The sequence below is a fragment of the Coenobita brevimanus genome, chromosome 110 (assembly GCF_032717465.1).
Source record: "Coenobita brevimanus isolate Jiangsu-jjx chromosome 110, ASM3271746v2, whole genome shotgun sequence".
Taxonomy (NCBI): domain Eukaryota; kingdom Metazoa; phylum Arthropoda; class Malacostraca; order Decapoda; family Coenobitidae; genus Coenobita; species Coenobita brevimanus.
Window position 1 is genome coordinate 28,079,104 of NC_137063.1, and position 144,179 is coordinate 28,223,282.

General features: G+C 43.2%; 1 protein-coding gene across 1 annotated transcript; it reads left to right on the forward strand.

The window, feature by feature from the left end:
- Positions 1-66,168: 66,168 nt before the first annotated feature.
- Positions 66,169-66,822, forward strand: LOC145417524 (uncharacterized). The gene has a single exon (XM_080286232.1). It carries the CDS (start codon positions 66,169-66,171, stop codon positions 66,820-66,822), a length of 654 nt encoding a protein of 217 aa, XP_080142358.1.
- Positions 66,823-144,179: the final 77,357 nt, after the last annotated feature.

Genomic DNA, 144,179 nt, shown 5'->3' on the forward strand with positions numbered 1-144,179 from the left:
GGTGGGGTCATTCCCCCTCTCGGCCCACCCATTGCCTGAATGTTTCTTCATCTGTCACGTAATAACCCTCTCTGAAGACCCTCCCACCCCTCTGTACGCCCCAACAGGACATTGTTAGTCGAAGTTTCCCCCTCCCCCAACCACGAGGTCCATTCCATCCCCCTCCAGCACCCTCATCTTCCCCCCCTACCTTGTTTACCCCTACCTACCCTATTCCCTCCCTCCCTTTCGGCCCCATACTACCCTCCTACCCCCAATAAACCATCGTGTGATAGAGAGCACACAACTTGGCTTGCTCTCCCCCCATGCCTCCCCTCCCCCAACACATGTACACATGCTTTATATGTATTGCTTCAATGTTTTTTTTTTTTCTGTGCCTTTTTGTACTTGAACATAATAAATGCTTCTCTGTATACTGTTCTATACATACAAACACGTGCAATCACAGGCATCTGAGCCCCAGCCGCCCCACTACCACCAAGCCCCATCCCCCCACCACCACCCCTCCACGTCGATACATCTATTGTCTCAGGCGCCGTGTTTCTGAGAGCTTCTGAAGCACTATGAGGCACTGCAGGATTGCTCCCCATACGTGAATTAGCTCCCCACACCTGCAAACACACCTGCTTGCATGGTTGATATGCTAAATTACATAGATTTTGTTTGTTTCAACTAGCCAAACTGGTTGTTACCATAAATGATCTCCCAAGGTTCAATGTACTCGTTGTGGGCCTTCTCCCCGATCGAATTTTGTCACCCCACACGTACAGTCGTCAGCATAAATTCGCTGCAAGTCTACTCGTGTGATGTGAGTCCTTTTGTCTGGCAACAGTGTAAGGGGACTAGTTGCCACGTAGCCTTTTATACACTTTAACGACGTGTTTTTTTAAAAATGGTACTAGAGGCTGGCTAGAGTACAATGTTATGTATACCGTATTTAATCAGCATAAAAAAAAGTGCAAAAGCTGACAGAATGTTATGAAACGACGTACGAGCGTAATGCTCTGACATTCCTCATAACCGTGTCTAAACTCCCTTCCCCTCTCTCCCCCTTTCTCCTCCTGATGTCCCCCCACCCCTCCTTCCCCCTCCTACTCCCCACTCACGTTCATGCCTCTCCACTTTCTCCTCTCCTCACTCTCTCTACCTCATTCATTTATCCACGGCACTAACCCGACTGGTGCATCACAATTCTCTCTTGACTGTTTACTAAACCAATATTGTCCTGTTCTCAGTTGCTCGAAATGCTTTAATAAAATGTATCCAAGGCTAATTACCAATATTCCTTCCTGTTCTAATCACATTCTCACCCTCCCCGACTGATTCCCACTCTTTTTATTCCAGTTGTCATTCTTTTCTCCATCCCTTGTCACTACCAACAGCCGCTAAATACAGAAACGTTTGAGGTCTCGTTCTTGTGATGTATTATTCCTTACTGTGTGTGTGTGTGTGTGTGTGTGTGTGTGTGTGTGTGTGTGTGTGTGTTTAGTGAGCCTGGCAGTTGATGGCTATTATTTCAGTAGGCGAAATTAAACAAACATTTGTGCCCATTCCTCCTACTTCCTCTCTCTCTCTCTCTCTCTCTCTCTCTCTCTCTCTCTCTCTCTCGTTCCAAGGAAAATGTTCCCATCCTCCTCATACTGTTCACTGATTCATGAAGCAGGATCAGAACCCATCATGTTTCGAACTACTGTATCACGTTTGGAGTAAAGAGTGGGTGAAAAAGACTGAGGCATGGCAAGATACTCTCGAATGTAAGGAGTTAAAAGTTTCAGGAATAAACAAGAAATGGAGAAGAGTGCAGTTCATTACGTAGATCTGCCCCGTGGTTAAGGTAGACAGGGTGAGGAGAGAGGGGAGTGGAAATGAAGGAGCATGGGGGGGGGTTGAGAGGTAGGGTGGGGAGGGACATGGGGTGGGTACGAGGGAGAGAGCAGAAGTTTCATCACTCTACAACATTTTTCTGTCGTCTTTTGCTCACTTTTATGCTAATCATATATAAAGACAATTGCATTCTAGGCGATTTATAGTACTAGTTCTTACAAACACGTCTTTAAAGCGTTTAAAAGCCTGTGTGGCAACTACTTCCTACAGTATACACTGTTGCCAGACAAAACAGCCACATCACACGAGCAGGCTTGCAGCGAATTTGTGCTGACGACTGTACATACATATCTGTTTTCATAGTAGTTGGTCAAAAACAAAATAAAGTGCTCTACTTTGATGAGAAAAGATGGTTTTATCCAACCTCCATACCTACAAACCTTCTCCCCACAGGGTAATTTATCTTCCCAAAAGCAAGTAATCTTCCCACACCCCAAAACACCTGTTCCCGGGCTTGGTGTGACATATGATATTGCAATGACCTATTTCAGTAATAGAAATAGTTATCAAAACTATGGGGCTTTCGAAAACTTTGGGGGTAACTATATTATTTTTTTTTTAATTTGACCCTTGATTGTACGGTAACCATTAGGCCCAGTGGGGGAGCCGATTGCGCTGTCAGGTGTGTAAATTCTTCCTCTTTAGCCAGAACATATTGATTTTCCCCTTGGTGAAAGTTGAAAAAACACCCCTGAATTGCGGCTCCAGTGGCAGACGAGCCAGATCGAATTGCGGTATTTAGGGGTTAGTCAGAAGTAGTGCCCAGGCATAGGGGGCTGGTCCTTGAGCGTGCCCTCGCGTAATAGACACAAGACTACTGTAGGGGGTGAGTTAGCCCGGGTGTGGCTACGGTCCATGGTGCCAGGAGGCTCTTCCTTAGTGGGGCCTCGACCTGGCAGGTGGCCCTTGGGACTGGGGCTGCACAAGGCCAGAAGACGTGCCTGCCGCCGTTTGCTCCTGGCGGAGGGTAGTTGGCGGGATGGGCTCAGGAGGTCCCGCCCCGGGGTTCTGGGGATGTCCCTGGGGTGGCTGGGGGCTGCAGTCACCACTGGGCTGGACCGCCATCAGGAGTGGCCTGCGGTGTCCCTTCCGAGTGGCATCCATCAGTGCTGGGCATCATCCAGGGGCGATCCGTAGGTCATGGATTCTCTCTCCTGAGATCGGGCCCTGCCATCACTCCTCTCCTCCTGGGGACCACACCTGTGAGGAGAGTGAGAAGGGCATCCCACTCTGAGTGACACATGGGTCGAGCCAGGGACTTCCTCCGATGGGGGAGCCCTAGAGGCTGCGGATGAAGGGTGTACAGTGGCAGACCCTTCCCCGACATGGACAGTGGCCGATACCGCGGTGCTGCTCCCAGAGGAGGAGGAGGCAGATGAAGGGCATATAGTGGCCGACCCTTCTCTGACATGGACATTGGCTGACGTCATGGTTCTGCCTTTCCCTGGCTTGCCAGCTGACGTGCATACAGTGGCTGTCACGTCCAACCTGGGGCGTACAGTGGCCGCCATCACGGGGCTGGTTCCAGGGGTGACTGCAACTGAAGGGTGTACAGTGGCCGATAATGTGGTGCTGCAGGGGGCAACAGCTGAAAGACGTACAGTGGCCAAACCTTCCCAGGTATGGAGAGTGGCCGATACCACAGTGCTGCTTGGGACTGCCTGTAGACAAGTCCCACCCTGATCCCTGGTGAGGGCTGGCCTGGCTGAGATGTAGTTGGCCGGGACTGCTTCCTTGCTGGTGGCCGTGTTGAGAGCAATAGGGGGGCGAGGTCGTGGGGTACATACAGTAGGCCCATCTCGGTTGGGCCTCGCACTCTCTCTATACACCTCCCTGTGGTATCCTTCTGGGATGGGTGTGGGGCCGTGAGTCGGTCCTAAGGTGAGTGTCTCCGCGGGGGGGTGTATTTCAATTTTTCTTAGTAAATCATGTCTAGAAAACTGGTATAACGACTAATGATTACATTATTGCAGAATTTATTTACTATTCGCTAATAATTATCAGGGAAGGGATTTTAAAAAGTATGTGACTGTGTGAGCCAGGAGGATGTGACCAAGTTCAATTGAGTTATCAGGTGAACATTAGCATGGGAGTTGCACAGGCTGAGTACTCGTTCATATTAAGGTGTACAGCACCCAAAAAAGCATAAGACACAGGAGGTGTGTGTAGATTTTGGGTTATACGGAAAAGTGTATGGCATAGCACGAAGATGCTAGGAGTTGGAGAGGGTATACCGAGATATATAGTATATTCCTCGTAGAGGAAGGGGACACCCAGTTTTCATAGCACTCAGGCTGCTATGTATGAATCAGATAGATAAACTCGTACAGTATGTTATTAAATGGAACAAAATACTAGAATTCTTCAGACGATGAAAATGTCAATGTGATTATGAACAATCTCAGGCTCCTGTTTGTCCATTCAATAACATGATCTAGTGTTAGATGGAAGACAATACTGTAAGTTGTTTTGGCCATGAATTGGTAAATGATATCTTTGAATAATCTCAGACTCATGTGGCTCATTCTCAGTCGACCTAAGGGGGTTAATGTGTCACATGGAACTGAAACTGGAGTATTAAGAAAAACCAAGCTTATTTTTGTACAGTCTCCAGCAAAAATCGAGCGACCGGCTTCACGAGCAGATTGGTATATGTGGCACTGCCGCACCCCCATTTCAACCCCTCCCCCCCTCTCCCTCGTTCTCATTCGTCTACTTTTCACCCTCCCCACATTCAAGGCAGGAGAGTAAGGCCTACTCGCATTGTCTCAACCACTCTTCCTTCATCCATTTGTCTTGGGAATAATGGTTTTGTTATGATAACGAAAAAAAACACATTACAAAGTGTTTTACTCCACAGTATAGTTATTTATACACCACGATCTGAATGCAGGGTGATATAAAATAGTAGTATACTCGTATGATCATGAGGTCTATATAATTTATCATTTTGACGGTTGTATCCAGTCAGTGTGTTAACATTAAATGGTCGGAAGCTATAAGTAGATGTTTGTAGTGGTCGGTGGTGTGCTTCTTTCCTTACTCGACATAATCACTGTTACTTTACAGACTCTATTAGAGGTCATTACCACTAGTTACTACTAATTCCCCATGTGTGATGATAACAAAGTGTTGCTGATAAGTAAAACACATGATCAGTATTATTTTGGTTATCGATGTCGATATCGGATAACTTTGGGCAACAGGGACTGGATGACATCTTGTCTCATGGTTAAACCGCCTAAGCTGGTCAAGCCGAGGCCATGACATTGTTGCTGGCATTACCAAAGGTCAGTCAATATTTAGACGCCATTCATTGCTGCTGACAGTATTATAAGTATCAAGGTCAATTTCATACACATGACAGCCAACAGTACAGTGAGCCGCGTGGTGTGCTTACCTCGCGCACACCATACAACCAGGGCCGGATTACCAGGTATACACTAGGCAAATTGGGCAACTGCCTACCAGGCCACGGCCTGTCACAGGCCATTCAGACTTCCAGAGAGGAATAAATATACGCTTTGGGTATCCAAATAAGTGCCATCAACCTTCAGGCCATCAAAAACGCCATTATAGATCATGCCAAACTTCACTGGAAATAATGGAAAGAAGAGATCTGTATGTTGCAGACCAACAGTCTGCATTGCCTACCAAGCCACAGCATGGTTAATCCGGCACTGCATACAACCAACCCCCTCCGCCCCTTGCCTCAGCCACTTACCGCCCCTCACTCCAGCAAGAGACCCGCCACCACCTGATAACTATCAGGAATATAACCTTGCCTTATATAGTTATAACTGCAATAGGGTGTAACTTGCGAATCACACGATTATAACACGACGTATTTCGAAAAAGGTAACCAATAACTAAACTGGCCGACTGGATGATCTGCATGGTAACCAGACAAACTTGTCTCGATTGCAGCTTACGCTAATCAACATTATCGTACCATACAACAGATAATTCCGTTTATTCGTTTTCAGCGAGAACGTTTTCAGCAAAGGTTTGACGAGTTACAGTTCACACTGATCAGCGTTACTTATAGCAACGTAACAGTCGTAGCGGTCAGAATTAACCTGATGAGTATTTGCTCTTCAACTTGTGTCCCATGTCTGTTACTACTTTCTTCTATCTCTGTGTGGCCATGGTTTTTCCCAGTATCTATCGTCAGCCGGAACGTCATATGCTTCAGAGAGGGAAGGATGTTAAAATGGACAAACGGTTTTGGTTAGGCAAATATTTAATATGGAAGACTAACTGACTACCGGTATAGTTAAGAACATTTTCAAAACGATATTAAACAATGGGGTCAGACACTGGATATATAAGATAATAGAATGTTGTGGGTAACTGGGGGAGTGATAAGGTAACCCAGTCAACACCGAGTAGGACCACCCACCACCTTTCTATCGCCCTGTTCCAGTTGCCTAACAATAACATGTGGTATGGTAACAAAAGTGAATGTTTTACTAGAGCTCTGGCGTTTTAGCCTGGCTCACCCTGCAGAGTTAAAGGCTACGTTCAAGCTAATGTATTATAATCCATTATTGCACTGCATATGTGACTGAATAACATTCAGGAAATAAGGTCTTACTGTGTACTGATCATTCAGTGCTTATTCACCATATCGTTAAACTATAAATATCACCATTATATGGCGCAGTGGACAATACTGTAATGCACACTCCATGGTGATAATACAGAAGTGTTTATGAGCACTGGTGAAACACACACACACACACACACACACTAGGCACCGAGGAGAGCAGACGCACGTCGTCATCACTCCATACCTGGCCAACCTGGCCAGTGGCGTTACTTAAATTAGTATCTTTATATGAGTCAAGCTCTGTACCATATTAGACTAAATGGTGTTCTAATATAAAAAAGTTTTAAGTAAGACTTTTTTAAACAGAAAAGAAAACAAACTTGCGCAAGAATATGCACAATCAGCTGATCATTTTTGTCTACGACTACACCAGAGAATGTAAAGCCACGTTTTTGTCGTCCTAGCTGAGGGATCAGATTCGAGCCATCTTCGGTGAAACCAAGCTGCTCCGTTTTTGTCGGCCAAAGTGACACGAAGCCGGACCAAGCGTCTGTCATCGAAACCAAGACCGTCTCCGTATCTCACCCAAGCGTGGTCGGGAGCAGTCTTGGTGTAGCTTGGGGAGAGTGAGATTGGCCAGCAAAGATACATAAACGATAAATATAATGAAATTAGCACTATGTACATAAAATTAGGGTGCAGGTGGCTAATATTAACGACATATAGAGCCAGTTCAGCACAAATAACGGCTACATGTAAGTTGCATATTCGTCAAAAGATTTTCTTCGGTGAACCCTTCTGTTTACTTGGCGATTGGCACGTAATTTTTCGGTTCTAAGTATCCTGGACTGTTTTTGCGGACAAACCAAGCGCCCCAAGACGCGCTTCGAATTCCAAGCTACAGCTTGGACGACAAAAACACACCTTAAGTAGTATATGTGCTTTTGGTACTGCAGGTTGGCCACATACTTTAGTAAAGCAAATTTGGAAAAGAAATGGGATAAAGGTAGAAAGCAGGATGATGATTTCTACCAAGAACTGATTGAAATGGAGACTCACAATAAACTGGTGGAAAGAGTACACAGACTAGAGATGGCTTTTCAGAATGAGATTGATGAAATTAAGAAACAGATGCACTTGCAAAAGGAAGAAACAGAAAAATTAGGAAAGGAAGTCAACGAGAAAGACACAACCATCGATAAGTTAACAGTAGAAGTGGGTACACAGGAGGAAAATTAGTGAATTGGCAAGTACAGTAGTCAACCACGAGAATATTATGGAAGAGTTCAAAAATGATACAGAGACAATTAGGCAAGTAAGCAGTCTAACAGACCAGAGCAGTGATACTGAGGAGAAAACACAGGTGAATGAAGCTGTGCAAAGCTACAAAAATGATGTGGAAACCACTTATGCTGAAATGGTGAAAGTAAAGAAAGACTTAGAAACAAGGGTGGAAGAAAAAGGCATTAAAAAGGAAGTGAAAAGAATAATCCAAAACAATCCTAAGTTATTCAGAGATTCAACAGATATCAACAAATCTACAGTAATCACTGGTATAGAAGAGGAAGAAGTAAAAAACAAGATCTCAAGAGACAAAAAGGAGATGGCAAATGTAATGAGCATATTGAAAGAAGTATCAGAGGAAATCTGTTGTAAAGACGTAGAGGAACACAAAAGGTTAGGGAAATACGAGAGAAGCAAGTCAAGACCCCTAAAGGTAACCTTCCAGAGTGTAAACACCGTGGAGGAGATGCTAAAAAATGCAAAGAATTTTATTAAAAAAGAGTTCAAAAATATATGGATAAAAAGATGCCTAACTTGTACAAGAGGAACTGGAATTACTGAAAGAGAAGAGGGAGGAAGCAAAAACAAAAAATAAGGGAAGATTAGAGGAGGAGAAGAATACATTTTTTTACAGAGTAATTGGATTGCACGTACGAAAATGGTACATAAACAGGAGGGAATAAAAAGGAGGAAGGTAGTAGAACAAGTCATGACAAGTATATAAACAAGATGATTAAGTTGATGTACTCAAATGTGAATGGAATGGTATCTAAATTATTAGAGATGAATGATCACATCAGAGAAAATGAACCACAAATAATATGCCTAACTGAAACAAAATTAATACCTAGGATATCAAATGACATACTAAACTTAGAGAAATACAATATATGGAGAAGAGACAGATATTTAAAAAAAGGAGGAGGAATTATAATATTAGCTAAGAAAAATATAAAAATCAAAGAAATAGAACCAGATATACCCTCACAAGTAGAACTGATTGCAGTAGAGATCAATACATCTGAAGGGAAAGTAATTGTAGCCAATTTGTACATGCCACCCAGATCAAACACATGGGAAAGAGACGAATATGAGGACCTGGCAGAGAGTACAATTCAGAGTTTAAAAGCATTACTATATAGAATGGAAGAGAAATCAGAAAGAATTATACTAAATGGAGATTTTAATACAAATATAAATTGGAATACTCTAGATATAGTAAGCCAGTAATGCTCTTGGGACCAAGAGCTCCTGGATCTCGTGCGGGAGTTTTTCCTAACGCAACATGTAAGGGAAAGCACCAGAAAAAGAGGACTCAATGTACCCTCAATGCTAGATCTCATATTTACTAGGCAAGAAAACGATGTTGACAATTGAATATGTCACCCTCCATTCGGCAAAAGCGACCATGCAGTACTAAATTGCAACTTCAGGATTGCATATGACATAGTTAACAGCAATGAAAGTTACAAAAAGAGCCTAAACTATAAAAAGGGAAAGTATCATGACCTAAGGAAGTACTTCTTAGAAACTGATTGGGAAAAGGAGCTTAGAGGACAAGATTTAAATGCTATATATAAAAAATTCTGTGAACTTTACGAAATAGGAGACTAGAAGTACATCCCACAGCACAAAGAAGCAGAAAAGAAAATAAAGAAATGGTTCAATACAGAATGTAAAAAATCAAAAGAAAAAAGAGATTTGTTGTGGAATAGATACAGAAGACACAATAGTGAAAGGGCATATAATAATTACAAACAGGCAAGAAACGATTATACAAGAATAAAGAGGGAAACACAAAAACAGTTTGAGGAGGATATCATAAATAAAAGTGGTGATCAACCGAAGCTATTTTACAGCTACATCAGAAGCAAAACCAAAGTAAAAGATAAAATACAATCTATTACGGACGAGGGAATCACCAATACATAAGAGAAGGATAGTTGTGAAGCACAAAACAAAAATTTCCAATCAGTTTTTACAGAGGAAAAAAAATTTTGAGAGGGATCATGTGGAACATGCATGCCCACACATACTACCAGATATACAAAGTATCAGAAAAAGTAATACAGGAGGAGCTAAGTAAATTAGAGAAAGGAAAAGCAAATGGTCCTGATGAAATTTCGTGTTGGGTGCTATGTGAATGTGTAAAGGAGTTAAGTAAACCATTATTTTTAATTTTCAAGAAATAATTGAGACAAGGTAAAGTACCTGATATTTGGAAGAAAGCAAACATTGTTCCCTTATTCAAGAAAGGAAATAGACAAAATCCACACAAATACCGACCAGTGTCACTAACCAATGTTGTAAGCAAGGTATTAGAATAGCTTATAAGAAAAGCTCGGGTAAATCATCTAGAAGAACACAATATGATAATTGAAAGACAGTTTGGTTTCAAAAAAGGAAAATCATGTGTTACTAATCTGTTGAGCTTCTATGACAGAGTAACAGACACATTACAGGAAAGAGAAGGATGGGTGGACAGTATCTATTTAGATTTTAAAAAAGCATTTGACACAGTACCACACCGAAGACTTATATGGAAACTGTACCATCAAGGAGGAATTCGAGACAAACTGTATTGTTGGATGCAAGATTTTCTCATAAAAAGAGAAATGAGAACAGTACTAAGGGGAAATTACTCAACATGGAAAGAAGTGACTAGTGGAGTACCGGTACTACAGGCCTCGGTGCTGGCACCAATCATGTTTTTAGTGTACATAAATGATATAGACAGTAACACTGGAAATGAAAGCTATCTAAATATGTTTGCAGATGATGCAAAAATACAAAGGAGAATTACTAACACAGACTCTTGTAAAGAGCGACAAGAAGAATTAAATAAACTTCATGAATGGAGCAATACATGGCAAATGGAATTTAGTGTGGACAATTATGTAAGGAAGTTTGGTAAAAGTTGAAAAAGACCTGACTGGGATTATACGTTAGGAAATAAAACCCTACACACATCAGAAAGAGAGAAGGACCTAGGTGTGATTATCAATAACAGATTATCTCCGGCTGACCACATCAGTGAGAAGGTACAGAACATGTATACACTGCTTACAAATATGAGAATAGCATTCACATACATAAATGAAGACATACTAAGAAAGATAATAACATCATTCACCAGACCACCCTGGAGTATGCATCAGTAGTCTGGAGTCCTCATCGCAAAAAACACATAGACAAGATTGAAAAAGTTCAAAGGGCCGCTACAAGATGGATACCAAGCTTAAGGGATCTAAGCTACGAAGAAAGACTAAATAAACAATCTACCAACACTACAGGAGAGAAGGAAAAGAGGTGATATGATTATGCTATATAAAAGCATATCAGGGAAGGAGAAAATAGACAAAAATGAGCCGTGGGTCAGTGGGTTAGAGCTCTCGGCTCTGACCGAAGGGTCGGAGGATCGAATCCACCCAAGGGTCATTGGTAGACATCAGGAAGGACATCCGGTCATAAAATGCTACACGCTCCAGTCCAAAAAGTCCTCCACCCAGGGGCAACGCCTTAGCCCGTCGGGGATACCTGGCGTAAAACCAAATTATTTTTTTTATTTTTATGGGGAAGCATCAGCAATAGGACACAGCAAAAAACTGCATAAGGAGAGAGGTGATAAAGACGTAAGGAAATTTAGTTTCCCAAATAGAGCAGTTGATCAGTGGAATGCACTGCCGAATGAAATAGTGTGTGCCAAAACAATTCACAAATTTAAGGATCTGTACGATAAATATGGTTTAAGACACGGGACAGTACGAGCTTGACTCATTCCTGTAAAGATACAATTAGGTAAGAACAATTAGGTAAGAACACACTATCCACCCCGGGCAGAGCCGTCGACACCAGGCCCATCTCTCTCTCTCTCCCCTTGCCCCACCACAACGTGTGACGGCCAGCTACCCCCTACTCACCACCAACCACTACAAACTTATACTTATAGCTTCCGACTGTTTAATGTATGTCAAATATCGGGGCGAGTGAAATCACGGGTGGATGAGTAAGAACGAGCACGTAAGTTCTGAGGAATCCGACTCACAAGTGACGCCCTTGTAGAAAACCAGTAAGACTCTCTCCCGAGGAATCCTCTGTAGTGAAAATATACCCATGTCCTTTGTTACCAGAAAATAATAGAGAAAGCGTGAATAATATCCTCCCGTTTGTATTACCATAAACACAGTGAATACCCAGTGTCCCTCCACTCCCTCGCTTCCTAAAGAATCTCCTCCCTGCAGCTAGCGTAACGTAAACAAGAGATAGAATCAAATGTCAAAACCCCTTTGCTATCAGATGAAACTGAGTTTGAATTAATAATATTTACCCTCTCCTAATATTACTATAACTCTGTTCTGACCCGTCACGAGTCCTTCCCCCCCCCCCCCCGTTAAGTCTCTCTCTCCCCGGGCTTCCACGCGCACCCGTGTTCCCTGTACACCTGTGCACTAGAATTACTGTATTGGCGCCAGTATCAGTTAAGCCAGTATCCTGTGAGATACTAATATCCTAGTTAAGGTTTTATTTCTGTGTCATATATTGTGTTGTAATATCTGCTGCTTTTGTCCTGTGTCAGACTGTGGTAATATATGTGTAAAGGTTATTGCCTGGATTTTTTGTGTTCTGCCTCTCTTCATTGCACTAAGCTCTGGTCTCGAAAGAGGACCCCGCTACACGTTAGGTGCTTTAGGACCGAGGAGTCGGCCCTTTTTCACTTAGCATTACAATTACAAATAAGAGAATAAATAATGTACTTATATCAACAGCCCCCTATATTTATCTTATACCAGGTATGTAGCTACTAAGATTTGTTTGTTAATAAAAAATGTAAAATCATTAAAACTCTATTGTTGAAGTCTTTTAGTTTTATGTTGTTGTACTCATCAGCATTAAATAAATGAAATTAAATTTGTGCCAGTGTTATGTTTCAGTTGTAAAATTAACTTCAAGAGTAGTTTTGACAGTTTTGACATATACTGTCAATTATGCATTTTATGTAAAATTACTCCAAACATACAGTATATATTCTGTGTGTATATATCTGTGCCTATAATTACTGAAACTTCCAAAGTAAGTAAATTTTTTGGAAAATTTCCAGAATTACACCCAACTCACCTTGAAGCTTAAAATTTTCATTTTTTAATGTATTATGGTTCAATTTGAATCTGATATTCATTCCTGTCGGAAAATACTTTTAAAATTCCAAACCAAGCTAATCCAACCAACCTAACCTAACTTAGGACCTAACTTGAAGAATAAGAAGAAAGGATAACTGGAGTAGGTCAATAGGACCAAGCTAGACAGCACCCACAAGAGTGTGACTAATTTACCCTGGCTACAATAGTCCATGCAGGCCCATGCTAGGCAGCTCTCACAGGAGTGTGACTACAAGAATGACAAATTTCGTATGCAACCCATAACTGTCTAAATAGGGGGCAGTAACTAGGGTACATCACTGGGAAACCTATTCTATTCATCAGCTACTCGATTCCCAGTCGATGTATACGGTACAATCCCTCCCCCATGGCCCCACGTCAATAATTTACTGATAACTAAGACGATCTACAAGTACTTCATGTCATTTCCAGCTATCTACATTGCAAATATACAACATGAAATGTCTGTTTACCTTGAAGGATGCCCCAGTGAACTTTGATGGAGTGTTTACCAAATAGTGATAGAGATCGCCATATCTGAGATCTGGTGTTGGCCCCAAGTCCTTGAAACTGGTGAATTACTTCCTAGATAATTATGGTGTAAGGATCTAGCCCCAAACAATTTATCTTGTTCCTCTACAGATCTTGGTGGCGTTGATTCAGATTTCTAAATATATCTGACAGTTTCATCTCTGACAGCCCGGTCTGAACAGCCATTACTGCGCGGAGTTTGCCGTCCAATATGGACTCGTTAACAAAACCACGTGATTTCTGTGACATCTCTGGAAAAGGTCTATAGTAGGGAGATGCTGTCTTAGTAGTGAGTGTGTAACATTGGTCGCCATACTGAAACCCCCGCACTTGTCGCCTCCACCATGGTAATGCAATTGGAACACTGTTCTTAGCTTGCTGTTTCTGATTCACTGTTGCTAACATATGCAGAGTAGTGGGCCATGGCACTATATTTTAGCTGCACAGTGGGCCATGGCACTATATTTTCCGAATTCATCGGCTGATTTCAAAAGGCGCAGGAGTCAGGTGTAATGCATAAACATCATCACCGCCACCCTGTGCTCCTGGCAACAGGCACACAAAGTTTGTGGCGCTACCCTTGGTGTTCCATACCAACCACAATACCGTTGGCAGGCTTAGGTCTAACATCTTGCAATCAGATTACTTTATATTAGTTTCATATATACTGTATGTATGGATATGAATTTTTCATTTCATTCAAATAATGGGAGAGCATGAACATTGATGGACTGAGCTAAGAACACGATTGGTCCCGGAAATGGGACAGTACACTAACTTAATTTGGTGATTTCCAGTTGCTTATCATAATGGAGTGTCTTATCCTCACTGTAAATATGTAAACATTTTACTTGTGACTACGGAGACACTTGAAGCATATAAAAAAAAATAGTTTAGTTGACCAACTTTTAATATATTCAATAATCACGTAAGAATTGGCAACTTTTGGGAGTTTGTGGCCAAGGCAATCGGTCTTGGGGCCAAATCTTTGTCCTTGCCCTGTGACCTTCGACTGATTTTTCGTAAAATCGAATTACTTCATCCTTTCTTGATTCTCAGATCTTCGGTCAAGCTTGATTCTCAGACCTTCCGTCAGGCTTGGTCCAAATCACATTCATTTGCTTGAGGCCTAGTAGCCAATCATTTGACCTTGCCATGTGACCTTGACCACTGACTGATTGTTCTCAAAACTGAATCATCTCATCCTTGGCAAACACTCACCCCTTCCGCCAAGTGTGATTTAAATTGGATAAAGACTTCTGAGTTGACCGTACTATTTAATTCTGATCTCTGATCTATTTTTCTCAAAGTCAGTTTACACACATCTTTGCTAATTCTCAACTCTTCGACCAAGTTTGGTCCAAACTTGATCAAAACTGTTCGTACACTAACACACAGAAAGATACGAGTACATTCACACGCAAGGACACACCGAGCGATATAATACTCGTACACTCCCCGTGCTTTATGCTCGGGTGTAAGAAATGGGAATGAAGGAACTTCTTAATTCCACAACAGACAAACAGCTCTCTCGGTATGCCCCCCCCCCCTCCTCCTGGTAACTGACCTTTGCGCCGTGTGTGAGGATGGTGGTGAGGCTGGCCAGGCGGCGGATGTGCGGCTTCAGTGCCGCTTTTAGTCCATCTATGTCTCTCGCCTGGATGGCCTGTCGGGATAAAACAAAGTGTAAGGATAACTTGCCTCCCCGTCTGTTTGTTCATTTATTTTTTGTGACATTTTGACTATCTTGTCTGTTATCTTGTTGTATTGTCTGTCTGATTGAATAATTATCCGTTTATCTGACCATCTATTCTTCTATGTATCTTTTTCCTGGCTATCTGTTTATTAGGCTATCTACTTCTGAATTTCTGTCTAAAACTGATTAGATTTCCGCTCGTCCACAGGTATAGGCCTACACATCGGGCTGCCGCCTATATTTTTCTGGGTATGTCTCTCTACCTGTATATTACAACTGCTTATCTACCTGTTTGTTTCTGTATCTGCTGGTTGAATATCTGTTCATCTGTCTCTACAATTTATCTGTCTCCACATCTGGTTAGTGAGGAATTAACCCAACTGGCTCTCAGCTTAGCACTCTGTACACCCATCAAACAAGCATCACGCCCTGGGGTCTGTTGGATATGGGAAAAAACAAGTTCCTCAAAGAAGTATGTATTAACCTCTTCACTCGGACGATGACTCAATTTTTCTTACGCTCAGCTGAATATATTTAGCTTAGAAGAGACTTTTCGAATCGGAGAGGCCAGATAAAGCATCCCTTACTTGAACCACTACTGAGCTGTTCTACTACGCTAAACAGAATAATATCACGTTAACTCAAGCAAAATGAACAAGTACAAAAGTGCTAGACAGATGCGGGAGTCTCAGGACCCTAATACGGGGCATTGCTAATGCCGCTAAAGTCTACCAGCATGAAGCACCTCCTTTCCGAAGAACGTTAGTGGGTGAAAGACGGACAGGGAGGCTCTCGCATCCAACAATACGTCATCGGTATGAAGGGGTGAGCTGGTACTTCAGGCTATGTAACATCATATATCGTTTCATTTTATATAATTTTGAAAACTGAAAAACATCTATCTGCAGTCAGACGCCTTAATCCTGGAAGGCGTGGTCACAAACAAACTGCCTCCATGTTTCCTTGTCCTCCACCGTTAGGCTGCCTTCCCCCCAACTCACACCACCCGCATTCATATACCTTTCTGTCTTATCCTCAGTCCTCTCCCGTCTTTCCCTCTCCACCTTATTCCCAAACATTTTGTTAGCTGTTGTGGTGAGTGAACGAAGCAAGCGAATAAGAATACATTCATTTATTAGGGTGTGGAGCACAACACTAAAACTCTGTTGTCCCGGAAATTATTAAAACTGCAGCCGATCTACGTACAGATATTGTTGAAAAGCTCATGCAAAGTAACTGATGTCAGTTACATGACATTCCTTATAGTTCTTTATCACATTACTGAAAAAAAAAAAAAAATGCCTAGATTGTCCACGAACACTGTGTTATCTCAGAAACAAATAACCCTTTGTTACGATTTCATTTGACGGAATAAAATCGTCTGGAGTTTGCATAAACAGTTTCCCAAGTGTACCGTACCAGTAGCAGCGAAGGGGTGACGTGAAATAGTGTTTCAAGCCTCTGACTCGTAGTACATTTATTAGTTGAACAAAATCTTACAGCGTTAGCCTGAATAACGTATCCTGGTGTACCGACCACAGCCTAAGAGTTAAAGCTACAACGGATTTAAACACATTAGAAAACCAATGGAAAAATCACAGATATTAGTCAAGTGCCTTTTCTAAAATATCGCCGATATACCATTGAAAAGAACACATACACACACACACACACACACACACACACACACACACACACACACACACACACACACACACACACACACACACACACACACACACACACACACACACACACACACACACAAGGGCGAAATTAAGTATAAAAATTTAATGTGTGGTCCGCCACTCCATGCCATAAGGGTCCAATGCCCTTAATTAATAGTATGCACATACTGATAATAGACGGGTCATGTCAAAGTGATCGTTGGCATCGGGCAAGTGGGATGGCACACTTTTTTATGTTACCTAAACTAACAATATTATCAGGCTTGTCCGCTGGAATACTTTCTAGTGTGGACGCGTACACTTTCTACACTTTCAAGTGTAGACACCTACAATTTCTACACTCTCAAATGTGGACGCCTACACTTTCTACACATTCTGGTAAGGATGACTAGACTTTATACACTTTCAAGTGTGGACGCCTACACTTTCTACACTTTCAAGTGTAGAGACCTACACTTTCTACACTTTAAAGTGTGGACGCCTACACTTTCTACACTTTCAAGTGTGGACGCCTACACTTTCTACACTTTAAAGTGTGGACGCCTACACTTTCTACACTTTCAACTGTGGATGCCTACACTTTCTACACTTTCAAGTGTGGACGCCTACACTTTCTACACTTTCAAGTGTGGATGCCCATAACTTAATCAGATTCTCATTCTCCATTCTTTCCAGGTGACCAATCGATCTCAGATACTTCTGATTCTTTCCGGCACGTCCACATCAACACTACAAAGTTTCTTGACTTCCTTATCTGTCTGTCTGTCTCCATATAATTCTGTATGTTCTGAAATAACTCATTGTCACACCTTCCCTCACATAGTCACACACCCTCCCTCACATACCCACACACCCTCCTTCATGTACCAACACCCTCCCTCATATACCCCCACACACACCGCTCACATACCCACGCATCCTCCGTCACATACACACGCTCCCTCACACACCCACACACTCTCTCTCATGTATCCACACACCCGCACACACACACACACACACACACACACACACACACACACACACACACACACACACACACACACACACACACACACACACACACACACACACACACACACACACACACACACACACACACACACACACACACACACACACACAGGGATTCAATCTAGGTGGACGTGTGACACCGGCGCTCCGTACCAAATCATCACGGCCAGTGGCATTACTTAAATAGTATCTTTGTATGAGTCAAGCTCAGTACCAGGTTAGACTAAATGATTGTTCATTATTAAAAGGAAAAAATAATAAGTTTAAATAAGATTTGTACAAACAGGAAATAGAACCAAAACGAAAGAATACGCTGAGTCATCCCAGAGGTTTGTTTAGACTACAACAACACGGAGTTTGTAAGTACATGCTTTGCACTTTAAGTATTGCAAAATGGATACATACTTCAGTAAAACAAATTTGGAAAAGAAAAGGGATAAAGGTAAAAAGCAAAATGATGATTTCTACCAAGAACTGGTTGAAGTAGAGACCCACAATAGACTGGTTGAACGTGTAAACAAACTAGATATGGCTTTGAAAAATGAAATTGATGAAATAAAGAAGCAGATGCACTTGCAAAAGGAAGAAATAGAAAAACTAGGAAGGGAGGCCAATAAGAAAGACACAACCATCACTGAACTAACAGTGGAATTGAGTACACTTAGGAAGAAAATGAGTGAAATGGCAAGTACAGTAGTCAATCACGAGAGTGTTATGGAAGAATTCAAAAATGACACAGAGACAAATAGGCAAGTTAGTAGTTTTATTGACCAGAGCAGTGATATTGAGGAGAAGATAACACAAGTGAATGAAGCTGTGCAAAGCTACAAAAATGATGTAGAAACCGCGTATGCTGAAATGGTGAAAGTAAAGAAAGACTTAGAAACAAGGGTGGAGGAAAAAAGCAATAAAAAGGAGGTGAAAAGAATAATCCAAAACAATCCAAAGTTAGTCAGAGATTCAGTAGAGATAAAAAAATCAATTGTAATCACTGGTATAGAAGAGGAAGAAGTTAAAAACAAGATCACAAGAGACAAAAAGGAGATGGCAAATGTAATGAGCTTACTGAAAGAAGTATCAGAGGAAATCTGTAGTAAAGACATAGAGGAACACAAAAGGTTAGGGAAATACGAGAAAAGCAAGACAAGACCTCTAAAGATGACTTTCCAGAGTGTAAACACTGTGGAAGAGATACTAAAAAATGCAAAGAATCTTAAGGAAAAAGAGGAGTACAAAAATGTATGGATAAAAAGATGCCTAACACAAGAGGAACTGGAATTACTGAAAGAGAAGAGGGAGGAAGCAAAAACAAAAAATGAGGGAAGATCAGAAGAGAAGAAGAAATTTTTTTTACAAAGTAATAGGATTGCAGGTACGAAAGTGGTACACAAACAGGATGGAAGAAAAAGGAGGAAGGTAGTAGAACCATGTCATGACAAGTATATAAACAAGATGATAAAGTTGATGTACTCAAATGTGGATGGAATGGTATCTAAATTACTAGAGATGAATGATTATGTCAGAGAAAATGAACCACAAATAATATGCCTAACTGAAACAAAATTAATACCTAGGATATCAAATGACATACTAAACTTAGAGGAATACAATATATGGAGAAGAGACAGATATTTAAAAAAAGGAGGAGGAATTATAATATTAACTAAGAGAAATCTAAAAGTCAAGGAAATAAAACTAGATATACCATCACAAGTAGAATTAATTGCAGTAGAGATCGACACATCTGAAGGTAAAGTAATTGTAGCCAATTTGTACATGCCACCCAGATCAAACACATGGGAAAAAGACGAATATGAGGCCCTGGCAGAGAGTACAATTCAGAGTGTAAGATCATTGCTACATAAAATGGAAGAGAAATCGGAAAGAATTATACTAACTGGGGACTTTAATACAAATATAAATTGGAATACTCTAGATATAAATAGCCAAGAAAGCTGTTGGGACCAAAAGCTCCTGGATCTCGTACAAGAGTTTTTCTTAACGCAACATGTGAGGGAAACCACCAGAAAAAGAGGACTTGATGTACCTTCAGTGCTAGATCTAGTATTTACAAGGCAATTAAAATGATATTGACAGTTTAATATATCACCCTCCACTCGGCAAAAGCGATCATGCAGTACTAAATTATAACTTCAGGATAGCATATGACATAGTAAACAGCAATGATAGTTACAAAAAGAGCCTAAACTATAAAAAGGGAAATTATCAAGACCTAAAGAAGTATTTCTTAGAAGTTGATTGGGAAAATGAGCTTAGAGGACAAGATTTAAATGCTGTATATAAAAAATTTTGTGAATTTTATGAAATAGGAGTCCAGAAGTACATCCCACAGCACAAAGAAGCAGATAAGAAAATACAGAAATGGTTCAATACAGAATGTAAAAAATTAAAAGAAAGAAGAGATTTGTTGTGGAATAGATACAGAAGACACAATAGTGAAAGGGCGTATAATAATTACAAACAGGCAAGAAACGACTATACAAGAATAAGGAGGGAAGCCCAAAAACAGTTTGAGGAGGATATAATAAATAAAAGTAGTGATCAACCAAAGCTGTTTTACAGCTATATCAGAAGCAAAACTAAAGTAAAAGATATAATACAATCCATTACGGACGAGGGAATCACTTATACACAAGAGAAAGATATTTGTGAAGCACTAAATAAGAATTTCCAATTAGTTTTTACAGAAGAAAACAATTTTGAGAGGGACTATGTGGAACACGCATGTCCACACATACTACCAGATATACAAATAGCAGAAAAAGTAATACAGGAGGAGTTTAAGTAGATTAGACAGAGGAAAAGCAAGTGGTCCTGATGAAATTTCATGTTGGGTATTACAAGAATGTGCAAAGGAGTTAAGTAAACCATTATTTTTAATTTTCAAGAAATCCTTGAGTCAAGGTAAACTACCTGATATTTGGAAGAAAGCAAATATTGTCCCCTTATTCAAGAAAGGAAATAGACAAAATCCACTCAACTACCGACCAGTATCACTGACCAGTGTTGTAAGCAAGGTATTAGAAAAAACTTATAAGAAAAGCTTGGGTAAATCATCTAGAAGAACACAGTATGATAACAGAAAGACAGTTTGGTTTCAAAAAAGGAAAATCATGTGTTACTAATCTGTTGAGCTACTATGACAGTAACAAACACAATACAGGAAAGGGAAGGATGGGTGGACAGTATCTATTTAGATTTCAAGAAAGCTTTTGACACAGTACCACGCCAAAGACTTTTATGGAAACTCTACCATCAAGGAGGAATTCGAGGCAAACTGTTTTGTTGGATGCAAGACTTTCTCATAAAAAGAGAAATGAGGACAGTACTAAGAGGAAACTACTCATCATGGAAAGAAGTGACTAGTGGAGTACCACAGGGTTCAGTGCTGGCACCAATCATGTTTTTAGTGTATATAAATGATATAAACAGTAACACTGGAAATGAGAGCTATCTGAATATGTTTGCAGATGATGCAAAAATACAAAGGAGAATTACTAACACAGACTCTTGTAAAGAGCTACAAGAAGAATTAAATAAACTTCATGAATAGAGTAGTACATGGCAAATGGAATTCAATGTGGACAAGTGTCAAGTAATCAAGTTTGGTAAAAGTGGAAAAAGACCTGATTGGGATTATAAGTTAGGAAATAAAACCCTATACACATCAGAAAGAGAGAAAGACCTAGGTGTGATTATCAATAACAGACTATCTCCGGCTGACCACATCAGCGAGAAGGAACGGAACATGTATACACTGCTTGCAGATATGAGAATAGCATTCACATACATAAATGAAGACATGCTCAGAAGGATAATAACATCATTCATTAGACCAACCCTGGAATATGCATCAGTAGTCTGGAGTCCTCATCTCAAAAAGCACATAGACAAGATTGAAAAAATTCAAAGGGCCGCTACAAGATGGATACCAAGCTTAAGGGACCTAAGCTACGAAGAAAGACTAAATAAACTGAATCTACCAACACTACAGGAGAGAAGGAAAAGAGGTGACATGATAATGCTATATAAATGCATATCAGGAAAGGAGAAAATAGACATAAATGATTACTTAACATATGGAGAAGCATCAGCAAGAGAACACTGCAAAAAATTGCATAAGAAGAGAGGTGATAAAGACGTAAGAAAATTCAGTTTCCCAAACAGAGCAATTGATCAATGGAATGCACTACCGAATGAAATAGTGTGTGCCAAAACAATTCACAAATTTAAGGATATGTACGATAAATGTGGTTTAAGACACGGGACAGTACGAGCTTGACTCATTCCTGTAAAGATACAATTAGGTAAGAACAATTAGGTAAGAACACACACACACACACACACACACACACACACACACACACACACACACACACACACACACACCATCAATCACATACCCACACATCATCTGTCGCATACCCGACTTCGTGTCTTCTTTACCCCTGCACTGTTGTTGACTTTATACACCGGTTTTGTTCGCCCCTGTGTAGAGTACAACTCTCATGTGCGGGGAGGCTTCCCACATACAGCTCTTCTGAACAAGGCGAAGTCAAAGGCTTTTCGTCTCATTAACTCTCCCCCTCTTGCTGGCTCCCTTTAATCTCCATCTTTTTGCGCACTGTTGCATCATTATCTCTTTTCTGTCGCCCACTACGGCGGGCACGCAGCACCCGTCTAGCAGCAAACTCTTATCTCTTTTCTGTCCAACTCTAATGCAAGATTTAACCGTTACTCCCAGTCCTTCATGTATGCAACAGGTCAACACTGGAACTCTCTTGCTCTGTCTGTATCTCCTACTGCCGATCTCCAGGCTTTTACACGCAGTGTGGCCAGGCATCTCGAAATGAATGGATCTTGAATATAGCTCTTCATTATCTTGTTTTTAATTTTTCTTGAAGGGAATAAATTGCAGGCTCCTGGTTTCTTCTTCCTTGCAAAGAAAAAAAATATGTAAATAAATAAAACATACACACACAGCTTCATTCACATACAAATACACCCTACCTTATATACCTACACCCTCTCCCTCTCACACCCACACACCATACACCCTACCTCATATACCTACACCCCCTCCCTGTCACACCCACACACCATACACCCTACCTCATATACCTACACCCCCTCCCTCTCACACTCACACACCATACACCCTACCTCATATACCTACACCTCCTCCCTCTCACACCCACACACCATACACCCTACCTCATATACCTACACCCCCTCCCTCTCACACCGAGACATCCTCCACTCATTTACCCACACATTCTCCCTCGAACACCCATTCATCCTCGCTCACATCCACATACACCCTCAATCACATACTCACACACCCTCCCATACATACACACCCCCGTTCACATACCTACACACCTCCCCTCACATACCCACACACCCTCCCTCACATACCCCCACCTCACATACCCATAAACACCCCCTCACATGCCCACATGCCTTCACAATCACATACCAACACATCCTCCCTCACACAAGTAATCAAAATCCCTCACATACCCACACATCTTCTCACACACCCGCACATCCTCTCACACACCCACACAAAATCCCTTACAGACCCACACACCCTCCCTCATATCCACACACCCTCCCTCACACACCCACATACCCTCCCTCACACACCCACACACCCTCCCTCACATAACCACACACCCTCCCGCACGCACCCACACACCCTCCCTCACATAACCACACACCCTCCCTCACACCCATACACCCTCCCTCACATAACCACACACCCTCCCTCACCCTCCCCCCGTGGGCAGCTACCTTGTCGTGGTGGGGGGGCTTGCGTGCCCCTGTGATCCCACAAGCCTGCCCGTGGATGTAACGACATCTGGCAGGGTCTCCCATGCGGGTAGGGTTGTGGGTGAGGGGTCTGACTAAGCGCTGCCCGAAACGTAGGTTACCCGTATGGGTCATTGGTGCTGCCCTCCAGAGCGATCGCCTCGGTGCTGTCCTGAGTTGGTTGGTTGGGTGTCGGCTGGGGGGGTGTTGGGGAAGGGGGTCTTTGCACTGGTGGGAGCAAACTTTCGTATCACAGGGTGTCCTTTTTGGGACACCCTCTGGGGACGAGGTACCCCGCTCCCATCAGACCACGCTCGGTCTGGTAGGCGGTAGGCTCACTCCCTGGTAGGTGGTTTCTCTTGGCTCCTGGTGCCAATTTCTATTCACCAATGTATATATGGATACATTGAACAATTCATTAACCACTCGTGTGGTCGGTGACCAGCCGCACAAGTTGGCATCAACTGGTCACTCTCTGGCCGACAACCCTACACCCTCCGGGTCATCTGCAAAAACTGCGAATTCAGATGTTCCCTGTATTGAGTTTTTATCTGGTGTCTTTGTGAAACACTCTTACACAAAATATATAGTTCTCAAAACGGATGATGGTACTTCTTTCTGGAACCTGAACTGTTTTCAGATTCACAGTGGTCTAGTTACAGCACGTGGATTTACCCCCAAGGTCTCTCTGCAGGGTGATGGTTCTCTATTGTTAGAACCCAGGAATGAAGAGGAGAGTTCACGCATCCAGTCCCTAACTATGGTCGCTGGTTATCCTGTATCTGCCTCTCGTCACTTGGTCCTAAATCAGTCCCGAGGGGTTGTATATTCTCGTGACTTGGTCTCATATTCTGATTCTTCCCTCTTAGAGGGGCTGGCTCCTCAGCGAGTTGTAGCAGTACAAAGAGTAATGAAGAAAGTTGATGAGATTTTAACCCCCATGCACACTCTTATCTTGACATTTGATCGTCTTACTTTGCCAGAGGTCATCACCGCTGCATGATGGAAGCTTAAGGTTAAACCTTATGTTCCCCGACCTAGAAGGTGCTATTGTTGTCAAAGGTTTGGTCATGTTTGCCGTTCCTGCAGGTGGGAAGCGTCTGGCCTTCCTGAAGTTTGTGGAAATTATGGTGGAATTTCTCATGGTATGGATGAGTGTTCTCAACCCTCTAAATGTTTGAACTGTGCAGGAGTACATGCAGCCTCCTCAAGGGATTGCGAAATATGCAAGTATGAATATGAGATTATTTCTGTCTGAACGAAGGAGAAAATTTCCTTTTCTGAGGCAAAAGCCAGGGTAAGGGAGCAGTTCATTCGCCCTGGGGTTACCTTTGCTGCTGTGTTGTCTCACTATAAAGCTACCCGGCAGGTGCCCCTGCCATCACACAATGCCCCATCAAATTCTCGGGGTTCTACTTCCTGGCCTTCTCACCCGGGGGGTTCCACTGAAGAAGTGCAACCTGGAAGCATCTGTGCTTCCTCCAGGGAGGTGCCTCCTGTCTCTGGGGGTGTCCCTTCTGCAGTGGTTCTTCCAGTGTCTGGGGGTGCCTCCCCCATCCCAGTTCCTCCGGTTCCCCCTGTGACAAACACCTGTATCGATGTACACCTTGCTTTGACACATCCAAAACTCCCGATGTCCTTCCTGTGCATCCTTGTCCTGACATATCCAAAAAAAACAGTGTCTCTCATGCTCCTGTATCGGCTGCTACTCCCGTACCGACTGCTGCTCCTGTACCATCTGCCTGCTCTGCTACTGTTGTTCACTCTTTACAGTGTGGCACTACAATATCTAATGCTTTAAGTTCTGGTGCAGAGATGGAGGTTGCACCTGCCAACCTCAAATGAGTGAGGAGTGAGGTGTTTTTGGGTGACTCCCCTCCTCCTAAGGTTCAAACTTCCATACCGCAAGAGGATTCTGAGGGGGCTCGTCGCTCAACAACCCAGCCAGTGGTGGCGTCTAAGTCTGTGGGTGTTCATGATGGCCCTTCTAGGATTCCCGTCCCTGCCTCTTGCTCAGGTGTGGTGGGGCCTGGGTCTTTAGATACTCAAAGAGCTCAGTCACTTGCTCCCTCTGATCTGTAACCCAGCGGCCAACCTTTGGTTGAGTTGGTTGGGGGGGGTTCGGTTGGCCTCGAGGTGCCAGCTGAACCCTCACATGGGTGTGCAGACGGGGCACATGGGTCTTCCAAGAAGGTCTCTGTGCTACGGACTCATTCTGGCGATGGGCGGGACATGTCTCGGGGTAAGGGTACTTCCACCCATGGAAACTCTAAATCTTCATTGTCTTCTCGGTTGGTGAGGCAGAGCTCCACGCCTAGGAAGAAGGACTTTCACTCCCTTCCCAACGAGGTTGCTACATAGCTTTGGTGTTTCTAAGTTCATAATATTTAATACTAATCACTATGGCTCAATCGGTACCAATCTGTCTTCAGTGGAACTGTAGAGGTGCCATGGCAAATTGGGAGGAATTGCAGTTATTACTTTCTGCTGTGAACCCACTATGTGTCTGTCTTCAGGAGACAATGGTGGGGGACAGACAGTTCCCTTCTATTAGGGGGTATGAGGCCTTCCATGCATCTCCTCCTGGTGGTCACAGCAGGGGATGTGCAATTTTGTGTCGTTATGATGTCCCCTTTATTTCCTTTGAGATTCAGTTCCACTTTCAAGTTCTAGCAGTACAGATGCACGTTGGGAGGTGCTATACCATCTGTTGTCTGTACCTTCCACCTTCCGTTACTGTTATACGTGCTGATCTAGAAACCCTTATCAGCCAACTTTCACCCCCTTTCCTACTCCTTGGTGACCTTAATGGACGCCATCCTTTGTGGGGTGACTCACTTTCAAGTTCCCAGGGTGATCTTCTTGCCTCTTTGGTTGGGGATTTAGATTTGGTTGTCCTAAATGATGGGAGGCCGACCCATTTTCATGTTCAGACTTGCACGTATTCTGTCATTGACCTTACCATCTCCTCTGACTGTGCCCATGGTTTTTCTTGGGAGGTTTTGGATGATCTACATGGTAGTGACCATTATCCTGTAGTGGTCCAGCCTACTTGCTCTGTTCCTGCAGCCCGTCTGCCACACTGGTGTCTGGACAGGGCTGATTGGTCTCTCTTTGAGGAACTATGTGTATTTGCCAACAGGGTTAGTGATTTTTCAACTATTGATGATGCCGAATGTTATTTTACTAAGACAATTTTCTCAGCAGGGGTTCATTCTATCCCACGGACTTCTAGTGTTTTTTCCCGGAGACCTGTGCCATGGTGGAATGATGACTCCTTCATAGCAAAGGGAACTTACAAAGCAGCTGCCCATCGGTATTTTGCCAATCATAGTGTTGTTTTTCTAAAAATACAGTTTCGCAAACCACGTGCTCACTATAGATGGGTCATGAAGAATGCTCGCCGTAACTTGTGGAGGTCGTATGTTTCTACAGTTACATCTTCAACTTCAATGGCTATGGTGTGGAAAAAGGTGTGCAAGATTTCTGATAGGTTCTCGCCCCCCTCCCCTCCGGTGTTGTGCCTTCACGGAGAACTTGTGTCTGCACCAGATGCAGTAGCCTCTGCTTTTGCAAATCAGTTTTATGCTGCCTCCTACCTTTCGTAGGAATCAAGAGAGGCTGGGTCTTGACTTTCGCTCTCGTGGCAGAGAGCCTTATAATTTATATTTCAGTCTCCGTGAGCTGCGTGCTGCCCTTTCAGAGTGTGGTGACACTGCTCCTGGGCCTGACGATATTCCATACGCTATGCTGCGTCATCTACCGACTGATTCACTTTAGTTTTCATTGGACCTTTTTAACAGGGTTTGGAGTGAGGGCTCTATTCCGAGGAGTTGGAAGTTGGGTATTGTCCTCCCCTTTCCCAAGCCTGGTAGAGACCATTTTCAAGTCTCCAACTATCGCCCTATCACTTTAACATCATGTGTGTGCAAGCTGTTCGAAAAGATGGTCAATATCAGGCTTATGTGGTTTCTGGAGAAGGATTGCTTTCTCTCTCCGGTGCAGAGTGGTTTCCGTAAATTACGGCGCACTTCAGACAGCCTTATCAGGCTCGAGGCGTCAATCTGTGAAACTTTTGCCTCCAAGCAAAGTGGTTTGATGGCAACTGTGCCAGAGCAACAGCCCAAAAGTCATTAGCATATAACTCTTACTTAAAATCAAAAACATTTGAATCACTCTCCCGATTTAAAATTGCTAGAAATCATGCAAAAGCTGTATTAAATCTATCTAAATCAAACTTTCTTCAAAAGCAAGCATCAAAATTACTTAACAACCCTAATGACAATAGAATATTCTGGTCAATTCTTAATTCTTTCAATAATAACTTTAACAAGTCATCTTCCATTCCCCCACTAAAATCTTCAGATGCCAACGTTACAAATGACCCACGTGGGAAAGCAGATATCTTTGCCAGTACCTTTGCCAGAAACTCTACTACAAACGATACCAGCCAGAATGTCCCAGTACTGGAACTTGATTCTCCCGAAATTGTCCCACTTAAAATACAGACAAGATACGTAAAATCCATCCTAGACAATTGACCTACCAACAAAGCTCCAGGCCCAGATGGAATTCCGCCAATTGTTTTGAAAAAGTGTTCCCCTGAACTTGCCTCTGTCTTAGCTAAATTATTCAGACTATGCATACGCACTTCTTTATTCCCAAATTCATGGAAAGAAGCCAATATGCACCCAGTTCTGAAGAAAAGAAGTTCGTCTGACCCCTCCAATTACAGACCAATAGCCGTCGCATCTTCTCTTGGTAAGGTATTTGAAACTTTAATTAATAAGCACATTGTTAAACATCTTAAATCCAACAACTTAATTAGTGATAGACAATATGGTTTTCGCCACGAAAGATCCACCATTGACATACTCAATCTCTTAACTCATACCATCCATCAATCATTTGATCTTTTTGGAAAAACTCATGCAGTAGCTCTTGATATCTCTAAAGCTTTCGACAGAGTATGGCACCGTTCCCTGCTGTCCAAACTCCCTTGCTATGGACTAACGTCTTTTGTTCCTTTGATTTCTTCATATCTTAGTGACAGGAAAATAAGAGTAAAAGTAGATGATATATATTCCAATTTCCACTCAACTAACGCCGGCATGCCACAGGGATCAGTTCTGATGCCAACCCTATTTCTGGTTCATATTAATGATCTTTTATCTGTCACCCACAATCTCATTCACTCATATACAGATGACTCAACGCTACATAGTTCATTCACACTCAGACATTCATTTACAAAGTCTAATATCTCTACCTCTCAACTCAGTACAGCCATCTCCATAAATCAAGATCTATCTACAGTCAGTGAATGGGGATAAAACAACCTTGTTCTTTTAATGCTAGTAAAACTAAATATATACAGTTTACAAATAGACAGATATTGCCAGATTCGTACATTACCTTCAGTGATACTAATATTCCCATCTCCAAAAGTATTGAAATTCTTGGCGTTTCACTTGACAGTGCCCTCAGCTGGACCTCTCATGTCAGATCGCTTGCTAAAACCGCCTCAAAGAAACTTGGATTATTGTACAGAGTCCGTAACTTCTTCACCGATGAGCAGTTAGCTATAATTTATATGTCATGTGTGCTCTCAGCTTGAATATTGCTCACCCTTGTGGAATGGTTGCATTAAGACACCTAGACAAAATTCAGAATAAAGCTGTTAGAATCATTAACAACCCTGCCATTACATATAAACTACCTCCCCTGCAAGTAAGAAGGAATGTTGCTTCCCTTGCATTATTTTACAGATATTTTTTGGGCAAATGCTCAGACGAAGTTGTGTCCACGGTGCCACCTCTCCATGCCTTCCCTCGTGCTACACGGTCATCTGGTAGCGCTCATGACTGGAATGTCACTCAGCCATATTGCAGAACTTCTGCCTATCAGAATTCTTTCATTCCCCGAACTGCATCTCTCTGGAACTCGCTTCCCCAGAGTTGTTTCCCTCCAAATTTCAACCCACAACTGTCCAAATCTAACTGTTACAGATATTTTATGAACAGAGGACACCAGTAATCTAGGACACCAGTCATCTGGTGTATGGATTATTTTTTTTACTCATTTGTTTTTCCTTCCTCCGTTCTGTTATTTATGAAAATAAAAATTAAAAAATGCAACATCTTGTGGCTGTGTTTTTTGTCCTTGAGAAAGCGTATGACACTGCCTGGCACCATGGCATCCTCCAACAACTTCATGCCTTTGGTTTACGTGGTCACCTGCCTGTGCTGCTTGGAGACTTCTTGACTGATCATGTATTTTGGGTCCGTGTGGGTTCTACCCTCTCTGCACCACTGTGCCAGGAGGAAGGTGTCCCACAGGGGAGTGTCTTAAATGTTTCCCTGTTTGCGGGGGCCATCAATGGTATCGTTGACACTGTGCCTGCTGGGGTATCCTCATCCCTTTATGTGGATGACTTAACTATATGGTTTTCTGGCTCCCACATGTCTGCTATTGAGTGGTGTATGCAACTTGCCTTGGACAAGATTTCTGCCTGGGCCATTTCCAAGGGTTTCCGGTTTTCCCCTTCAAAGACTGTGGCTATGCACTTCTGTAGGATGAGAGGGGTAAACCCGGACCCTGATCTCGACCCTGATCTCCAGCTTTGTGGCAGGAGACTCCGTTGTGTGACAGAGATGAAATTCTTGGGCCTGCCGTTTGATTGTCGTTTGATGTGGGTCTCACACTTGGCAGTTCTTAAATCATCATGTATGAAGGCTCTCAATCTATTGAGGGTTCTGTCCCATACCTCTTGGGGTGCTGATCGGAGGACGCTCTTGCATTTGTTTCAGGTATTTGTAACCTCTAAGCTGTCATATGGCTGTGAGGTATACTCCTCTGCCACAAAATCAGGTATAAAAACTCTAGATGCTGTCTATCATGCTGGTCTTCGCCTTGCAACTGGGGCTTTTCGGTCCTCTCCAATTCCCAGCTTATTGGTGGAAGCTGGTGTGCCTCCCTTAGATCTACTGTGCCAGTCTGTTGCAGTAAAGGGCTGGCTCCAGATTCGTCGCCTTCCAGACTCACTTGTCTGTGAGTGTGTGACGAAACAGTCTTGTCGTTTGCGTTATAGTAGACACCCTCGCATGCCTCGTCCGTCTGGCTATAGGGTTCAGAATATAATGGAGGGGTTTGGTTTGTCGGCAGTACTTGTCAGTCCTGTTCGGATCCCGAGGGTTGCGCCTTGGATATTACCCAGGGTAACTTTCTGCAGGCCTCTTGCTGGCTCAAAGGATTTTGTCGCTCCTCAGTGTCTTTTAAGGTTATTTTTAGAACATGCTTCTAGTCATGGTGGTTCTGTGCCTGTGTATACTGATAGCTCTAAATCCGCATCAGGTGTTGGTTTTGGAGTGGTATTTCCCAATTTTAGCTGTGGAGGTAGTCTTCCTTTGGTTGCCTCAGTTTTTACTGAAGAGTTTTCAGCCATCATTTTGGCCTTGAAGTTGGTGTTTGCTCAGGCTGACAATTATTTTACTATTTTTAGCGACTCTCAAGGGGCGCTTTTGGACCTGGACTCTTTTAACTCTTCCCATCCCTTAGTTTTAGCTCTTTTGGAGTGGCTGTTCCTCATTCGTCGTCGGGGGAAGAGAGTGGATTTTTGCTGGGTTCCCGCACATGTTGGTGTGGTGGGTAATGAGATGGTGGATGCATTGGGCAAGGCTGCAGCTACTCAACAGCCCCCAACAGAATATCCGCTTCCTGCATCTGATCTAACACCTTACTTGCGGGACAGAATTCATGTGTGTTGGCAGAGACGCTGGGATGGTGTTGCTCATAATAAGCTGAAAGAGGTCTTTCAGAGAGTGGTTGTGACAAGGGTTCTTCCTTCCATGCCTAGGCGATTGGAGGTAGCTCTTGCTAGGCTTTGCGTTGGGCACTCTCGGCTTACACATGGGTTCCAGATGAGTGGTGAGACTCAAACGTACTGTGATGATTGCTTTGTTCTCCTTACTGTCCGTCACTTGCTGGTCGAGTGTCCAAGTTTGGGGGACCTGTGTCAGAGATTCCTCCACAGGCATAGAGGGGTAGATGGTGCCCACTGTCTCTCCTTGATGCTTGGTGGAGACCATAGCGATTTTACTGATGTTTTTGGTTTTCTTCCTCCTTCCGCTTTTATAAGTACTTGTTTTTTCTTATAACTGTTCTTTTATTATTTTCAGTGTTTTATTTCTAGTAAAAGTTATTAACTTTATTTCGATTATGCACTATTTATTTGCCTCGTGTTTTAGCTTGTTGTCCGGCGGCATATGACCCTGGCAGTTGCGCCGCCAGTTTCTACTACAATCAATCAATCAATCCCTCCTAAACACTCCCACACACCCTCCCTCACATAACCACACACCCTCCCTCACACACCCACACACCCTTCCTCACACACCCACACCCCCCCTCACATAAACACATCCTCCCTCACACACCCACACACCCTCCCTTGCACACCCACACACTCTCCCTCACACACCCACACACCTTCCCTCACATAACTACACACCCTCCCTCACATAACCACACACCCTCCCTCACACACCCACACACCCTTCCTCACACACCCACACACCCTCCCTCACATAACCACACACCCTCCCTCACATAACCACACATCCTCCCTCATACACCCACACACCCTCCCTCACACACCCACATACCCTCCCTCATACACCCACACACCCTCCCTCACACACCCACACACCCTCGTCACATAACCACACACCCTCCCTCACACTCATACACCCAACCTCATACACCCACACACCCTCCCTCACATAACCACAAACCGTTCCTCATACACCCACTCATCTTCCCTCACACACCCTCCCTCACATAACCACACACCCTCCCTCACATAACCACACACCCTCCCTCACACACCCTCACACACCCTCTCTCACATAATCACACACCCTCCCTCACACCGTCCCTCACATAAACACACAACCTCCCTCACACACCCACACAACCTCCCTCACACACCCACACACCGTTCCTCATATCCACACACCCTCCCTCACACACCCACACACCCTCCCTCACACACCCACACACCCGTCCTCACATAACGACACGCCCTCCCTCACACAGCCACTCACCCTTCCTCATATGCCCACACGCCCTCCCTCACCCACATACCCTCCCTCACATAACCACACACCCACATACCCTCCCTCACACACCCACACACCCTCCCTCACACACCCACACACCCTCTCTCACACACCCACATACCCTCCCTCACACACCCACACACCCTCCCTCACATAACCACACACCCACACACCCTCCTTCACACACCCACACACCCTCTTTCACACACCCACATACCCTCCCTCACACACCCACACACCCTCCCTCACATAACCACACACCAACATACCCTTCCTCACACACCCACACACCCTCCCTCACACACCCACACACCCTCCCTCACATAACCAGCACCCATATACCCTCCGTCACACACACACACACCCTCCTTCACATAACCACACACCCTCCCTCACACACCCACACACCCTGCCTCAAACACCCACACACCCTCCCTCACATAACCACACACCCTCCCTCACACACCCACATACCCTCCCTCATACACCCACACACCCTCCCTCACACACCCACACACCCTCGTCACATAACCACACACCCTCCCTCACCCATACACCCTCCCTCATACACCCACACACCCTCCCTCACATAACCACAAACCCTTCCTCATACACCCACTCATCTTCCCTCACACACCCTCCCTCACATAACCACACACCCTCCCTCACACACCCACACACACCCTCCCTCACATAATCACACACCCTCCCTCACACCGTCCCTCACATAAACACACAACCTCCCTCACACACCCACACAACCTCCCTCACACACCCACACACCCTCCCTCATATCCACACACCCTCCCTCACACACTCACACAACCTCCCTCACACACCCACACACCCTCCCTCACACACCCACACACCCGCCCTCACATCAGGACAAGCCCTCCCTCATATAGCCACTCACCCTCCCTCATATGCCCACACGCCCTCCCTCACCCACATACCCTCCCTCACATAACCACACACCCACATACCCTCCCTCACACACCCACACACCCTCCCTCAGACACTCACACACCCTCTCTCACATACCCACATACTCTCCCTCACACACCCACACACCCTCCTTCACACACCCACACACCCTCCTTCACACACCCACACACCCTCTCTCACACACCCACATACCCTCCCTCACACACCCACACACCCTCCCTCACATAACCACACACCCACATACCCTTCCTCACACACCCACACACCCTCCCTCACACACCCACACACCCTCCCTCACATAACCAGACACCCATATACCCTCCCTCACACACCCACACACCCTCCCTCACACACCCACACACCCGCCCTCACATTACGACACGCCCTCCCTCACACAGTCACTCACCCTCCCTCATATGCCCACACGCCCTCCCTCACCCACACACCCTCCCTCACATAACCACACACCCACATACCCTCCCTCACACACCCACACACCCTCCCTCACACACCCACACACCCTCTCTCACACACCCACATACCCTCCCTCACACACCCACACACCCTCCCTCACATAACCACACACCCACATACCCTTCCTCACACACCCACACACCCTCCCTCACACACCCACACACCCTCCCTCACATAACCAGACACCCATATACCCTCCCTCACACACACACACACCCTCCTTCACATAACCACACACCCTCCCTCACACACCCACACACCCTCCCTCACACACCCACACACCCTCCCTCACACACCCACATACCCTTCCTCACACACCCACACAACCTCCCTCAGACACCCACGTACCCTCCTTCACACACCCACACACCCTCCCTCACATACGCACACACCCTTCCTCACATACCCACACACCCTTCCTCACACACCCACGCACCCTTCCTCACACATCCACCCCCCCCTCACCCACACACCCTTCCTCACATACCCCATACACCCTCTCTCACCTACCCACACACCCTTCCTCACATACCCCATACACCCTCTCTCACCTACCCACACACCCTCCCTCACACACCCACAGATCCTCACTCACATACCCACACAGCCTCCCTCACACACCCACACACCCTCCCTCACACACCCACACACCCTTCCTCACATACTCACAAACCTTTCCTCACATACCCTAACACCCTTCCTCACACACCCGCACATCCTCCCTCACACATCCACTCACACTCCCTCATGCCTACACACCCTCCCTCACACACCCACACGCCCTCCTTCACATACTCACACATCCTCCCTCATACACCCACACACCTTCCCTCACACAGCCACACACCCTTCTTCACATACCCACACACCCTCCCTCACATACCCACACACCCTCCCTCACACACCCACACACCCTCCCTCACACACCCACACACCCTCCCTCACATACCCACACACCCTCCCTCACACACCCACACACCCTCCCTCACACACCCACACACCCTCCCTCACACACCCACACACCCTCCCTCACACACCCACACATCCTCACACATCCAGACACCCTCCCTGACATACTCACAGACTCTCCCTTACATTCCAGCACACACCCTCCCTGACTTACTCACACACCCTTCCTCACACACCCAGATCCTCACACACCCACACACCCTCCCTCACATACTCACACTCTCCCTTACGTTGCAGCACACCCTTCCTCACACACATACACACTCTTCGCATACCGGCGCACCGTTCCTCGCATACTCACACACCCTGCCTCACATACATACTCACCAGAAGGACGGACGATACCGGCTCTACGTCCTCTGCAGTATGGGGCAGTTGGCTACCCGTTGCGTCGTCCATGCCAATCATCTGGATCGTGTCCCCATCCTCGGCCACCACCACGCTGCTCTCCTCGACACTCACCTTGCTGCTCCCGTCACGCATGTCCCACGGTCGCCACCTGGGGAAGCAGTAGGTCAAGTTAGATCAGACTAAGTTAGACTGGTTTCGGTTACGTTGGGTCAGGTAGGGTTGATTTTGCTCCCACTGGATTAGATTAGGCTAGGTTTAGGTGGGTTGGTTTTAATTTTACTTAAGTTGGGATGAATTAGGATCGGTTGATGTAGTTTAAATGAGCTTCGGTCCAGTTTAATTAGTTGGCATTGCTTGGAATGGGCTATATCAAGTTGGGAAAGGTTGGTTAAGCTTGGATGTTTCGAAAAGGTGGAGTTGATTTAGGTTAAGTTGGGTTGATTTAGGCTTGGTTTGATTAAGCTGGTTTATGTTTGGCTTTGCTGGTTTGGGTTTTGTTTGGTTGTGCTGGTTTAAGTTTAGTATAACTGGGATGGTTTAAGTTTAGACTGGTTGGGATGGAATAGCTTAGGTTGGGATGCTTTAGTGTAAGTTTAGATGAGAGGGATTGGGTTTTGCTGGATTTTGTTGTGTTATGTTGTCGAGCTGGGGTAGGTTGGGTCATCCTTGTGGAGAGAGATACAGACTACCCAAGTAATCCCAGTGTATTGTGAATGTGACTGAAAAGGGCAGAACGTGAGACCATACACCCTTCTTCTTTGTATGAGAGTAGCACTATGTCGATCCCACAGCCTAGCACTTATTTTGCAATCCACCTCGTTCAGCCACGGCCACGCATATCGATTCATTTCATAACGATATGTAGCGAGACACTGAACACTGACCCTCGAAACCCAGCGATGCGACCTTCAGGGTCCAATAAAGTTTTCAGAATAATGAATATGGTGTGATATTTTCGTAACTATTAGACTAAAAATGAGCGATATTCTTGTTCACAGCTGCACATGACATAGTAGAGGAGAAGGGTAGATGTGAAAGTACCATTCGGGGTCTTCCTTTGTACTCTAATTCATGTCCCTGTGTCCCTCAGTAAGCCCAAGGAGTCCTGCACTGGGGCTTGCCCTACAATGTGAGAGTGAGTGTGAATGTCGAAGTGAGTGTGAGTGTGGAAGTGAGTGTGGGTGTGGGAGGAAGCGTGAGTGTGGGAAGGAGTGTGGGTGTGGGAGTGAGTGTAACTGAAAGTGACTGATTGTAAGAATAGGTGTGGGCGTGAATGTGAATCAGTATGTGTGCCTGGAAATAATTATGTGAGTTAGTGTGGGAGTGAGTGTGAAATTGGACGAGGGTCAGTGTGGGAGTGAGTGTGAAATTGGACGTGAGTGTGGGAGTGAGTGTGAAATTGGGCGTGAGTGAGTGTGGGAGTGAGTGTGAAATTGGGCGTGAGTGAGTGTGGGAGTGAGTGTGAAATTGGACGTGAGTGTGGGAGTGAGTGTGAAATTGGACGTGAGTGAGTGTGAAATTGGACGTGAGTGAGTGTGAAATTCGACGTAAGTGTGGAAATGTGAAATTGGACGTGAGTGTGGGAGTGTGAAATTGGACATGAGTGTGGGAGTGTGAAATTGGACATGAGTGTGGGAGTGTGAAATTGGACGTGAGTGTGGGAGTGTGAAATTGGACGTGAGTGTGGGAGTGTGAAATTGGACGTGAGTGTGGGAGTGTGAAATTGGACGTGAGTGTGGGAGTGTGAAATTGGACGTGAGTGTGGGAGTGTGAAATTGGACGTGAGTGTGGGAGTGTGAAATTGGACGTGAGTGTGGGAGTGTGAAATTGGACGTGAGTGTGGGAGTGTGAAATTGGACGTGAGTGTGGGAGTGTGAAATTGGACGTGAGTGTGGGAGTGAGTGTAAAATTGGACATGAGTGAGTGTGGGAGTGAAGCTGAGAGAATATGAGTGAGAGTGCGTATGAGGAGTAGGGTTAGAATGATGGCAACTGAGGCGAGATGAATTACGTTGGGAATGACTGACTGACTGTATGATTGAAAGTTAGAGAATTTGATAAGGGAAATACTGATACAAGTAAGATCCTGGGAACACTCGCAGGTCAGGTAGTACAGAAACAAATTCCATACTATCCTCCTCGGATTGTAGGGGCCAGAGGCTAGGCTACTATACGGTAGTTCAGAAATTTCAAGGGTCGAAACCGACCTACTCTCCTGGCAGCATATCACATGATATCAAAACCTTCTGTGTCACCTGGAATATTGGAACCGTTGTACGTGAGGCTCCATCTTAATTGCCTTGAGTAGCTTATTGTTCCACAGGAACTAGGAAAGAGGATATAACAAGGAGCAGCTGGGATAATACACGAAGAGACTATCTTCAATGACCTGCGGCGAAACCGCAACAGCTGATGTCAGATCAACTCAAAATTTCAAGCTGAGCAACTTTGTATTTCATATAAACGTTGCTAAAATACCTCTTTATAGCCGAAATTAAAAATCGCCTAATAGTCAGCTGTTGCTGACACAACGGATGACATGTTAAATGAACTCAAAATTTCAGGCTGACCAACTTGGTACTTCGTAAGAAAATCGCTCAGAGCTCTCCAAGAGAAAATATTCGAACTTTCCTTGAAGAGAGAGGGAAAAAAAAAAAAGATTCCTCAGGGTCACCTCTTATCTACCTGTCGGATTCGCCGCAGGTAAAAAGGGAGGATGAAAAAGGATGTATTTAAAATTTTATCCTTGTTAGCTCTGGGTGATATGTTTTTCAGCTTTCGAGAGACCTTTTGCAGTACAGGGTTAGAGCTCAGATGTTTTCTGCTGATAGCAGGCATCTGGTGGTAGTAAGAATAAAATAGATAATACGTCATCGGGTTGAAGAAGTAAACAGTTTTTCCATGAGAAGAAATAGTTTGAGATTTGGTCTAGTTGAGGGAATGAAGAATGAGAGATTGACTATGTTAGTGTATGAGTCAGGTGTATGTGAAGAAAGACAGACGAAGAACAAGATCGAGCAACATATGGAGCAAATGGAGAGTGAGAACTACTGTATAGTGAGAACTATGGAGAGTGAGCACGATATACAGTAGATAGTTGCGGGTATGCAACTGCACCCATGAAGTTGTCCCACAGGTTTCCTACATGCACCGATTAATTGTGTCTACGTCTTAGTGAAGCATGTGCTGTGCAGTACTCCATTATGCTCCATTATGTGTTACGTTTTGTGGGCCCTTTCTACAGGCGGGGCACGTGTCATCTGTAAGTCCACTTAATCCAGATCAGATCTAACCTAATAGATGAGGAGGGCTGGGTGATGTCCTGATTTAAAACAAACAAGATGAACTCGATCATATCTGTTTAAGGGCACCTCTGATGGGTGGAAGTCGGGCTTGTAATATAGTGTTTAAATCGAGGTACTGCAATGCCCTGTGCAATTTTTCATTACTCCTATTGTTGAAATATCTGGAGGTAGGATATTGTTGCACAAGGTTTGATAATGTTCACAGGCTGCTACATAGACTTGTGTGCTTCTCATACCAGGACAGTCTCTCGTAGGGAGGATTTAAGTTTCAGAGTGAAAATGAGCTGGGGAGGTGGTATTGGTTCAGCCAGAGGTGATGCTTAGGGCGTTGTACTGTATGGTTTGCAAGGTGTTGTAGAGAGTATTGGATAAGATGGGAGCCCATGCCAGGAAAACGCAGGACATCACTGATCTAATGCGTTGTCTATAGAGTAAGGAGAGTGATTCTCTTTGTTGCAATGATGACGTCAGATGATTGTTGTGTGAGAGAGTTAGTAAGATGTTTGCAGAGTGTAGTACTCTAAATTTGTGTTGCGAAGGAGCAACATGAGGTATGACAAATACAGAAGACGCAGGTCTACCATCCTGATTTTAAAAAGAGAGAAAAAAAAGTTTGTTGTGATTGAGGCGTCAGAGACAGATCCAAGAATAATTAGGAGGTGTTGCCCTTATAACTTTACATGACATGTGTATGGGAGAAATAAGCACAACAGCCAGTAAAAGATGTAGTCTACATAACAAAATACTGTATACTATTCTTCAGTCTGTTAAGGCAGGGCTGTTGCCCGGGGCAGCATGGGCAACACCCTTGGATCCGCCCATGGGCGTTCAGTTATTCTGTATGGTGTGGTAAGTAGTGTTATAGATCTGTACAAAGAATTATGTGTTGGTTCCTTTTTGGTTTAATTACAGCAGTAATTGTTCAGTGTTTCCTAATACTGGGAATGCTACAGTGTGCGTATGAATAACGCTGATGTTTGTGAAAGCCTGGATGCCATGCGGTTTTAAATATTTTAGGCGTAGGTTGCTGATGCCAATTGGCCCTGTGTTTGTAGAGTTTTGTTCTCTTGATAATGCTACGTGTCTGTTCTGGAGTGAAGGGGGTTGCATTGTGGTTGATTGGAAAAGACTGCCTGTGTTGAGAAGACTGTTCTTCACTCTCAGTGCGTGTTTAAGAGACTTATGTTTTCCCAGTGGTTTACGAGAATGTTTGTTCTTTGTAGGAAGGGATGTGTTGGGTGTTGGTGGCGATGGAGGTGTGGGTCTTGGAGATACTTGTCTGTGATTTAGTGATGTTAACTATTTTGTAAAGCCGAGAGGTGTCTGTGGAATGATTAAATGTTGTTACACAGGCTTTCTAGTTTTCCATTTTCTTTGTAGTCATTTTCTTGTTCATCTCACTGCTCAGTTCTTGGGGCCTTTTGATAACATCTTGTGGTTGTGTGTGTGTGGGAGAGGGGAGCAGTGTTTTAACGAGTTGTGTTGTCTTATGATGCGGGCAGTCTCTGGTGAAAAGATGGGGTTGTAATACCTCCCTTTGCCTCATGCATAGAGTAAGGTGACTGAGTGAAGAAGTAAGCATGAACAAGACGGAGGAGTGGAGTATCGGAACAGACAGAGAATGAGAACTTGACTCGGAGTGTGAATGGGAGTGAGTTGACTGGAAGAAGAGGTAATTCTAGAACAATGTGGAGAAATAACGTTGGCGAATTGGATTGAATTCTCAGAGACTGATGATCGGAAGAAGAGATATATGAACAGCAAATTGGAGGGATGAATTGAGACCAAGAAGGAGCATTCAGAGAGTGCAACACTGCAACAACCGCAGACCCAACATTTGATTTTGCCAGTGCTTTTGACCTTAGACCGATTGATCTAAAAATCTAGGTACTTCATTCTTTCCTGACCCTTACCATTTCCACCAACTTTAGTCCGAATTAGAAAAAAAAGCTGTTTAAGGTGACCTTCTCAAGTAACCTTGATCTTTGACTTATTCCTGTGACCTTAACCTTTGGCTGGTTGTTCTCAAAATGGAATCCTTGACATACCCTGAACCCTTCCACAAAACATGACCTATCGATCTATCTATCTATAGCCAGACACCTTGATCCCGTTAGGGGTGGCCACAAACAAATTGCCTCCATGTTGCCCTGTCCCCCTACATTTCTCTGCCCTCCCCTCAGCTCACACTCCCTTCACTTACGTACCTCTCTGATCCATCCCTTCATCTTATCCTCAGTCACTCCCTCCCTCTCCTCCCTCCACCTCACTCACATACACTCTCCATCCTCTCCACATGGCCAAATCACCTCAGGGTATTTCTCCTAATGCTTTCAGTCACATCCGCGTCCACACGACAATGCTCCTTCACTTCCCCATTTGTCAGTCTCTCTCCATGTAACTCCTTGTCTTCCTCTCAGATAACTCATTTCCACTGCTGTCACTCTTGACTTGTGTCCTGCCAACAAGGTCCAAGCTTCGCGTCTTTACATTAGAGTTGTTATCACAATACTATTATGCAGCATATTTTGTACTTCTATACTCACTTCCCTGTTTCTAATCACAGCTTTCAAAGAACCAGCAACCTTTCTTCCCTGTTGTACCCGTTGAAGCACTTAATCCTCTAAACTTCCATCCTTGTTCATCACATTATCCAAGTACTTAAATGCATTCACATTTTCCATTTCCTCATCATCTAACCTCACAGTGCATTCAGTGACTTCATTTATCTCAAAGACCACAACTTTACTCTTCTCTACATTCGCCTTTAGATTTTGTTTCTTTCACACTCTGCCTAACTCATTCACCAAGCCTTACAGTTCCCCATTGTCTTCACTTAACAAATATTGTATCATCTGCAAACAGCAGAACTGGATGTTTCCAAAAGCTGCCCTCTATCCACTATCCTTCCCTGTATCTCTTTTATAATTCCATTCATATACAGGTTGAGCAACCATGGAGACATGACACATCCCTGTTTCAGTCCAATATTTGGACTTAAAAATTCATTCACTTCACCATCCACACGCACTGCAGCCTCAGCCCCCTCATACATACCCTTCAAGGCATTCAACAACTTCCCATTTACTTCATATATTCTTAGTATTTTCCACATTCCTTGTCTATCCGGCCTGTCATATGCTTTCTCCAAATCCATGATGGCCTCATACAACTTCTTTCCCTTCTCTAGAAACTTTTCCACTAAAGACCTGAGGATAAGTATCTAATTTACACAACTTCTTCCCTTCCTAAAACCTCCCTGTTTTTATCCTACTATTTTTTTTTTTTTTTTTTGTAATTTCCCTAACTCTGTCAATGAGTATCATGCCCTGTACATGTTCTATTACACTAAGATGACAAATGCCCCTGTGATTATCACACACTTCTTTTTCCAATTTTCTTTGATACTAGGGAATAATTATACCTGACTTCCAATTATCCGGGACTCTACCTTCCTCCCAGGTCAATCTGCACATCTTCCATATCCATTCTACTACTATCTCTTCCCCATGCTTCAGCATTTCACCACACACTCCATCAATTCCTGGGGCTTTCCCCATTTTGACTTTCTTCATTGCTTCTGCTACTTCCATCCTACTGATTCTTCCTCCATTCTCATCTCCCTCCCCCTCCCAGCTATTCCCCAGCCACTTATACTTGCATTACTTTCATTCTCAGCTTAGCAGTTCCTTAAAGTGTTCTCTCCATCTGCCCACTTTTGCTTGCTTCTCCACTAGCAATCTACCATATTTATTTTTTACTCCCCTGCTGACTTCTTTATCACCCTGTCTAACTCTACCTCCTTCCAGAACATTTTCTTACATACCTTTCACTTTACACACAAATTCCTTCCACATTCCTCATCCTCTCTCTGTACTCTCTCTTACTAATCTTTTCACCTCTCTCTTCCTTTCTATGTATAATTCAGTCCCGTCTCTCAATTTCCTATATGCCTCTGCTTTTCATGTACTCACTATATGCTTTCTTCTTTTGCTCGACAGTTTTTCTTACCTCTTCATTCTACCATGCTGTTCCTTGCAGCCCCTTTCGTCTTCTCTTCACCCCACACGCCACCTCACATGCTGCACAGATTTCCACTGTCAATATCCTGCACACACCTTCCACCTCTTCCATCAGCTCCAAATCATATTTACCCAATCGCTCCTCCACTACTGTTTTGTATTATGCCTTTTTTTTCATCCTCTTGCAATCTTTTGACCCTCCTTGTATGAACTACTTCCTCCTGCCCTTCTCTCCTACTCATCCATCGCATTTGTACTTTGACTTTCACCACCACCAAGTGGTGGTCAGAAAGTCCACTCCCCAACCTCTATATGCTCTTGCATCCAGTATATATATACCTTCTCATTCTCTCATCCACACACATGTAATCAGACATTGCCTTCCGTTCGTTCAATTCACTGCCCACCCTTCTCATCACTCGGCATGTTAACAGTAATGACCATAATGATAATGATAATCCACCAACAGACGATTTCAGTCAACTTGGGAAGGATGTTTGGTAAATAACCGCTTCACTACGATGATGTAGTTATTTCATTTTTGCTGTTGTTAAAGGATTTTATTAAATTAATCAAGGTATTTCGAACGGTAGGAGTAAGAAGTAACCTTAGTTATGTCCTTCAGCGCTACAGACTATTGCTGACTTAACTGTTTGGGTTACACGAGTTCATTTAACCCCTGCACTGCTAAAGGTCATACATAAGGTAGTTACATAGCTCACGATGGTGGTAGTTGGTGGCGACCATCATCCACTTGCTTGATTTCGATGTAGTGCTGCCAGCTTCCTGCTTCCCCTTTCTCACTCTGTGTCTGTCCTCCTCTCTGCCTACTTCTCCGTTTCCTTCCTGTCACTTTTATTATATTTGGCGCTACACAAGTGACAAGCATAATGGTTTCCTGTAACCCAAGAGCCATTTACGACGCCGGCTGGTAACCATATAACTAAATAATGGGGTGAAGTGAAGCCTACTATAGTGCCCCTTGTAACTGGGTAGAGAGATGCAACTGTGACATCCATCCAGGAACCAAACATCTACACTAATCCCCGCGCCTCGCTGTGGCGAGACGCTGTCAGCCGCAAGGGAACATCGGTTCACTGCACGGGACGGCCCTGCGGGGGCGGTTGCTTGCCGGAGGTTGATGAGTCTGCTTGGCCAGAAAGACGAATTGAACAACAACAACAGCAACAACAACACAGCTAACGCAACCAGTTAGCTACGATTACAAGTTAATATGTTGAGTACAAATTCGGTCCCACATAATCTGTACATATTCGATTACGGTTACGTTAGCTGACACCCTTGCTATGCGCTAACAGGCCACCTGTTACCAACGCTTGCTATGCACAGCTTCTATCCAGAGAAAGTATCCAGGCCATGTTGATGCCACAGCCAGGGAATCCAAGAATGGTCTGGTGGTCGGACACAACTCCAAACCTCCTTCCCCTCCCCATCCCCTCCTCCATCCCCATCCCCCAACTGCCAACACCTTTCTTGATGGTGAGGTAGGTTATTCACTTGCTTCACGAATCGAGACAGCTAGCGACACATAGGTTGTGTTGTAGAACCTATATTTCGTAAATACGAATGAAATCTTTCTGAATACACAGTAACATAAAACAGAGCGTCACAGAAAGACAAGTGAGCGATGTATTATCTTAAATGAAAGCTAAACGTGTTGCAGTATATTTAAAAACAATCAATCCCGCTTGGAATTTTCTTGAGGATAATGGAGTCGGACAGAAGCCACCTTCAGGACAGTCACACAAACAACGGTAGCTAACCTCCTACACCAAAGTCAGTCAAAAGAAATCTCTGATACAAATTCTTGTAATATCATAGCTCATATACTGTCAGAATGGGATTGAAAATTTTCCATCAACAGTTTGCAGTTATTAGACATTCCCTTCGTCTTGATGGAAAACATCGTACAACAGGCAGATACACAGACAGATAAACGGGGGAAAGACTCAGACGGACATACCATTATGCACTCTGCTATTGCCTGTTTTATTATTGCTACCACCAAATAATATTATATAGCTTACTCTGGATGAGAATACCTCCCGTAAGAAACAGATGACAGACAGACGGATATATACAGACAGACATACAGGCAGAATGAGAATTACTGCACTATCGAACCACACTGACCGCTCATTTATTCGTACTATCTACGGGTAATGTTATTCAACTGTGATGAGAACACACAAAAGACAAGCAAGCAGATAGACAGATAGAAAGATGATCTGTACAGTATCGTTTGCTCTTTATTCCGCGGCATTACCAACGATATTATTATGCTGAGATCCCGGCCGTCTAGTACGAAAAGAGTAAAGGACAAACATATACAGTACACATACAGACAGAAAATCTGGAATAAAGATAGGCACATGCCTTCAGAGATTTATCAAGATTTTTAATTAATTTTTATCACCGCCACGAGTCAGGTAAAATAAATATAATCGTCTGTTTATAGTAGGAATAAATCCACAAAAGCACGAAAAAAATTGTTCTACCATGCTCTTATCCCACACCACTGGCCTTGCTCGGTATGATATTTAACGTGGCATCAGCACACAAGTCCCTACTTATAGCACCGCACTCACACCAGCATCGCCAAGGCCAGAATATCTCACGGACGACGCTGGTGGAGAAGAATTATGGCGAATTATAGGATGAGTACACAGGGGCTGGCATCCGGAAGGGCCTGTGGTTGAGGGAGAGGGAGGGGAGGTGGCTAAAGGTGTGAGGATACAATGCCAGGATTTGAGGAGAGTTGGAAGTATAATTCTTTCACCTTATTCGGGTTCAGATTTCCGTCTTTCACCGGCTTATTTCACCTAGCTATACTACAGCTTTACATTCCTTCTCTAGCACTTCTTCGTGGCTAACATAATCCTGAGGGGTTTTGTTCTTGCTATAACAGAGACGGAAAGATAGCAATTTTAGGCCAAGTTAAAATTGAAAGAGTACAGCGATGTGTGAGAAGTAATAATATAAAGATCTTTAACGACTACATCTGGAGAGGAGTAAAAAAAAAAAAAAGGTGCCACAGTAGTATATTATCCTCTGTGACTCCCAGTGGTTATTAATACGTCACTTTGAAACTGACCCATTGCCTCATGAATGAAGAGTACCTGCTGAAAGTACAATGACTCACATACCCATACTTAATAGTGATGTGAACGGGAAAATTAACTGAACTGTCCTGGTGCTCCAAGGATTTTACTGCGTAAATTGGTCGATGATTTGTTTTTGCCAGCTTTTATATTTCCCGCCTGCCAACACAATGGCGCCTATAGTAAGCTGCAGAAGGAGGAACAGGTGTTGTGATTCCTTTGGTCCATGAAGGGTTCAGTAATTGTGAAACTGTAAGTAAAACAGAATGATTAAAGGCCGCCGCTAGATAAGTGAAGATGGCTGGCAAAGCGCATTTCGTATATATATATTTTGCAAAACTGACAGCATGCCAAATCCATTAACAGAGGTACTGTAAGCCGAGGGTGGAACAACCAACGACTAACAGCCAAGTACTATCACGATCCAAAGTTTCTTTATCCTCCTGAGTGGAAGAAGGTCGAAGCCAAGGTTGTAACAAGACCAGATGATCGAACACTGCCTGTATACAAGACTAATAATGGTTCATGATACCGTGATTCATAAATAGGCTCGTGTGTTTCATCCGGGTGATTCTTATTATCCTAAGCTTCAGGTTAGTGAACCCCTACATCATGAACTGGCCTGTGTTCGGTGGCCCGTCATTTCTTCAACCTTGGCTTCGACCTTCCTCCACTCAGGGGGGTAAAGAAACTATGGATCGTGATAGTACATTTAGTCAAGTTGTTATACTATGTTTTCCTTATTGTTTTATCTAAAAAATGTGTTTTATGTATTGGTTGGTGAAGTGGGCTGGCTGACGGTGTGTGCCTTACCGACTAGACGATTTCTTTTTTTCTTTTGCGGTAACTGTACGTTGAGAAAGGTATCCAAAGTATATCGTAGAGTTTTTGGATGTCTTCCCCATGGGAGTGGTTGGTTGAAGAAAGACTTGAAGAAGGTTAAGAATCATGTCTGAGTGAGAAGGGCGATGGTTGATTTGGCTGTTGAAGCAGTCACCTTCTCTAAGCCGGTGTTCCAGTGGGTGTGGGTACTGTTCAAGCTGGGTCACTGCTTGTTGAGTTTTGGTGTACTGTATGGCTACTGCAACGTATAGGCAAAAGACACCACTGCTACTGAGGGAGTTGTCAGGGAAGAAAGGGTTAAAAAATAAATGTGTGTGTGTGTGTGTGTGTGTGTGTGTGTGTGTGTGTGTGTGTGTGTGTGTTTGTTGCTATGTGTATCTATCTGTGTAGGCGTATGTCTGCCTGTGTGTGTGTGTGTGTGTGTGTGTGTGTGTGTGTGTGTGTGTGTTTATTTGTCTGTCTCTGTCTGTCTGCCTGTGTGTCTGTCCGTCTGTGTGTCTGTCTGTCAATGTATCTGTTTGTGTGTGTGTGTGTGTGTGTGTGTGTCTGTCTGTCTTAAAATCTGCGTCTGGCTGTGTGCCCGTCCGTCTGCGTATCTTTCTGTGTCTGTCTGTCTGCTTGTTTGCCTGTCTGTCTGTATGTGCATGTCTGTTTGCTTGTTGCCTGTCTGTCGGTCTCTCTGTGTCTGTGTCTGTCTGCGTCTCCGTCTATCATCTCAAGAATACATGAATTTACGAAAATAATTACGATAAAACAAGAAATAATTAGGAGCACAAATCTCGGTCCCTTCTCCACCTGATTGCGTCACCATATACTTGGTTACGTGTGGCTAAAGCCGCTTTACCACAGATCAGCAGAGCTTTTGATGAAAATTACCCCTGAAGCGTCGGGGCCGGGGTGATGATGCCAGTCCCAATATGCAAGAGAGGGTGACCAGACTTGCAATAAATCCTAATCATGCATCCGTTTACAGTCACATGAATGCAGCACTACTTCAGACAAGTAGATGGCGGGTGCCCCCAGTATCCATTGAATACAATGTCTACCCATGGGCCGTCCGGGAGCGAAAGAAAACGCGCCAGCTCATGAGTGATGACGTCACACTCTCCCTTCGCGCCCTGCGGCCCTCACTCGCTCCTCAGCCTATCAACATTCATGGAGAGTAGTGTGCCCATTTGCAATTGATATTTTATTTGACACCTTTCCACAATTGTTTCCATACACAAGGAGAAGAAAAATCCCCAATTACTGTTCAGTACAGTGACGCTTCTCGTGCCACACAGAGACGAAACATCACATTCCACAATTTCCCGAAAAATGAAGAAATGAGGTGATGGTAAAGAAAAGGACTACCACAGGACAGATATTGGGAAAGTACAAATAAGTTCATTTATCTGGTTGATACTTGGTTTGATATATTCAATTTCCGCGTTCCACGGGATGTAAATTCTAGAATGCTTATGGGTTAGATTTAGAAACCCATGACAGAACGCTAAAGTACATATCATGTACAGCAAAATCAGTGTGAATATATGGGAGTAAAGGGCTTTACCAGCTTCAGAAAGGACTGATCATTTCATCAAAGTCTTTGCCTAAGTTACAGGAAATGGTAAAGGGTTAGTACAATATCTCCAAATTAACATACAGATTGGATCAAGATGGGCTGGAGCACTTCTTTGCTTGCCTCAGACAAATGGGAGTATGTTATCATCATCCATCTCCTGTTGCTGTTAAACATCGGGTTAAGTCACATCTCAGAAAAAATAGTTCACATGTGGGGTCAAAATACAATGTGGAGGAAAAAAATTGATGATGTGAACATGTCAGCAGGATCATTTTCCAGCTTCAGTGATGAGCATGCTCCAATGTCTGAGGATAATGAGTAAAATCTCCAGCGTGAACTGACCTTGTCTGCAGTGGTGTTCTGCTTGTCAGACGAAAACGATGAACCAGAGGCAGAGGGTACGGGCTAGGAAAATATTTCAGACAACCTGGATTTAGAAGTTAAAGGGTTAAAAGAAGGTACTGAGCAAGAAGGCCTTGCTTATTTTGGTGGATTCTTAGAATTTTCTCAATATGGCTACCTCGGTCCAAAGGCATCAAACAAAGAAGACACATGGATTGGTGTAATTAGCATGGGAAATGAAAATTTGATGAAACCTAGCTTTGAATTCCTGGAAAAATAAAAAAACAATGGAAAAGTTATTTGTCATCATGAAGCTAAAGCCCTGCAAACTGGAAAAGCCACTGCCCAGAATCTAGCCAGTAAAATAGCTAGATTTGTTTCTCTACCTTATGATGTATATAATTATTTTGTTCATTGTCGTATGTTTCGTAGAATGCGAGTACTAAATAAAAAAAATCATTTCATCCAGAAAAACTTTTAACAAAATTAGTAAACTGATAATAAATAAAGCTGTATAAATATTCTGAGTGATTGATTGTTTGAGAGAGAGAGAGAGAGAGAGAGAGAGAGAGAGAGAGAGAGAGAGAGAGAGAGAGATTCATATTCAATAAACTTTATCTGTGACATGAGACAATTTTCTAGTCCATGTGCTTAAATACTGTTTCAAAGCTTGTATGTGATGATCATGCTATGACTAAAACCAATAAATTGTTTGGCTAGAGATTCATATATTATTTATCTGCGTTATTTTTTACATAATGTGCAAACACATGCTAAGATATGGTAAGAAAGAAAGAGAAATTGTAGTGTGTAAGAATGTAAGGTATGAGCTGGGACGCGGGAGACGGAAGAGAGGAGAGTATGACGTCATCACCCACGTGCTGGTGCTTTTTCTTTCGTTCCCGGTGTCATAATATGCACGGAGTGACTTTATGCTGAAAGTTACCGTTCCCTTCTCTATTAAGCCTAAATTAACCTAACCCAACCAATCCTAACCATATCCTAGTTCAACCTAACTTAAACCTAAATTTAACTAACCATAGTTCACGAAATGACAAATTTTACAATCTGCCTGTAACATACATATATATCTGTATTTATATATATATCCATATATCGACCTATAGTTACCTACAGGTTGATAAGACATCCAACTATCTTCCTGGCACATGTATTACATACAATATTGTTGATAAATAGCACAAAATTTGAGATAACATGCGGATACTTTCAAAATGGAAGCTAAACGGCCACTTGGCGCATGCGCACTGAGCGAAACGGTGATTTCCAGCATAAGTCATTACGTGCATACGACACCGGGCGGCCCGTGAGTAGACTTTGTATTCTATGGATATTAGGTGCCCCCACCTACCACGTTAAAATTTATCAGCCCGCACTAACTGCTACAGTTTCTGACGAAAAATAAACGTGTTTGGTGGGGCAGAAAGATTAGAGCAGTGAGGAGGTTAACTGAATACTTAATAATTGTAAGGGAATTTTAAGTTCTTGTACAGATGCTTCACTTGGTTCGTTGTTTGGCTTGGTGTGGGCATCTTGCACGGAGAGGCATAGTAGTAAAAGTTGCAATCTACCATACTCCTTTCAGAGGATAGAGAGGGGGCTAAGGGTCATTTGTATAACTGGGAAACTCCACCATCAGGTCAATTTGGTGCCACCACGTGGCGGAGTTCCTTTCCACGATATAAAGGATGATAACAAGAGTCAGTGCACATTAAAAAAAAACAAAGTTGTCACGGCGAACACACAGACCTGATTTACATATGCAGAGATGACTTCACTGCACTTCATCGTTGGCCATACATTATGCATAGTATATCTTTTAAAGTCCCGCATAGATAAAGTATATCTTCCTATGATTAAGCTTATTTACATTAATAACTTATAAGATTATAGCAACGTATGACAAGTAAGAATATACAGGGTGGCATGTAAATAGTGCTATACTAGAAACTCATGTGGAAGTATCTGATGTGTTGCGGGAACGGCTCAGTTGCCAGTGTAGTCGTGGCTATGGCAGTGGGAGTAGAAAATGGATAAATGATGCAGGGTAGGTACTGATAACACTGACTGAGTCGTCCCCACAACACACAAGAAGTTGCCCGGAGGTGTGGAAAAGGACAGTTGTACATGAGCCAGCCCTTACTTTGCTGAGGAGGAAGAGCTACAAATACCGCTAATGCAAAGACCGTACGAACCATAAACCAACGAGCACCAAATGAAGGATACACAACTATTCCTCGCAATTTCAATCAACTTATTTGAGCTTCTGTGATGCATATTGCTCAAGGAATTAAAGCAGTCTCCATATACACCTTTCACCACTTAAAAGGTAAACAGAATCGTCTGTTAGTATGAAACAAGCTAAATAATGCGTCACCGAAGTCAAGGAGCTAAAACGAAAATATGGAGACTTGTACAAAACAAAGAATATCTTCAAAAAGTAATATAAGACTAAACGGTGGGCTGAGTTATGATCCCCGTCCCTCATCACCATCACCACGAAATCAACCAACAAACATCATACTGTTGCTGCCACGAGAGCTTTATTCAAGTGAGGTTAAACAGTCATTATTGCCTGACATTCAGCCCCAGTGATTCGCCAACGGTGGATATGACAAAAAGGTCTATATAGATGATTTATCTGCAATCGATCACTTCATTTCACTTTGCATCATCGCATATACTTAACTACCTTGACGCTGTTTCATTTGTGGTGTGCCTCGTTGGGCTGAGTACTTTGAGCATCTGTACGTGACTAAACCTTCCAGTGGAGTGATTCTGTCGGATGGTGTACAACTACTGACGACAAGGAAAGGGCCTACAAAAGGTACTGGAGCCAACCCACCCTTGAATCTCATCTTTTTTATGTTTCTGCCCGGAATCATGCTAAGTTTGTCCTTTGCTCTGCTAAAAATTATTTTATTCGTACAAAATGTTCTGAACTCTCCAACTCAGATTCTTCCCGCGCCTTCTGGCACCTTGCCAAAAATCTTTCTAACAACTTTACCTCCTCATCTTTTCCTCATCTTTTCCATTCTGATGACTCTGTAGCTGTTTCTTCTATTGAAAAAGCAGAAATCTTCGCTCAGACTTTCTCCTCCAGTTCAACCTTAGACGATTATGGTGCTGTTCCTCCATCACTTCCTCCCTCTCATTTCCTCATGACTGACATTAAATTTCTATAACCGATGTATTTACTGTCATTACTGGCCTCAGCACTAACAAGGAACATGGGTCTGATGGTATCCTCCTGTTGTTTCAAGAACTGTGCTTCTGTGCTTACACCATGCCTATGGTCCGTCTATTTTATGAAGAGCGTTTGGGCGCTGTTCCTCTTTGGAATTTCCTAGGCCGCCTCTCTGCCAAACGTATACTCCTCTCTGTGTCATGTCAGCTATTTACTACTTCTAATTGAAGTTTATTTACAGTATATATATATTTAATTCTTTAATAGGGCTTAAAAGTGTTATAAATGCCTCTTTTTTTTTTCTTTTAATAACAATTACTTTTTATAAATATCATAACACTTGGCAACGTTGCTTTCCGACGTTGCCACGCTTGTAACGGTAGAGTGACCGTGTTAATCCAGGTCATTTCCATTGGCCGCCACCTGAGATTGATGCTCTTACTCCTGCTACTCGCTCTTGTGTGCTCCACAGTAGAGAAAAAAAAAATATTTACAACGTAAATAAGTATTTTTTTTAGAAGAGAACGCAAACAGAGGACCTATAATTGTTCCCTCAAAAGCTGTTGATTAGGCTTCCTGGGGAAAACCTCTATAAAAAAAAAAACTAGCCTTAACTTTTACCTCAAAGGTGGTGTGGAAAAAAAGTCGAAATTATAGAGAACAAATGAAACATCATACTTTATGGAGAGTATCACATTCATAAGAAAAACAATGTTGACAGACAGGCAGTAACAGAGAGAGAGAGAGAGAGAGAGAGAGAAGGGAAAGGGATTGGAGATAAGGGGGATAGGCAGATAGCGAGGGAGGGAGGTTGGAGAGGCCGGAGATAAGGGAGAAAAGGCAAGACGGAGGGAGGGAGGGAGGGAATGTGGTGGAAATTGAATAGGAGCGCAACAAGACAGTCAGGAGGCTGTTCCTCAACCTCAGAGGTGGTGTGGAAAATAAATCGAAATTATAAACCACAAATAAACCTCACACTTTAAGGAGAAAATCAGTCATAATAAAAAATAATGTTAGAGAGAGAGAGAGAGAGAGAGAGAGAGAGAGAGAGAGAGTGACAGACAGACAGACAGAAACAGAGAGTAGGGGGAAAGGTCATGGAGAAAGGGAACGAATAAGAGCGCAAAAAGACAGACAGAAAGTCAGTCTGGAGGCTTCTTCTCAAATTCTAAAAATTCATAAAAGTGTATGGACTTTTTATTGAAATAAATCTATAAAAATGCAATTTCTATATGCAGAGAGAGAGAGAGAGAGAGAGAGGAGAGAGTGGTGTACTGGGAGGGACAGTTGTCATTTAGCGCCTTGTTTCTAATCCGATTAAGTTGCCCAGTACAAAGTATGGCAACACTGTGGGACGGGGACTTCCCAAGAGGGACAACGCCCAAACACTCTTCATAAAATAGACGGACCATAGGTGAATTCTTTCGCCTCACCTGTACCTTTACTTCTTGCTGGAAGTATGCTTTCATTCAGCCTGTCCCAAAGACGAGTGACCATTTCCAGCCTTCTGTCCCAAAGATGAGCGACCATTTCCAGCCTTCTATCTCCCAGTTCGTTTAAGATCCTTTATTTCTAAAGTTTTTGTACCTATTCTTAAAAATAAAAGTACCTTTCTTATCATAACCTTTCCAATCATCAGCATAGGTCCCGCCAGGGACGCTCAACTGGTGATGTCACCTACCTTCCAGATTCCTGGTCATCTACCTTTCGGAACTTTGGGGAAAGCCTTGCCATTGCACTTGGCATCTCAAAGGCTTTCGATTGAGCCTAGCTTAAGTCTTTAATTTCGAAACTGCCCTCTTACAGTTTCTATCCTTCTATCTGAGCCTTCATCTCTAGCTTCCTTTCTGATCGTTCAAGAGTTGCTTTGTAGACGGCCACCATTCTTCACCTTGGGCTATCAATAGTACTGTTCCTCAGGGCTCTGTTCTACCATCAACTCTCTTCCATCTATCCGTCAATGACCTTCTAAGCTGTACATCTAACCCTATCCACCCATACACAGATGACTCCACCCTTTACCTTTCATCTGCTTCCCGCAGCGTCCACCTCACCAGTTACTTCAACAGACAAAGGACACACTTAATGGCACACTTAATATCTGACTTGGCCCATATCTGATTGAGGTAAAAGTAATCTTATTATTAATGCATTAAAAACCAAGTTCTTGCAATTTTCTACCCATCAAACTCTATCTATCAATCTATCTATTGCCAGACGCCTCAATCCTGTTCAGGGTGGCCACAAACAAATCGCCTCCACGTCGCCCTGTCCCCCGCCATTTCACTGCCCTGCTCCCAACTCACAACCCCCTCTCTCATATACCTCTCCACCCCATCCCTCCATCTCATCCTCGGCCTCCCCCTCCCTCTTCCCCCCTCCACCTCACTCACATACACTCTCTTCGTCGGTCTTTCACCCTCCATCCTCTCCACATGGCCAAACCACCTCAGTGTATTCCTCCTAATACTTCCCGTCACATCCACATCCACACCACAACGCTCTTTTATATCCTCATTTGTCAGCCTATCTCGCCATTTGACTCCACAGGATCCTCTTAAATAACTCATTTCCACTGCTCTCACTCTTGACTTGTGTCCTTCCAACAACGTCCAAACTTCTCTTCCATACGTTAGAGTTGGTATCACAATACTGTCAGGTAGTAACTTTTTCACTTCCATGCTCACTTCCCTGTTTCTTATCACTGCTTTCAAGGAACCAGCAACCTTTCTTCCCTGCTGTACCCTTTCAAGCCCTTCACCCTCCAAACTTCCATCGTTACTCATCACACTACCCAAGTACTTAAACGTACTCAAATTTTCCAATTCCTCACCATCCAACCTCGCTGTACATTCACTGACTTCACCTCTCTCAAAGACCATCACTTTACTCTTCCCTACATTCACCTTTAGATTCCGTTTCTTACACACTCTCCCAAACTCATCCACCAAGCCTTGCAGCTCCCCTTCGTCTTCACTCAACAACACAGTATCATCTGCAAACAACAGTACAGGGAGTTTCCAAACACTGCCCTCTCTCATCAGGGCCACTCCAACATTCACTACCCTACCTTGTACCTCCTTTATTATCCCATCCATGTACAGATTGAACAACCATGGAGACATTACACATCCCTGTTTGAACCCAACCTTCAAAGAGAAAAATTCACTCAGTTTACCATCCACATGCACTACAGCCTTAGCACCATCATACATACTCTTCACAGCATTCAACAACTTCCCATCTACTCCATATATTCTTAATACTTTCCACAATCCTTGTCTATCGATCCTGTCATATGCTTTCTCCATATCCATTAAAGCCGCATACAATTTCTTTCCTTTCTCTAGAAACTTTTCCACTAAAGATCTAAGAATGAATATCTGATCCACACAACTTCTTCCCTTCCTAAAGCCTACCTGTTCTTCTCCAACTAATTCCTCTGTTCTTACCTCTTTAATACATACGTGGGCGTATCACACCTGACGCGTACCCGAGTTCACGTGATCACCGAGTGGGTTATTGTCTGAGACGGCTGGGCACCCAGATACCCTCCTTCCACGTGTTGCCCTGGTAGGGAGAGGTAGTGTTGCTCCGCTCTCTTCAAAGGAAATTTCCATATCGGAACCCTTGGGTATCTTACACCCATTGTATGTACTCCCGTACATATGTGACACAGGGTTTGTCATATCCAGCAAGTAGTTTGAGTATGATTTCTAAAGTGCTTTTCCTTCCAGGAAGTGAATATTTCTTAGAACATAGATATTTCTTTGTGAACTGTGAAATCATGGCCCACCATTTTTTGAGTGATGAAGAACTTGATAAAATAATGAACACCACTGGGTGCTAAGAATCAGAGTCCACCTGTCCAGTGCCGGGAGTGCCCTGTTCGGAGTGACAGGAAGACATGCTTCCGGTGCACCAAATGTCAGAAGGCTGTCTGCCAGGGGCATTATTACCCTGTCTGTGGTGATTGTTTGTGAGTCCAAGTAAGTGCTCATGATTTTGAGAATTGTCAAGGAAAATTCGAACAAATTATTTTTCTCACGGCAATAAATACACCACAAATGACAACTAGCAACTATTTTGGATTGCATACCACTGTGTTTTGCAATTATGAGGTTTCAGTAGTAAAATAATAACATTCACTACTCAAGAAATGACATTTCCTGATAATTGTAAGTTCTATCTTAGTTACCCCCTAAAACAAGGTTGTGGGGGTGGGTGGGTGGTCAAAATCACTGGGTAAAGCCTTAGAGAGATCCAAATACCATGTAGTGTTCAATTTGAAGGGTCTGTGATTGCATGAAAAATTGCCAATCTTCATACGCCATTTTTTTACTCTAAAATAATACCCCATTTTTTGTCTACCTCCACAACGGCCCACCGTGAGTCTGTAAGGATTAGAGTGCCATGTGCTGCAGCGCCCATGACCCAGGAGTGTGTGTGCAAGTGCAGAAGTCCGCAGCTCCTGTTTCAAATTTTCCACATATTTTTTTTTTACTTACATCAGAATTTTTCCCCATTTTTGATACCTTTTTTCAAGTTACCACTTAACCTTTAAGATATCATACAAAGTCATTTTACATAAGGTTCAAGTGAAAGTACAAAGCTTGTATTTTTTATATATGTACTTGGTTTTACTAAATTTGGATTTTCACATAGGTGTATGACTTTCCGAAAAATGGGTTTATCAAACCCAACGTATGTATTAAGATGCAGTAAAATTAGCGTATGTATTCTAGGGTTAATCTAACTCTATTAATAAGTATCCTACCATACACTTCCTATGATACTAAGAAGACAAATGCCCCTATGATTACCACACTTCTTTTTCCCCTTTTCCTTTATACAAGGGAATAATTATACCTGACTTCCAATCCTCCAGGACTCTACCTTCCTCCCAGGCCAATCCGCACATCTTCCACATCCATTCTACTACTATCTCTCCCCCACGCTTCAGCATTTCACCACACACTTCATCAATTCCTGGGACTTTCCTAAATTTAACTTTCTTCATTGCTTCCACAACTTCTATCCTACTGATTTCTTCCTGTCGTCCCACTTCGCTTCCTCTCCCAGCCATTCCCCAGCCACTTATACTCGCATTACTTCCATGCTCTATGTTCAACAATTCCTTAAAGTGTTCTCTCCATCTGCTCACTTTCTCTCCCTTCTCCACTAGTAATTTACCATTTTTTATCTTTCACTCCCCTGCTAACTTCACTTCCACCCTGTCTTACTCTCTTCACCTCTTTCCAGAACACTTTCTTACAGTCCCTCCACTTTACATTCAAATTCCTTCCAAATTCCTCATCCATCCTCTTCTTTCTCTCTCTTACTAATCTTTTCATTTATCTCCTTCTTTCTACATATAACTCTCTCTTCCGCCTCTCAACTTCTTCCACGTCCCTATTTCTCATCCATTCATTGTATGCTTTCTTCTTTTGTGCCACAGCCTGTCTTCATTTCACCACGCTGTTCCTTGCACCCCCCTCCATCTTCTCTTCATCCCACACACCATATCACATGCTGCACAGGAATATCCTCTAATTTTTAACAATATCCAACTCAATCCTGCATCATCTATAAACATTCCTGGGATTTCATTCTCTCAGGATTTATCTTGGAAAGATCATTTTACCTCTCTCGTATAATCTGCCTCCAAGAGATTAGGTGTGCTAAGCCAACTCCGAGCCTTCTTTACTCTTGTACAGTCGTTGATTTTATACATGAGCTTTATTCTCCCCACTGAAGAGTACAACTCTCACGTGTGAGGAGGCTCCCCACACACAGCTCTTCTTAACAAGGTAGTTAAAGGCTTTTCGTCTCATTAACTGTCCTACTCTTACTGGCTCCCTTCAACCTCCATCTCTTCGCGGCACTGTTGCATCTTTATCTCTTTCTATCGCTGCTTCGATGGTCATTGCTCCGCTGAACTGTCTGCATGCTTCCCTCCACCTCTACGGCGGGCGTGTACACCAATCTAGTAGGAAAATCTCACTCCCTTTCTGTCCGACTCTCTAATGCAAGGGTTAACCATTACTCCCATTATCCATGTATGCTACTGGTCAGCTCTGAAACTGCTCCTTTGTCTGTATTTCCTACTGTCTGTGACCTCCAGTCTTTTAAACGCAGTGTGTCCCGGCATCTCAAAATAAAAGGATCTTGAATTTGGCTGTCTATTATCTTGATTTGATTTTTTCTTCGCGGAAACAGTTTATGGGCTTCTAGTCTTTCGTTCCTTCTTCCTTGCATAAAAAATACCTATTCCCCCTTAGACGAACTACCCCTTCAAGAGGCCATTCCTATTCTCCCTAAAGCTATGTTCCCCCTGTGTGAGGTTTTAAATGTTACCATGTTGGACCTATTTCTTCTTCATGGGATGACTTACTTGTTCCCACCAAGAACCACCTGTATATTCTCCGTGGGTCTATTCACCAGTGAACCTGTTATCCTCGTACCCAACCACTCATCACCAACCCACATATTCCAGTGCAGTATTCACCAGTGAGCCTTTTATCCCCGTACCCAACCACTCATCACCAACCCACATATTCCAGTGCAGTATTCACCAGTGAACCTGTTATCCCCGTACCCAACCACTCATCACCAACCCACCTAATCCAGTGCAGTATTCACCAGTGAACCTTTTATCTCCGTACCCAACCACTCATCACCAACCCACATAATCCAGTGCAGTATAACCCAACAGTAGTAGTGCCAGGAAGAACCAGCGCGTTACCAAGCGTGAGTGCAGAGAGAGAGAGAGAGAGAGAGAGAGAGCAGTTCATAACGACTTCGCCCACTAGTCATCGCCTGTGCATATTTTTCCCTGAGCAAGATTGGTCCCAAGTCTTACGAATAACTGTTTGATGGTTGACTGCACATCATTCAGCAGTATGAGCAGCGAGTAATAATAAAACTAGGGTAATTATGATATTTAATATTTAACAAGATTTCATTAATATCATTGCATGTTGGATAGAATAGCATGGAATCCTAACGGTAATCCCTCCATAAAATAACTACAATAAATGTGTATGGATAGGAGACAAGAGTAAATATACTGTACAAGCTGCTGCTACAACAAGATTCCACACTTGCACCTCTCATCCTCCCCTTTCACCTTGCCCACCTTCCCCCTCTCCCTCCCTCCTTCCCTACCTCCCCACCGCGCCTTGTCGGCTTCATTTGCCTGTCTCAATATTTTCTTCCCACAGATTTTTTTTTAACATGCTTTAAATACTGTCAAGTTTCTATTCCTACCTTACACAGAATGAGAACATGTTGTGTGCGATCAACCACTGACAGTTATGTTGAGTTATACCCTCTCCTGTTTTCTTCACATAAACCTTAATGTAAGAATGGAAAGTTTTGTGTGTGTGTGTCCGACTTTGGGCATAGACCTAATAGCCTCTTTCCTGGGGCCCAGCAGTGTTACGTGTCACACATCGATCATCCCATACGACTTATGATTTAAATATTAGGAGTATGACACCTTCTGTAAGTTAAATCACATATCTGAAAACATTTTTGTAAGTTATGTAACCTGTCTATCGACTCATCGGAGTGCGAAAGTACCCTTGCGTGGTGTAACAAACAGCATGCCAGCAGAGATTCAAAGGATCTCTGAGGTTAATTCCTCCAAAACACTGTTCAGTATGGCTGTAGTCAAGCACACACTGGACTATAACCCGCAGCACTGACCCCACGCGCTGTTTTCTCTTTCGCCCACATTCAGGTACTGCACACAACCCACCACTTCTCATATGCTCACGGTATCCGGTTACGTACACTGCCACACGGCATACACACACGAAAACCCTATTGAAATATTACTTTGCTCAACGTGTGGGTATTACGGTAGGTATGAGAGAGAGAGAGAGAGAGAGAGAGGGGGGAAGCTTTTAATTTTTGAGATACTTAACTGAAGTCTGCTAGACGGACTGGCCCTTCCTAGAGGTGTTCCCGCATCTCCTCAGTAATGAATATATCTATATATATATATATATATATATTTATATATATATATATATATATATATATATATATATATATATAACGGAGTTAGCAAGGCTCGCTAGTCATTTTCCTTTGCGATTTACTTGGCGTTGTGAGTCTCTGTATTGTACTCGTAAGTGTTTTGTTTAACTCCTTCAGTACAACAACTTATTATTTTCATTATTATCATTATTATTATTATTATTATCATTACTGTTTTTATTATTTTTATTATTATTATTATTATTATTATTATTATTATTATTATCATTGCTACCACCTGGGGATATCCACATAGCTCAGCTAGGACCTCTATCAGTGCCGGGGTTAATAAAGGCTGTATTGTACTATCGTGCACAAAAGTCTTGTCCACTACCCAGCCACAGTGAGGGTTCGAATAGCCTGAGCTTGAAGTACTGAAACAGCTAGGGGAAGTGCTATGGTCGGCCAACAGATGTCGCCCTCTTTAGTGTGTGTGTGGGAGGGGGGGAGAATAGAGGAGGTGGGGGCAGGATGAGAGGCAGGTTGTGTGCGAGTGGAGCATTATCACGAACCCTATACACGATACTGATAACGTGAGAAATGTAACAGAGATGGTTTAAATAACTGATAAGGTTCAATTATATAAGTTGTAATGCGGTGTTACAAAAAGATAAAACGAGGCTGAAGTTTCATAATTAGTCTAGTCGTGCAGAACAGTTATTACTGCACGTAGCAGTATCTCAGGTGTTAGAACAGTAGTATAGAAAACGTTATTTTCTGTGGAGATGTGCGACAAAGCTCCCTGCACCCCAGCGATTCACCTTCCCCGATTATTCCCTAAACCTTATGACGTCACTCGGACATTCATGCTTCTACAAGTGTGCGGCATATACGCGTTATGACGAGCATTCATTTGGCATTGTCACTGACACTGATGACTGCAGTAAATTTTGGGAAAAAGCTATGAATTCGTGTAATTGAACGATCATGGACTCTGGGGTGCAAGACCGTTTGGAAGGTAGGATGGTTGGGATTTGGGATTATGCATAGGAAGAAAAGTTACAAACATGAATAAAGGCTAAGGAAAAAGAACCACCTGGCCTCAACCAGACTGCTACATGACATATATATGGCCTTAAATTGTTCTCTAAAAAGTGGTATATTTTTTTACTTATTCCACCATAATTTCAAGCTACCTTCTTAACTACGTTTAGTCTTATACTTGTTTCGATATGGTTGCGAATTCATGGAGCAGGTGCAGTGCGCTGGGTGCGTATTACCCCTCGGGTCACAATGATACTTTAGAGAATGAAGTATAGTAAGGATAAAAGTGAAATATGCAAGGATCCGAGTGAAGGGCCTTGGTCAGCTAGTTTTACTCACGGACCATGCCACAATTTTGTTATTCCTACGATGAGAATATATTAATATATTTATATATATATATATATATATATATATATATATATATATATATATATATATATATATATATATATATATATATATATATATTATACTTATGTTAAAAAGAGTGGAGTGAAAAGATATCAGTATTGTAAAATAGTAGTTAATCTGGGTGACTGTTCCAATTCTTCAAAGTTCCAACCAATGCTCCTCATGATCTTGAAAGCCCGTGTGTGTGTGTGTGTGTGTGTGTGTGTGTGTGTGTGTGTGTGTGTGTGTGTGTGTGATAGAAGACCAAGGCTTTGTCCAACTTTTCCTCTCGTAAGGGAACGTGAGGTGGCCGTGACAGCATTATTCATGGTCTTGCATGGGTTCTCCTCAACCCGTAACTGGAAGAGTCACAGTGAAGACCCAGGAGTTAGACAACTCCTCATTACGTCTCCAGTGTTTAAACACCACACCACAATATGCAAGCTTCATATATTCTGAAGTGTGCTCAGTTACCGTTAATATTGTGTGTGGAACATCATGAGCATTTCAATGATGGTAGCAAGTTTACTTCTATAACTATATTGAGTTACAGGAAACACATTCCACGATGTGTCATACATATTGTTGTAGACCATACAATACATAATTTGTGCCTGTTAAGTTACCATATTATCAATTTTCATGAGAGATAATTTAAGACATCATTGAGAAAATGTATTTAAGACAACACTGTAGGTAAGTTAATTCTACTTTTATTTACAAACAATAGCAAACTCCAAACAATACACCAATACATACATCTTAGTATTTGGTCCAGCCACCCATTGCATTCAGAACGTCATCAAGGCGATTAGGGATGGAGTCTACCAGCTTCAGGCACACCCCTGGTCGTCGACGTATACTCTCCCACACTTCGTGAGCTTTGGCCTCTATTGCTGCACAGGTTCGCTGCTCCCCAATATCCCAGTCACGTTTCATCATGGCCCAAATATGTTCAATTGGATTGATATCACATCCTTGTGTTGGCCAGTCAATGACCTCAAATTCAGGGTGATCCTGGAGATAGTCCTTCACTATGTTGCTGGTATGAATGGGACTGTTGTCATGAACCAGCCTGATTGTGTGGGGGGCAGGAACTGCCATAGCCCGGACTGTAGGAAGTAGCACTTGCTCCAGGATGTCTACATACTGCTCACCAGTGAAACTGCCATTGATCTTGACCAGTTCCCCTGGCCCATGTGCCCACATCCACCCCCAGAATGACACTGATACCCTACCATTCACTGCGCGATGTTGAATGTGAGCCTCATGGTAACGTGTGTTGGGGGGCCTCCAGCACTGCCTTGCTTCAGCTCCCACTGACCTGAACACCGTTTCATCAGTAAATATAACTGTTCTCCAGTATTCTTCAGTATGTGGAAGGTGTTCCAATGCAAAGCCGAGTCGACACTCTTTATGAGTAGGTGTTAGCCATCCTTTGTGAGCTGGAATATAGCAGTCGATCCCCGCTTCATGAAGTCGACGTCTCGTCGTCATGTGATGGCAGTTCAGAGCCAGATTTCTTGTATGCTCCACTGACGTTCGCATTGGATATGCCGTTGCAGCTGCTACGATCATAGCGTCCATCCTTGCCGACGTTACTCGTGGCCTCCCGCTTCGCGGTTTTGTCTCCACCGAGCCCTCTTCCTCCCACCGGCGGATCCACCTCCTAATCGTCTTGGTGCTCCTCCCCACTTCGAGAGCAATGTTCGGCACACTTGCCCCAGCTCTCCACATCCCGACGATTTGGCCTCGCTCAGCAATCACCTCCGACGAATTTGCTCGTCCTGCAGGCATATCTGAAATGGCAGAGTAATATGTTGGTGTAACAAATGCAGGATTTTATATACTATAGTAAATGTATGGTATTAGTAACACTTAGGAAAATATTACTAATTTGATATAACGTTTTGGTAAATCATTTATGATCAACTGCCCAAGAAACCTTTCTTAATTCATATATTCATGGTGAACTGCAAGTGGATTCCCCCCCAACCTCCCCACCCCCCTGCGACAGTAGAATGAACATTCGCCGATAAATCATCATCATCATCATCATCATCATCATCATGATCATCATCATAAAGATTCAGTTTAACCAAACCACTGACACCCATTTTAGTCTCTTCTAGGGCTGGCCCGAAGGATTAATTAACATATATGCATTTCTATACTTCTTGTATTGTTTGGAGGAGATTCCAGTATTTAAAAAAAGGTCAAAACTGAACTTTGGGGAAAAATTTGGTGTCTCTGCTAATATAGGGTAAGTGAAGCACATATTTCGCTACCGATTATTAACAGGGTATTCAGTGAGAATATGTTTGACTTATTTGTGTTCGGCAGTTGGAGCATACAATATGGGTGGGGCTCCAATAGGGGAAGACATGAGTTGGCCATGCGTCAATCGCGTATGCCCAATTCTTAGACGAGCCAGAATAGTTTCCCGATGTCCAGAGGATTGTTTTCATGATGATCGAGGAAAAAATTGATATGATCATTATTAGCGTATTAAATACTTGTTGGTTCATTTTCCCAGGACATTTGCCAGTTGTCAAATAATTTTTTATAGGCAGTTAGCCTCGCTGATAATTAAAATACATGGTTTTCCACTGCTTTATCAAAATCTTAGACACTTTTCTGCTATAAGCTGTTCGTCCCAAATTACATATAACTGAGACAGGTTACATTACGTTATGGTTCGTTATATCAAGACGTTTTTCTTCATGTTCATTGCGTCGTTCTGAATTCCATTTCTGCTCGTAATACTACATTACCCAACCCAAACTCCTAGCTTGCAACTGAGGGGTGTTACAAAACCGAGCAAGGTAACGTGCAGCATATATGACCATCAAAGGGAAAGCACATCAAACACCATATTTTTATAGTGAAATTACCTAAGGACCTCTTATAAACGCTTTCATTTAATTATAAAAGGGTCTCCCACTAATTACAGCAGTTATTTGTAGAGGTGAAAAAAGAAATTCTCAGTAAAATAATTAATCTATACATATATGGATTTTTCGGATTACATTTAGCCGTGGGGTGGATTTTACAAATTGTGCACGGCAACCATTACAAATGGCGGAGTCGAGGCGGGAGATACCGATAGCGATAGCGAAATATCGGAAAGGAGAAGAAGGTTTAGTAGTGAAAGAATGTGGGTGAAACGGAACAGACTTTTAGGACAGAAAGTGTGTCGCCTAGAGCTCATGCCATGGTGTTGGGTGGTAGGTTGGGGTGACGGGTGCGATGGGAGGGAGAAAAAGATGTGGAGAAAAGAAGGCGAAAGGAAATGGAGCGGTCCTCCCGATTTGGGAGGTGCACCTAATCTTTAATGTTTTTGGAGGGCCCATTCATTATTTTTCTGTGTAGGGTAATCTTTAATGTTTTTGGAGGGCCCATTCATTATTTTTCTGTGTAGGGTTACACCCTACCACCCAACACCATGGCATGAGCTCTAGGCGACACACTTTCTGTCCTAAAAGTCTGTTCCGTTTCACCCACATTCTTTCACTACTAAACCTTCTTCTCCTTTCCGATATTTCGCTATCGCTATCGGTATCTCCCGCCTCGACTCCGCCATTTGTAATGGTTGCCGAGCACAATTTGTAAAATCCACCCCACGGCTAAATGTAATCCGAAAAATCCATATATGTATAGATTAATTATTTTACTGAGAATTTTTTTTTTTCACCTCTACAAATAACTGCTGTAATTAGTGGGAGACCCTTTTATAATTATATGAAAGCGTTTATAAGAGGCCCTTAGGTAATTTCACTATAAAAATATGGTGTTTGATGTGCTTTCCCTTTGATGGTCATATATGCTGCACGTTACCTTGCTCGGTTTTGTAACACCCCCCAGTTGCAAGTTAGGAGTTTGGGTTGGGTAATATAGTATTATGAGCAGAAATGGAATTAAGAACAACGCAATAAACATGAAGAAAAACGTCTTGATATAACGAACCATAACGTAATGTAACCTGTCTCAGTTATATGTAATTTGGGACGAACAGCTTATAGCAGAAAAGTGTCTAAGATTTAGATAAAGCAGTGGAAAACCATGTATTTTATTATCAGCGAGGCTAAATGCCTATAAAAAATTATTTGGCAACTGGCAAATGTCCTGGGAAAATGAACCAACAAGTATTTAATACGCTAATAATGATCATATCAATTTTTTCCTCGATCATCATGAAAACAATCCTCTGGACATCGGGAAACTATTCTGGCTCGTCTAAGAATTGGGCATACGCGATTGACGCATGGCCAACTCATGTCTTCCCCTATTGGAGCCCCACCCATATTGTATGCTCCAACTGCCGAACACAAATAAGTCAAACATATTCTCACTGAATACCCTGTTAATAATCGGTAGCGAAATATGTGCTTCACTTACCCTATATTAGCAGAGACACCAAATTTTTTTTCCCAAAGTTCAGTTTTGACCTTTTTTTAAATACTGGAATCTCCTCCAAACAATACAAGAAGTATAGAAATGCATATATGTTAATTAATCCTTCGGGCCAGCCCTAGAAGAGACTAAAATGGGTGTCAGTGGTTTGGTTAAACTGAATCTTTATGATGATGATGATGATGATTTATCGGCGAATGTTCATTCTATTGTCGCAGGGGGGTGGGGAGGTTGGGGGGGAATCCACTTGCAGTTCACCATGAATATATGAATTAAGAAGGGTTTCTTGGGCAGTTGATCATAAATGATTTATCAAAACGTTATATCAAATTAGTAATATTTTCCTAAGTGTTACTAATACCATACATTTACTATAGTATATAAAATCCTGCATTTGTTACACCAACATATTACTCTGCCATTTCAGATATGCCTGCAGGACGAGCAAATTCGTCGGAGGTGATTGCTGAGCGAGGCCAAATCGTCGGGATGTGGAGAGCTGGGGCAAGTGTGCCGAACATTGCTCTCGAAGTGGGGAGGAGCACCAAGACGATTAGGAGGTGGATCCGCCGGTGGGAGGAAGAGGGCTCGGTGGAGATAAAACCGCGAAGCGGGAGGCCACGAGTAACGTCGGCAAGGATGGACGCTATGATCGTAGCAGCTGCAACGGCATATCCAATGCGAACGTCAGTGGAGCATACAAGAAATCTGGCTCTGAACTGCCATCACATGACGACGAGACGTCGACTTCATGAAGCGGGGATCGACTGCTATATTCCAGCTCACAAAGGATGGCTAACACCTACTCATAAAGAGTGTCGACTCGGCTTTGCATTGGAACACCTTCCACATACTGAAGAATACTGGAGAACAGTTATATTTACTGATGAAACGGTGTTCAGATCAGTGGGAGCTGAAGCAAGGCAGTGCTGGCGGCCCCCCAACACACGTTACCATGAGGCTCACATTCAACATCGCGCAGTGAATGGTAGGGTATCAGTGTCATTCTGGGGTGGATGTGGGCACATGGGCCAGGGGAACTGGTCAAGATCAATGGCAGTTTCACTGGTGAGCAGTATGTAGACATCCTGGAGCAAGTGCTACTTCCTACAGTCCGGGCTATGGCAGTTCCTGCCCCCCACACAATCAGGCTGGTTCATGACAACAGTCCCATTCATACCAGCAACATAGTGAAGGACTATCTCCAGGATCACCCTGAATTTGAGGTCATTGACTGGCCAACACAAGGATGTGATATCAATCCAATTGAACATATTTGGGCCATGATGAAACGTGACTGGGATATTGGGGAGCAGCGAACCTGTGCAGCAATAGAGGCCAAAGCTCACGAAGTGTGGGAGAGTATACGTCGACGACCAGGGGTGTGCCTGAAGCTGGTAGACTCCATCCCTAATCGCCTTGATGACGTTCTGAATGCAATGGGTGGCTGGACCAAATACTAAGATGTATGTATTGGTGTATTGTTTGGAGTTTGCTATTGTTTGTAAATAAAAGTAGAATTAACTTACCTACAGTGTTGTCTTAAATACATTTTCTCAATGATGTCTTAAATTATCTCTCATGAAAATTGATAATATGGTAACTTAACAGGCACAAATTATGTATTGTATGGTCTACAACAATATGTATGACACGTCGTGGAATGTGTTTCCTGTAACACAATATAGTTATAGAAGTAAACTTGCTACCATCATTGAAATGCTCATGATGTTCCACACACAATATTAACGGTAACTGAGCACACTTCAGAATATAGAAAGCTTGCATATTGTGGTGTGGTGTTTAAACACTGGAGACGTAATGAGGAGTTGTCTAACTCCTGGGTCTTCACTGTGACTCTTCCAGTTACGGGTTGAGGAGAACCCATGCAAGACCATGAATAATGCTGTCACGGCCACCTCACGTTCCCTTACGAGAGGAAAAGTTGGACAAAGCCTTGGTCTTCTATCGCACACACACACACACACACACACACACACACACACACACGGGCTTTCAAGATCATGAGGAGCATTGGTTGGAACTTTGAAGAATTGGAACAGTCACCCAGATTAACTACTATTTTACAATACTGATATCTTTTCACTCCACTCTTTTTAACATAAGTATAATATATATATATATATATATATATATATATATATATATATATATATATATATATATATAATATATTTTCTCATCGTAGGAATAACAAAATTGTGGCATGGTCCGTGAGTAAAACTAGCTGACCAAGGCCCTTCACTCAGATCCTTGCATATTTCACTTTTATCCTTACTATACTTCATTCTCTAAAGTATCATTGTGACCCGAGGGGCAATACGCACCCAGCGCACTGCACCTGCTCTATGAATTCGCAACCATATCGAAACAAGTATAAGATTAAACGTAGTTAAGAAGGTAGCTTGAAATTATGGTGGAATAAGTAAAAAATAAACCACTTTTTAGAGAACAATTTAAGGCCATATATATGTCATGTAGCAGTCTGGTTGAGGCCAGGTGGTTCTTTTTCCTTAGCCTTTATTCATGTTTGTAACTTTTCTTCCTATGCATAATCCCAAATCCCAACCATCCTACCTTCCAAACGGTCTTGCACCCCAGAGTCCATGATCGTTCAATTACACGAATTCATAGCTTTTTCCCAAAATTTACTGCAGTCATCAGTGTCAGTGACAATGCCAAATGAATGCTCGTCATAACGCGTATATGCCGCACACTTGTAGAAGCATGAATGTCCGAGTGACGTCATAAGGTTTAGGGAATAATCGGGGAAGGTGAATCGCTGGGGTGCAGGGAGCTTTGTCGCACATCTCCACAGAAAATAACGTTTTCTATACTACTGTTCTAACACCTGAGATACTGCTACGTGCAGTAATAACTGTTCTGCACGACTAGACTAATTATGAAACTTCAGCCTCGTTTTATCTTTTTGTAACACCGCATTACAACTTATATAATTGAACCTTATCAGTTATTTAAACCATCTCTGTTACATTTCTCACGTTATCAGTATCGTGTATAGGGTTCGTGATAATGCTCCACTCGCACACAACCTGCCTCTCATCCTGCCCCCACCTCCTCTATTCTCCCCCCCTCCCACACACACACTAAAGAGGGCGACATCTGTTGGCCGACCATAGCACTTCCCCTAGCTGTTTAAGTAATTCAAGCTCAGGCTATTCGAACCCTCACTGTGGCTGGGTAGTGGACAAGACTTTTGTGCACGATAGTACAGTGTCAGCACAAATTCGCTGCAAGCCGGCTCGTGTGATGTGGTGGTTTTGTCTGGCAACAGTGTATTGGAACTAGTTGCCACACAGGCTTTTATACGCTTTAAAGAGCTTTAAAGACGTGTTTGTAAGAGTTAGTGCTATAAATCGCCCAGAATGCAATAGTCTTTATATCTGATTAGCATAAAAATGAGCAAAAGACGACAGAAGAATGTTGTAGAGCGATAAAACTTCTGCTCTCTCGCTCGAACCCACCCCATGTCCCTCCCCACCCTATCTCTCAACCCCCCCCCATGCTCCTTCATTTCCACTCCCCTCTCTCCGCACCCTGTCTACCTTAACCACGGCGCAGATCTACGTAAAGAACTGCACTCCTCTCCATTTCCGGTCTATTCCTGTAACCTTTTGGATCCTTACATTCGAGAGTATCTTGCCATGCCTCAGTCTTTTTCACCCACACTTTACTTCAAACGTGATGCAGTAGTTCGAAACATGATGGGTTCTGATCCTGCTTCATGAATCAGTGGACAGTATGAGGAGGATGGGAACATTTTCCTTGGAACGAGAGAGAGACAGAGAGAGAGAGAGAGGAAGTAGGCGGAATGGGCACAAATGTTTGTTTACTTTCGTTTACTGAAATAATAGCCACCAACTGCCAGGCTCACTAAACACACACACACACACACACACACACACACACACACACACACACACACACACACAGTAAGGAATACATCACAAGAACGAGACCTCAAACGTTTCTGTATCTAGCGGCTGTTGGTAGTGACAAGGGGTAGAGAAAAGTATGACAACTGGAATAAAATGAGTGGGAATCAGACGGGGAGGGTGAGTATGGGATTAGGACAGGAAGGAATATTGGTAATTAGCCATGGATACAATTTATTAACGCATTTTGAGCAATTGAGAACAGGACAATATTGGTTTAGTAAACAGTCAAGAAAGAATTGTGATGCACCAGTCGGGTTAGTGCCGTGTATAAATGAATGAAGGTAGAGAGAGTGGGGAGAGGAGAAAGTGGAGAGGCATGAACGTGAGTGGGGAGTAGGAGGGGGAAGGACGGGTGAGGGGACATCAGGAGGAGAACGGGGGAGAGAGGGAAAGGGAGTTTAGACACGGTTATGAGGAATGTCAGAGCATTACCCTCGTACATCGTTTTATAACATTCTGTCAGCTCTTGCACTTTTTTTATGCTAATTAAATACGGTATACATAATATTGTACTCTAGCCAGCTTCTAGTACCACTTTTAAAAGATACGTCGTTAAAGTGTACAAAAGTCTACGTGGCAACTAGTCCCCTTACACTGTTGCCAGACAAAAGGACTCACATCACACGGGTAGACTTGCAGCGAATTTATGCTGACGACTGTACATGGCCTCTCTTGTGCGAAATTTTCCCTAAGCTGCAAAATATCGTTAGTCAGAACAACACTACCAGGACGTCCTTGGCATGAACAGGCTTAACAACTTGTTATTGTCGGCGCGTTCAGCCTGTCCAAGATTAATGTGTTCTCGGAGTTTGCCCATTACCACCCCCCTGGGGCGGGAGGCCTTTGTACCACATTCTTTGCAAATTTCTCCTTAACACTGGCTTCTGTGCTACTTAAGTCTATCTAATATCGTCAAAGAATGGATAATTAACGTTCAGGAAATAAATATGATGTACTAGTAAAGAAGGAAAGAAACTGCCAGGCAAATGTTCAGGTGTCTCAGTACAAGAGAGTCTGGCATACTGACTGCAATGTTAATGAAGTACTGACTCGGCCCACGCTTAACAGGTTGCACTCAGCCTCTACGCAGTATTCCTCTCATCCACACCCACACCCACAAAACAACTCTCACCCACACCTACATCCAAATCACAGCACAAAACTACTCTCATCCACATCCACACCCAATCAAGCATATCAAAACAAGACTCCTCCTACCTACATCCACACCACAACACATCACTCCTCTCATCCACACCCTCACTGCAACACAACACTCCTCTCACCCACACCCACATCCACACCAAGGCACTCCTCTCGCTCACATCCACACCACAACACAACATTTCTCTCATCCACACCTGTACAACATTACATTCCCCTAACCCACACCCATGTCTGCACCAAATCACTCCTCTCACCCACATCCTTACCAGAACACAACACTCCTCTCACCCACACTCATTCCGTAACACAACACGTCTCATACTCACACCTAGGTACCCTACTCACACCTACACCCTACCACAACACAACACCTCTCACACACAGCAACATTCTACACACACACACACACACACACACACACACACACACACACACACACACACACACCCTACCTTTCACACCACAACATAACATTCTACACACACACACACACACACACACACACACACACACCACAACGCAAGGCTCCTATCACCTGCAACAGCACTCTCCCCCCCCCCCCAGAAATCAACACTCCTCTGACCCACACCCAAACCAGAACACAACACTTCTCTTACCTACGCCCACACAAACATCCACATCATAATACAACAAAACACAATACTCCTCATATCCACAACCACACAAACACACACAGCACAACACATCAAAACACTACTCCCCTCATCCACACCCAAACAATAGTCTTCTTACCTAGACCCACGCCACAACACAACATTCCTCTCACCTACACTCACAACCACACCCAGACCCAAACCAGACGACAACACTTCTTTCAACCACACCCACACCACAAATCTCCTTTCACCCACACCACAGCATAACTCCCTTCTCACCCATACCGACACTACAACACAACACTCACACACACCTACACTCACAGCACAAATAACACTCCTTCACTCACACCCGTGCCACAACACTTCTTTACTCACACCCACGCCACAACACAACACTTCTTTACTCATACGAACACCATAACACTACTCATACCCACACCGTAGCACTCCTTTACTCACACCCACACCACAACACTCCTATACTCACACCCACACCACAACACTCCTTTACTCACACCCACACCACAGCACTCCTTTACTCACACCCGCACCACAACACTCCTTTACTCACACCCACACCACAACACTCCTTTACTCACACCCACACCACAACACTCCTTTACTCACACCCACACCACAACACTCCTTTACTCACACCCACACCACAACTCTCCTTTACTCACACCCACACCACAACACTCCTTTACTCACACCCACACCACAACACTCCTTTACTCACACCCACACCACAACACTCCTTTACTCACACCGGCACCAAAACACTCCTATACTCACACCCACACCACAACATTCCTTTACTCACACCCACACCACAACATTCCTTTACTCACATCCACACCACAACACTCCTTTACTCACACCCACACCACAACACTCCTTTACTCACACCGGCACCAAAACACTCCTTTACTCACACCCACACCACAACACTCCTTTTCTAACATCCAGATCACAACACTCCTTTACTCACACCCACACCATAACACTCCTTTACTCACACCCACACCACAACATTCCTTTACTCACACCCACACCACAACATTCCTTTACTCACACCCACACCACAACATTCCTTTACTCACACCCACACCACAACACTCCTTTACTCACACCCACACCACAACACTCCTTTACTCACACCCATAGCACAACACTCCTTTACTCACACCCACACTCACACCACCACTCTAACCCAAACCACAGCACAACCCTCCTCTCACCCATCCACCCACCAACCCCAACACACACACACACACACACACACACACACACACACACACACACACACACACACACACACAGAAAACAATGTACTGGGTACAACTCCTTTCACACACACCCCACCCCACCCCACTCCCACACCACAACACAACATTCCTCTCACCTACACCCACACCCACACCAGAACAGAAGACCCCTTTCACCCACACCCACACCCACACCACAACACAATACTCTTCCACCTTCACCCAGCCACCCATCTCGCTCACATGCTCCGCTACAGTCCTCTGCCTCTTGCTTCACATCCTCACCATAGGATTCCGTTAGGCTAACCCCGTCGCACAGACCACTCTTTTTATTGTATGCTTGCTAACATCAGACTTAAATTAATATTAGAAAAGAAGTCTAGTAATGCACTGGTTAATGGAGGCTATAATGTATGATCCCTCCAATTTAAAAACTGATTTATCGAATCGGAATGTAACCACCTGAAAGCAGTAGGTAGAAAAAAATAATGTCCATGCGACTGAAGGAGTTAAGTGAATATAGCAACACTTTGGATAAGGTGTTGTAAAGTATGATGGAGAAAGGATGTTATAAGAGAAATATAATGGCTGACTTCTGGAATCCTAGAAGGGCGAGAAACATGTAGCCTAAGAAGCTGTGTAATTTGGAACTCTGGTAGACCAAAGGATATTAAATAGCACAACAACACCGTGTTTGAACCCTGACCTTTACCCGAGACCTTAACATCTGATGGATCCGCACCACATCGAATAATTTCTTCTCACCTCCAAAAGGAATGGTCAGAGGCGAGCAAAGAACCAGATGCACAGGAATGACTTACGAGTATTGTATGTCGGCTATTAATGAGCTGGTACGGAAGAGTAAGATGGACGGGTGTTTAGACAAGTGAAAGTTGACTATAGAATACTCCCAGATAAATGGATTAATTAAGGGCTTACACAAGAATAATGCCAATACACCCTAACAGAACCAAACCAAACCTTATCTAATCTAAACCAAAAGAATATAATGTAACCTTTCCCTAAACTAACCAAGTCTTCCCTACTTAAGCGCAGCCGCCTATATTCTAACATATCTAACCTGCATAAACCTAACCGTATTTAGCCTAACCCATGCTACTTAACATAATCTAACTTTGCCAAACCAAGCATACACAAAATAAAAGCCTACAAAATGTACTGCAAAGTTTGTAATGCTTCATTAGCGTCCTTCAGTGAAACCAGCATCACGAAAAATTCAAAAGTCGGTACAAAATAACATCATTTCTGGGTTATGATCAACATTTTTTTTTTTTTTTTTTTGTAAGGAAGAATGAAGTAGATGATTTCTGGCGTTGTAAGAGAGTTAGATACTGCAGGTTATTAGGCTGACACAGGACGATCTTGGCATGAGAAATCCAAGCAATCAACGTCTTCGCCATCAAAGTTACGTAGTTCAACATTTAAGAAAAAATACTGGGGTGTCAGTACTTACCCTTGTCACACCTGCAGCCGTGAATGGGTAGCAATTCTCGTCACTTCCCTTAAGTCCAAGTCTCCGCCTTGGCCTACACGGCAGAGCGGCGTATCCTAATCCCACCTTGCTGTCTCTTCGCATACTGATTTAGGCGAGCCGGGTGATGGCTGCACCTGATAGCCCTAGCCACCCCGTCCCCTAACTGTTGATATTTTTTGTTCCCGTGTACGCCACCTTATGATCTCGGAACATGATAGTTTTTTTTCCTATTAGCGTACGAATCGACAGGTTAGTTAGTTGTTATTTGTATGGCTTTTATTTTTTCCCCCAAACATTCTGTTGGTACAGTGTGTATCTTTTTTTTTTTTTTTTTTTTTTTTTGCGTTTTTCAGATATTAAACTGTGTTAAGCTTAATGACTGTCATGTTTTTTGAGCAACACAAGCTGAAGCCAGTTTTAAGCCATGCTTAAGGCGGACTCCCTAAACCATAGCCTAAAACTATGACCTACATAATATTTACATCAAAGTTTGTACGTAAATAGTACCAGAGGATGTAAAGCTGGCACTGCTCTATACAAAACAATAGTAGGCATGACGCTCCCAGACCGATACACGGTATATCTTCCATACCGGTATATCAGACTGTGAAGTTTTTAACACAACGGAGAAATATTGAATAGCTCCATTTCATCAATCTATGCATTTCCGTCACATGTCATGCTGAATGTTTCCAGTCATCAGGTGATTAGAGGCTCGAAGTGAAGCGCCACTGGTTTTGCGAACCGCCTTGGAGCTAAACTTCAGCATCTTGCCGCGCAAGAAGGTTACCTGGTCCAACTTCGCGAATTTCAACAAGAAGCCAAGATTGCCGTTTATTTTTGACATCCTGTCTGTTTCCAGACTCCCGTCCAGAGTTCAGCCAGAGTGTCCATAACTTAACCCCTTCAGTCCATAATTTTATACTTTCTTCCTATCTCCATATTCTTTTTTTGCGAAGAGGAAATCTCTCGCCTTGAAGGGATTACAAAAGGTTAACCTAATCCAGTATGAAATGTGTCCCCAAACCTAAATAACATAATATGGTAGCAAGAATAAAACGAACAGGAAAAGCACTCAAGCAGTTACTCTCTTGTCCTATACAAATGGTCTATGAGACGAACATCTGCCTTTACTCTGTGACCCCGACCTAAACTGATTGTACTCATGGACAAATTACTTCATCCTTGCTTGATCTTAAAACCCTTCCATTAAGTCCAAATAAGATCAAAACTGCTTGAGTTAACTTTAACCTCTGACCTTGAACTATTGTTCTCAAAAGCAATAGGTCAGCTCCTTGACTGACTCAGTTCTTCGACCATATTTAGTCACCATCCACTCACTCGATGTAATGGTGCTCTCGGGTGTCTGCCCTTTCCTCTCCATCCTTCTTTTCTTCCATTCTCTTCTGTCTTTCTTTTCTTCATTCTTTCCTTGTCCTTCTGCCTACGGGTGAGTTTACACTCCCTCTTCTGTCTTTCCTTCATTCTTTCCACTTCCTTCAGCCTGTGGGTGACTCTACACTGAGTGACAAGCAAATGGTTTCCTGTGCACCAGGAAACCATTTACAAGGCTGGATGGTAACCATATAACCAAATATTGGCGCCTGGTGGTTTAGTAGGTAGATATTGCGCTACAATCGGATTGAGCCGGTAAAGGTTTATATCCAAGGGGTGGTTGGGGCTGATTCCTCATGTAATGCCACTCAGGGATGAGTGAGGCTGGTCACTCTCATCTTAAATGTCGGAACCAACTGCCTAGCCCCGGGTTTCTACGCTCCTCATGGGGCAATGTAGGATTGGATGATGGATGGATGGATGGAATAGATCAAAACAGTTTGACTTATTTGTCTCTGTCTGGTCCTGTGGCCTTGTCATTTGACTGATTGTTATTTAAATTGCATCGCTTCATCTCTGCCTTACCACAAACCCTTCCACAAAGTGTGCTTTAAATCTGACCAAAACTGTTTAGGCTAAACTTGCCGTGCTACCTTGACCTCTCATCCACTGTTCTAAAAAAAAAAAAAAAGTGAACTCTTTGGCTGACCCTCAACCCTTACATAAGGTTTGGTTACAGTCGGATAAACTAACTGGGTTTACTATTCACACACACACACACACACACACACACACACACACACACACACACACACACACACACACACACAATACATCTGTCGCACTATCGCTCTTGTGGGAGTAGAATTACGCCATCGGACTGAAAGAGTTAACGCTTCATATCCATTACATCACAACATCTACACGTCATACAAACATCGCAGTTGGTAGCCTGTCATCCAACCAGTCTTGAATGAGATACCGTACTCCATCCATACTACACTATACATGTTGGTATTTGTGCCCAGGTAGTGGTGTGTGTGTGTGTGTGTGTGTGTGTGTGTGTGTGTTGCCGAATGATGGGAACGGAACTCCTAACTTGATGCATGACCAAGATTTGAAAATACTGATGGACAACAGAAGGAGCAGTGAAAATATTATTATTATTATTATTAGTATTAGTATTAGTATTAGTAGTAGTAGTAGTAGTGGTGGTGGTGGTGGTGGTAAAAGCAGTAGTAGCATTATTATTATTATTAATATTATTATTGTTGTTGTTATTATTATTATTATTATTATTAATATTATTATTATTATTGTTGTTATTATTATTATTATTATTATTATTATTATTATTAATAGTAATAGTAGTAGTGGTTGTAGTAGTAGTAGTAGTAGAAGTGGTGGTGGTGGTGGTGGTGGTAAAAGCAGTAGTAGCATTATTATTATTATTATTATTATTATTATTATTATTATTAATATTATTATTGTTGTTATTATTATTATTATCATTATTATTAATAATAGTAATAGTAGTAGTGGTTGTAGTAGTAGTAGTAGTAGTAGTAGTAGTAGTAGTAGTAGAAGAGGAAGTAGAAGAAAAAACAGAGCACCAGGAGCAGCAGTAGTAGTAGCAGTAGTAGTTGCAATCATTCATCACCATCATCATGACTTTAATCCAGCTTAAAGATGGGATGAGGTACTTGTATAATACAACAGAATCAGATACAAATGCAGTCATAGAAGAGACATACCAACCCCCCCTCCCGAGGCCAGAGCACCTGCAGATCGTTGTAATTCAGATCGAGTAACAATGCACCTGATGCGGGGGTGAGGGTTAGGGGGGTTAATGGGCGGTGAGGGAGGGTGGGAGGTGGAATCAGTATTCCCTCTGCACCACCCACTGTTGTTGTTGTCGTAGACTTACCTCCAGTAGGAGGATCGGGCCTGTGGGCCCGCCAGAGGTGAAGCTGGGGTGAAGAAGAGGACTAGCGTGATCCAGTAGGCTTCTGGAAGTTGAAGTTGATGATCAGGGGGAACTACTTGAGGCCGTTATACAGCTCCAAGTTGTTCGTCAGCTTGATTTTCTTCAGGACGTTGTTGACGAGTTTGTCAGTGTCAGACTTGCTCCAATCGATGTCGATGTCGGCGCTGGTAGGAGGGGACGGGCTGGATGTAATGTCGCTGGCAGGCGTGGTGGAGGGTGGTGGCAGGTCGAGGCACAAAACAACAGGAGGTTGTCTAGTCGTCTTCCCCGCCTTGTTCTCTTCCGTCGGAGGTATGGGCGAAGGAATAGCACTTGCCTCCATGGTGGTCTGGAGGTCTGCTGTGGCAGGCAGATTGCCGTCAGAAGCGGGTGGTGGTGCCGTGAGTGGAGGGATGTCCACGTCCTGGTGGGTGGATGGGACGGAAGAAGCCAAGGTCAAGAGAATATATATTCTCTTGACCTTGGGAGAAGCAGCCCTCTCCACGACTACTGACGGCGGGCGGTGACAGGCAGGAACGTCGTCATGATCGATGTCCATAGGCAGGGCAGAGATGGTGGTGGGGGAAGCCGTATGTGCTTATTACATGTAATGTAACTACATGTACTTGTTACATGGAACGTAAGGGATGTGAATGATGAGGTGAGAGAGAGAGAGAGAGAGAGAGAGAGAGAGAGAGAGAGAGAGAGATTGTCCAGGTGCTTAAGGATGCAAAAGTGGATATATGTGGATTGACTGAGATCAAATGATGAGTGTGAGAGTGGGAGTGTGGATGGGGTCCAGCGGTGGAAGTAGTTGAGAATGAGAGGGCAAAAGAGGGTGTATGTATTGTTGTGTGCAAAAGATGGAAGGAGAATATACGAGAGTGTGGATCAGTTGGCTCAAGGATTGTGTGGTTAAAATTGAAAGTTGGAGTACAAACATGGACGATTTTGTGTGTGTGTGTGTGTGTGTGTGTGTGTGTGTGTGTGTGTGTGTATGTGTGTGTGTGTGTGTGTGTGTGTGTGTGTATGCGCCAACGCAAGATCGCGTAAGCAGACTGAAAGAAGAGTTCTGTGCAAATGTGCAAGCATGCATGGAGAAGTTTGAGAGGAATGAAAGTTTTTTTTTTTTTTTTTTTTTTTTTAAGACATGAATAGAAAAGTAGGGAATGTGAAGGTGGATGGAGTACTCGTTGAGTGGGGTGTGCCTGCAGAGGTGGATGAGAATGGCAGTGCTCCAGTGGAGGGTGTTGGTGATAACCAATACCCTCTTTAGGCAGAAAATGATCCGCAAGCATATGCGGCGAGTGATGGGAAAGGTAGGTGGTGAACTGAATGAACGGAAGGCAATGACTGATTATGTGTGTCTGGATGTGAGAATGAGAAGATATGTAATGGATGCAAGAGCATATAGAGGTTGGGGGAGTGGATTTTTCTGACCAAACGAGGAGGGTAGAAAGGTTGCAAGAGGATGGAAAAAAGGCAGAATATAAGAGAGAAATGGAGAAGTGACTGGGTAAATATGATTTGGACCAGATGGGGAAGGTGGAAGGTGTGTGTGCAAGAAATTCACGGAAGAAATATGCGCAGCATGTGTGGTGGTGAGTGCGGTGAAGAGAAGACGAAAGGGGATACAAGGAACAGCATGGAGGAATGAATTGGTGAAACAAACTGGCGCAAAAAGAGATGAAAGGATGCGAAGATGTGTAAAGGATGCAAGAGTGTATATAGAGGTTGGGGGAGTGGACTTTCTGACCACTACTTGGTGGTGGCCAGAATTAGAATTCAAGTAAGATGGAGGAATAGAAGAAGGGAAAGACGAGAGGAAGGAGTAGTTGCAAGGAGAGTGGAAAGGTTACAAGAGGATGAGAAAAAGGCAGAGTATAAGAGAGAAGTGGAGGAACGATTGGGCAAATATGAACTGGAGCAGATGGGAGACGTGGAAGGTGTGTGTAGCATATTTACAGAAGAAATATGTGCAGCATGTGATGTGGTGTGTGGGAGGAAGAGAAGACGGAGGGGGGTGCAAGGAACAGCGTGGTGGACTGAAGAGGTGAGACAGGCTGTGGCACAAAAGAAGAAAGCATACAATGAATGGATGAGAAATAGGGGTGTGGAAGAAGTTGAGAGGAGGAAGAGAGAGTTATATGTAGAAAGAAAGAGAGAGGTGAAAAGATTAGTAAGAGAGAGTAAGAAGAGAGTGGATGAGGAATTTGGAAGGAATTTGAGTGTAAAGTGGAGGGACTGTAAGAAAATGTTCTGGAGAGAGGTGAAAAGAGTAAGACAGGGTGGAAGTGAAGTTAGCAGGGGAGTGAAAGATAAAAATGGTAGATTACTAGTGGAGAAGGGAGAAAAAGTGAGCAGATGGAGAGAACACTTTAAGGAATTGTTGAACGTAGAGGATGGAAGTAATGCGAGTATAAGTGGCTGGGGAATGGCTGGGAGAAGGAGGGAGGTGAGAAGACAGGAAGAAATCAGTAGGATAGAAGTTGTGGAAGCAATGAAGAAAGTTAAATAGGGGAAAGCCCCAGGAATTGATGGAGTGTGTGGTGAAATGCTGAAGCATGGGGGAGAGATAGTAGTAGAATGGATGTGGAAGATGTGCAGATTGGCCTGGGAGGAAGGTAGAGTCCCGGAGGATTGAAAGTCAGGTATAATTATTCCCTTGTACAAAGGAAAAGGGAAAAAAGAAGTGTGTGGTAATCATAGGGGCATTTGTCTTCTTAGTATAATAGGAAAAGTGTATGGTAGGATACTTATTGACAGAGTTAGAGAAAGAACAGAGAAATTAGTTGAAGAACAGGGAGGCTTTAGGAAGGGAAGAGGTTGTGTAGATCAGATATTCATTCTTAGATCTTTAGTGGAAAAGTTTCTAGAGAAGGGAAAGAAGTTGTATGCGGCTTTCATGGATTTGGAGAAAGCATATGACGGTGGATAGACAAGGATTGTGGAAAGTGTTAAGAATATATGGAGTAGATGAGAAGTTGTTGAATGCTGTGAAGAGTATGTACGGTGGTGCGTAGGCTGCAGTGCGTGTGGATGGTGAACTAAGTGAATTTTTCTCTTTGAAAGTTGGTTTGAAACAGGGATGTGTCATGGCTCCATGGTTGTTCAATCTGTACATGGATGGGGTAATAAAAGAGGTACAAGGTAAGGTAGTGGATGTTGGAGTGGCCCTGGTGAGAGAGGGTAGTGTTTGGAAACTCCCTGTACTGTTGTTTGCAGATGATACTGTGTTGTTGAGTGAAGACGAAGGGGAGTTGCAAGGCTTGGTGGATGAGTTTGAGAGAGTGTGTAAGAAACGGAATCTAAAGGTGAATGTAGGGAAGAGTAAAGTGATGGTCTTTGAGAGAGGTGACGTCAGTGAATGTACAGTGAGGTTGGATGGTGAGGAATTGGAAAACGTGAGTACGTTTAAGTACTTGGGTAGTGTGATGAGTAAGGTTGGAGGTTTGGAGGGTGAAGTGTTTGAAAGGGTACAGCAGGGAAGAAAGGTTGCTGGTTCTTTGAAAGCAGTGATAAGAAACAGGGAAGTGAGCATGGAAGTGAAAAAGTTTCTACATGACAGTATTGTGATACCAACTCTAACGTACGGACGTGAAGCTTGGACATTTTTGGAAAGACACAAATCAAGAGTGAGAGCAGTGGAAATGAGTTATTTAAGAGGAGCCTGTGGAGTCACATGGAGAGACAGGCTGACTAATGAGGATATAAATGAGCGTTGTGGTGTGGATGTGGATGTGATAGGAAGCGTTATGAGGAACACACTGAGGTGCTTTGGCCATGTGGAGAGGATGGAGGGTGAAAGACTGACGAAGAGAGTGTATGTGAGTGAGGTGGAGGGGGGAAGAGGGAGGGGGAGGCCGAGGATGAGATGGAGGGATGGGGTGGAGAGGTATATGAGAGAGGGGGGCGTGAGTTGGAAGCAGGGCAGTGAAATGGCGGGGGACAGGGTGAAGTGGAGGCGATTTGTTTGTGGCCACCCCAAACGGGATTGAGGCGTCTAGCAATAGATAGATAGATAAAATGAGTGGACGTTAAGCAGACGTGTGGAGGAAGTTGAGAGACGGAAGAGAGAGTTATATGTAGAGAGGAAGAAAGAAGTGAAAAGATTGGTAAGGGAGAGTAGGAAGATAGTGGATGAGAAATTTAGAAGGAATTTGAGTGTAAAGTGGAGGGAATGTAAGAAAATGTTCTGGAAGGAGGTGGGCTAGGAGAGTTAGACAGGGTGACAAAGAAATCTGTAGGGGAGTGAATGATAAAAATGGTAGATTGATAGTCCAGATGGAAGAAAAAGTGAGCAGATGGCGGGAACACTTTTTAAGGAACTGTTAAACCTAGCGAATAAAAGTAATGTTAGTATAAATGGCTGGGGAATGGCTGGGAGAAGGAGGGAGGTGGGAAGGGAGGATAAGAACTGTATGATGGAAGCAGTAGAAACAATGAAGAAAGTCAAAATGGGGAAAGCCCCAGGAATTGATGGAGTGTGTGACGAAATGCTGAATCACGAGGGGAGAGGCAGCAGTAGAACGGATATGTTAGATGTGCAGATTGGCCTGGGAGGAAGGTAGAGTCCCAGAGGATTGCAAGTCAGGTACAATTATTCCCCTGTACAAAGAAAAAGTGATAGGAAGCGTTATGAGGAACACACTGAGGTGGTTTGGCCATGTGGAGAGGATTGAGGGTGAAAGACTGACGAAGAGAGTGTTTGTGAGTTAGGTGGAGGGGGGAAGAGGGAGGGGGAGGCCGAGGATGAGATGGAGGGATGGGGTGGAGAGGTATATGAGAGAGGAGCAGGGCAGTGAAATGGCGGGGGACAGGGCGACTTGGAGGCGATTTGTTTGTGGCCACCCCAAACGGGATTGAGGCGTCTGGCAATAGATAGATAGATAGACAAAGAAAAAGGGGGAAAAGAAGTGTGTTGTAATTATAAGAGCATTTGTCTTTTTATTGTAAAGGGAAAAGCATATGGTAGGATGCTCACTGACAGAGTTATGGAAATAACAGAGGAATCAGTGTGAGGAGAACAGGAAGGTTTCAGGAAGGGTAGAGGTTGTGTAGATCACATATTCATCCCGAGGATTTTAGTGGAAAAGTTTCTGGAGAAGGGAAAGAAGTTGTAAGTGGCCTTCATGGATTTGGAAAAAGCATATGACAAAGTAGATAGAAAAGGAATGTGGAGAATATCAAGAATAGATAGAGTAAATGGGAAGCTGTTGAATGCTGTGAAACGTGTATATGAAGGTGCTAAGGCTGCAATGTGTGTGGATAGTGAACTGAGTGAGTTTTTCTATCTGAATGTTCGCTTAAAACAAGGATGTGTCATGTCTTCATGGTAATTCAGTGTATATGGATGGGGTTATAAATCAGGTACAAGATAGAGCAATGGATGTTGGAGTGCCCCTAATGAGAGAGGGCAGTGTTTGGAAACTTCTTGTATTGTTGTTTGCCGATGATACTGTAATGTTAAGTGAAGACGAAGGGGAACTGGAAGGCTTGGTGAATGAGTTTGGGAGAGTGTGCAAGAAACGGAATCTAAAGGTGAATGTCGGAAGAGTAAAGTTATGGTCTTCGAGAGAAATGAAACCACTGAATGTGCAGTAAGATTGGATGAGGAGAGAATGGAAAATGTGAGTGCATTTAAGTACTTGGGTAGTGTGATGAGTAAGGATGAAAGTTTAGAGGGGGAAGTGCTTGAGAGGGTACAACAGGAAAGAAAGGTTGTTGGTTCTTTGAAAGCAGTGATAAGAAACAGGGAAGTGAGCATGGAAGTAAAAAAGTTGCTGCATGATAGTATTGTGATACCAACCCTAACGTAAGGGAGTGAAGCTTGGACCTTGTTGGAAGGACGGAGGTCAGTGAGAGCAGTGGAAATGGGTTACTTGAGAAGAGCATGTGGAGTTACATGGAGAGACAGACTGACAAATGAGGAAGTGAAGCAGCGTTGCTGTGTGAATGTGGATGTGATAGAAAGCGTTAGGAAAAATACACTGAGGTGGTTTGGCCATGTGGAGAGGATAGAGAGTGAGAAACCAACGAGGAGAGCGCATGTATATGAGTGAGGTGGAGGGGGGGAAAGGGAGGGGAGGCCAAGGATGATTTGGAGGGATGGAATTGAAAGGATATGAGAGAAGGGGGTGAGGGCTGGGGGAAGGGCAGTGAAATGGCGAGGGAGAGGGCGACATGGAGGCACTTTGTTTGTAGCCACCCCATATGTGACTAAGGCCTCTGGCAACAGATAGATGGCTTATTACATACACGTACCAGACAGTGTTAGTGCATTGAGTGGCAAGTTAATATAAGGTACGCCAAACACTTCTCATGTACGAGTACTACACAACCAAGTAAATTATTTCTCTTACACCCCCCGAGTCTTACATGCCGGGCCCAGCGGTGAAAAATTCTAGTAGAGTTCAGGGCAGTAGTCAAGTAACATACCAGCCACAAATCTGAATCATTAGACTATGTGAACTGTTTGCTATCACGTGGAGTCCATGCCTCTGTGTGTGTGTGTGTGTGTGTGTGTGTGTGTGTGTGTGTGTGTGTGTGTACCGATTTTTTTTTTTGGGGGGGGGGAAATTTAAGAAGCTGACAGTATATTTCATGAGAAGTTGACGGTACAGTAATGATTATCTCATTAATACTTTTACCATACCATGTCAGGTCTTCCAAACTTCATATTCAAATGGGTCTTTCACAGGTTGAAAAGGATAGCTTAAAGAAGTTTTGGTCTGATAGGAATTGGGGGTTTCCAGTGGCAATCCTAGGTGGTTAAAATCAAAGTGGGTTTGGGGGACCATGCCTCCATTTGATAGGTTGACGAGACTGTCAGCAAACAAGTTGCCGCCAGCGTCCAGGAGGCTTCCTTAAATACCCTAAACCGGTAAGAAAAAAAAAAAGTTCTATATACGTTTTGTAGTCTAAAATCAACAAACAGTTATCTGTGTCGCACATTGTACTAAAATTACTTTCCTTAAGAATGTGAAAGTGTACATGACAGGTGGAATTGCCGCGCCGGCGTGTGAAAGGGTTTTACCACACTCTCCACATTGACTGGGTTATGATTTACCCAGGAAAATAGAAATAAATAACTGACTGTGGAAGTCAGTATTCATTATAAAACATAATGGTAGATTGTAATGTTTTAATGTTTTACCTTAAAACTCTGTCGTATCTATAAGCGGTCGTAACTACAGGATAAGCAAGTCTGCATAATTTTGTTTTTCGCATTTTGCCACACTGATATTCAATTTAATTTGATTGTGAAGTGTTTGATTGTTATATAAATGAAGATATACACCTATTCAAGCAGTCATTCACACACCTTAAGTTGAAGAGGGTTAATCAATATGGCATTTAGTAGCCTCTGTTCAAATTCAAGAGGTACTCGAATGTTTTGCGTCATATAAAATCTGACAGGGGCGTCGAGTAGTCTCCTCCAACATATATGATCTAGAGTACAGTAGTCTAGCTTTTGGGCCTTGTATGTCCCCTGCCGTCCAAGGTAAGCCCATCGGAGTACTGAAGTATTAGCAGGTTGAGTGCAGAGAAGGACTGCTTCAGAATATCCTCCAAAAATGAAAGCGTTAGGGGGTAAAGAAATGGACGTGGGGGACAAAGAAACTTGTATTGTGGTGAAGGTGGTAAGGAGCCATGCCAGTATACCCTGTGAAGACGGGTGGCGTAGGAATAATGGTCTGATTGCAGTGGAGATTATATTAAAGAATTATCTAATAACAAAGCTTATAAGCTAAGCTTGCATTACTTTCATTTATATATCATATTGCGACACAGTTAAATTATATAGTAGTAGTAGTAGTAGTAGAGTAGTAGCAGTAGTAGTAGTAGTAGTAGTAGTTGTTGTTGTTGTTGTTGTTGTTGCAGTAGCAGGAGCAGCAGCAGTAGTAGTAGTAGTAGCAGCAGTAGTGTGGTGGTGGTGGTTGGTGTTGTTGTTCTAGTATCAGCAGTAGTAGTAGTAACAGTTGTAGTAATTAAGTAGTAGTAATGGTGGTGGTAGTAGTTGTATCAGTATTTGCATTAGTAGCTGCTGTTGTTGTAGTTGCTGTTGTAGTTGTACAATGACTTGTGATTGTTGCAGTAGGTGTAGTTGTGGCAGTTGTAGAGATGTGGTTTGAGTAGTTCTAGTTGTAGTAGTTGTAGCTGTAGCTGTGGATGTCGCAGTATCAGTAGTTGTAGAGTTGTAGTTTCTTTTTCACTAATGCAAAGAAGAAGGAACCAAAGGCCAGGGACCTGCAAATTGCTCCCTCCAAGAAAAAGCAAAACAAGATAACAGAGAGCCAAATTCAAGATCCATTCATATCGATATGTCTGTACACACTGCGTTTAAAGGACTGGAGATCGTAGGCAATAGGAAAAACAGAGAGGGAGGCAGTTCCAGAGTTGATCTGTTGCATACATGAAGGACTGGGAGTAGCGGATAACTCTTGCATTAGAGAGGTGGACAGAAAAGGGGTGAGAGTTTGTTGCTAGACGGATGCAGTAGCTGTAGTTGTAGTGATAGGTTTAGTGGTGATTTTAATAGATGTAGTTGGAGTAATAGGTCTCGTACCGATTCTAGCGCTTGTAACTGTGGTAGTTGTCGTTGTAATAGATGTAGTTATAGTTGCTGTTGTAAACATTGTAATTATAACAGTTGTAGTGGTTGTAGTTGTAGCTGTAGTAGTTGTAGTCATAGTTTTATTAGTAGTAGTAGTCGTCGTCGTCGTCGTGGCTGTTCTTGTAGTAGTAGTAGTAGTAGTAGTAGTAGTAGTGGCAGTAGTGGTAGTAGTAGTAGTAGTAGTAGTAGTAGTAGTAGTAGTAATAATAATAATAATAATAATAATAATAATAATAATGATAAACAATATTTTACACACTGCCAAAAGACCAAACCTACATAAATGAAGGTAGAAAACTATTTTAGAGAAACACTTGGAGAACTTTCTAGAGGTGGTATTTTAGAGACGAAGGTAAATATAGAGTGCCTGCGACAAATCTAAAGTAGCTAATAACAAAGAATTTAGGCCACTTTCTGTGAGATAACCACTTCCTAGGAAAGGGGATATTCTCTCTCTCTCTCTCTCTCTCTCTCTCTCTCTCTCTCTCTCTCTCTCTCTCTCTCTCTCTCTCTCTCTCTTTGATACGGATACTTGTATTGTGAAAATTCATTACTATGATTACTGTCATTACTATCAGCATCATCACCACCACCACTACCACCACCACCATCAATGTCATCATAAAATTATAATGTGAAATCATCGTCATCATCATCATCATCATCATCATCATCATCTACTGGTGGGGTGAGGTACGGTCCAGGAAGCAAGGAAATTAAGTAACGTGGTCGTGGGGGAACTAATCAACAGCCTGCCCAGTGATATGGGTCACACAATTATTCCGTCGCCATTCAAACCCAGGAACCCTTGCTTGACCTCACTGGCACACCTTTCTGCACGTAGAGTCATGAATACCTATTACACAGTGTCAATCCGACGACAGTCAAGTCAAAAAACGGAAGCCAAACCCTCTTCATGCGTCCCTCCGTATGCGACTCATCCAATCAGCTAGATGCCTTGTCAATTCTTTAGCCTCCCAAACCTCCATGCCTCTCTTTCTCACACATTCTTTCACCATATCTATCCACCGTTATCTTTGCCTACCCTTTTCGCCACACTGTTTATATGGTACCAATTCTCCTCACATAACTAAACCATCTAAGCCCACTCTCATCAGTTCTGTTTTCCACGGACTTCCTTCCTACATATCTTTCACGAATCATAGTATTTCATATCATATCCAGTCTCTATAATCCACACACGTCTCTCATGAATCCCTCTCCGCTGGTACTCTTGACTTTCCTGATGCCACACCAGAGTCTCACACCGATATGCTAATGGAGCAAACAATATTCCTTCATGCACTACTCTTTAGGTGACACGCTCAGACCCCTGTTTTGGATCGAGGCTTTCACATCTCCAGCTACTCGTATTTTCCATACCTGTGTCATTCTATTTTCCACTACCTTTGCACATTTACCTCTCTTTTTTTTTATGACGATCCCCAGGTACTTAATATCTCGTCACTTCGTCTCCTTCCATTCACCAGAATATCACACTGGGAGTCTCAAATGAATAATAATCTATCTATCTATCTATTGCCAGACGCCTCAATCCCGTTTGGGGTGGCCACAAACAAATCGCCTCCACGTCGTCCTGTCCCCCGCCATTTCACTGCTCTGCTCCCAACTCACACCCCCCTCTCTCATATACCTCTCCACCCCATCCCTCCATCTCATCCTCGGCCTCCCCCTCCCTCTTCCCCCCTCCACCTCACTCACATACACTCTCTTCGTCAGTCTTTCACCCTCCATCCTCTCCACATGGCCAAACTACCTCAGTGTGTTCCTCATAACACTGCCTATCACATCCACATCCACACCACAACGCTCCTTTATATCCTCATTCGTCAGCCTGTCTCTCCATTTGACTCCACAGGTTCCTCTTAAATAACTCATTTCCACTGCTCTCACTCTTGACTTGTGTCCTTCCGACAATGTCCAAGCTTCACTTCCATACGGTAGAGTTGGTATCACAATACTGTCATGTAGTAATTTTTGACTTCCATGCTCATTTCCCTGTTTCTTATCAGTGCTTTAAAAAACCAGCGACCTTTCTTCCCTGCTGTACCCTTTCAAGCACTTCACCCTCCAAACCTCCATCCTTACTCATCACACTACCCAAGTACTTAAACGTACTCACATTTTCCAATTCCTCACCATCCAACCTCGCTGTACATTCACTGACTTCACCTCTCTTAAAGACCATCACTTTACTCTTCCCTACATTCACCTTTAGATTCCGTTTCTTGCACACTCTCCCAAACTCATCCACCAAGCCTTGCAGCTCCCTTTCGTCTTCACTCAACAACACAGTATCATCTGCAAACAACAGTACAGGGAGTTTCCAAACACTATCCTCTCTCACCAGGGCCACTCCAATATCTACTACCCTACCTTGTACCTCTTTTATTACCCCATCCATGTACAGATTGAACAACCATGGAGACATGACACATCCCTGTTTCAACCCACCTTCAAAGAGAAAAATTCATTTAGTTCACCATCCACACGCACTGCAGCCTTCGCACCATCATACATACTCTTCACAGCATTCAACAACTTTCGATCTACTCCATATATTCTTAATACTTTCCACAATCCTTGTCTATCCACCCTGTCATATGCTTTCTCCAAATCCATGAAAGTCGCATACAACTTCTTTCCCATCTCTACAAACTTTTCCACTAAAGTCCTAAGAATGAATATCTGATCTACACAACCTCTTCCCTTCCTAAAGCCTCCCTGTTCTTCTCCAACTAATTCCAACTAATAAAATATGAAAAAAAAAAAAAAAAATAGAAATAATGGAAAAAAAAATACTATGACGTAATAAACAAAATGAACAAAATTGATATCATGTAAGTTTACAAATCAGTCTCTTCTATATATCACCCAATCCGTTTTTTGCCCTATCAGGAGTGTAAAGTAGGGGCCCGGGGCTAGGCTACTCATCCTGGCATTAGAATCGAGGGTTACATATCGCCTTCCCTCAGTGGCATTATGTGAGCAATAAGCCCCAACCATTCCTCAGATGTAAGCAGTATTAGACCACATCCGGTTGGAGCACCTTAATCCACTAGTGACTAGACCATCAGGAGTCTGTTTAGTTATATGGTTACCACCCAACAGGAAATCAACTGCAATGTTACTCAGTATAGTGAGTGGATGGTGGGCTCCCCATGAACACACACACAGGGAAGAAGGAGCATTCAGAGAGTGCAACATTCATGCCCGCACACTAGTCTTAGAGTCGAAAAAGACTTTACCTTGTGACCTTGGCCTCTGACAGACTACAATCAAAATTTAAGTACTTCATTCTTGCGTAACCCTTAACGTTTCCTTCAGCCTGGTTAAAATCTGACAAAATCTGTATGAGTTGACTCTGCCGAGTGACCTTGGTTTTTTACCTTTCCCTGTGGTCCTGACCTTTGACTGCTTGTTCTAGAAATCGACTATCTTTAACGATGTATTAACCTGAACCCATCCACAAAGTTTAGTCCACATCGAATAAAAGTTATTAAAGTTTACCTTGCCATGTGACCTTGGCCTTTGACCTATTATTCTAGAAAATAATAGGTCATCCACTGAGCTCATCCTCAACTCATCCACCAAATTTTATCTGAATCATATAAAAATTGTTTTAGTTATTTTGTTCACACAAAGACACGTGTATTGTTCAAGTCCCCGGACTTATGGTTTGCAAAGGTGAATCCTTTCGTTCTTAGCTGACCCTCAACCCTTCCATCAAGTTTGGCTCATCAGATCAAAATTGTCTGAGCTGACTTTGCCTCGTTACCTTGGGCTTTGACATATCCCTGTGACCTTGATTTTTCAATAATTGTTCCCCAAATCGAATCCCTTCATTCTTGCCTTATTTGCAATCTTCTCAGAAAATTTGCTCTAAAGTTTAAGTTGACCTTGCTTGTGGCCTTGACCTTCAATCTGTTGTTCTCAAAAACAAGAGATTTACTCCTTCAGTATCTCTCAGTCCTTCCTACAAGTTTTGTTAAAATCGAATGAAATTTTTTTTATTTATTTTGTTAGAAAGCACACACACGGGTCAAACTCTGACCTTGCCAATGACCTTGATTTTTTATTTGTTTTCCTCAGAACAGAATCACTTCATTCTTGCCATACCCTCAACCCTTTCCCTAAGTTTTGATTAAATTGGATAAAACTGCATAAGTTGATATGGTGGATGAAAGTTTGACCTCTCCTTTTGATCTTGACCTTTGATCCACTGTTCGAAAAATAGGTTTACTCACTGGCTGTTTCTCAACTTCCTACTAAGTTTGGCTAAATCTGGCTACACACACACACACACACACACACACACACACACACCACGAGCGTGAGTGTAATAAAAAGGATGCAATGACATAAAAAGTGAAAAAAAAAAAAAAAAATGCTTCTTGCTCTTTTTTCTGCATCCTTCCCAGCCTATTTACGAGTTGGGAGAGTGATGATGATGTGATAGTGATAAGGATGATGGTAATGATAGTGATGGCGAAGGTGATAATGATGATGCTGAAGATGATGATGATGATGACGAAGATGATACAGGTGATGGTGGTAGTGATGATGGTGGTGATGATGGTTACGGTTGGTAGTCATGATGCTGATGAAGATAATGATGTTGGCGATGATGCTGGCGTTGATAACAGTGGTGATAAAGGTGGTGATGTGATGATGGTGGTGGTGGTGGTGGCAGTGATGGCGATGATATTGGTGATGATAATGATGAAGATGATGTTAGTGTTGATGATTATGTTGGTGACAGTGATGATGGTGGTGGCGATGATGGCGATGATATTAGCGATGATGATGATGAAGATGCTGGTGATGATGATGATAATTGTGATGCTGGTGATGATGATGATGATGATACTGGTAATGACGACGGTGATGAAGTTGGTGATGATAATGGGATGATGAATATGAAAAAAACTCCTTGCAGATTTGTTCAGGAAAACACAGAAGAGAGCGAAAAATATAACTTGGTTACCAGCTCTATATTAGTCCGACACAGAGTCCATTATGAAAGTGATTCTTAACCCTTTTCGAGTCGCTCCCTCTGTCTCGGCCATACATCTCCGTACCCCCACCTCCCTGTTATCCCATAAGTATTCTTCCTGAATGAAGTAGGAGAGGTAAAAAACATGCACTAATACTTTTCATATCATAAATACAAGCTATATAAGCCACACGCCAGTACACAGGCCATTTAGTGATAATCTTTTACACAAGTTGTGCTGGTGTTCAATAATGCGAGGCCGTGTGCCATACAGGACACTGCACTGATGTTCTCAAAGTTTTGTTCGTTTCTGTATTTAGTGTTGACAGCGACCAACGTGGATGATGCCGCCTCAGACTTATCCAGTATATGGATACGAACCTCGTAAAAATCGCTACTTTACAGATCATTAACTCAACCACATTGTCATCAACACCATCCTGTACTGATGGTTATAAACGCCACACAGTTGTAAACAACACCACGGCATAGTTATGGTCATGATCACCTCCATATGTTCATACTGTAAATACCACCACATGCTTATGAACAGAAACACCATCGTATGGTAATATCATAACTGGTCGTAAGCACCTCTCTATGGTCAAAACCACAACCTCATGGTCACAACCACCACCACATGGTCATAACCACCACTACATAGTCATAATCACCACCACTTGGTAATAGTTATAATTATAACCATAACCACTTGTTCATGGTTTTAACCACTACTACATGGTCATAAACACAATCACTTGGTGATGGTCATAGCCACCACCAAAGTCATAGGCACCACCACGTGATCATGGTTAATTAGCCACCACCACATGGTCATAAACATAACCAATTGGTCATGGTCATAGCCACCACCATTTGGTCTTAAACTCTGTCTCATGGTCATAATACCAACACGTGGTTATATACACCGCCACACTGTCATGGTTATAAACACCACCACTTGGTCATTAACACCATAACAAGGCCGCAAATACCTCCACATGTTCATAAACACCAGCATGCATATGGTCACAGGGATAAACATCATCAAACAGTCATGAACACCACCACACTGTCATGGTTATAAGCTGTATCACATGTTGATAACCATAAACACCATCATATGCTCGTAAACCCTGCTACAAGGCCATAAGTATCACTACATGGGTATAAATACCAATACATTGTCCTAAACACAATCACATATTACTGGGCATGAACATCATCACATGACCGTAATACCACATACCAAAAATTATATACCACAGTCAAACATTAGACAGAAGTAGCAATGCATGTTTTCATTCCCCCTCAGATGCGTCAAATTTCCTTCCTGTTTTGAAACACGAACCAATTAGCAGTCTGTAATTTAAAGGAGTTCTCTTTACAGTTTGGTAATATGGAAAAAAATGTGAGTAGGAGAGGCAGGAACGTGTCACGTGCAGACGTGACAGATGCCTGTTGCGTCAGCCAAATAATTCATTTATCTTTCATTCTAGCTGATACCTGACGATTAAATTCAGCTGGGTAGTGAAGGGGTTAAAACAAGGCTATACATAATCCCAATACAGTAGTTCCAAAAAGTACAACAGAAGGCTGTTTGACGGATGAGGGAGCTTCAGTGCCCTAATATGGGACTTCACTGAAGTTGCTAATATCTACTGGCGTGAAGGGGGAGCTTCATGTCCCTCACATGGGGCTTCACTAAGGCAATTAAAGTCTGGCTTCTGAAAATTATCCTAATGATGCCCCGCATTTTCCTTATTCTGAATGCTGAATAAAATCGTCCAGAGACACCAAGAGTAAATATATACAACTACGATTCATAGTTATGTGGTTATTATCCCCAGATACGCTATTGATACGGATATGTTGACATTCTAAGGAAAGAATGAGTGGAAAAGTGGTGAATGTGAAGGTGGATGATTAGTTGGTGAGTGGGGTGTGCCTGCAGAAGTGGATGAGAATGGTAGTGCTCTAATGGACATTTGTGCTGGGAGGGGGTTGGTGATAGCCAATACCTTCTTTAGGCACAAAGTAAACAGCAGGTATACGTGGCGAGTGATGAGATGGGTGGGTAGTGAACTGAATGAACGAAAGGCAATGACTGATTATGAGTCTGTGGACGAGAAAATATGATATGAGCTGGATCCGAGAGCATACAGAGGTTGGGGAAGTGGACTTTCTGACCATCATTTGGTGATGATGAACATCAAGATACAGTACAAATGCGATGGATAAATAGTAGGAGAGAAGGGCAGGAGGAAGCAATCTATATAAAGAAGGTAGAAATGTTGCAAGGGGATGAAAAAAATGCAGAATATAAGAGAGAAGTGGAGGAGCAACTGGATAATAACTGGAGCGGATGAGGGAGGTTGAAGGTGTGTGCAAGGCATACACAGACGATGTCTGTGCAGCATAAGATGGTGTGTGGAGTGAAGGGAAGACGAATGAGGGTGCAAAGAACAGCATGGTGGGATGAAGAGGTATGCCAAGCTGTGGCGCAAAAAAGGAAAGCACATAGTGAGTGAGGCATGGAGGAAGTTGAGAGGCGGAGTTAAGAGTTATATGTAGAGAAGACGAGAGAGTTTGGAAGGAATTTGAGTGTAAAATGAAGGGAAATGTTCTGGAAGGAGGTAAAGAGAGTTTGATAAAGAAGGTAGTTGGGGAGTGAAAGATAAAAATGGCAGATTGCTAGTGGGGAAGGGAGAAAAAGTGAACTGATGGAGAGAATACTTTGAGGATCAGTTAAACACAGAGAATGAAAGTAGAGCGAATATAAGTGACTGGGGAAAGGCTGGGGGAATGAGGGAGATGAGAAGGGAGGAAGAGATCAGTAGGATGGAAGTAGTGGAAGCAATGAAGAAAGTCAAAATGGGGAAAACTCCAAGAGTGAATGGAGTGTGTGGTGAAATGCTGAAGTATGGCGGTGAAATAGTAGCTGAATGGATATGGAAGATGTGAAAATTGGCCTGGGAGGAAGGTAGAGTCCCGGAGGATTGGAAGTTAGGTAAAATTATTCCCCTATACAAAGAAAAAAGAAGGGAAAGAAGTGTGTGGTAATCATAGGGACATATGTCTTTATAGTTTAACAGGAAAAATTTATAGTAGGATACTTATTGACAGAGTTAGGGAAATAACAAAGGAATTAGTTGGAGAAGAATAGGGAGGTTTTAGGAAGGGAAGAGCTTGTTATTCATCCTTAGGTCTTTAGTGGAAAAGTTCCTAGTGACGGGGAAAGAAGTTGTATGTAGCGTTCATGGGTTTGGAGAAAGCATATGACAGCAGATAGACAAGGAATGTGGAAAATATTAAGGATGTAACTATGAAATAAGTGGGAAGATGTTGAATGCTGTGAAGAGTATGTATGAGGGTGCTAAGGCTGCAGTGTGTGTGGATAGTGAACTGAGTGAATTTTTCTACCTGAATGTTGGACTTAGACAGGGATGTGCCATGTCTCCATGGTTGTTCAATATGTATATGGATGGGGTTATAAAAGAGATACAAGGTAGGGCAGTGAATGTGGGAGTGGCCAAAATGAGAGAGGGCAGTGTTTGGAAACTTCCTGACCCAAGTTAAGAGTGAGAGCAGTGGAAATGAGTTAAATAAGAGGAGCATGTGGAGTCACATGGAGAGACAAACTGACAAATAAGGAAGTGCAGGACAGTTGTGGTGTAGATGTGGGTGTGACAGAAAGCTTCAGGAGAATTACATTGTGATGGTTTTGCCATGTGGAGAGGATGGAGAGTGAAAGACTAACGACGACAGTGTATGTGAGCGAGGCGGAGAAAAAAAGAGGGAGGGGAGGACAGAGGATGAGATGAAGGGATGGAGTGGAGAGCTATATGAGGAAGGGGTATGTGAGTTGCGGGGAGGGCAGCGCAGTGGCAGGGTTCAGGGCGACATGGAAAAGATTTGTTTGAGGTCACCCCTTATGGGATGAATGCGTCTGGCTATAGACAGATAGATTTCCCCTTAAGCCCGAGGACGTAATTTTCGTTTCATGCCCGCCACGGTCACACGATTTTATTCTGCTTAAAGAAGGTTTTTCGAACTGGTTGAGGTTCGATACATCCTTCAGTTATCCCCTTCACTACCATGGTTTTCTCCTAAGCTAAAGAGTCGCCTTTAAGTAGCAAAAAATCACTAGTAGAATATACTATCTGATTCCAGAGGTTAAAATGTGATATGCAAAGTAAAAGACAGTTCACACAGCGTATACCTCCAGCAACGCTTATACCAGACAACTCAAATCAGCACCAAAATTTAACAAAATCTTCCTTGGCCCATGACTCACATTGTCACTCGGTTTTTGAAGAGTATACAGTATTAAAGAAAATATTCGATAATACTCAAGAGCAGGGACAAAGAATTGTCTTGTGAAAATCAAGCAATGATTACTTTATGCCGGCTTACTTCGCCGATTCACTAAGGACGATAATTTATAAACTTTCTCAACAGTACACAGCAGACACTAATTACTCACAAATGCTGTTTATTAGTACTGTTGGCCTCTGGAGAAAGTGACTCCATCCCTGACAATCAATAACTAATGCTATTGATGATAACAGATTCTTGCTGATGCATTAACTCCTGGTTGCACAACGTATTTTATGCTTAATACAAAAGGACTGGCCTAAGTACCAGTTATGAATAGCAAAGTGTTTATGCAAACTAGGAGCTATAAGTGAAATAAGGTTAATATGAAAAATAAAACACGAGTTTACATTGCATTAAGCTCAAGAAAAAGAACTGTTAAATTTATTGATTACAATAATATAAATTTACGTTACATTTCAAAATGAATTCAAAATAAGGAGATCACACTCACTCGCCCACTCTAAAGCTAACTCTTAAACCTAGGAAAAAACGAAAAGAAATACTGGTCAGAAAAGTGGACAAAGCGAATGACTGTGTGTCGTTACTGAGGAAGGACACTGCACACGCTGAGTCTCTGGAATTCAACGGCAGCGGCGGGAACTGGGAGTCTTTGCTGAGGAAGGATACTACCACACACGCTACCTGCTTCCACGGCGCACAAATCTTGGCTGCCTTCAAATCGTGAGAAAGAGGCGAGTGTCGAGCCGCATTGCCAACGGCTAGAATGAGCGAAACAAGCTCATAATAAATCGCTCAGCAGAAGTGCTAATGTCTCACACAAAGACGATCACTTATGACACAGTAAAAAATTGTTCTGAAAACACTCCCGACCGGGTGAATATGTGGCGGTTGACTGAGTGATAAATACTGGGATTCCACTAGAGTTCGCGGTTTCCCACCGAAGTTGATGTCACGAGTTTATTCAAATACAAAATCGCGCCGACTCGTGACACACATATCCGCAAAATTTCATTGAAATCCATCGATACCTTTTGAGATATGTTGTGGATAAACCAACAAAAAACAGTCTTGACACGGGACTCGAACTCACATCACCACCAAAATTTTATACAGTAAACTCTTTCTTGGCCTATGACTCATAAATCCACAAAGTTTCATTGAAATTCACCAAAAACTTTATATCTTGTGGACAACCAAACGAACAGATAAAACTGCCATAAGCAAAGTGCTTGCCGGATGGATTCGATTATGTCTGCTTAGTTTTCACTGGCATGTGGGCACTAAAGCTCTTGCCTGATGGATTCGATTGTGTCTGCTTAGTTTTCACTGGCGTGTAGACAATCATTTGGCAAAATTTTTCGCTCTTCATTGCGAAACACAGGATGGGTTTGGGAAGCTAAAAATTGCATTGCCAGGTGTGCCAGAAGTTTCTCAATTTGGTACGAAAAAAAATCGATTTTCGAAATTTGAAAAAATGGTGCCTGGTCCAGCCACTGGGTGCTGACGATTTCCGGACCCACGGCTATCCATTGAGGGGTTTCAACCCCCTACCCAAACCAGGGCCTTTCACCGATTTTGATGAAAAACAGTAGGCTTCTAGGGTTTACAGATATCTACCTTGTTTTTTTTTTGTTTTTTTTTTTCAGAACGGCGCAAAATTGTAATTTGTAGAGAGCAGACAACAAGCAAACAGACAGACACAGACAAACATACAGAACTGACCAACATGCTTGTCGAATCGACAGATTCCGGCAAGCAATAAAAGGGCAAATACATAATCTCATCCAACTCCGTTGGCGGAGGTAAGTAGGCTACCGGTAGCTAAAAAAAAAAAAAAAAAAAAGTATGGTTCTAAAAAAAAAAAAAAGTCATCGTTGTTCTATGGTTATGGGAATATGCAAATCCTTTAGACACAGATTGCTCTTACTGCGCTGGTACGACAGACTATATAACATCATTTATTGTGCCAGTTTATGTATTTTTAGGTTCTAATATACACCGAGAATAATATCTGCGCTACAGTCACGAGGCGGCACATACATCACAGTGTTTAGATACGTTTCAAAATCCTAAATACTTGAAATGGCGCGTTACTTTTCTGTGACTGGTGTACCACTAATGGCCACATCCTCGTGGGGTTAAGAGGCTTTGTAGCACCTCTTACTGACCAACATATTTTTGCAAGTGGCAAGTTAATATCTGAAAGACATAAAGTACGTGCAAAAGAATGCAAAATAAATAAGTACAGAGTCTCTTCTGCCATGAACATAAGAGCTTAATTTTCCTCTGCCACGAGACACAACACATGAGGTGTTGCAACAAAGGGACTGCACAAAATTAAGCACATGAATATTTACAGCTGTCACGCAGAGCCATACCAGTGCTGACCTTAATAGTGAAGTGGCTCACTGCACTTCCCACCCTTGTAACACACCAGCAACACAATAACAGCAAGGGTGCACAATTACCCAGTTCATTCCGAGAATGTAATATATTTTTTCTAGGTTACGCCACGCCACCACAACCACCACACCACCCTTCATCTTGAATCACCACCACTACCACCACAACCCACAACTATCACCACCACAGGCACCTAACCACATTGAGCCACACTTAACACAAAGACACTGGACCATGTATATCTACACCAAAATTATCACACTAAGCCACATCTATCTCCACAACACTGTACCTCTGATATCACCACGAAACTGTACCACGTCTATTACCACGATACTACTGCAACTATCACAAGCACAGTCCACAATATTGAATCACTTGTATCACCAGCAGACTAAACCATATCTCACCATCTTGAACTATTCCCCACCACCACAATCGGAGTTCATCAGTTCTCACCTACCACCGTAACAGCCCCACCCTCATCACCACCAAATTCTAACACAATGAACCACACCCAGCACCATCAACTTGATGTGCGTGTTATACCACCACCACCACAGTTGTCTTCCAGTGGTCATTGTGTTTCTAACCTTCACCACTTTGAACCAAACCTATCACCACCTCAGTTCACCACACTGCACCACATTAATAACCATCACCACCATCTACGTCTATAACCACCACACTCAACCACATCTATAACCACCACACTCAACCACATCTATAACCACCACACTCAACCACATCTATAACCACCACACTCAACCACATATAACCACCACACTCACCACATCTATAACCACCACACTCAACCACATCTATAACCACCACATCAACCACATCTATAACCACCACACCCAACCACATCTGTAACCACCACACTCAACCACATTTATAACCACCACACTCAACCACATCTATAACCACCACACTTAACCACAACTATAACTGCCACACTCAACCACATCTTTAACCACCATACTCAACCACATTTATTACCACCACACTCAACCACATCTATAACCACCACACTCAACAACATCTATAACCACCACACTCAACCACATCTATAACCACCACATTCAACCACATCAATAACCACCACACTCAACCACAACTGCCACACACAAACACATCTTTAACCACCATACTCAACCACATTTATTACCACCACACCAAACCACATCTATAACCACCACACTCAACCACATCTATAACCACCACACCAGACCACAACCACAACACCAAGCCACATCTATAACCACCACACTCAACCACATCTATAACCACCACACTCAACCACATCTATAACCACCACACTCAATCACATCTATAACCAGCACACCAAACCACATCTATAACCACCACACCAAACCACATCTATAACCACCACACCAAACCACATCTATAACCACCACACCAAACCACATCTATAACCACCACTCTGAATCACACAGACAGCCATCAGAATCACGATCACATGGAACCACGTCTTACTTTGGCTTTCTATTTCCTTTTTATTTTTTAAATAATTTATTTATCTATCTATCTATATCTATATCTATCTATCTATATATATACATATGTATTGCCAGACGCCTAAATCTCGTTCGGGGTGGCAGAAAACAAATCACCTCCACTTCACCCTGTCCCCCGCCATTTCACTGCCCTGCTTCCAACTCACACCCCCCTCTCTCATATACCTCTCCACCCCATTCCTTCATCTCATCCTCGGCCTCCCACTTCCTCTCCCCCCCTCCACCTCACTCACGTACACTCTCTTCGTCAGTCTTTCACCCTTCATCCTCTCCACATGGCCAAACCACCTCAGTGTATTCCTCCTAAAGCTTCCTATGACATCCACATCCACACCACAACGCTCCTTTATATCCTCATTTGTCAACCTGTCTCTCCATGTGACTCCACAGGATCCTCTTAAAAAACTCATTTCCATTGCTCTCACTCTTCGACTTGTGCCCTTCCAACAACTTCCAAGCTTCACTTCCATACGTTAGAGTTGGTATCACAATACTGTCATGTAGTAACTTTTTCACTTCCATGCTCACTTCTCTGTTCTTATCACTGCTTTCAAGGAACCAGCAACCTTTCTTCCCTGCTGTACCCTTTCAAGCACTTCACCCTCCAAACCTCCATCCTTACTCATCACACTACCCAAGTACTTAAACGTACTCACATTTTCCAATTCCTCACCATCCAGTCTCGCTGTACATTCATTGACTTCACCTCTCTCAAAGACAATCACTTTACTCTTCCCTACATTCACCTTTAGATTCCGTTTCTTACACACTCTCCCAAACTCATCCACCAAGCCTTGCAGCTCCCCTTCGTCTTTCACTCAACAGCACAGTATCATCTGCAAACAACAGTACAGGGAATTTCCAAACACTACCCTCTCTCACCAGGGCCACTCCAGCATCCACTACCCTACCTTGTACCTCTTTTATTACCTCATCCATGTAGAGATTGAACAACCATAGAAACATGACACATCCCTATTTCAACCCAACCTTCAAAGAGAAAAATTCACTCAGTTCACCATCCACACGCTCTGCAGCCTTAGCACCATCATACATACTCTTCACAGCATTCAACAACTTCTCATCTACTCCATATATTCTTAATACTTTCCACAATCCTTGTCTATCCACCGTCATATGCTTTCTCCAAATCCATGAAAGCCTCATACAACTTCTTTCCCTTCTCTAGAAACTTTTCCACTAAAGATCTAAGAATGAATATTTGATTTACACAACCTCTTCTCTTCCTAAAGCCTCCCTGTTCTTCTCCAACTAATTCCTCTGTTATTTCCCTAACTCTGTCCAAGTATCCTACCATACACTTTTCCTATTATACTAAGAAGATAAATGCCCCTATGATTACCACACACTTCTTTTTCCCCTTTTCCTTTGTACAAGGGAATAATTATACCTGACTTCCAATCCTCCGGAACTCTACCTTCCTCCCAGGCCAATCTGCACATCTTCCACATCCATTCTACTATTATCTCTCCTCCATGCTTCAACATTTCACCACACACTCCATCAATTCCTGGGGCTTTCCCAGATTTAACTTCCTTCATTGCTTCCACAACTTCTATCCTACTGATTTCTTCCTGTCTTCTCACCTCCCTCCTTCTCCCAGCCATTCCCCAGCCACTTATACTCGCATCACTTCCATCCTCTATGTCCAACAATTCCTTAAAGTGTTCTCTCCATCTTTTTTTTTTTTCTTTTTTTATGTGACCGACTCTGGGCATAGGCTTCACAGCCTGCTTTCAAGGCCCAGCAGTCCTTCTACGTACCGTACACCTCTACATGTCACCACTTCGGCGCTAACACCCACCGTCCATACTGAATACATGCTAGGGATGTCTCATATAGTACTGGTGTATTGGTATTAGCGGAGGTATATTAGCGGAGGTATGAGTAAAGTCTGATTTTCCTGAATTCAAATCCTTAAACTGTTCCCTGCCCCCAGTGGGATTTGAACCCGGGTCCGTTAGGACTGTAGGCCAACTCTCTACCAACTGAGTTACCGCCATCTGCTCACTTTTTCTCTCTTCTCCACTAGTAATCTACCATTTTTATCTTTCACTCCCCTGCTAACGTCACTTCCACCCTGGCTTACTCTCTTCACCTCTTTCCAGAACATTTTCTTACAGTCTCTCCACTTTACACTCAAATTCCTTCCAAATTCCTCATCCACTCTCTTCTTACTCTCTCTTACTAATCTTTTTACCTCTCTCTTTCTTTCTACATATAACTCTCTTCCGCCACTCAACTTCTTCCACGCCCCTATTTCTCATCCATTCATTGTATGCTTTCTTCTTTTGTGCCACAGCCTGTCTCACCTCTTCATTCCACCATGCTGTTCCTTGCACCTCCCTCTGTCTTCTTTTCATCCCAAACACCACATCACATGCTGCACATATTTCTTCTGTGAATATCCTGCACACACCTTCCACATCCCCCATCTGCTCCAATTCATATTTGCCCAATCATTCTTCCACTTCTCTCTTATATTCTGCCTTTTTCTCATCCTCTTGTAACCTTTCCACTCTCCTTGCAAATACTCCTTCTTCCTGTCCTTCCCTTCTTCTATTACTCCATCTTATTTGGATCTTGATTCTGGCCACCACCAAGTAGTGGTCAGAAAGTCCACTCCCCCAACCTCTATAAGCTCTTGCATCCATTACACATCTTCGCATCCTTTCATCCACACACACATAATCAATCATTGCCTTCCTTTCATTCAGTTCACCACCCACCATTCTCATCACTCGCCATGCATACCTGTGGATCATTTTATGCCTGAAGAGGGTATTGGCTATCACCAACCCCCTCCCAGCACAAATGTCCACTAACGCACTGCCATTCTCATCTATCTCAGCAGGCAAACCCACTCACCGACTATTCCATCCACCTTCACATTCCCTACTTTACCATTCATATCACCGATCAAAAAGGCTCTCATTCCTTCCATATATATATATATATATATATATATATATATATATATATATATATATATATATATATATATATATATATATGTATATATATATATATATATATATATATATATATATATATATATATATATATATATATATATATATATATATATATATATATATATATACATATAATATATATATATAATTTATTTATTCATTTATTTATTTACTTTGAAGAGGGAAAAATTGGCAGGCTTCCTATCTTATTTACATTTTACTATTTTTTAACTCCCTGTGGCGGGGGGGACACAACCTGGCCGCATTATGGGGTGGTACTACTACTCTGCGGCCAGGTTGTGTTAGGAAGAATACTGCCACCGTATTCCCTGTGTGTCGTAAAAGGCGACTAAAAGGGGCGGGGTGAGGGGACTAGTGATCCCCTCCTCTGTTTTTTAGTTCCTAAAAAGAGACAGGTCAGAGAAAGGGATGGGGAATGGAGTTATCCCCGTACCCAGAAGATTGGGTCTATGAATGTGCGTGGATGTAGTACGATTGAGGCTAAAAGGGAGGAGATTGGGAGAATGTTTGTGAGAAGAAAGTTGGATGTGTTAGCTTTGAGTGAAACGAAGATGAAAGGGAAGGGGGAATCTATGTTTGGAAGTGTGAATGGAAGATTGTCAGGTGTTGATAGAGGAAGGGCAAGAGAAGGTGTGGCCTTGTTAGTGAGTCCGGAAGTACAGCAGTGTGTGATTGAATGGAAGGAGGTGTCATCGAGACTGATGTGGGTGAAAGCGAAATTTGAACGTGAGTTGTGGGTGTTTGTGAGTGCATATGGGCCTGGTAGTGAAAGAGATGAACAAGAGAGGGAGTCTTTCTGGAATGATGTTGATGATTGTCTGCAGAGTTTTGGAGCGAATGTGAATGTGGTAATGATGGGAGATCTGAATGCTAGAGTGGGAAATGTAGCAGTTGAAGGCGTAGTTGGTATGCATGGTGTGCCTGGAAGAAATGAAAATGGGGAACGAATGATAGCGATGTGTGTTGAGCGAGAGATGGTGATTGGGAATACGCTGTTTGAGAAGAAAGATATTTATAAGTATACATGGGTGAGACAGGAGGGTGGAAGGGTTGTTGATAGAGCTTTGATGGACTATGTGGTTGTGTCTAGGAATGTAATAGGAAGATTGTTGGATGTGAGAGTTCTAAGAGGGGAGGGTGGAGGTATGTCTGACCACTACCTGGTGGAGGGAAAGTTAAGAGTAGGTAAGAGATGGGTGAGAGCTAGGAGGGTTAGGTGTGGCAGGGAGGTTTTGAAAGTGAGTCAGTTGGATAAAAGAGAGAAAAAGATAGAGTATCAGGAGAAATTGAAAGATGAGTGGAGCGCAGTGAAAGATCAGGAAAATGGCAGCGTGGAGGAGGAATGGCAGTTGTTTAAGAGTGCTGTGGTGGGGCATGCAGAAGAGGTGTGTGGTGTGAGACGTGTGGGTGGTGGTGTAAGAAAAGGAAGTGAATGGTGGTGCGAGGAAGTAAGTATGGCTGTGGCCGAGAAGAGACGTGCATATGAAGTGTGGCTGCAGAGGAAGGATGAGATGTCATATGAAAGGTATAAGGAAAAGAGGAATAGAGCGAGAAGGGCTGTGCGTGATGCTAAAGTGACAGCAGATGAGAGGTGGGGTAGGCGGCTGACAGAGAATTTTCAACAGAATAAGAAAATGTTTTGGAAGGAGGTGAAAAGGGTGCGAAAGGGAGAGTCTGGGAAGGAAGAACGAGTAAAAGCAGAGGATGGAAGGATGTTAATTGAGATGGATGCAGTAAGGAAGAGATGGGCAGAGTATTTTGAAAGATTATTAAATGTAGAGGAGGAAAGGGTGGCTGAGATTGTGGCGGATGGAAGGGTGCAAGGAATAAATGTGTTGGGAGAGTTGAATGATTCTTTGATCACGAAGGAGGAAGTGGAGAAGGCAGTAAAGGAGATGAAAACAGGGAAAGCTGCAGGTATGAATGGGTGTGCTGTGGAATGCCTGAAGAGTGGTGGAGTGACTATTGTTGACTGGTTAGTAAGATTGTTGAATTTGTGCTTTGAGAAAGGTATGGTGCCAATTGACTGGGCAAGTGCTTGTGTGGTCCCGTTGTATAAAGGCAAGGGTGATAAGTATGAATGTACTAGCTTTAGGGGAATAAGTCTGTTGAGTGTTGTAGGTAAGGTGTATGGTAGAGTGTTAATTATGAGAGTTAGAGAGGGTACAGAGGGAGTGATTAGTGATGAGCAGTGTGGCTTTAGGAGAGGGAGGGGATGCGTTGATCAGGTGTTTGCTGTGAGACAAGTGTGTGAAAAGTATTTAGCGAAAGGCAAGGATGTGTTTTGGGCATTTATGGATTTAGAGAAAGCGTATGATAGAATTGATAGGGAGGCTTTGTGGACTGTTTTAAGATTGTATGGACTTGATGGTAGGTTACTAAAAGGGGTGAAAAGTTTTTATGTAAATAGTAGAGCATGTGTAAGAGTGGGAAATGCTGTGAGTGATTGGTTTCCCGTGAGAGTGGGGCTGCGACAGGGATGTGTGATGTCACCTTGGTTGTTTAATATTTACATGGATGGTGTTGTAAGGGAGGTGAATGCAAGAGTTTTAGGTGGTCTGAGTCTGGTAAATGTTGATGGCGGAGTTTGGAATCTGAAGCAGCTGCTGTTTGCAGATGATACTGCACTGGTGACTGATTCAGAGGAGAGATTGAGACAGTTGGTAGAGGAGTTTGGAAGGGTGTGTGAAAGGAGGAATTTGAAAGTAAATGAGAATAAGAGTAAAGTGATGAAGTGTACGAGGTTGATAGATGGTAGGGGGATGAATATAGTTTTGAATGGTGAGTTGCTTGAGGAGGTAGATTGTTTTAAATATCTAGGGTCACATGTTGCTGTGGATGGAAGAATAGATGCAGAAGTGAAGTTTAGAATAAATGAAGTAGGAAAGGTGCTGGGAGGAATGAAAAAAGTGTTTAAATGTCGTTCGCTTAGAATGGATGTAAAGAGAAAGCTGTATGAGGGTGTTGTGGTACCGACTGCATTATATGGGGCTGAAACATGGAATATGGATGTAGCAGAGAGGAAAAGTTTGAATGTAATGGAGATGAGGTGTCTGAGGAGTATGTGTGGAGTGACGCGTATGGATCGGGTGCGAAATGATGAAGTGCGAAGGAGAACTGGAGTTGTTCAGGAGATGGCTGGTAGAGTTGAGCAGAGGGTGTTGCGATGGTTTGGGCATATGGAGAGAATGGATAATGAGCGATTGGTGAAAAAGATAACTAGATCTGATGTGAGAGGTGTAAGGCTGAGAGGAAGACCACGAATAGGATGGATGGATAGTGTGAAGAGAGCGCTGGATGCGAGAGGGATGTCTGTCGAGCAAGGAAGAGTGGCTGTGCGTGACAGAAATAAATGGAGAGAAATTGTGAATAAATAAGTGATGACGCAGCCCTGAGGGGATATTCTCCCGCATTTGGTCTGATCAGCTAGTCAGGTCAGGTGCGGGTAAGGGGATGGGTATGTTATGATGTGGCAGGGGTAAACCAGCTCTGCTGTCGGGCCCTGCTGCGGATGTCACTGATTGCATTGCGCAGTTGACCCTTGTGCGGTGTGGTGCGGTGAGGATCTGTCCGTTCTCCCCTTTGGGGCTAAGATGTGAATGAATGTGTTTAAATGGATGAGTAAATGGAGAGTGTGTCGTCCTGTCTCGGCTACCTCCCTTTCCTTGGGGGAAGCAGCCTAGGTATATAGATAGATAGGTATTGAGATGCATTTTACTGTTTTCATTCTTGTTACCACCAGAAAATGTGTTTAGTTTTGGGCAGATATCTTGACATGATGATGTAAGTCAAGGGTTCCCAGATGGAGGGGAAATCTCCCCTGGGGGAAAATTTGGACATTTCAGGTAGGGTAAATAAAGAGATAAGACCCAAATGGGTAAAGTAGCCTTTTAGGTTGTTGGTTATAGAAATGATATATTTCACTGCAAATTTTTTAAAAAATTTAATTTGTGTTTTTTATGAATAATGTTACAATTATGGTCTGTGATAATTATCGAGCCACATAAACGTACAAAATCTCAGAAATATTCCCCAAACTTTGAAAAAAAAAAAAAATCACAACACCACTAGAAGTCCTGCCGTTACATGTTAAAAACGTACCGTGAATATAGTGATCCACATCCTTTGGGTGTTTGAGTGGAGGAGCGAGGATCTTCAAAGATTTTCCGCCAAATATGGGGAATGGCCAGCAAGAGTTTGGAACCTCTGGTGTAAACAAAAGCTGTATCTAACATATCCATTTCCAAATGTCTCTCCTAAGCTAATTAAATTCGCCTGTTGGCAACAAGAACAAGATAAAGCTCTTAGACAGTGCAACACCCAGGGCCACATCAAGACAATTTAGGCCCCCGGCCACCTCATCCAGAGGGCCCACCCCCCCTTTACTCAATCCCCCTACTTTTCTAAGGGAAAAGGTAGTTATACATATGTGAATTCAGTTCACAGAATCATAAACTATAAGGCAATATGAAGTGTTCTCTGTGATATTCAAGGTGCATACATTAATTAGCAGCAGTTGTAATTTGACTGCTTAGAAAAAAAAAAAAATGCCTTTCAATAAACTAAGTTCTGACAAAAACAAGACTGTAGTAATCAAACTTACTAGATGAAGTACTTTACAGATGCAAGTCTATGTAACTAAAAGTTAGTCCTTTGTGCTTTCATAGCAGCAAACTGGGAAACTACGTCTTCAATTACACGTGTTAGATCACTTTCAATGGACATGATGGCAAGGCACTTCAACTTACCTTGGCCCATTGTGGCATACTTTTCACTTTTCATCAATTTCATGTTTGAGAAGCTGCGTTCTGCTTCACACACTGTGACATGCAATGACAAAAATATTCTCAAAGCTATGTTGACATTTGGAAAAGTTGCTTCCAAATTCTGATTTTTATGATTTTCAGTACTGACAGCAGTGAATCCAACTTCTCTTTCAGGCTGACCATGAAATCATAGCGATGTTCAAATTCATCAGCACAGTCAGCATCAAAGTCATCTCTGTATTTTGATGTGAAATGGAGTACTCTAGCTGGCAAATGCTCTTTGTTTTGATCCGAGAAGCATTTTGGAAATGCAAAATCATTTGCTAGTCCTCTGTAAGCTACTTTACTTTGTGCAAGACAAGTCGATCCGTAATTTATCTATAATTACAGTGAAAGTTTGTACTCTGAACATCTTACCTGCTAAGGAGTCTGTGAATTTCGAAGTGGGGTTGGTGGAGGATTAGTGACCCTCCCTGTAAAACAATTAACTCTGAGCCCTTGGCCACCCCGTTTGGGATACATGGCGTCTGGCAATGAATGAATGAACCTTTCATCAAAATAACTTTTTCGTTTTCTAAGACGTTTTACTTCATACTGATAATGTTGGTTTATGCATGGCAAGGTTCTTTGCATCATCTTCAATCTCATCAAATTTGACACGTAGTTGCTCAGTGAACTCTTCTAAAGAATCGAGCAATGATGTGGCTGTCAGCAAATCAACACATTCCTTTTGCAGAATTAGGCTAACTTTATTGAACCAAATAAGTATTCTGTTCCATATTTTTGCCATGAAACCTGTTTCAAGCTTTTCTAGGCCAGTAATTAATCCATTTGCCCCTGACCTCATTAATTTAGGTTCCTCATCATTATCCACAAAGTCTTCAAGGTTTTCATACAGGCTTCTGTAGGTCAGGCACAGTGTTTTTGTTACCTAAGCATGGCACGACCATCTCGTATTTGACATGTGTTTTAAAGTGAGAATCCTGTTATTTTCATTTGGAGTGAAACCCATTGTCAAAAAGCCCAACATTGTTTTGACCCTGAGCGAAAAGCATAAAGTTTATTCAGCAAACCAAAAAAATTTACTGCCTCCAAACAGCAACTATGTACTCCTACGAGGTTCAGTGAATGGGCAGCTCAAGGTATATAATCAATGAGATTATTTACATCTTTGATTTTTCTTTGGAGACCTGCATATTTGCCAGACATGTTGGCAGCATTATCCAAAACGTCAGTTCTGAATATCTATGTCCAGTTCTTTCGATTTGTCCAGGATCTTATCACAGAGATATTCTCCTGTGTGACTACTGATAGGAAGGTAAAGCAACAACGGTCCACTGCTTCAGCAGACGAAGAAACAAACCAAATAGTGATTGCATGTTCATCAGTTCTTGAAGTATCAGGTGTAGAATCTAAGTATAAGGAGTAGTATTTTCCACTCTGATTGCAAACAATTGACAAAACCTTTTTACCCATTATCAAAATAACTTCAGCACAAATGGTGGAGCTCAAATAACTTGGATTACCTTTGTTTTTATTCTCATACCGTGAAAGGTGATCAGCCAGAGAGGGATCACACTTGCTTACTAGTTCAAGAACACCTAGAAAGCTACCATTATGGGGCGAACCTATAATTATATCAGATCCTCTAAACGCTAATCCACGCTCACTCAAAACCTTTATTACTTCTACCAAGCGCAAAAGTAATGAGTGCCAATATTTCCACTCATTAACAGTTTGATGACAGAGTCCACTATCAATACAGCTACTGATTTTTGATCGTTGTACATAGGCTAGAGTTGTTCTTCTATGATCCACTGAACATTCACGTTCCTCAAGAGCTCTGTTGGTGTGTGCCCAGTCACTGAAACCATGAACAGATGGTGAACTTGTAGAGGCATTAGAAAAAAGCAAACATGTGAAACAGTAGAGTTTAGTGATTTAGAGAAGGGCACCCATTCTCTCTTTACAGATTCGCCATTACTCAAAGTTCTGAAGAATGCAAACTTAGAAAGGAAACGGCGTTTCAGTTGCTTACTTGAACCATACGTCCTTAATGTGCCTTTAAACTCAGTCATGATGCTGACGAGCATTTGGCCCAATCTTTGGCCAGTAAATTTGAAGTTCCTGTGATACTGGTCTTCTCCATTTTCCAGGATGAGTTTCAGTGTACTGAATACAGTGACATTCCGTGTTATCACTTTGCTTTGATTGGTCAGTTGGATTGTATAATGTTTAGCGGAAGAGCCTGAAGTACTGCATCCAGCTGAGCCAGGCAAGTCCTCCACCTTTAATTGGTCAGTTGTAGAACTTGTAGGCGTAACATAAGGTTCAACAGACGAGGTAGTACAGCCAGGTAAGTCTTCATCCTTTTGTTGGAAAGGTGTAGCATCAGGATCAGCAGACGTGGTACAACAGCCAGGTAAGTCATCCTTTTGTTGGTCAGGTGTAGCATCAGGATCAGTAGTCAAGGTAGTACAGCCAAGTAAATCCTCATCCTTTTGTTGGTCAGTTATAGGTGTAGCATCAGCAGATAAGGTACTGCTGTGCAGCAATTTTTTTTTTCCTCACTTTGGATTTTGTCAAAAAACAAGGTAACTTTTCTTAATTTTTTAATTTCGGTAGAAAACTGTTGTTCTTTTTGTTTTTTGGCATTGCGTTTAGCAGCTGCACTTAAACCTTTGCCAGTCATTATTTTATGAACTGAAACTGACAGCCTGAAATGCAGAACAGAATACGATTAATGTCACTGATTCACCAATTTCACGCGGAAGTAGCCTAGTAGATTTTGTTCAGTACTTCCCCAAATTCACGTTATTCCCTAACTCTAAAGTCAAAAGCATAGAATCATATTTATTCAGTCACAGCGTACAGTAAACTCATGTAAAGGAATAAAATCCAAAGATAAATGTGAGTCAGTGTCACGCCGAACAGCTCTCACAGAAATTACACTACACAGTACACACCCAGGTAGGTAGCATATATAAGCTGCGATCGAACGTGAACACAACGGGACTGAACGAGTGACTGTTGACATGCGACATTATGGCTCAGAGGTGAGGGTGGGGAGGGGTGCGTGTAGTAGCATTTATATTTAGACAAAAAATGGCGTAGACGGAAAAATATCAGCATATATATTTATTTGAACTATTAATAATATAAATAATTATTATAATTAATTTGTCCTTATACATTAATGTACTAGACATTCACTATTTATGCTGTCGTGGAATGGGCTGCAAGATTTTTATTATTATTGTTATTATTATTATTGTTATGCTAGCCGTCTAAGGGTCGGTTTCCCGTCCCTTGAACGCCTAGTGTGCAGCTGGGTTTCCTTTCTAGACCGGAGCTTAGACAAATAAGAGAGAGACAGGGCACAAAAACTCAGGGCAACTCCGTACACGTATATTGACAAATTCTAGACGTGGAACAGGAAGACGTCACAAAACAGGAATCTAGGCAATTATACAGTATAGCATGTACTGAGGTCGGGAGTAGTAGTATCTCACAGGATACTGCTTGGACAATAGTTCTGGATAAAAGTGAATAGTACAATGAACAGCACTTAAGATGTTGGGCAGGGGAGTCGGTCACTGTTACTTTGAGGGAATTTTACATTGTGGTCAGAATAGGTAGCTTGCCTATTGGTCCTATGTCGCGGAAGAATTATATTACTAGAGCCGAGATACACATTCACCCAGGTCACTATAATCACTGCTCGGCTACTCTCGCTCTGTCACTGTTTCACTATTGGTCTATACTTCCGACACTATAGCACTGATAGAACTTGGGCTTAGTTTCCCTCTAATATCGTAACACACTGCCCGATGTCTAGGTCACTGTTTCACTGTCACTGCACTTCCACTGTCACTCACTGTCGGGGATGGGTAGGGTGGCAGCGATGGCAGAGGGAGGCGGGAGAGCTCTCAGCCCGGCTCCTGATGGGGGCTGAGCTTCGCCAGGGGCCTCCGTGTCCTGCAGCCATAGGATCACTCGTAGGGGAGTCCTCTCTTGTCCGGGGCTGCATGCGATGAAAGGCCTCTCAATGTCGGGGCTGGGAACTGGGGTCTGGCCCTCGGGACTGGGGCCGAAAGGTTTCCTGAAGTGCTCAATTAGGCACCTGATGGAGGACGAATGTCATCTGCATCGGGGTGGGGAGAGGTCTTGCCCGGGGGTCCTGGGGGTGGCCTTGGGGGCCCACTGGCTACGGTCTCCTGCCGTCGGGGATGCTGTCAGGAGTGGGCTGCGGTGTCAGCCTTCGTAGGAGCTCATTAGGTAGGGTCCCTTTGGAGCCGGCTGGGTGGAGAATGACCCTGGGGATTGTACATGGTCTCTCCACGGGTCCTCGAGGCTGAGGCCTACCTCCTGAAGGTTGCCTCACTGGTGGTGGACAGCAGGATCGTCTGTGCCCCCGCTGGTTGGCAGGTCTGATGGCAGAGTGCCCTCTCATAGTGGAGTCACAGGGGGCGAGGGGCTTTGGTGCTCCTCCCCAGCGCGGCTACCAGCCGTCACCTGGGCCTGACTCCCTGACGGGGATGCAGGCGAAGTGCGGATACCGGCTGTCACTTGCCTGTCGGCGCAGCTACCGGCCGTTGCGTGAGCCCCGTGTGGAGGACAACGTGCCAATGAGGAGCAGCTACAGGCTATCTCCTGCCGACGGGCATGGCTACTGGCCGTAGCCTGTGTCTTGTCCTTTGAGGCAACTACAGGAGGAGAGGGGACGTATCCTTCTCTCCCCAGTGTGGCTACCAGCCATTGCTGGCTCCTGTAGGGGGGTATAGCAGCACCTGATGGAGGAGCGGCTACCGGCCGTCTCCTGCTGTGTGGCCCAGCTACAGGCCGTGGCCTTTTAAGGATGCGGCTACCAGCCATCGCCTGAACCTGACTACAGGCTGTGACTCATAGGGGGGAACGGCTACAGGCTGTCTCCTGCAGGGCAGAGTGGCTGCAGGCCATCTCTGGGAAGCCTTCTGAGTGGCTACAGGCTGTCTCCTGAAGATCTGAGCGGCTACAGGCCGTCTCACAAAGGGCACGGCTACTGGCCGTCGCTGGGGTGCTGCTTGGAGCTAAGGAAGTAGCTCCACCCTGATCCTGTCGAGGGTCAGCTTGCCCACAAAGTAGTCTCTGTTTCCTGCTATGGTGGCGGTGGGTGAGTTCCGGGTCATAAGGGCGCGCGGCCCGGGCGGACTTACGTCCCTGTCGCCCAGAGTCGGGCCACGCTCTGTCTGCCCCTCCGTAGGCTCCTCCTGGGGGTGTTGTGATGCTGTCGGTGACTATACCCGGCATTTTAATTATAATTATTATTATTATTATTATTTTTCATGCAAGGAAGAAGGAACCAAAGGCTGAGCCCACAAAACGTTCCAAGAAAAAAAACAAAAACTATAAAAGAGAGCCAAATTCAAGATCCATTCATTTCGAGATCCCTGGACACACTGCGTTTGAGAGACTGGCGATCATAGGAAGTAGGAAATACAGACAGAGGGAGACAGTTCCAGAGTTGACATGTTGCATAAATGAAGGACTGGGAGTAACGGTTAACTCTTGCATTTTGCAGGCTAAAGGGCCCCCGACCCGGGCTCCCCAGGCACCATTCATAATACGGCCCTGGCAACACCCACACCCACCGACTGCTTAGGGCCGAAGACTAGATCTTGACATATTACCTTGATCTCTGACCTTTTCCTTTGACCTTGACCCGTGATTGGTTGTCCTGAAAATCGAATATTTTTGCTAAAATTTAAAGGATGCTTTGTGACTGAGGGAGCTACATTTATCATCAACACAATCATTACAGTACAGACAGAGGCAAAAGTTTGCCTACTATTCCATTTCACACCTAGGGCACGTCCGTCACCTGCTTCTCTGATGCATAATATCAAGAAGAAATATCTATCAACACAAAACATATCAATCCTCTCTCAGCCTAGGAATATTAACCAGCAGAGGAGAGTGGGAAATATAAGAGGTGAAATATTAGGTAAACCTTTGTCCTTGACTATACACAACAACCTTCACTATCACTGTTGTGGACCACCTCTATAGCTCCACCACACCCACCACATTCAGCCTCATCTTTATCACCTGAACTATATACCACAGCTATAATCCAGAACCATACCATAAATATGCAACAATTATACCACAGATATATTTGCATGTCCATCTTTTTTCTTTTAATGCAAGAAAGAAGGAACCAAAGGCCAGGAACTCGCAAGATTGTTCCCTCCAAGAAATAAAAACAAGATAACAGAGAGCCAAATTGGAGATCCGTTTATTTCCAGATGCCTGGATACACCGCGTCTGAAAGACTAGAGATCATAGGCAGTAGGAAATACAGACAAAGGATCACCGTTCCAGAGCTGACCTGTTGCATACATGAAGGACTGGGAGTAATGGTGAACTCTTGCATTAGAGAGCTGGACAAAAAAGGGATGAGAATTTGTTGCTAGACGGGTGTTATGCACCCACAGTAGTGCCGGAGGGATGCAAGCAGACAATTCAGAGGAGCAGGGATCATTGAATTAGCAATAGAAAAGAGATAGAGATGCAGCAATGAGGTGATGAGACAGAGGTTGATGGGAGCCAGTGGGAGGAGGAGAGTTAAAGAGACGAAAAACCTTTGACTCTTTATTGAGAAGAGCTGTCTGTGAAAAGCCTCCCCACACATGAGAGTTGTACTCTAAACAGGGGCGAATAAAACTCGTGTATAAAGTCTACAACTGTGCAGGGGTAAGGAAGTCATGGAGTCAGCTTAGCACACCCAATCTCTTGGAAACAGAGTTTATGAGAGGTAATATGATCTTTCCAAGATAAATCCCGAGAAAGTGAAACCCCAAGTATGTTTGATGATGCAGGATTGAGTTGGATATTGTTAAAAATTAGAGGATACTTCTGCAGAAGATTTTGTTGGGTTGAAAGATGTAAGAACTGAGTTTTTGATGCATTAAAATCAACGAGATTACTTTTACCCCAATCAGAGATATAAGCCAAGTCAGACATTAGGTGTTTGTTGAAGTAGCTGCTGAGATGGACCCAGCAGGAAACGAATGGACGGGTGAAGAGTGGAGTCATCAGCGTATGAGTGGACAAGGTTAGCCGTACAACTTAAAAGGTCACTGATGAATAGAAGGACGAGAGTTTGTGATAGCAGAGAGCCCTGAGGAACACCACTACCGATGGCTCTAGAAGAGCGGTAGTCATCTACAACAGCAGCTATAGAACAACCAGAAAGGAAGCTACAGTAGAGATGGAGGTCAGATAGAAGGATAGAAACCATGAGAGGCAGTTTGAAAATTAAAGATAAACACCAGACTTAATAGAAAGCTTCTGAGATGTCAAGTGCAATGGCAAAGCTTTCGTCAAAACCTCCAGAGCAGGATGACCAGGAGTCTGAAAGGTTGGTGAGAATCACACCAGTGGAGCGTCCCTGGCGGAACCCATACTAATGGTCTGAAAGAAGGTTGTGATAGGAATCAGGCTTTAAAATTTTTTTTGTTGATGATAGACTAAAGAACTTTTGCAATAAGGGATGTTGAAAAATTTGGGCGACAGTTACAGGGCTGTGAATGGTCACCCTTCTTTGGGACAGACTGAATAAGAGCAAACTTTCAGCAAAAAGGAAAGATACAAGTTGACAGACAAAGGTGAAAGAGTTACCTAGGCAGGGTATAAGCACAAAAGCACAGTTCTTGAGGACAACAGGAGGAACCCCATCAGCTCCAAATGCCTTGTTAGTACTGGGGCCAGTGATGACAGAAAATACATTTTAGAGTCAGCCATGAGAAAGTCAGAGGGGTTAAGCAATGGAGGAACAGCACCTGCATCGTCTAAGGTGGAACTGGAGGAGAAAGTCAGAGTGAAGAGTTCTGCTTCATCTAGAAGAAATAGCTACAGAGGCATCAGAGTGGAAAAGAGGGAAGGATGATGAGGTGAAATTGTTAGAAAGGTTTTTCGCAAGGTGGTGGGGAACACTGAAATCACCTAGAATGAAGATTTCAGAGAAAGGAGAAATTGATAGGATGTATTCCATTTTAGAAATAAGACAATTGAAGAATTTTTCATAGTCAGTAGAATTAGGGGATAAGTAAGCAGCACAGATATATTCAGTCAGAGAATGACAGGATAGCCGAAGCCAAAGAGTAGGGAATTCAGAAGATTCGTGGCCAGGAACACATGAGGAAGATATGTCGTTGCGTACATAAACACGACAGCCACCTTTGGCTTGAAATGAGTGTAGAGAATGTAGAAGGATACAGAGATGAGTTTGTTATCGGTTGTCTCAGACAGCTGAGTATCAGTGACAAAGAGAAGGAGAGGTTTAGAGGAGGAGAGATGGTGCTCAACAGAGAGAAAGTTAGAGGAATGGCCACCAATGCTGCAGAAATGAAGAAGAAATTAATCAGACAGTGATTCAAGGCATCTCGCTTGGTCGTCACCGGGAGAAGGGAGGATGGTGAGGGCTTTGATGGCCTCCCTTTCTGGGGATTCCGAGGATTGGTGATGGGATGCCATTTTCTGTAAACTTTTGAATAGGAAGTGGAGGGTGTAACGTGCATGTAGTTTGGTGTTGACAGAAGAGCTTGTATTGGAGAGCATGCTGGCCTATTTTCTGTATTACTGAAATACCGAAAATGTTCAGCAAAGGGACATGGTCACGTCAGACTCGAGGGCTGATGAAACGGGAGTTCCAGCTTTCCTGTCATCAGCTTTCCATCCACCTTGGGAGTACCGCCCTTCTCGATTGTTACTATAGCCAGACGCTTCAATCCCGTAAAGGGTGGCCACTAACAAATCTCCTCCATGTCGCCCTGTCCCCTGCCATTTCGCTGCCATCCCCCCAGCTCACACCACCTCCCTCTCTCATATACCTCTTCACTCCATCCCTCCATCTCATCCTCGGTCTCCCCCTCCCTCTCCCCTCCTCCACCTCACATACAGTCTCTTCGTTGTCTCTCGCTCTCCATCCTCTCCACATATCACTACAGCCACATACTACAACCATCATCTACATCACTAACAATATCACACCCATATACCACTAACTATATCACCGCCATATACGGTACCCCTAAATACATACCACTAACTATACCACAACTACCCCACAACTATACCACCACCACATCATACCACCCATACCACTGAACCACATCAATAGCACCACCACATCCACCACATTCAACCACAACATCAGCATCCACCACATCTACCCTTTCGCCACCATGACCTGCTCCATATCATATTCTTTACTAGTACTAGACGATTTTATTCAGCGCAGGGGAGAGATTTCCAGCCTGGAGGGGTTGGACGCAGCCTTTGTGAACTCTTCCACAGCCAGATGTCTCCTTGAGGCTGAAATAATCGTCTGTCTGTAGCGAAAACGAAAAAAAATACGTCTCAGTACTAAAGGTGTTGAGACGAGCCACAACTCCTTCCCCATCACAGATCACTAGTGTGTGTGTGTGTGTGTGTGTGTGTGTGTGTGTGTGTGTGTGTGTGTGTGAGAGAGAGAGAGAGAGAGAGAGAGAGAGAGAGGGGGGGGGGAGGAAGGGGTAGGTAGAGGGTAAGGAACGTGAGCACACTGATGCAAACATGACAGCCTCGCCAGCTGTACATGTGCTTCATCTCACGACTATTCCTGTGCTCATTACAACGCTATTTTAATTTTAACTTGGTTTTAAAATGCCATTTTTCCATCTTGAGTGCTGAGGTGTAGCAACAGCTTAACACTAAAATATTATACTAGTCCCTGAGGAAATGTTATGGAAAATGTGTAGAATCATAACATTGTCTGCTTTTGCCCCTGAGTTTCTCGAAATAAATTGCAAAAGGACGAAAATCTGGGCTAAGTTTAAAGTGGAAGTACTAGATTGGTGGTTGAAATGGAGCCTCATATTAACCATGTCACTCCGAACAGGTGTCATTTCCTCGGTTCTCGTCACCATAACACAGTTTTACTCAGCTTAGGGCATACGCCTCGCAGTGACGCGGTTAATAAAGACCAATGTATTAGCCCCCTCCAGTTGGAAGGCTCTACCCAAGATGAATATAATGGCCTGGATTCGTAAGAACACAGTGAACAATGCGTTGCTGGAGAGAAAGGGTTTTTAAAAAATCATTTTTATTGTTTTATCTATCTATCTATATATATTTATATACATACAGTATATTTATTTTTGTATATTATATATACCTTTATATATTTATATAAAATAAATTTATAATTTATTTATACATAGATATATACATACGAATATATATCTATTTATAAACATGGACGTATGCTCTGAAATTTCAACTGGGATGAACAGTAAGGGACAAGTGTTCACCCATATTCCACTATGTCAAATTACATTTTAGGGTGTTTGTCACTTTCCTCCCTTCAGGTTTCATGTCAATGAGCATCATGTACGAGTATGGCCCCTTATAGGTACACACACACACACACACACACACACACACACACACACACACACACACACACACACACACACATTGCGGGTGCCAGCCGCTTGCCTGTTTTCAAGCAAGTGTGAGTTTTTGCCCTCATCACCAATATGTTTACCATTCGTAGGGCAGCATGTGTGTTGCCGTCGCGCCTCAAGGTTTTCTTCCTCACCACTGTGCTACACCTTATATCCCTCTAACTCATTATAACCACTGTTCTTTTGAGACGTAAAGCGAACATTTCATTTAACTCATTCACTACAGTGCTGTCTTTCTGTAGTTAATGTCCGATACCTCCAGACGATTTTATGCAACATAGGAAAGATCTCCCATACTAAGCAGGCTGATTAGGCTGTATCTAACTCCTCCATTTCGAAAACTATCATCATAGCTGAACCGAATCGTCTGAAGGTAGCAATAATAAAATGATAATACGCCATCGAAGTGAAGGAATAACCGTCTCAAGGCACCATTTCCTTTTTTAGCATTTTTATATATATATATATATATATATATATATATATATATATATATATATATATATATATATATATATATATATATATATATATATATATTTTCAGTGTAGTTGTTGTTTCCTTGCAATTTCTAAGTTTCTGTTCTTATGAATATTATGAGTATTCACTAGACTTTTTGACTACAGCATTATGTTCTTCGTCAAAAATATATTCTATAGCTCTTGCTGCTGTATTGGACCAAAATAACATTATTATCATGCACTCCACGTACGATGGAAACCACAGACCTTCCGTAATGTGAGGAAATTAGCGATGTGGTGGTTAATATGGTTTCAATAGAGTTATATTTCGCAGGTTGAGTTAGGCCTGTTAGGATGGCTCTTGATTCTCGTATTGGAATTTTGTGCAGGTAACGCAAACTCCCTGCATACCGTGAAGAGATACGAGTAAATCATCAATCTTATCTGCTGGACCTAATGTACCTATGAAGTCGTGTAACCCAGCCCTGTTGAGACAGGTACCTACCGTCATGTCAATTACTCACTCACTGTAGCTGATGTGATCCCAGCTAATACCACGTTAGAAAAGAAGACCCATCCTCACTGCAAGAGGTACATCTGACTAACTGCTGGAGATTTATCGGATTCCGTTATGAAACAACGATCTCTTATAAGTTTATTAATACGTTTGGAGGACATCAGTTTCTTAGTAGAATCATATTAAGCCAAGTTTTATAACAATATAATCACAGAGCACTTTTTAAGATCCCTTTGGTAACATTATAAGAAATTTTAGACATGCTTTTACCTGCGATGATAGCCACAAGGTTAAAAAGCGGTCAGCGTTGTTGTTCTTCTTCCTCTGCCTCTGGCGGATTTGTTAAAAGGAGGCCTTTGGAGACATAAAAGTGGTACTATATACGATAATTTGACATGGAAAATTCAAAGCTGCCATCAGCTGACACCTGAGGTGGCGCCATCTAGCGACAACTTCAGTAACAGTGCTTAAATTAAGCCTATTGAGACATAAGAGTGGTCCCATATAAGGTTATTTGACATGGAGAATCCATATTTGCCGTCAGCTGACACCTGTGGTGGTGCCATCTAGCAGCAACTTTAGCATAAGTTTTCATTTAAGTCCATTGAGGTATAAAAGTGGTCCCATATAAGGTTATTTGACATGGCTAGTTACTCCTTACAGCAAATCATTTGAAACAAGAGCCTCGCCACAGGTACCAGAGCAATTCCACTCTTGTAGCTGTTAAACTACTAACAGATCCATATTTCCGAAGGAAACCTCAGATCATCCTTTTACTCACAAACTGCGCAACGTTAGGGTAAAACGTACAGTTTAAAGCATCAAAATATCATACATCCCCTTATATAACCGATATATATAGATTCAGCAGATATGAGAGGAATTGCCAGAAGACTCAACACCTCAAGTGTGCACCTGGATAGCAGTCACCCAAAGCTGGTCCACCTGAAGATCTGCCACCCAAAGCCCTCCCACCAGGAGATCAGCCATCCTGAGTATTTCACTGGATAAAACTGAACTGGATTTCCTCTGGAGTACAAACCACAGACTTCCATGAAAAAGTTACAGCAGAGAATCATGCTCTTTCAGAACGACTCATCTGACGGCTTTCTGCTGTTTCTCCAGTTCAGCTCATTTACTCCAGGTATATATGAAGCCATTTCTGAAGGAATGGTCTAGAACAAGGAAAAAAAATGCACTCAATATTAACCTCATATTGCTCATAGTTGTTTGTCTGACATTTCCACACAAACCTATCGTTAATTTTGGATTGCTATGTCCAGTTCATCCTTTTTTTGACAGCTCTCAGCACGCATATACAGCTTCAAGGGTCTGTTTTGTTGAAACCAGATAATAACTTCTGTGGAGCAGCCACATCGCAAGGGTAAGATAGGGGTGTGGAAGGTACTGGGTGCCGTGGCAGCTCCACCACACACTACAGACAATTCTAGAAATTCTAGACTGGTATCGGACCTGTGGGTGGTCACATATGGAGTAATGAAAGCTTTGTGGGCGAGTTCGGAGATGAGTTGTAGAGTAACATGCAATAATATGGATCATGGTTGGCTAGCTTAAGGTCAGTGTTTGCCAGATTAGTAGGGCGATGGATTAAGATGTGAATGCCATGGCCAGCACAAACTCTTGAAGTTGTGTCACCCCTGATTGCCCACCCGAAGATCAACCACCCTCAGTACAGCTGGTGTGGCTGATCTTCGGGGGATCCTGTGAGAGACTGCCTGTACTGTTATTCTACGTCCGTAATCTACTGAAACCGGTGAGGTATGATATAGGTTATTCATGCAAACACCAGTCGATTTCATTCACCTTTGCAGAGACTTCTGTTGGAGGGGTTCAGTACAGCCTTCATGAATCCATTCACTATCACAGACTAGTCTCAGAGTGAATTTAATGTTCTGGTCATGGGCTGATTAAAACGAAATGTAGGTCAACGAACTGAAGAGACTAACCATTCATGGCCACCCACATTCACGTTTTATTATGCCTTTCAGTTTATATTCTTCAAGTTATCAGTTAGTATCTGAACGAGGAAGGGAAGCGAGCAAGATAGAACTCTAATCAGCATGTGGTAGTCTGTGGACGCTACCACGCACACCACCGCATGTGTGCTATTCCAGAGACTGCAGCGGCTTTAAGTATAGTCGCGTTCAGGAGAAATGATACACGTCTACTCGTTTAGTGTACTATGATATCCATTACTGGTAAGATTTAGAACTATCCTCCACTTATTGGCGCATTGGTGACCAGTGCACTAGGCAGTAAGTGAAACGGTTCCACATCTCACTAATAATAGACTCTACAGTAGAGAATATGAGCAGATGTGTATTCCTGCTTATGAACGCGGCTGTACATTGTAGCAAAGGTTAAGGAGAAGTAACAGGTGTTACTTAAGTGAATTTTTTTTGTTCGCCACCATATTTCTGAAAGACAAAACAAAAAAAGCACCAAATTGAGCATCAATACTGGGTTGTCTCAGGAATTACCAAACAAATCTTAGTGCATCGCTGAAAACGCTATGGAGAAGTAAAATGTTTTACTCGTGAGGCAGTTTACAAAATAATACACCACCATATTGCCGAAAAAACCTCCTATTATTTAAAACCAACACTAGGCTATCTAAACACATTAAACCTACGGTGAATCTGCACATCACTGGAAAGCTTGTGGAAATAACTGGTGTTGCTTTTCTCAAAATTTGTCGCCATATTACTAAATTTAACACCAAAACTGAGTTATCACAGAAGATATTAAAGCTAAAGCAAATGTATCATCCTGCATATACTGTGTGTATTTGAGAGATATTTTGTTATGGTCAAATGCTGGTGTCCTTCCATGACAACTGGCCTTGAAATAAATTAACTTATCTGTAACCAAACAACAGACCTCAACCGGATTTCTACTTTTATTTTATTTTACTTTTTTAACCCTCAACCCTCTCATCTTCAGTCTTATTTACAATTCCTGTTTGTAATCCATTGCTCTTATCAGTGTTGGCACAACTAAAACAAATCATACAATTTCTCTTGCTGTTCCTGACAAATGTTTTTGTTGGATGTTTACTGCAACTCGTGTAGTACGCCAAGACAGGATGACCACCTCGTTTTTATGAGTACTCACAAAAAGAAGCAAAGTACCGGTATGTTATAAGACTCTGTTGTTTTAAGTTGGAAAAACTGTACAAATAATAGCTGCTTATGTATCGTGGATCCTTGTCAGCACTGAAGGCAATCCTCGAGTCATCCAGGGCGTATGTCTTGTCGAAAGTTCGTATTAGTTTGAAAGAAGACTGAATAATGACAACTGACAGTACTTGAATAGGCTGTCATAATCTGCGACTCTCAGCTTAAAAGGAGGTGCAGGAGAAGGACGGTTTGACGTGATGGCACCGATATAGCCGGGCGGATCGGCTGCCTGGTTGAAAAAAATGCTTCATTTTATTCCCTATCTCCGATAATGGATTGCAGAAGGGCAGCTTCATCCTGCAGTCCACCAGGTTCACGTACAGATGAACCCGAGACCACACCACCAACCTATAATGAGCACTCTTGAACTCCTCAATTCTGTGACAGTTTCGCATTATATGATCAGACCCACTACTGATGGTGGCTTGGTGCACAGGTGCAGCAACTGTTGTATATTTCCAACAAGAACATCTGAGACGGCACGGCAGGTATTCTTACAGTATTTGTCTAAGAGTCTGTGGGAAGCTGGGTGCGAATTCCCAAGTTTCCGCTTGTGCCCACTGATGTGCCTCCCTGATGTGTTACTCTTATGTATCAAAATGTATGGGGTGTATATTATATTAGCAAGATTTTGGTGTTTTAAAGAGTAGTCTTTACTTAACACTATACAAGTGCCGTGTAACTTGTCTCAGGTGGGCTTGCTAGTGTGGGTAAACGGAATAATCTCATCAGAGGCTTTTTCCGAAAGTGTGTGTGTGTGTGTGTGTGTGTGTGTGTGTGTGTGTGTGTGTGTGTGTGTGTGTGTGTGTGTGTGTGTGTGTTTAATAGCAAAGTTTAACAGCAAATGTTTACCTAAGATTTGCTGTAAGTTTACTAAATAATCATTAATAAACTTGTCTAAAATACACCACTGCTTCCTGATGAAATTGGTCAGATCTACAACAGCCAATCCTCTAGTACTCGTTGCAGAGGAGGGTGGGGCTTCGTTTCTCACCCCACATCAATTCAGCCACAATGGCAGACAATCTTATTCAGTTACGGTGCATCCCCCGCAGCTCAAGTGTCAGCCGCGGTACACCAAGTTGGTATTTTGTGCCGGCTGGCATCAGACAATTTTATTAAGGTCAGAGGAAACCATGACAACAACACGGACTAAAAAGTGCCTTGATTTACACTTGGGCCAAGAATTAAGATTAAGTAGCCAGTAGTATAGTTTCTCTAATGCAGGTCGACGAAAACCCTCGCAGCACAAAGGTGAAAGTAATGCGTATTTCCCCACCTTGCTACACCAACAATGTGATAATCTTGGGGGGTATCTCAATTTCGTAACTGGCCAGGTGACAGGATGCAAGAGCGGATAGCCCAGTCGGTAGCCCGTCTCGAGTGAGGGACACTCGATTGTCATTGTCACGACTAGCTGGCAAGTTAACTGACGCCCTCACATCACGAGAGAGTAAAAATAATAATGATAATAATAATAATAATAATAATAATAATAATAATAATAATATTAATAACGAATAAAGAAAAGAAAAAATCAATCATCTGTGGGTGATCTGGAGAACAGTGTTTGTGAAAATTATGAAATCTCATTTAACATCAGCTTAGTACTGTTACAAGTATCCTATGTCGTACTGTTGTCTGCATGGGAAATCTCGTAGCGCCTCTTTCTCTGATAAAATTTGCATTCTCCACCTGCGTACGAGTGTTCTCTTGTATGATATTTGTCATATTAATATTGACACAGTTTGCACCAGTAATATTATAGTAAGTGGCTGGAGGAAGACACGTTACAATTTCTCCAATGCCAGCTGGAACGCCGACCTATCAGACTACACACTGCCCGCCCTATCCATTATGTGGCGACAGGCTGGACCATCACGGCCTTAATGCGGGGGCATCGCTAAAGTCTGTGTCAGTGAATAGCTTCGCGTCCGAAAAACTTCAATGAATGGCAGGTGGATAGCGCTGTACCTTGAGATGCTTCTATATCTAAAAATGATATTCCAGATTCAAAAACGTCACTAAACTTGTTCTTCACACCCTGAGACGTCGGGAGGTTTACCTGTGGCGAGTAAAGTCGTCTGATGTGAGCCAAACTGAATGATTAAGTTATTCTCCGAGGGTTCAAGGTTAAAATGTAGTACAGCTTCGCTGGACGCTAGATACTACTAGAAAAATGCTAGTAATAAAATATCGCTGGAAAAGTGCTATAATCTACAGTATACTGTAGGAAGAAAAATTCTGTTGCCTAGCATAACATTAAAAGTGCTATAATCTAGAATATTGCATCTACAGCATCACTAGGGCCTAGAATACCGTTAGAAGTGCTATAAGCCAGAATATCGCTAAACGTGCTATAGTCCACGAGGATACATAGTTAAAAAAAAAAAAAGTTATCTTCCCCATAGTATCGCTAGAAATATACTAGTCTCTTGAATGTAGCTTTACGCTTTGGATGGTCGCCTACTGGAGGGAATGGCTTTAAGTTTAGTGGAAAAACTGCTAAGCTGGTAACCCTGGGTCAGCATTGACGGGGGTATTATTGCTTAAGTGGCCACAAAACCTTCCGTCAGTTTGGTACTTTTCTATGACTGTTTTTGATCATGTACGAGTATGACAGATTTCCTTCTCTGGTGTTTCTTTAGCTTATCACGTTGTACCGAGGCCATTAACGTTTAAATGTGTACTGTAGGTTTAACAGGCTCAAATCAGATGACATTTCATTTGCTACTCATGCTGCTGCCACACGCTTTTATTCAGCGTATTGAAGATCTGTAACTGTTATGTGAAGGGATTGGTGAAGGTTACATCCAGCCTCTCCAGTGCAGAAAATCCAACCCATGCTTAATAAAATCGTCTGTAAGCAGGAAGAATTATGTGGGAGTATCACGCCATCTGACTGAAGGGGCCGAAATAGGCGAGGTGTACTCTGAAAACTCAGTAATGGATACAGTATAGTTTAGGATGGATTTTGAACATTATGACACTCGCATTGTCGTCAGCTTGGGAACCTTTCTAGTTCCTCATACTTTGGCACTCATTTTGCCTATTACAATTTATTATTATCATGTCTACCAATCATGTCGCTTATTTATCGATACATATTTCAAAAGTAACACCTAAGAATACAATAACGTATCAGGTACATAAATAACTTGGTAGGGATGCGGTGCTGGGAGCTTAGCGGACAAGATTACAGGACAGTAATCGAATTCTCGTGGGCATACAAGGCATTCTGGCACATCTTCTTTACCAGTGCATTTAGGCATATGGCACGTTGGTATTCACTTGTACATTAGTTATGCAATCGAAGTCGGCATCTAGAAATATATCAATACCATAAAAGAAAATAGTAAGGTGTAATATTCTAGATAAATCGCCAAGAAAGGCGAGGTATAAAGCCTCCTTACCTGACGGGAATGCAGGTCCAAGTGTACTGAACTTAGGTGTGAGGGCAGTATTTCTAGCTGGTCTCATGGGTTGGGTAACGCATTTTCTTCGGCGATGTATTTTGCACATAACATGCAAAAAAAACTATTGTATGTTACTGATGGCAACTGTATCCATACTGAACACATTTACATGGTTCAGCAGGGAAAGTCCGGTGAATAAGATGGGAAATAAATTGCTACGGGAGAGATACAACGAATCCCCTATACCATCCACAATCTATCCACGTAATATGACAGGTTGGGAGGAGCGTTATGGGTGGAATACGAAGCTTTTGTAGCTTTTCTTCCTTAATTATTTATTTTGCACATTACACTTTAACGTTCCCTTGACGCTGTTTATGTCGTTTTAGTATCGACACAGTTTGCATCAGTAATGTAAAAGAGGATATAAAGGTACAAAGCAAAATAAATCGTTAAGAAGGGCGTGTTACGAAATCTCCGAAACCACTTAGAATGCTATCCATGGTCCGAGGGATGTCTCAGTCACTGTTAGGTTAGGTTAGGTGTGGAATGTTATTATTTTTCCACTTTTAAGCCTCAACGATGCCCGGTTAAGTCATTAATTTTTCAGTACGCGTTAATTATTTCACTTATGAGAGTTTTGTAAGAAAAATGCTTTAAAAAATTATAACATGAAAGTTTATATATATATATATATATATATATATATATATATATATATATATATATATATATATATATATATATATATATACACACACACACACAAGGGGGAACCGCAAATTCCCGGACTTATATAAATAAAAAAAATCTTGACAAAACTTGGAGTAAATCCATTTTAGTTCCCTTCAATATATTCCCTTTGAAAGCTATACACTTGTCCCAGCTCCTTTCCCAGTTCTGGAAACACTTCCTCTAGTCGTCTTTTATCACTTTGTCCAGAGACTCTTGCTTTTTTTTTTCCCCTGGGTTTCTTCTTAAGTTGTCAAATCTTCTGCCTTGCAGTTCTAACTTAATCTAATCTTGGGGACCAAGAAAGAATCACAGGGAGCGAGATCTGGCGAGTACGAATGTTGCGTAGCAATAACGACTCTGTATTTGACCAAAAACTGCTGAATTGACAATGTAGTGTGTGATGGGGCGTTGTCATGGTGCAAAACCATTTCAGGATGCGCCACTTCTCTGGACGTTTGCGTCTGATGTTTTCCAGTAGACGCTTCAGCACTGTATTGTAAAACTGCTGGTTCACAGTCTGTCCACGGGAAACGAATTCTTTATGGACAACTCCCTTCATATAAAAGAACAAGCACAACATTGTCCTGATGTTGGAATTGACCTGACGCACTTTTTTCAGTCTTGAAGATGTTGGTGTCTTCCACTGACTGAACTGGTTTGGCATCATACCCGTAAACCCAGGTTTCGTCATCAGTAATGTCATTTGAGACATTCTGGGTCATTTCTCAAGTGTTCTACCAAGTCCTGACACGTTCGCATGATTTGCTTTTCCATCTTCTGTCACAAGATGGGGGACCAATTTTGCCGATACTCGGTGTACGCTAAGATCTTGTGTCAAAAAACGTTGGATTGAACGCCAAGAAACGCATGCAGCCTCCACTAGTTAGTAAAAAGTGAGCCGACGATCGTCCGAGATTGCCTGTCGAATTTTCTCGATGTTTTCAACTGTTCTAGAGGTCGGAGGACAGCCAGGACATGGAGCGTCTGGGACTGACATGTTGCCATTCTTGAAACGCACATACCGTTTGTAGACTTTTTTCTGTCTTTCATAGCTTGCTTCTTGAAAGCCTGCACAAGCACTGTCAGTGCCTCAGCTGCGGTTTTCCAAAAAAAGAAGAAGAAAAAAAAAAGATAATGCACTCATTGCTCATTCAAATTTGTCATTGTGGTTTGGGAACAAAAATCGCCGAAGTGGCATGCACAAAAAAAATAAATAAATAAATAAATAAATAAAAGTAAAAAATATGGGTTCGACTCTCTCAGTCAGATGTCACGAGGCAGAATAATTCACGTGACTGCACGTAAGTGATGCCTGCCAGCACAACGTTGAACTAAAGTATTTCTTTTTCACGCACGATTAATCTAGTCCGGGATTTAAGGGCCCCCCTTTCGTCTCTCTGTCTGTCTGTCTCTCTCTCTCTATATATACACTGGCAGGAATACTTGGCGTTGCCGGGAGAAAAAGGTGAACAATCTAATCCTGTTTGTTCTAGTTCAGTCTTTCTTTCTACTCCAGAAAGACGATGTACCTCTTATGCTTTTGAAGAGGGATTATAAGAGGTCCTGGAATTTTCTGTTTCAGTTTTCGTAGACTAACGCACAGTACTTGAGCGCACTTGTTTACTGTTACTGGTGACCTCAAATGACCTCCGACCGGCGACCTCCGACCTCGGAGGTCAACCTCACATAGACTATGTCCGAACCGGAGGTCATATGGGTCCCCATGCCAAAAATTGGACTGCTGGGTCCAGTTGTTCGAGCGTCTATTATCGGTGACCTCAAATGACCTCCGACCAGTGACCTCAAATGACCTCGAGTAAGAGGAGGAGAATTAATGAGACGAAATGCCTTTGACTCCACCCTGTTGAGAAGAGCTGTGTGTGTGGAGAGCCTTCCCACACATGAGAGTTGTACTCTACATAGGGGAGAATAAAACCCGTGTTTAAAGTCAACAACTGTGCAGAGGTAAAGAAGGTACAGAGTCGGCTAAGCACACCCAATCTCTTGAAAGCATATTGTGCAAGGGAGATAATATGTTCTTTCCAAGATAAATCCCGGAAGAATGAAACCCCATGTGTATTTAGATAAGATGCAGAATTAAGCTGCATATTACTAAAAATTAGAGGGTACTCCTGTGGAAGATTTTCTCGGGTTGATAGATGAAAGAACCGAGTTTTTGATGCATTAAAAACAACAAGGTTAATTTTACGCCAATCAGAGATATGAGTCAAGTCAGACATTAGGTGTGTCATAGCCTCATCTCTTCTTTGTTGAAGTAACTGCTGAGATTGACGCTGTGGGAAGCGAATGGAAAGGTGAAGGGTGGAGTCTTCAGCGAATGAGTGGATAGGGTATGGGTGCAGCCACACTTGCCCTCGAACATTGTCAGAAACATTGCTCCTGGCATGTTAGATTCATGCCTCAAACATGTTAGCAACATGTCACAGACATGTTATGGGCAATGTCACGAGCATGGTTTTCGAGAAAGTTACTGACATGTTGGAAACAAAGGTGAAGTAGTCATATGGTCCAGACTTGTGAGAGATTGTACCCAGCAACATGGCGATAAGAGAGGATGCCTTACTTGTGGCAACTGCAACAGTTGTATTATTTGCACAGCCGGGACAAAAAAAATACGTGCTCGTCAGCGATTTTGGGTGCGTCCATCACGTAAGGCAAACCCCTATGGTGGGGACATCATTTTGTAAATGACCTCGTTAGAGATGACATTGGACTGCCACTGGTGCAAGTGGGGGATACTTCAGAATTTCGTAATTTCATTAGGATGTCAGAGACAGATTTTGAAATGGTACCACGGTCACAGGTAGTGGTCTACTGCTGTGTTAGATTCATGTCTGCAGCACATAGCCTCGTCCACACTGGTGCTACCAACATGATTCCAGCAGAGTTGCCAACATGTTCGAGACACTTGTGTTTCAAACATGTCCGTAACATTGTTCCGGGCACAGTTTGAAATATGTTGCCAACACATGTTTTGGGCAAGTGTGGCTGCACCCTTAGACAATTCTGGTGCTGTTCCTCCATCTCTTCCCCCCTCTGACATGTCACGAGCAATGTTTCCAACAATGTTTGAGGGCAAGTGTGGCCGCACTCTAAGGTGGAATTGGAGGAATCTGAGTGAAGAGTTCTGCTTTACCAGCAGAAAAAAACAGCTACAGAGCCATCAGAGTGGAAAAGAGGAGCGATGGATAATGAGGTAAAGTTGTTAGAAAGGTTTTTGGCAAGGAGCCAGAAAGACGAGAAGAATTAGAGCTGGAGAATTCAGAGCATCTAGTAAGAATGAAATTATTTTTAGCAGAACGAGGAACAGACTTAGCAAGATTCTGGGCAGAAACAAAAAGATGAGATTCAGATGTGTGCGAGTGTCTGCGTGTATGTGTGTGCGCGCATGTGTATGTGTATACATATAATATATATATATATATATATATATATATATATATATATATATATATATATATATATATATATATATATATATGTATATGTTATCCTAGGCGTTTTTAGGTCGGCTTCCCGTTCTAATAACGCTCCTAAGGTATAGCTCAGTTCCCTTTCTAGACTGGAGCTTAGACAGTACAAGAGGAACAGGGCATAAAAACACAGTGCAACAACCTTACACGTATATTACCAAATTATGGATACAGGAAGCTAGCCTTTGTCCAAAAACAAGTAAATGGAATGGACGGGTATTTATGAGTTACAGGTATCTTTCGCAGGATACCGACAAACAGACAAACAGACACTGCTCTTGAGACAAGTTGTGACTACACTTTTTTTCTAGGGCTGCTGGTTTCTTATATTATTTCTATAACTGTCAGTGGTGGGCAGCGCAAATGAAGAAGGACCTTGCGCAAGCGCAAAGTGCAATCCACAGTTCACTACCTTGCGCAAGCGCAAATGCGCAATCTGACAAATATTTAGCTTGTGCAATGTCGCAAAGTGCAAGTGCAAACCATTTGCATATATTTTTGGGAATTACCGAAAAATAATGAGATATTTAAATAAAACAGCATACCTACTTACTTTTATTTCTTTTTTTATTATTTTCTATTATTTGTAATTTGCGCAAGTGCGCAATCTAATATTTAGCTTGTGCAATGTCACAAAGCCCCAGCGCAAATCATTTGCATATATTTGTGGGAATTACTGTAAAATATATATTGGTATAATTAAATAACTTACTTAAGTGGCAACCTGCCCACCACCCGCGGTGACTGAGGTACAGTAGGTCACTGTACGGGAAAAACAGCCTTTATTTACCAAGGCATTGGCAAAGATCACGAGATTACTGTATGATCAACTCTCTCTCTCCGACAGAGGAGGGAGGGAATGTAGAATAAGAGAGAGAGGAGGGAAGGAATGGAGAATAAGAGAGAGAAGAGGAACGAAGTTTATGCCTTATCTCCTCACTCAAAGGGACGCTCCTGTGCCATTTCCGCGTATTTATTCTCTCTCTCTCTCTCTCTCTCTCTCTCTCTCTCTCTCTCAGATTAATGCTCTTTATCTTTCTCTCTTGTCTTGTCAAGACAATTTATTTAATAATTCAATATAGATATACAATAGCATATGTAATTCGTTACAAAAACTAAAAAATCATGAAACGTATTTATTCTCTCTCTTTCTCTGTCTCAGAATAATGCTCTTTATCTCACTCTCTCTCTCTTCCTCAGAATAATTCTCTTTCTCTCTCTCTTGTCTTGTCAAGACAATTTATTTAATAATTCAGTATAGATATACAATAGCATATGTAATTCGTTAAAAAAAATAAAAAATCATGAAAACAGAGTATTTAAAGCAAATATCCACAGCCTAATAAATTATTAGGCTGTGGATATTTGATTTAAATAATATGTTTTAATGGTTTTTGTAAGGAATTGCATATGCTAATCTTAATAATGTATATTTATTATCATTTACTAATAATAATAATTCAAAAATATTAAAAATACATTATTTGTTGAAGCATATCAATGCTACTACCCCCTTCCCTCCCGCCTCCCCTCACCAAGCACCAACCCACCCTCGCGACCCGCCCCAGCCTCCCCCGTCCCTTGTCCAGCCATGCGGGAAGCTCCCACCACGTGTCCCCTGGAAGACCACGTGTCCCTTGGATTGCGCAGTGTGCAATCCACAGGGCAGGTGCACAAGGCAGGTGCGGAAGCGCAAATTTAGTTGTGCAAGCGCAACTAATTTTGCGCTTGCGCACCTACCTTTTCATGTGCACAAGCGCAAAATTGCGCATGGTCTCGTGCGGTGTGCAATGCGCAGACAATATCACCGGAGCACAAGGGTGCGCAATTGCGCTTTGCGCAAGTGTTTGCACACCTACCCAGCACTGATAACTGTCCCGTGGTATGCACTGGTAGTGTCTTTCTTTCTTCTCACTATATTCTGGCTACTTTACCACTGTCACCGTACTTTATATTCGGGCAGTCATGTTCACTTTTACTGTCCTGTACTTGACATTCGGGCAGTCACTTTCATTCACGGGCAGGGAGAGGGGCACAGTCACTATAGGGATGTGGGGCAGGGGAGCAGACCAACTGGGGGGGGGGAGCAGCTCACAGGCAGCGGCCTGGTGTTGGTGGCGCCCCTTTAGGTGCGCTCTCGGTGAGGGGCCACAGGACTATCCGTGGGGGCATCGTCTTCCAGGATGGGCTGTAGTCAGGTGTGTTGAAGGGCCCTGCACTGGAGGGGCTTGGTACTGAGGTCTGGCCCTCAGGGCTGGGGCCGAAGATTTGGTGAAGGTGCACCTGCGGGCACCCGGTGCGGGAAGAGTGTCGCTCCTCCTCCGGACTGGAGAGGTCATGCCCCGGGATGCTGGGGGTGGCATGGAGGGCCCACTGGTTGCGGTCTCACTCCCATTGCTTGGCCGTCAGGGTAGGGCTGCGGCATTGCAGGTGGCAGGAATCCGACAGGCATGGGTCTCTCTCTGGTGCCTGCTGGATGGAGTGTGACTGGGGTCAAGATAGGTCCTCTCCAGAAGTCCTGGATAGAGAGGTGTTCCTCCTGGAGATTGCCTCAGGTGGGGGAGCTGAGGATGGGACTTGTTCTGCCACCGGAGGGGTGGTTTGGACAGGGGTCTCCCTCAGGTAGGGAAGTCGTAAGGGGCAAGGGGCTTTTAGGGCGCCCCCCCCAGCGTGGCTACCAGCCGTCGCCAAGGTCCCTTGGGCAATGGGAGGAGGGCAGCTACAGGCCATCCCTTTCCCGTAGGTATGGCAGCTGGCCGTCACCTGGACTCAACTCCCTGACAGGACCACAGGCGAAGTGCGGCTGCGGGTGTGGCTACCGGCCATCACTGAAGTCCCGTATGAGGGGCGATGTGTAGGCAAAGAGCGGCTACAGGCCGTCTCTTGCCTAGTGGTGCAGCTACTGGCCGTCACCAGTGTTGTGCCCCTTGAGGCAACTGGGCATACCGTTCTCTCCCCAATGCAGCAACCGGTCATCACAGGTTCTACGGGGGGGATAGCAGCATTAGGAGCGGCTACTGGCCGTCTCTTTAGGGTGTGGCTACTGGCCGTCGCTTTTGCATGGCTACTGGCCATTGCAGGGACCTGGCTACAGGCCGTGGCCTTAGGTGTGCAGCTACCGGCCATCACAGGTGCACGGCTACTTGCCATTGCTTTAGGGGCATGGCTACAGACCATTGCCTTAGGTGGGCAGCTACCAGCCAGTGCTGGGGTGCTGCTTGGAGCTAGTTTTCAAGCTCCATCCCGATCCTGACGCAGGCTGGTCCAGTGAAAGGGTAATGCACCCCGGACTGAGGTGTTTAAGCCGGGTGCATTCCGGGGAATAGGGGCGCGCGGCTCTATTGGACTTGCGTCCATATAGCACGGACGTTGCTCGCGCCCTGTCTACCCCTCCGTTGTCGCCTCCTGGGGGTGTCGTGTGATGTCGTCTGCTGTCGTAATTTCAATATATATATATATATATATATAGATATATATATATATATATATATATATATATATATATATGTGTGTGTGTGTGTGTGTGTGTGTGTGTGTGTGTGTGTGTGTATAACAAAGTCATGCTGTTGCCACTTATACAGCTTTACCGTATATACACACTATCTCGACACCATAAACAGCGCAGCGTATCGTACAATTCTAAAAAAAAACAATATCGTTTCAGCTTGTAGTAGAAATGATGAAGCTCGTACATTATGCTGTATTCCCGAAAGTGTCGAGCTCCAAAGACTGATTCACCGGGTATCGAGTCATTGTGCACTGTTTCGTCATTTACGTAAAGAAGTTATTCGATATTTACATCCTCAGTTATATATAAATATAATATTTCCTAAGTAAATTAAATGAAGAGAAGTTTCATTAAAACAAACTTTGTCATTATGATTATTATCTCGCCTCTTTTTTCCCACCCACAGCTTGGGTGAGTTAGGGTCCAAGAGGGTAATAATGACTGTGGGAAAACCAATCAGCAGCACGCCCTGTGGAATGGCTACACACCTAGTCACCATTCAATCCCCCGGAATCCTGACTCCACCTCACTGGCATAACCATCCACACAAATGCTTTTCACACTACATGTCAGTCACTTATACTACTGTCAAGTTAAAAATTCATCAAACCACCTCGATCCTTTGTCAGTTCCTTAGCCTTATCAATATCCCTACCTCACTTTCTCACACGCATTTACCGTATCTGACCAACTTCTTGGCCTACCATGCCTCCTTCCACATTTGAACCCACTCACATACACCCTTCTCACCATCCTATTTATACCCAGTCTTTCCATTTGGCTGTATCATCTATGCACGCTCTCCTCTGCTCTCTCGTTCACAGACTTCCTTACTCCACGTCTTTCACAAGCCACTCCACACTCGATTCTGAAGAGCCACCCTAATTCTCGACATTTCGTTTTCATGCCGCGCCAAAGAATCGCAGGCATATGTTGACGGAGTCACTGAAACTGCTTCATATAACCTTCTTGCTGCTGGTACACTCAGATCTCTGTTTCGAGTGAAGGCCCCCACAGCAACATCCACTTTCCTTCCCTATGGCACTCTATCGTTGCATTTTCTTTCCACATTTACCTCTTTTTTCTTTAACTGTACCCAGTGACTTAAATTCTCTCACCCAAAAATTACACCGAGAATCACCTTTCTCAACAACCATCACTTTGCTTAAGTACGATGTCCACAAACATGAAAAAAATTCTTTTCCTGTGTAGACAACTTCCGTTCCCTGCTAGCAGTTACCTGCATACAGCAAATCTGACATACTCCATCCTTCACCATTTATTAATATTCTCATTCCTCTCTCCATAATCTGATTTGTTACCTCTGTCATAATCTCATCCCTTTATATACAGTATTAAACAGCTCCACGAATATCACGCATCCTTGTCTGACTTTTACAGACTTCACTACCATCACAAAACCGCTCTACACCACTAAACAACTTTCCATCTACAGCATATATACGCAAAACCTACCACAATCCCTAAATTCTTTGTCCTTTTTGACATCAATATTTGTTACAAAAAAAAAAAAAAAATGGGGGGGGAAGTGCAATACATTTTCTCATCTACAAAAGCTTATTTCTTTGTATATTTCACTTTTTTTCGTGTTAAGTAACAAAAAAGATATCACCGAGGAAGGCCAAATGCGGCGTACAGGATCCATTTTTTTTTTCTTTTGTTACTCTGCATTTTGGTTTTTCTCCATGTATATTGTTGCAGTCTTAGCTGCTTTCTACACAAACAGGATATTACATTTCTCAACTTTCTCCCAAGCATTCATATCAGAGAAGCTTCCTATATATGGCTATTTATTATTTCGAGTTCACGTGTTGACACAAAAACGTAAAAAAAAAAAAAAAAAAAAGCCTGACTACTGAAATGTAACCCACAAGAGCTCAGTTCTGAGTTGATTTCGTCAATTGGCCACAGAACTAAAAAAAAAAAAAAAAAGTGCTAAACGTTTCCGACACTTTATCCCGTAACTCCAAAGTGCCACTGAAAATAATTTACAAACAATTGTATTTTGCTATTAGTGCTAATATATATATATATATATATATATATATATATATATATATATATATATATATATATATATATTATATAAAAATGTGCTACAAGTCTCATTATATTTCCCACACTCATATAAAACAATATTTATTTTCCCATCGTGTCAGCTTCATTTATTGGCGTCAAACGTTGTAAGAAACGGAAAATTAGACTAGCACATAACTTCTTGACATTCTTTCCGTCAGTCGCGTACAAGATAACAATAATGATAAAAAAAAAAAAAAAAACTATCTTGGCACAGGAAAAATCGCAAAAAGTTAATATTCTGTGTAGGGTTAACATGTTGTCCCCTAAACTTGTAAGGCAAAAAAAAAAAAAAAAAAAAGTAATTTCAAATAACGTCTCTGACACTTCCTTCGTCATTAAAACAGTCGTGCAGCAAATACAAGCAGACAAGCTCGTCACTAAAAAGAGAGAAAAAAAAAGAGAAAGAAAAACAAGAAAAAGAAAAAAGCAAAAGCCCAATTCAGCGTGGATTCCACGTGCAGCATAATAGATAAATCCTACTGGAACACGCTGCCGACCCTTCCTTCCCACCGACACTGGAAAGTAGCTGGCAACTGTTTGAGACAAGACTCAAGGTGGAGGTAATATTTACGTGACTGTGTCCAAGCCCACAGCTGCACTTGCCGAGGGACAGAACAACAATTGTTATCAGTACTTCTGGCACCACTACTACTGCTACTATACTACTGCCAAGGGAGCCTGTAGTACATCCTGAAAATGAGAAGATTCTGGAATAGTTTGCCGTGGCACAGAAGGTAAGATACGTACTGTACATACATAGTTAAATTATTTCATTTTCTCAGCAAGTACTTGTGTTATATATACCACGTGCATTTGTGATTCTCTCTCTCTCTCTCTCTCTCTCTCTCTCTACATACATACACACACACACACACACACACACACACACACACACACACACATATATATATATATAGATAGATAGATAGATAGATAGATAGAGACAGAAAGATAGATAGATAGATAGATCGTCCATCCATCATCCAATCATACGTTGCCCCATGAGGAGCGTAGAAGTCTGGGGCTAGGCAAGTTGGTCCTGACATTTAAGATAAGAGTGACCAGCCTCACTCATCCCTGAGTGTCATTACGTGACCAATAAACTCCAACCATCCCTTTGATACAAACCTTCACCGGCTCAATCCGATTGGAGCGCAATAATTACCCACTAAACCACCAGGAGCCATAATTTGGTTATATGGTTACCACTCAGCGTAGTAAATAGTTTCCTGGTGTACAGGAAACCATTTGGCTTGTCACTCAATGTAGAGTCTCCCACAAGCAGAAGTAAGAGGAGAGAATGAAGGAAAGAAAGACAGAAGAGGGAGTGTAAAGTCACCCATAGGCAGAAGGACGAGGAAAGAGTGAAGGAAAGAAAGACAGAAGAGGATGGAGGGAAAGAAGGATGGAGGAGAGGAAAGGGCAGACACCCGAGAGCAACACTGCATCGAGTGAGTGGATGGAAAGCGCCCCCACCTACCACTCATATATATATATATATATATATATATATATATATATGTGTGTGTGTGTGTGTGTGTGTGTGTGTGTGTGTGTGTGTGTGTGTGTGTGTGTGTGTGTGTGTTTGTGTGTGTGTGTGTAATGCCTTATCGACAACTGTAAAGGAGATACAGATGTATAGGGCGTACTGAGAGTGGCTTTGGAGATTTCCTTACGCTGCTTTGTAGCGATTTCTTCTGTGCATTACAAATTAATATCCTCATGTAAGTTGTTGATGTAATGCATGTCGAGCTTATAACTATATGAAAAACATACGATGGTATGCTAAGGTTCACAGTATACCTCGATATCCTTTTGTATGTGGCTGATGCAAAGCAACCTGATAGTATAACGATATAAATAATGTTATGCCGATAGGATTAGGTTTGTGGTTAATATCTACAAATGTGAGGAACATTCTAGACTCTTCGACATGTTTGTTCGATTTCCTGTTTCTTATTTTTTTTAGGATTTAGTTCTTGTCATTATTATTACTGTGTATTGCTAATATAAATGCATTATTGCCCGGGAAAATGTGAGTTCTCTCCTAGGCTCTAGAATATCCTGTGTTGTTCTGGGGGTAGAGTGGAGGGGGTATTTACAGGGACTGTCCTGTTATGAGTCCATATTATAATTACAAATCATAATAGACAAATAGATAAATAGATAGATAGACAGATAGACAGTTCTATGCGAGCCTGGGAATGGGAAAAGGTCTTGCAAGTTACACTGAGGAAAGCTGACGACAGACTAGGAAGTAGGCGTCAGGAGATGATGCAGTTAGTTTGTCAGCGATACACCAGATGAACACACATACACACATACTCACACACAGGCTTCTAGAACTTTCCAACCACAGGGAACACACGTGATACGACTCCTGTTTCACCAGAATTTAGGAAAGAGAGCTCAGAAGGAGAGAGGCCATAGAAGCGGCAGGGAGTGGGAAGAAAGGCTTAGCAACTTGGAAGAGAGAGAGAGAGAGAGAGAGAGAGAGAGAGAGAGAGAGGGAGATAGCTAGCAGGACTCTACTTTATACTTCGCTCTGTGTGAGAGATTTGTTAATATTTCCAAGACAAATAAAAATAGTCCCATACTATTCTTTACCTCTCCTTGTCATTGAATGACAAATGGGAAAGAAGATTATCTACTTACAAAGCTACTCAAGTATAACAACCGCTCGTCCAAAAGTCTAATGTATATAACTTCTCTACAAGTAACTACAAAGTCTGTTTTATGACAGTCCCGCCTCCAAGTTTAGAATTGTGTGCGGCAGTGAGTCAGTAAGCCAGTGGGAGTTAGTAAGGAAGAGCCAACCAGACAGAGTAGTCAGTAAAGGACAGAGTCAGTTTTTTGTGTGGTAACGAATCAGTGAGCCAGTGGTAGTGAGCGAAATCCCAACTGAAGGGGGATAGCGAGACTGAGGGAGTAGCGGGCCCAACGGAGTAGCCAGTCAGTCAGTCAGTGACGGTCAGTCAGTCAGTGAATGAACAGTGAATGATTAGCAGTGAGTGAGGACGGAGGTAACGTGTGTGTGTGTGTGTGTGTGTGTGGTGTGTGTGTGTGTGACAGAGAGAGAGAGAGAGAGAGAGAGAGAGAGAGAGAGAGAGAGGGAGAGAAAGTTGTTGTTTAGATTTACCTCCCTTGGGAAGACCAGGCCAAATAAGGGCCCGCCAGAGCAAATCTGAATAATTAATGGGGCTCAAGGAGAGCTGCTGGTGGTGCGGCTAATTGAAATTGAGGTGTGGGTTGAACTAATTTTCAAGAGGTCGGGGTTCTTCTTCTTCAAATTTCCGAGGACTGTGCAGGGTAAAGAGAATATAAGGTAGTTTCACACGGGGGGGCGGGGGCGCACACACCACAAAGCCAGCCAGGAGACAGGACGTGTGTGCTGGGCAATCCCCAGGTCCTGTCCTCCCCCCTTACTGTCTTTTAACCAGCCCATACCCCACTAACCGGGCTAATGTATGGCCCGGCCTGCACTATAGGTGCAGGGAATCTTTAAACGATACGAAACGAACGGGGGGGGGGCGGGGAGCAAAAACGTGTCTCGGTCTGCGCATGACGTCACAGATAATCCAGACTGAGGGTCTCCGCTTGATAGTGAGGCCAGTCGCTTACCTACCTGCCCTGTGATATGAGCTCCCTGGCCTATATGGATTACTTTTATTTGCATCCTAAACTGCATGCAGGGCAATGAAAAGGTTAATGCTATGTTTCTGAGATATTATAAAATAATTTTCTTTCATATCTCCCTTTCTCTCTCTTTCTCTCTTATTATCCTTGACGTCACACGCGCTGCGTGAGCCGGGGACGGTGAATCTACCTCTCATTCCCTTTACCTTGGAGTGTGTTGGCGAGTTCTTCAGGGTCGATGTCGAGGGCCTGGAGAGGGTCGAAGCTGGCGTGCTGAGGAGTCGGGAGTTGAAAGTCGTTGGCCATGGAGGTGGAGGGAGTAGGTTCTTCCATCTCCATCTCGTCAGGAGGCGGTGGTCTTTGTTTCTTCTTCCCCTTCTTGTTCTTTTTATTCGGGGGTGGCGGAAACGAGGGAGAAGCACGGGACTGGAGGTAGTCGTCTGTTGGTTCGTGGGGAAGATCGGACCACTCGTCGTCAGTAGGAAGAACCAGTGACTGGGCGAGAGGGTCAATTTCGTCCTGGCAGGTGGAAGGGACGGGAGAAGCAGCCCTTTTCTCGACTACTGACGGCGGGTGGTGAACAGCTGTGTTGCTCGAGATGTCAGTGGTGTCCATGGGTGTGGCAGAGGTGGTGGTGAAGGATGCAGTTGCTCTGTTTAAAGGAGCGTCAAGCTGCAGCCTTTTCCACGGTGTTGTGCGGGGTTGGGGAGGCTGCAGTGTAAGGGCGTGACGCTCCTGACGAAGGGCTGTCTGTACATCACGGGCGAAATTTTGAGGGATGACAAGGTGCAGCAGCCTGTTCATCCCATATATCTGGGGGAGAACAAGCAGCGCATCCTTGTTGTTGCCACAGAACGCCTTTGCTGTTGCGATGCACATGGCAAGATTGTATCCACTCCACCAGTACATCGGGGATCCCCAGGCAGGTGCCCCCGGGCCGTTGGGTGCTGCCGTGCATAGGCAGAGCCTTGCACAGCCGCACCCCCTGGCCCAGTGACGGGACTCTTCGGTGTCTGGTGGAGACGGAATTCAACCGTCTCACCCTCGCCTAACGAGCGCCTAAGGCACCGTGAAGTGGGAGCAGCGATCCCCAGACGGTGCACAAATATATCGGCGCCAGTGTCCTGGGGCCTGATGATCAATATCCCGCCTTCACGCTGTACCATTTGACAGTTTCTGTGATGATTTGCACTCTTGGCAACTCCTCTGTGCCTGTGGTCGTCCCCCCCTTGACGGGTTGAAGGCCGAGACAGCTAGAGAAGGCATGGCTGTAAAGGAAATGTTACCACCACGCTGCTAGACAGGAGAGAGAGAGAGAGAGAGAGAGAGAGAGAGAGAGAGAGAGAGAGAGAGAGAAGTCCAATGTTTTGCGAGTGTGTGAGTACCTCAGCTGTGCCTGGAAGGAATAAAGCCCTGCAGCGTTTAAGGGCCTTGCATCAACATCCTGGCCTGTCTACGCATCGTTCTCAACGTATCAACGAACCATACGATGGTAACAAATCGGTGTCTGGAGTAGGGATACGTACTGAGAGATGGAGACGCGTGGATAGGCTGTCAAAATGGCTGACGTATCTCTGGCAGATATACCCACAGTGTTGAGGGCACAGCAAGAAGAATGAAAGAAATATCATGAAGAATAAATGAAATATGAAGAACAAAAGACATTTTATCAACAACAGAAATGTCAAGAACAAACGAAATATCGAGAAGCAGAGCAAGAACAAAAGAAATTTCAAGGAGACAAAAAATATCTAGAAGCACAACAAGAACAAAAGAAATATGAAGAAGCACAACAAGAGGAACAAAAGGAAAATATACTCAGTGTTGAGAGCACAACGAGAACAAAAACAAACCCAAGCACAAAACCATGCAAGACTAGAGGAACAGCTAAGTGGGTAGAAACAGGAGCTTTGTCAACTACGAGAGGAGTTGCCGGAGGGGACCAGGAAACTGAAGCAACAAGAGGTGGAGTACAGCAAGGTAGAGAAAATAAGCAACTAGGCAAGAGAAATGAGGGACGAGGTTTTCTGTTTAGTGGAAGGAAAAATGAAACTGAAATACAGGAAGTGAGTAACAGGGTCAAGTCTTTGAACACTGTCTGGTTGAGGATCAGAACCCAGTATACCCTTTAGGTACAAAGGAGTACAAAGGAAAGCAAACAGCAACAGACCAAATGGTCCTTTCGATGCTGCTTGTTACCGAGAAGAATATGACAATGATATCTAATTCTACAAGTTAAAGATACGAACGGTAAAACAAGGAGGCTCCCCCCCACCCACCAAATCCTTCAGTCGAAGCTGGCAGGAAAAAAGTGAGAAGAACCACCATGCAACATGGAAAAACTGGCATGGAAGTTTCATAGGAATGACTGAAAAATGGTACAGTAAACTATATTCTCTCCTACTGTATCTATACACTGCAAATGTCAATAAGCTACAGGTATCATTAATTACATAGCATTTCCCTGCCATAGTTTCATCATCATCTGAAATTGAGAAAAACAGCTTACATTATTATTCAGTCATAAGGGTGTTTAACTGGGGATTTGAAGCGAGATACTTATCCAAGTGATTTTTGAATGTCACAACTGTATTGCAAGCAACGACATCCTTGGGCAGTTTATTCCAAATGTTAACAACCCTGTTAAAGAATTAATGCTTGGCTTCATTAGACTGGAAATGCTTTCTAACAATCTCATAACCATTACCTTTAGTATAGTTCGAATTATCAGTTATTGTAAAGTATTTGTCAACATCCATATTATCAATTCCTTTAATAATCTTGAATACTTGATGTTATGCTGGGTGTTTTTAGTCCGACCTCTCGTCCTAAGAACACCAGCGACTGAGCGGGGTTCTCTTTCCGGACCGGAAGTAAAGCACCCACAAAGGAACAGGACATAAAAACCAGGCAGTACACCTTAACACATCTATTGTCTTAATTCCTACACCGTTACAATATAAAACAGAGAGGTACTGGATATGCTTCGGACAGGGACACAGAGTTAGCCTTTAATACAAATGTTTATAGTTACACTTAGGACATAGTATTCTTCACTTACACTTGGATAATAAATTATAATATCGTGATACCCGTATTCCGTTTATAGGCAGAATTGATATTATATATATTAAGTCTGATGCACTAGGGGTGGACAGGGCCAAGAGTTAGGGAAGTGAATATTTCTATAAATGGGTAGGGTGCGGGTCACGACACTTGATGGAGTCACTTAGTCACGTTACACTTATTCACAGGCTTTTGATTCTCCCGCGCACCCTGGTCTTAGCCCACGATTTCTATAAGTTCTTTTGTCTAGAATTAAGGATATTTCCTATTCTGCCAGGTATCGGGCCTTAGTAGGTTAATTTGTCACTTGTATTATTCTGGCCCTCACTTTGTCACTGGTCACTATTATATTCCCATCTCGACAGTTCACGACACAATGGGCGTTGATGTCACTATATACCCATGTTTCCTAGGTATAATCTGCTGCGGTGCCCGGGCGTGAGGGGGGAGGCCCTACGGGGAGCCTTCCTGAAGGGGGCAATGCACTGCCTGCAGAGGCGTCACTGCCCTAGTCTCAGTCGTCGGTGGAGTGCAGGGAGACCGTTCTGTCTGGGGGCCTCGACCTGGGAGGAGGCCCTCGTACTGGAGCCTTGTTGGTGGGGTGCAGGGAGGCCCTCTGGTCTGGGGGCCTCGACCTGAGTGGTGGCCCTCGGGACTAGGGCCAACAGCTGTAGGAGGCGGGCCTGTCGCCTCTGGCTCTGGGGAGAGAGCCTGGGTTGCCCAGGCCTGCGGGCTGCTGGTCGGGCCTGGGGGTCCTGGGGCTGCAGCCACCTGTAGGGGGAAGCGCCGACAGGGGTGAGCTGCGGCACCTTCTCTGTCGGGTGTCCGGCAGGGGCAGGGACCTCCCAGGGATAGGTGGTAGGGCCTGGATCAGGCCACGCCACCACTCCGGCAGCACCTCCGGGGAAACACTCCTGTAAGGGGAAAAAGAGCATCCCACGCAGCCGAGAGGAAAGGGATCGGCTGTGCAAGGGACTTCCTGCATCGGGAGGGCCTTCGGAACCAAGAATGAAGGGCGTACAGTGGCCGCTCCTTCTCCGTCACGTACAGTGGCCGTGAGCGAGGTTTCGTGACTCCTAGGGCCCGCAGCTGAAGGGTGTACAGTGGCCGCTCCTTCCCCGTCACGTACAGTGGCTGTGAACGCGGTGTTGCTCCTGTAGGAGGGAAAGGCAAGAGAGGGGTGCACAGAGGCCGTGCCCTCTCCGGTATGTACAGAGGCCATAGCCGTGGGTCTATCTACCCTGGTACGTACTATGGCCATAGCCTTGGGCCTGCCTGCCCTTCGGGAGGTAACTGAAGGGCGTACAGTGGCCGCTCCTTCCCCGTCACGTACAGTGGCCGTGAGCACAGTGTTACCTGGGACTGACTATAGTTCAGTCCCACCCCAATTCTGGTGAAGGCTGCCCTGCTCACAGGGTCATTGTCTCTTCCTGCTTACTTGGTGTTGGGACAGTTGCGGGGAAGAGGGACTCAGGACAGGAGTGTCCCGGTGACCCTCTTGTTCCGGGTCAATAACCCCACCGTGGTGTCCTCCTGGGGTGGCAGTGTGGTAGTGGCTTGGTGGTGGGGTGGGGGGTGGCGGGGTGGGTGGTCCAGCGGTGGCGGGTATTTTACTTGAATAAGATCCACTCACTGTCTGTGCTTTGATAGGTTAAGTAACTTTAGCACATATAATCGCTCCTGGTATGATTTGTTCATCAGTCTGGCTATCATTTTTGTTACTCATCATTGCACGTTCTCTAAGTTCTCTATCTCATTCCTGCAATATGGTGACCAGAACTGCACACAGTACTCTAGATGTGGAAGCACTAACAGGGTAAGAATTATATTTTCAGATCTAAACTCAAATGATCTACCTATAAATCCAACTAGTTTGTCAGCCTTCTTATTGCATCTGTGCACTGTTTACATGGCTTCCGATCATCTGTTACAATTATTCCTAGATCCTTTTCATGGTTTACGTTCATGAGTTGAGAATGGTTTCTCGTATAACTGAATTTCTTCTTTTTAACTCCCAATACTGTATTTAGAACTTTGCATTAATCAATATTAAAATCCATTTGCCAATTTTCCGCTCAATTAAGCAGTTTATCAAGATCCCTTTGAATCAACATTCATTGTTCTGGAGTGTCTGCTTTATTACCAAGCTTTGTATCATCAGCAAATTTTGATATTTTACAAAACACGCTTTCATCAATCTCATCTGTATAAATTAAGAACAATATAGGACCCAAAACTGAGCCTTGCAGTACTCCACTTATATCACTCTTCCATTCTGAATCCT

Bases quoted from the DNA above. Each gene is read 5' to 3' on its own strand.
- LOC145417524 (XM_080286232.1), top strand. From the start codon at position 66,169: ATGCCTGCAGGACGAGCAAATTCGTCGGAGGTGATTGCTGAGCGAGGC.